Consider the following 118,095-nt stretch of genomic DNA (forward strand, 5'->3'; position numbering starts at 1 on the left):
AAACAAAACTTAAAACACTTATAAACACATAACAATCATTACACGTACAATCGTAATCGATCATCTTTTTTCAAATAAACAAATACATAATAAACAAAACCATCAAGGCCGAATTACGTGGTAACGCTTAATCATCAATATAAATAAAGCCCTACTCCCGATTACAACTCCCACCCCGTATTAATAAGAAAACCACCAAGGCCGAATCCCGTGGAAACGCTTAATCATCAATATATACAAACCCTACTCCCGATCACAACTCCCACCCCGTATTAATAAGAATTAACTTTGTAAGTAGAATAAGTATTTAGATTTAGTCTCAGTACAACCTCAATATGATGAGAATTAGTCTCAGTAAGTAGAATAAGTATTTGGAATTAGTCTCAGTAAAACGTTAATATGATGAGCATAGTCTCAGTAAAACCTTCAAAGACTGATAATAGTCTTAGTCAACCTATCGAAGTAACTACATTGTCTTGGAAAGGACCCCTAGAGTACCATTATTATAATAAACTTGTTTTAAACCAATTGAATTATTTAATTCCACTACTGAGACTCCACATATTCCACTGTGTCCAGAATTCCATCCCTGGGACACGACAAATTAATAGTTGATGTTAAGTCAAAAATATAATTTTATATAGGATTTTGTTAAAATATGTTAAAATATATATGTCAAATGTTTCTTTTATATATCAAAACGTTGTCAACAAAACTCAGTAATTCCAATTAAATCTTGATGCTCGAAATTTGATATATGTATGTGGCAAAATTAGTATAACCCAGTTAGTTGTAATAACTAAATCGAATTATATTAGAACTCACAGCTAACTATAAAATATAACATTTTGTGGGCCTAATTTGGATTATTTTTTTATTAGACACTTAAACTAAAAAATATTTAAAAGAAAATCTTACATTGAATAGTAAAATATTAGTCTCTTCAGCAAAAAACAACTTTTTTTATTAACAAAGATTATTTATTTTTGTTAACAAAAATAATATATTTTTAAGATGCAATTAGTTAATTAAATTTCTACATAATTATGTAATACTTTTAACCTTGTGGAAAAGTCAACTTTACAAGGAAACACGTACGATAACAGTGTAGCCTTAACTATTATTAAACGTTACTTAAGTATATTAACTACATTTAATAATGCAAATATTATTTAGATTTTTTTATGTACATTCACAAACAATACATAATTGATAGTTAATGCGTCTTCCTCTAATCATTATTTCTTCTTTTTTTTATATATACTTTTAATTAAAATGTGAATACTTTCAGGTTTATAAAAAAACAACATAATAATACAGTGAAACCAGAATTAATTGTAAGAAAAATGATTCGCTTAACGCTCATGGTTCGCTCATGGAACGCATGAATTTATGATAATAATAAAAAAAACATCACAAAAATATGACATAATATTATTGACATATTTATCAATCATTTTTTTCTTCCTCAGTATAGTTAAGCGAGGTTCCACTGTATATGTCTTAGAATACAAATATGCAAACATAAACATCCGCTGAATATATTACATTAATTTATATCAAAGAGTCGAACCGAACCGAAATTAACTGGATATTTTAACAGAACCGTAACTGTAACGTAAGCGTAACGAAAACTTGCTGAACTAGTGTTTTGGTTTATTTATATAGTCGGTCTATTGTTACTAGAGTAGTCTCTTTGAATACTCCGAATTCTTTTTTCAAATAAACAAATACATAATAAACAAAACCATCAAGGCCGAATTACGTGGTAACGCTTAATCATCAATATAAATAAAGCCCTACTCCCGTTTTTATCAAGTCGAATACTTCAAAAACAAAAATCTCTCAAATAATCACCGACAAAAAAGAGAAAATTTGAATAAGAAAGAACAAGCACAAGTCTTGCGCAACTAACATTAGAACAAACTGAAATTAAAGTGATTAAAAAGGATGTTCAACCAGAACCGAACCGAAATTTTTAGATGAACCGAATCTGGAACGATAAACATTTACATGGAATGTAACTGTAAACCGAACGAAATTAATTTCGAGTAAATACGAGTAAAAATCCGAAAATTTTGGAACGGACTATGCTCGTTAAGCTACTATACTCAAGTATGCCAAAAGCGTCCAGTTCTCCATTACTAAGAAATTTTCAACAACGAAAAAAAATCGTCTGGTAATGAATGCGACGTTTATATATTGTATATTTCTGCAAATTTCCTATCTAAAACAAGGACCTATTTGAGCAATAGATCTATAGAATTCCTTCCTTTTTAAAATCCTTCCATCTAAAATTAAGAAATAAAATAATATAGTCATTTTGATAAATGTTATGGTTTTGGCTTATCTGTATGGTTTTCTATGGAGTAAATTTTATTTTGTTATAGTTTTATGTAATATTATAGAAGTTTTGTTTTGTGAGATTTTATTTTGTTTGTTATTTTAATTTTTGTATAAATTTAAATAAAAATAAAATCAATTTGTCTCTATTTTTGGAGAAAATTACAATTAATACTCTAAATGTATTGTGTTTATTATTAATTAATAAATTTCTTTAAAATATCTTATCATTTGCATACAATTTCATTCACACTCACAATTTCCATTAGTCTTAACAATTGCATTACAATTGTCAAGTAGAACATATTTCTCAGTAACATTTATCAAAAAAAGTGAAATAGTAAATTTCTTTTATCTCCAAAGAGGTCACCGTTTCGTTGCATATAGAGCTTTTGTTTAAGCCAGGTGGGCTTCCTGGTCCTGACTCCAAAATTTCAGGATTCAGCATCACGTTTTTGTGTTACAACTGTGGGCAACACCTGTCCCTTTTGTTAACTGTTCCCTGAGACATCTAGTGAGGTATGTATTCCCAAGAATTTTGAACCGACACCTGTTTGGGAAATGAAAGGAAACTGAACCGCTGCACCGAATGTGTATTTACTTTGTACGTTTCTCCCATGTGGTACATACCTCAGTACGAAATACTATTTTTTAGTGTTGTGTTAGATTGATGGCATTTTAAGTAGACATTTTTGTTCATTCATTTTAGTATTTTGGATCACACACACAATATTTCATTATATTGTTTACTCCAATCGCTTGGTTATAGATAAACAAAATTATAGTATTTTAAATGCACTTTGTGTATATTTCAAGTACTAACTTATTAACTATATTAAAATATGGGAAAATACATTTAAAAAGTTTCATTTCCAAATTGGAAAAATACATTTGAATAATGCAAGTGACACTGATCTAAACTACATTAAAAAAACACTATGTAATATTTATATACTACAAAGTATTTTAGTTTATTACTATATTCAATATTATGATAAAATGTATTGAAAATGGTCTTTATTAAAATTTAGTATCAAATACATTTTTAATAATGAATTTTTCATATGATCACATGTTTTAACATGAAATAATAATAATGCATTAACGAACAGGAAATGGTATATGTTTTTATATAGATAACTTCAAAGTTTGTGCTGTAATTAAGATTATATTTTGAAATTAATATTGTGTTTATATAAAGAGTATCGCATTTAATAAATATTATGAACGTAAGACAACGTTTCGAAGTGTTTCTTATGTTTTCATGATATGCTAAATTTTCTCGTAACGTTTCATTGTATGTTTCTTAATTGTATTGACTTCTGTCAATAGGTTGCGTTTTTTTGCAATTTTCTTGCAATTTCAATTATTGGCCGAAGATTACAGCCTTTTTTTCTGTGAAACCACTTACCTGCTTTAATTATTAAGTTACTGTATAGTTAAAAATTATTATAGAATTTGGCGAAATTCTTAAGAGATAATAATCGTAATATTATGTAAAATTATTTAGTTACTACAAATAAACTAAACTAAATTATAAAACCAGATAATTACGTATTTTAATTAAATATCATATATCAATAAACGAATCATATAAAATTAATAACTTTTCTTTAAATATTATTTAGGCCAGGCAGAAACACTTATGGTCAATAGCTCTTTGCAACAGTTGAATTTTATTTTATTTTTGTTATTGTATTAACTTTTTAATTTTGTAATTTATTATTGCAATAAATATTATTATTATTTAGATAATATAAATAAAACATATTCAAAATTAAAGATTTGCAATTTTAAAATCCAATTAATTATTTAAAATTAAATCATCTATCCGTTACGCCAATGGATGAATTACTTGCGCAGCAGATATCTGTAATACAGGTAAATTAACCTATCTATAGTTACATATAAAATATTGTTTTGAAGCATTTACTGGCTGAAATAAAAAGTGCATTTTATTAATTATAAGGTCTTTTCATGAAAAAGTAAAAATATATGGATTGAAAAGCTTGGAAAATTGCAAATGATTGCAAATTTCTACGACAGCAATGTTCCTTGTTCACTGCAGATGTCGCTTCCAGTCGTCACGTACTATTTATTTTCTTAACATATCAGTGGCGTAAACTTCATTCTTTATTTTGATTTTATATGCTAATTCGCTTACGTTGAGCTGTAACAGATTGTGATTCTTGGAAGTGAATCTTATTCGATGTTTACTATTTAATGCGTCATATTTAATGTAAACGTTGCGAAATATTATACATTATGTTATTATAAATCTATTTCAATTTATATTAGTTTATTTATATGGATTTCTATTATGGTATTTCCAATTGAAGAGGATTTAGGTCTTTTATTTGATTCATATTTTATATTGTTTTTGTTGCTTCTATATCGATTCAAATAATACTATTTTAGTAGTAACTATTTTTATTATATTATAGTGATTATTAATATCAAATAAATTTAATGTCATTAAGACAAAAAAAAAATAACGTCATACTTAATATTTAACATTTTACGACAGTTAAGCAACGTTAGTCTCGGATTATATATGAATGAAATTTTATCAACTTCGATGTGTACAAAACAAAAATCTTTAAACTTAATGTATACGACTAAAAAACTCATTACAGTCAGGTGGTACTTTTTAGATAGAATTAAATTTATAATAAGTCTATATATAGTACAATACTAAAACACTAATGATATTATTGATTTAGTGATTTATTAATTTTGAGTGATGCTAATTGCAATTATAATTAATCTGTTTAAATTGGAATGTATTAACATCAAAAGGGTGGATTAAGGACAGACATTTATCAAATACAGTATTTTCTGGATTAAAATCAATTATTTGCATTTCAATTGCGTACTCTCTTGCATTGAATAGTGCGGGGGTGGAGGCTGCAATAATAATGCTGTAATAAAAAGGAATAAGTTGCGTTGCATATAAATAGAACTAATCAATAAACATGGGTAAATGTCAAAGTTTAAATGTTTTTCGCGTTTTGGGGACTTTGCATTTCGCGTTGGCATGCGTGGATTGCATCCGTTCCGCGATGTCCGCCATCGAGGACCAAGCGACAGGATAACCGGATCCTCGCGGATCGATTAACGGCCTCCGTCGGGGTTAATTCGTGCGCGAGGGTTGGCAGCCTTGGCAATTCTGCGCGCTGTTCGCGAGAGTCGTGCGAAACCGTTAACGATCGTTTGGCGGGCTGCGACCATATGCGCATGCGTCTACTCACATTCACCTCACCATTTCGTGTCGTTGACTGATTGCATTTTTCACTAAACAGTGAAGCTGTGAACTTGCCGTTTATATTGCAAACCTAGCAGCCCCCAATACCTAGCAAATCGCACAAGGTTCGCAAGAACAGGACTAGCAGAGAAAGCAAAGCCGTTCTAGTCACTTGCGTGTTGACTGCGAAAGAGCTAACAGCGAATCAATTTCAAAAAGCGCAGAACTTAGCGAAAGTACAAAAAAGTAAAGAGAGAAAAAAAAAGAGAAGGCAGCCAAGATGAGTAGTGAGAACTTTGATAAATGTGCCGCAATCCTGTTGGACGTCTCCGGGACAACCACCTCCATCAACTTTGTGAAGGTAACATCTTATTCTTATTTCTTTTATTTATGTATTATTATTATTTGTACTCTTGCTCCAAACGTTTTCAACTGTTTCCATCGGGCAGTATTAGTCTTTTGTTCAGTTCCCGTTGCTGGGAAACAATGGCATCCCCGGGCAACTTCGACCCAAGGTTGTCCAGGGGTGGCGTTCGGGATATTCCATTTTCGCAGCAGCAGCGGTGGTGGCTGCAATTCGCACGCATTTCCGTGCGATTTTCCGCTTTTCCCCCGCCGGGCGTTCTCCGCCCCATCGGCAGGTATAAAGCAACAAACATTCGCAATTTCCGTTAGATATCTTGGCCTAGGACAAGGATTTTGAGTGTATTTTGCATGTGCATATAAAAGCCGGCTGCAGTGCGGCGACGTTGCCGCGCGTCGCCCATCCCGCAAAACAAGACTCGTTTGTAAACAAGTTAACCGCGTTTCCCAGACCGCGCCATCGCCGGATTTCCACTAAATCTGCAGCAAAACGGGACGCGTTTTTCACAATTTTCCAACTACAAATCGCACGGCCCGGGTTACGAAAACCGGCAACGCCGCACCAAAGACCGGGTGCTTTTTGTATACAAAATTTACTTCCATACGTACACATACAGCGATTAAGAGAGAGCGAAACGCTCATGTACAGAACGAAATTTCTCTTCGGCTAAGGCAAAAAAGTATATCAGCAAGGAGGAAAACTGTTCATTCTTCAATCTCCCAATGACCCACACACTCCCAAACATTGTTACAACTCGTCTCGAAACGTTACCGTAGATTGTCCTTGGACAGGTAAAAATCAGCCCTTAGTGCATTCATCCTTGTCTCTAGCGCTCTCTGTACAGTCTGTGCAAAATTTCTCGCTAGTATTGTTGTCTTTTGTTAACAAAAAAAAGAGCATACACTGACTTTCTCTCTCTCCCTCTCTTTATACGTATATATATTTCACTCGAACACATTCGGGCTCTCTCAGGTAGATAATCTGAACTGGTTCTATTTTTAGAACCATTTAAACTAAACCGCCAACTGGAAAATTGGCTCGCGCCTTCCGAAATTCATCACCCGCCACCGAAATCTCTTATCACCAGCCGCCCCCGCGACACTACGGGGGTCAATAACATCGCACCTGCATTAGAGGTAGCCTTATCTTTGCGTTTTTTGCACTCTTTAAATCTTTCCGACAATGCGGGTTGCTATTGTCCTTTTCTACCTGTGGATTTTTTTCAAATCTATTATTTTGTTGCTCTCTGCCAAATGCCTAGTCGCAGCTATAGGTTATGTAAACAATGTAATGCAACTGGTTTGCGCTTTATTATTTCTTCAACGTGGATCCATTCACCCATTCGCGTTAGTTGTCACGGTTACAAGCCAATCATGTTATCGTTATTACGGTCGTAATTAACTTCATTATTTGTTTTTCAATTGGCTGAAATTGTACACTAAATTTAAACAATGAAATCAAACACCCGCACACCTAGATTTATACTTGCGGATCAGCTGATTAAACATGAAATATGACAACTATAAACATTTATTGTATGATTCATTGTTTGTTTTTAAATCATTTTTTTGTCGTATTTTTATATTTATATTTGATCTTAGTTCTAATACGTATCATAAAATATAATTTTGAATTAAAATAATTTTCATTAATCATTAATCACTTAATTTAATCAAATAATTTACCTTTTTTTCTTAACTTAATAATAAGCATACTGAATATGGAATGGTTATACAAATGCATAGTTTATGTTTGTTATTCTATATGATAAATATTGTTTCATAATATTCAATCATGATTTAGATGTGTTTATTTGTTATCATTATTAACAAAATATTTATTGTTTACTATTTTACACAATACAAGTATCGCATTTAAATTAATATGCGTTTTGATATTGGATTACTCAATAAACTTTATATGTTTATTATTGAAAACATATATCTTCAATATCTTAAATTTATTAGTCATGTGCATTGAGATTGCGATATGAATAGTAATACTAAAAACATATTTTCAAAATTTTCATTAAATTGGGCTTTGGAAACTTTGGGGGATTGTTTTTTTTACCTGTTTAATTCTGTATTTTTTTAGCGGTTGAAGCAGCTGCTAGTAAACATCTGTTGGATGGCAGGCTGCACCGACTGAAATGAATTTCCTATTTGATAATTACATTTCTGATTTTCTATTTGAAGGATACTCTCTTTCCGTTCGCCGTAAAACATGCCGAAGAATACTTGAAGGCGAACTGGGAATCCGATGATGTCAAAGAGGCGGTCAAGGAGTTGCCCGAAGGTGCTGAAGCTGAAGTCGCCAAAGCCGTCGAGCAATTTACAAAAGCCACAAACGACGACACCGATAATAAAGGTGCAAAGAGTTTACAAGGTTTGATCTACAAGAAAGGATACGAATCTGGTGATCTAAAAGCACAGTAATTATATTCCTATTTAATATCTTTATTCGTTTACTAAGTAATGCAATGTATCCTTAGTGTCTTCGCTGACGTCAAAGAGAACTTGGAAAATTGGTCGAAAACCAAGAAAATTATGATCTACAGTACAGGTTCTGTCGAGTCACAGAAACAGCTATTCTCTCACACAACTGAGGGTGATTTATCCTCGTTCATCACCAACTATTACGATCAAACAGTTGGATCAAAAACAGAGTCTGCTAGTTACGAGAAAATTTCAAAAGAAGCCAGTTTTAAACCAGAAGAAGTCATTTTTGTCACTGATAACCTTGAAGGTATGATTTAAACATAAAATAAATGTTATCGATATTAAAATTTATTTTGATCTACTTCAGAGGCAAAGGCAGCTAAAACAGCTGGCTGCAATGCCGTTCTGGTATTACGTGAAGGAAACGCCGAAATTAAGGAGGAAGATCGCAAGGAATTTACGACAATAAGCAGCTTTACGGAGTTAGCTTCTGCAAAGCGTAAGACTCCAGATGATGTCTCCACTGAGGTAAGAAAGAAATTAAGGAAATAGAATTTTATTCAAAGTAGACATTTTGCTTTTCTATAATCTTTGTTCCAGTTTAGTTCAATTTCTCACATAATATAATTTTATTTTGTTGTGTTTAAAAAAAACAGTAAAATAGAATAAAATATTTGTGTTTTATTATTATGTTGGTTGTTTTAGTCTAGTGTTTATTTTATATTCCTACAACTTTGCTTTTTATCCCAGAAACCGTTCTCCTTTTAGTTTAGTTTAGATTACGTAGAGTTTATCGTATGGGTTATCGTAGTTTTGAAGGCGAAGTCGATGGCCTCAAAATTAATATTATTTTCTTGATATATTCTAGGCTCCTCCCAGCAAGGTCGCTAAGACTGAAGAAACTTCGGAACCGAAAGATGCTGAGCAGAAAGAGGAAAAGAAAACCGAAGTAGTCGAGGAAGCTATGGACGTAGATTCTTCTGACAAATCAGAGAAACCAGAAGAAGTGAAAACTGCAGAGGCACCTAAAGAGGAGGAAATATCCGTTGAAAAGAAAGAAGACGCAGAAGAGAAAAAGGAGGCAGTTGTCTCCACAACGGAGCCGGAAAAGGTAAAAGAAGCCGAACCAAAGAAGGCCGAGGAAAGTATGGAGACTGATACAGCTGAAGAAGCCAAGGAGACAGATTCCGAAAAGGTAGAGATAGCCGAGGAAGCTAAAGAATCCAAGCCAGAGGAGTCAAAAATGGAGGAGGTTCAAGAAGAACCCACAACCACTAAACCAGAACCGGAGACCACTGAGGAGAAACCAAAAGAGGTGGTAGAATCTGTCAATGAAGCTGCAGCTAAAGAGACAGACAAAAAGATTGTAGAAGAGCCTAAAACAGAGAACAAACCTGAAATTGAAACAACAACTGAAAAAGTTGAAGAGTCAAAGACAGATGACGTCAAAGCTGAAGAAGACAAGGATAAAAAAGAGGAACCAAAAGAGAAAAAGGCAGAGGAAACTAAAACGACAGAAGTAGATACTACTACTCCTACAGGAGCAGCCGCCACTACTACCACCACAACCACACCTTCCACAACAGAAGCTGAAGCGAAAGAAGCTAAATCGCAGGAGGAAAAGACAAAAGACGAAGAAACTAAGCCAGATGAGCCTAAAGTTGAGGAGAAAACCGTAGGGAATGGTAAAAAGGAGGATAGTAAACCAGAAACTGATGAAGAAAAGAAGGAAGAGGCTGAAGAGAAGGAAGGCGAGAAGAAGGTGGAAAATGGCGTTGAGGAAGAAAAGGAAAACAAGAGCGAAATTGCCAACGGAGCAGAGAAAAATGGTGATTCGACAACAACTACCACCTCAACCACCGTCGCCAAGAATGGAGAGGTTGAGAATGGGACCACCACCACCCCTACAGAAGAGAAGAACAAGGACGAAGAGATCAAGGTAAAAAAAATTGAAGACAGCGCTGAGTCGACGCCGGTCAGGGTCGAGGCGTAAACCAATGATTGCGGTCCAAAACTGATCCTCCTTCACTTTTACTAATTTATTATTTTATGACAAAAAAAATATCATATAAGTCTCTGTGTTCATCGTTTTATACAATCTCTCTCTGCCATTTTATACACTATCAAAAAAAAAATATATTTAAAAAATATAACAAGGAGAAAGATTTAGAGACAGAATATTTTTTCGAGATGAGATAATGTATAAAATGCGGGAAATTCCGAAATTCATTAAGTTTCCTTTTTGAGATGGAAGATTGTGCCAAAACTCTTATACACGTGACCTAGTGTATGATTACCTATCCAAGAAAAACATAATATAAAAAAAGAGCACAATATAATATACTAATTTCAAGTATTATTAAAAATGAAAAATTTAAAGACTGTGAATAGACTGGATATAAGAATTTCCGTTTTTGAATTCCTACAATGTTTCGTTATTTTTATTCAAAACAGCAGTATTATTGAATTGAGATTTTTTCGTTTTCTATCTTTTTCTTTTATATATATATTTTTTTTTATTCTCAATAGGTTCTTTTTTCAAGACATATGTAAAAGAGGAAAGATAAAATAGGTGTATGTACTTAGGTATTAAGGCTTATTTTTTACATTCCTTACTCATTGGAAGTAACAAGTATTTGAACCCCACATTGATGGATTGATTGACGTTGAAACTGTCAGTGTCCTTCTCTCCTCGTCCTCCTCTTTTTCTCTTAATTTTAATATTATTTAACTTTATCGTATATATATATTATATAGGGTTTGTAATATCTTCCATCCTCTATTTGTAATAATAATTAAATATCGTTGTGGATTGAAAGCGAAAGAACAGATTATTTAATTATTCCATTCTGTATACTATGTTTAATTTAGCTATAAGAAAATACTCGTTTTTCTCTTTATCTTTAGTTTTTTTTATATATATTGTATTTATTTTTTATTATTAATCCATTTCTTTTTTTTTTCTTCGAAAAAAAACACTTTTATGTGATATCATTATAATCTTGCTTATTTCACCTGGCTTTTTATGTTTGTCCCGTTTGTTTAGTTTCAATATTTATTTTTCGGCCAACTTAATTTTATGGAAATTTCATTTGAAAAACTAAGTTGGCATTACTTAACCCAATACAGGGGTGCTATTGTATACGTTAAATAGCACTTAATAAATTTTGTAGTGCTCAAAAAGTTGAACCGAAGTTATTATTTTTTAAACATTTTTTTATTTAATTCGTGTAAAAATCCCCTACCAAGTATATTTATAATATAACGAACAAATCCCTTGTGTGTCTGTGTGTGTATATACCTATATACAATATATATAAATATAAAAATTCAAAAAATACTTTAGATGTTATTCGTTTCTTTGTAGAATATTAATGGCCAGTGAATAAAATCAACTTAAACCACTTTCATTTCCAATCTGATGCATGCAAGGCCATTCAAATAATACAAAAAGATAATATTTTTATTCACTTTATTATTAATAAATAGGAAATTGCTGAAACTGATTATTTATCTATGCAACAAGAAAGCTTTAGTGTCCATAGGGCAAATGGGAATTTTCTTTTGCACATCTACTGATTCTTGTATACTCAAGAATGTCAATGGGGCTCTGTTAATCTTGGAATTCGCTACCGATGGCGGCAAAATACCACTAATATTCACCTAAAATTAAACAAAACATAAATAATACGGCAAAACAACGAATTCAAATATTATTTACAGTTCCATCGCTCAATGGAAATTGCTTCAATAAAACTCTATCACTAAAGCAAATATCCAAATACTTCCTGTGCAGGATCATTCCTAAATATTCTTTATTATCCAATATAACTCCTGTTTTTAAACTGCTTAATCCCATATCAACACCAAATTCCGTCGTTATAGGCGTATAGCCAGTTTGTGATGTAACATCATTGTCATCGGTTCTCAGCATTCTCATAAGCGGATTCATCATTGTTTCTAAGGCAACGTGTGCGGAAATGGTGTGGAAACCGGAAGGATGGTTATCTGAAGTTGTCTAAAATAGTTGAAATGAAAATGAGTCTTTTTGGATGAAAATGAAATGAAATACTTGGCATTTGTGTGTTTTCCTCTCCAAAAGAAGTCTGAAAATATTCCGAGTAGGTCTGTTATCAACCACTCCTTGTCCTAAACCACGGTTGTCATCCTGCATTAATCTCCTATCAAGCATCACTTCGATTTCACCCGAACGCAGAGAAGCTCCTCCCCCTGGGCTGCCCGTAAGCAGGGTTAAACGCGTATCGGAATCTTCGATGTAAGCACCGGTGGGAATTGGGTAATAATTCGCTTGTAACGGTAACTTCTTGAAACGTTTTCTCCTCAGAACCTGAAAATTTTAATTAGCCAAGTGAAAGATAACTTACGAACATTACCTGATATCCATTAAGATCAGTGAAATATTCATTAGTGCTGTTGATTTTTGTCGAGAAACGCATCACTAACTCGAAATTATTAGTTTCCTTAATATCCACAATGTTTTCAATTTCTAAACCTAAGCTATCGGCGCCTAAAAATTATATTTTTGTAAATATTCACGGTGAATACACATTATTGTCAAATATCCAACATCAATTAATAGTATACCGGGCGTAGTGTGTTATTATTTACCAGTAGTGTTGAATAATGTGACTGTGTGTTGTACGTAGGGAATTTTAACGGAAACCGACGAGTATATTGGACCAGTAATCACTTTGACGACAGTATTCGAAGCGGCTAGAGGCGTGGCCTGACCGTTGGGCAGGAACAAGTAAGCACCGCTTCTTTCCGCCTGCTGCTGCACTCCGTATCTACAATAAATTGCACGATTTATAATTATGTAACGTCGGAACGTTTATTATGAACGTACTTTGCAAAATCTAAATGGACGGGGTACGTTTGGTGGCCTATACGCATGGCTTTCAGCAAACCCATTTCGCTGAAAGACGCTGTTACTCTTGCATTCTGTATAGTGAATTCGCTTGGACTAAGGGAAATGTCCACGTTTTCGAAGCCTTTAGGCGCTTCGACGTCTGCTTGCAAGTTGTAAATTTGAACGGTGCTGAGAGAGGACTCCCTAAAATAACAAGTTATTCAAAAAAAAAACCACCAACTTAGGTATAGTTAAGTACGCACATTGGCATTTCGTTTTCGTTGATCGCGTTAATTATGTATCGCACCAAACTGAGCGCTGGAATGTTTACTACAAAAGAAACCTTATACTTGGACTGCGACATTGAAGCCAAATGTTCGAATATCGGAGCAATTTGACATGGGATCCTTTTATCGTTGTAGCCTAATACCTAAAGAAAAAATATAAATAAGCCTGTGCGGAACTTGAATATATTGTACTCACTTCAACGAACGGCGTGGAAACTAAAAAGCTGACGGTTTCGTGTCTGTTGAATGTTAGCGCATTGTAAATCACGACTTTCTTAACGCTCACTTCCGATCCAATTGTGATTGTGTACTGTTCTGGAAGAGAATCCTGCTTCTGCCTCAAATCATCTACATTGTAGAAAATCGTCTCGGATGCCTGATTATCGGCACCAAGTCCATCCAGCAGTAAATTAGTGCATCTCTGCACCACATTTTGACATTTCAAGATAGCATCCAACATCCTAAACATCATCAATGTTCACAAAACCTAATTTATAAATATTTATTTATACATACTTTTGTCCGTAATCGTTAACGACCGCATCCTTCGCGGTTCCCGTCACACCATCGTGATGTTGGAATAACGCTAAAGCTTGCCTTGCTTCTGTCATGATTGTATCTAATCCATTTTCTTTATGAGCAATCCATTTAGAACCTGGTTTTCCGCTAATATGTGCCAACGACAATAAAATTTCTGCTGATCTACAAATGCAACGAAAAATCATTAATTAGAGCATTTATGTTTTACAGGAGTTATATTTTAGAAATAATATATAATTTATTTATATAGTATAAAATTGACTGATTTCCTGAATGAATTAGTCTCGTTGCCTACCTTATCGAATATAACCACTTATTAAAAAATAATGGGGAAAATAGAATGTTTACTCATAAAATTATATCATATATAATAAACTTACCTAATGTAATATAACAAAATTCTATCCATACGTTTGTAAAACGGTCTGGAGGTATAATATCCACTCCAATAATGATCATCCCTATCCGCATATGTAAAGAAATCACCAGATAATGAAGAAAACTCCGAAAGTTTTTTCTCAGCTTTAACGGCATTAAAATAATCGGTTAAAGTACCGAATTGTGCCTAAATGTATATAAAGGATGCATTAAAACAGGTTATATTAACTTTGAACTATTTTACCTGAACGTGCAAATTTCTATTGGAATTCATGTAATCGAATAACTTTTGATAGTTATTATATTGTACATCCCACTCGACCGAATGGTCATATCGAAAGTCGTCACCCAAAGGTGCTAAAACTACGTTCGTTTTGTAGAGCTGCGATTTCTTCCGATATTGATCTAACAGCGTTATTGATCTTAAAATTAAATTATTTTCAAATATGCTTGATAAATTGATGCGAAATGTTTACCTTTCTTGGACATTTGCATCCGTGATAGGCTGAGGTCGAATACGCCAAGGGCAGTTCAGTCCGTGGTTCGGCAATCTTCGAAAATCGAACTGACAACAAATTTTCGGATCAGGCCCGCAAGTGTGAGGTATATCGTAAGAATAGAAAGGCATCATGTGTGTAAAAATCTCCGTTTCGCCGGTACCATCTACAATCGCATTCATAGACTTGTTATTACATTAAATGACAGTATATTTTGTTTACCCCAAAGTTGTCTCCATTTAAACTCGAGATCCTTTTGACTCGCCAGTTGCTTCTTAACCGAGTAATGGACCCTTTGAATAAGCATGTTTTTCAATCCTATCTCCTTCAATAAAACTGGCTGAGTTGCGCTCATTCCAAATGGATCAATGGACCAACTGCTGACTGGAGTATAATTTAAGTTCATGTGCAACCACTGGTGACCCTCATACAATTGGTTGGCAATTGATATCCAATGCGAATTTGCCTCGTCATTCATAACCCAACCACCTGTTACAATTTCCAATTGATTGCTCTTAATTAATCTGTAAAACATAGCTTGCATAATAACTCTTGTGCACTAAAATGAAATTGTTCTCACTTTTTCACCACATCTCTCTTGTGAGCTGGCAAATCTTTCCACCACATTGAAAAGTACGAAATTTCTGCCCAAATAAATTTACGTCTTGGGTCTTCTGGCAACTTATCCACCATATTATTAAGTATATTCCTAGTTTGGGAATCATAATATTCTTCAAACGTTTTTATCCAACCAGGATCATTATGTGAATGTGGAACTACAAAGACCTTCAATTTATGGTGCTTATTCCACATATTTTCATTGATGTTAATATTCCAGCCTTGTTTCCATACCCCTCCATCAGGATTATCAAATTTCATATCTTTGTACATTTCCAACATCTCAAAATAAAATAGATTAATGCCAATACAAATATAAACCAATGATTGACAGTACCTGTATATCATTCCTTGGAGGATAAGTCACTTTAATGGGACAAGAAGAATCAAATATCATTTCAGATATAGGTGCAGGCATTCCCATTGGTTCCTCTATAGTTTTCACAATCTTGTTAGAATTCTCAGTAGAACTGGGAAGTATGTGTCTTATTGCTTGTTTGATTTCACCAACTGCATCATGATTTTTATTTAAGTCTTTCTCCAACTGCTTCAGTCTTCCTTCAAAATGTAACCACTTGTTCTATGAAAAAAAATCAATTAATAGGGTCAACTAAAAACTATGGAATTATTATATATTTACATCTTGGAATTCCTGTTGGATGGAAGTTTTGCGATTGGGAAAAATCGCCAAATCCATCGTTAAATATATACCAAAACATATCGTTATTATTGCAAGGGTAGCTACAGTAGCCACAGTACGTTTCAATCTCATTATTAACTGCTTTCATAAGAAAATGAATATATATCACAGATGGTTCCACTTCAAAATTGAGATTTAGTACGTTCACATTGACAACATTTACACGCAAGTTGGAGAAAATCAAATCTTTATTTTGATAACATTTGTCACTTTGACGAGTTTTGACACATTATGCCATCGAAGAGACATCTACCAGAGAAAATATGCAATTAACTTTACATGTTTTTATTCATATGGAAGAAATTTAATTATATTAAAGCAATATTTAATGAACATAATATAAACTTTTAAATAATTTCCTGATAAAGAATATAGAAATGTTTATTATTACACTTTACCATGAAGTTAGCTAGGGTTAATCCAGATCCTGGCATACATAAGTATAATTCAGTGTTTTCAGATATGTCAAATCTACAACAATGTGTCAATAGTGTATTGAAAAATATTTTGAATGTATTGTAATTAAATTAGTATGGCAAACCATTATGAGGTGCCTAGTTGGTGTGTGTTAAATTATGTCAAGTACTTGTAGGATATACTTTATCATATTTTTGACCATTTTAGGGCTGGAAAACCCCCCATCGGGTTACACTTGGATGTATTAAAAGGAGACAAGCTTATACAAAAGTTAATGATTGATGAAAAGAAATGTTATCTATTTGGTAGAAATGCACAGATGAATGATTTTTGTATAGATCATGCATCATGTTCCCGTGTGCACTCAACACTTGTTTATCACAAGCACCTGAACAGAGCATTTTTAGTGGATCTAGGAAGCAGTCAGTATATTTGCATTTTAAAGTGATATGTATTAAATGAGATATGTTTTAGCTCATGGTACCTTCATTGGATCTCTTAGATTGGAAGCATATAAACCAACCCAGTTGCCAATAGATTCTGGTTTTCATTTTGGTGCTTCCACAAGAAATTATATTTTAAGAGAAAGACCACAGGCTGGCATTCGTCCAATTATAGATGAAATTGAGAAAGCTGGAGAAGAAACAGAAGGAGGTTTATTGGGTTTGCCGGAAACAGAAACAGAGTTAGATGTAAATTATTATTATATGTTAAAAGTTTTATAATTTTATTATTAATTGTTAATGTTTTAGAACCTGACGGAATTTAATACCGCCCATAACAGACGAATTTCTATGCTGGGCATTTCTGATGATACGGAGAAACGAAACAGTAATAGGAAGCGTAAACGACGAGGAGTGTCGTTCAATGAAGATGAGGAAATAATTAATCCAGAAGATATCGATCCGTCGGTTGGACGTTTTAGGAATTTGATACAAACCACTGTAGTACCAACGACCCAAAAGCGACAAAAATTGACGGAAGCGATAGGCATTCCCAGTTCCGATTTCAAAATGCCAAAAACCATTCACCCTACGATTCCTCAATTATACCAAGATTTACCACCGGAGAATAACACTACCGTAGCGAATGCCGGCATTTATAGCTCGCTGAGTTCAAGACTTGGTATGCTTTTGCCAAACCCTGCACCTGACGTTGAAATGGAACCAAGCTTTGTACCTCCAACTCCATTTATCCCACCACAGCAGCAAGCTAATGAAAGTCTTGAACCCAAGAAAAAGAAGTACGCGAAAGAAGCGTGGCCGGGTAAGAAGCCGGCTCCTGCTCTGCTTGTTTAACGATTTTGATGAGATATTTTTTATGTACTTTTGCTAAAAATCATAAATATTTTTTTTATTGATATGGAGAACAATAAAATTTTAAGTATATATAAACATATTTATTTAAATTTGAATCCCAAATTAATTGCTATTAAGTAACTTCTATAAATGCGTTAGTTGATTGTCAAATTGTATTTAATAAAATATTGTAATTATTATATTCGACTGAAAAATAGTTTTGTTAAAGTAATGAATTAATTTTGGTTCGTTGAGAGGAAATGTAACTAGTTTAAATATGATTACCATTGGTGTTATTATGTTCATTTGGTTGTCTAAAACATGCGTTTTCAAAACGAAGTAGAAAATTTAAATCAAACTGGCACGGCAATCGAGCTAATCAAGTAATATCGATTTTTCCAGATTTTCTATCAGGAGCACATGAGCTTAAGAAGCTCATGTGTAAGCGCACTTGCGCATAGCTTAAGTACAAGTAAAACTCCTAGAGATATATAGAGATGTCGCTGTACAAAATATGATTTATTTAAACAACAATTAGAAATTTATCAACTTTCATAACGTTTCAACAAATTACTTTCTCGATTGAATGCGATTTGCGTAGGTCGACGTTTTCTTCAAACTTTGAGCATCCTTCATTACCTCCATAACATCAACGATACTTACATTACGTTCTCTATTTTCTATAGATTCTTTGGACAAATTTTCTACTGTTTCTTCAGAAGGGCTCGTTGCCTTAAAAAAAGATAATTAATTATAAATATTAAATTAGTGGAAAATGTTATACGCTCAAGCTGGACGCGTCATCGGGTATAGTAGGATCGCTCATACTTGCCGCAGCGGTTATCCTGTCCAGCTTTTTCAGCACGTCTTGTTCATTCATTTCTTTAAATTTTTCCTTTGTTTTTCCATTTTCTTCTTCTTCCTTCTCCGGGATATCCGACTCTATCATGGCATGCTTCGGTTTCTGAATATCGTCCTGTTGCATTTGCTGCATCGATAAATTGTTAAGTTTCAGCTCGGAAGGTTCTTTTTTTTGTTTGAAATTATAATCCATGAGATCCATGGAACTCACTTGCGTTGCTATTGTCGGAAAGAAATAGGACATGTTATTGTCGTCTTGGACAGTAGTTACGTTATAATGATTTCCAAGTAGCAAATTATTGCTTTTAGAACAGCCGCACTTGGATGGTTTTGTGGTTTCGGCGAGAAAAGTATCCTTCTGCGGAGTTAGATCGTAATCGTGATAGTTATCGGGATTCCATAGTTCCTTCTGTTTTATTGTGCTCTTCTCGTATCGAGAACTCTGCTCGCATTTTTTCATTTTGATTCCTTTGAAACAAGCACAGGAAAAAGGATCACGTGGAGATTCGCGATTGGTGGAGGAGTGGCTTGCATAACCGGAAGTGGTGACGTTCGATTGGGATTTTGACATACAGTTTTTCAATTTCGAGGGAGTCTGGTTTCCGCAATTGCAAGATTCTGGAGAGTAGAGTGTCACAAATTCAGAATTTTTATCCGAAGGCGCTTTCGGAATGTAAATTGGTCCCTTGAGTACTAAGTATTGCTCCGTTTCAGAATGCACGTAACTAGGTTGTCTGTTGACTTCAGCTTTAGGACGAGATCTCAAATTGGTCGACTTCGCTTTATTCTCTAAACTGCAGCCGCATTGAAAAGAAGCCGTTTGCTTCTGCTTTGGCATCACCTGTGAACGTACCGGAGTAGCGGGAAAATGATCATTACTCGTTTGAACAGATAAATCTTGCGTTTCGATCTTTTTAGGCTCAATCGTGGTCATTTGATGATGTGTATCTAGTGCCCTAAGATGTTTAACGTGACTTATGTGCTTCTCGAAATACTCTAAATAAGCCAAGAATTTATCCTTTGTACAATCTTGATCTAAACAATCACAGCCCACGTCTTTAGTTTCGGGTTGTGGCGGCTCTTCGATAACCGCCTCTTCTGGGACCTGCTCTTCGATAACTGCTTCATCTTCCTCTCCTTCTGGCACATCTTCGACCGGAACTTCCGTTTTAAGCAATTCTGTGCTCGACAATTCGCACGTGCTCGGATCGCAGGACGCAGCTCCGCATTCGCATCGCGGCGGTTTTTTACTGGCTTTCAAAGTTTTGAGCACGTTTTTCAAACTCTGGTCTTCATTGCTGGATCTGTTCAGTTCGTTGCTTTTGGTATGCGCGAGATCCAGTAAATCCATCAAAATTGGATAAATCTGAACCTCAGAGAACTTATGATCCTCCTCTTCGTTGTCGTTGTGGGCGTTACACTCGATGGGAGGTTTCCTCTCGTTTTTGCACTCGCAGTAACAAGCGCACCCGTCTTCTTCATCTAACGCTACTTCTGAACAGATGCAGGTGGTCTGTGCTCCAGTTATTGGCGTTTTTGGCCTTTGAAAATACTCGTAATGTTCGTCCAGAACTTTAACATCAAAAGGTATATTCAGTTCTTTGCACAAATCCACAATAGCTTTCACCATTTGATCCTCATCTAGAACACCTTTATTTGCCATATAATGGCTATTGAGCACGGCCATCATGTCGTCATTTCCATACAAATCATTTTTGATAATGTCTTCTGTTATTCTTAAAGAAAATTGAAGCAAATCATGTTTGTCGCACCTGCAGATTTAAATGTATTAAAATTGTATTAATAATAATTAAAATTAGAACCTATCGGACTTGGACCTTATCCTCCCAACCGAAGAATTCTTTTTTGGACGTCCACCTCGATCCGCACTCTACAATTTTTTTTTATTTTAATTATAAAACTCAAGCGATTACAAAATAAACAAACCTTAGATTTTGGAGATTCATTTACATTCCGTCTGGTCGGAGGTCGGCTAGATTTGGAACGTCCCTTTGATTTTGACCTAGGACTACAATTCAAAATAGCATCCAATTCTGCTCTCTCATCCAACAAAAACTTAACTTACCTCCTCGTTGGTGACTTTTTTCCTTTTCTCGTCGGCGAACCTTTCGGGGCAGAAGAATTAACAACACTCTTAACATTTCTTAATCTATCATAATGATTCCTCATGTGAAAAAACACATCGATACACTTGTGCATCGCGGAAGCTCGATTGTTTGTATCGTACACATTCATTGCGCAAGCTTTCGCACAAGGAATCATTTCAATCAATCGAATGTAGTAAATACTCACGTCTACGTTTCGGCATCTTAAAATTTAAATTGTTTCAACTTAAAAATTTTGATTTTCAAAGGAAATTAGCTTGCTGCGAGATGAACGATCTTTGATTGCGGCAAATCAACATTTAATTTCATAAAATTATACCCCCCAAAAAAAATTAACATACGTCTGACAAAATGAATGCCAATATTTATTAACAATTAAATGTCAATTATCTATATTTTAGTAACTATTAAAAAAAAGCAAATGTACAAAGTTTACCATTAATTATAGGCAACAAACATTACACTTATGGCTAAATTGAAATCCATTTTTATTAAATACTTATTTTTTTTTATTATTGAATTTAATATATAATTTTATTTTGGTCAGATTTTAACTCGTACAATGTTATAATATTCAATTGAGAGAATAGTTGTTTACAGTTATTTTCAATTGAAGTCTATATATAAATCAAAATAAGTAAAAGACATTTATAGAAGCAAAAGCCTAGTTTTAGAAGATTTATTCAGAAAACATTAAAACTGGATTTGTGCCAGAAATTCTGTAAGATTTTTTTGGGCAATTATTAAATTCAGGAATTTTTACAAAAACCTAAAAGCTTCTTAATTACAGAATATTTAAAGCAAAATAAGTTTTATTATTTAAAAGTAATTAATTTGAATGAAGAAAGAAGTTTACTGAAATTTTGTAGATAATTATTTTCAATCTTTGTTGAGAACTTTTATAAAAGACCTACTTTAATTATTAATTTATTTTATTTGTCTTTATATAAATATCCCAATTGAAATCTTCTAATATTTAAGATATTTACTAAACAATATATGTTTAAAATTACTATAAAAAGTATAAAAAACGTGATTTATTTTTGGAATATATTAATAGGCAAATAAATGTTGTACAAAAGTTTATTAATAATTTATTTATATAAAACGGGAGAAAATATACAATCGTTAAAGTATAATGAAAAAAAAAACAACACAGTTTGAAAATTATTTCTATATACGTATAGACAACAAAGAAATACTGAGCAAAATCAAATTTGAATTATATAATTCATTCAGGTTTTCCACTAACGAATCGTACAATTTAATAATTGACTATAAAAAATCTTCCGACGTTATAACTCATCACTTGAAGAAAGATGAATCTTTCAGGTCGCACGTTTTCTTAAACTATTATAGATAGGAGAAAATGCGATATGTTTACAAAATTTCCGTTCGTTCGAGTAGAAGAGTATATCCATTTAAATTATAAAATACAAAAAGCGTATGAATTATAACCCGCAATCCGTTTTTTTTTTTATGAGTGCTTTCAATAAAAGTGAAAGTTGAAATGGTTTGCCGCCACTTGGTGCCTCTTCATTCACATATCTGACAATTCCTTTGACGTGGAAGATTAGCAAAAACAAATAGTTTAGGTACCCGATGCATTATTTATAATAATAAATATATATGTATATAATATACTTTATTCACTCTTCGATATTAAACTATTCGGAATACTAGTCGTCTCCTAAATATCAACAATATAAATATATTATCATCATCGTTTCGACATACAACATGGGAGGGAAAAAAAAGCAAAATGTTATATATATATAGTTTTGTTTTTCAGTTTCAAATCAAAGCCCTAATTTAGCCACTAAACAAGTTTCGAAAATAACGGTTTAGATACAAAATATAATAAACTGGTGACCTTTTAATTTCTTTCTGCAAAAGTTTAGTTAAAAATTGTTTAATGGATTTCTTAAAAACTACGGGTTCTTTTGGTCGTTAATGTCTTTTTATCTTTTGGTTTGTTTTTAAGTTTAATTTAGAATTACGTTACCTTGTCTCAAAAAGCTTTATTATAATTTGATTGTTGTTGTTCTTGTTACGTTATTATTTTTATTATTATGTTGGCGTGTTTTCTGTCGTTTTGGAGGTGGTCGTTGCGGCTATGGGTTTCGAAATCCCGACCGTGACAATTCCTGGTAGAGTGGATTTGAGGGCTTGAACCGCCTGATCCAGTGGCACATTCTTGATGACTTTTCCGTTAACGGAAATCAACCTGTCTCCGGGCTTGATCCTCCCATCCAGTTCTGCCGCTCCGTTCGGCACGAGACTCCTTATTACTATGACCGTCGATTTCACATCCAACGGATCCTGGTAGTCCAAAATGGAAAATCCCAAGCCGCGATCCGTTTTCTTCAGGTCAATTTCGTCAATTTCTTCGTGCCACATCGCGAGATTCGTGTTCTCCAATGATCTGGACTTGGATTTCTGCAAGCTGTTCTCGTCAGTGATCGTCACCGTGCTCGACGTATTTATTGAAGTGTCGCTTTGAGCTTTTAACAACCTCTGCTCCGGCTGTGGAAGTAGATTCTTCAAGCTTCCACCCAAGATGTTCCTCGCCTCGAAACCCTCGCGATCTTGAGAAGTGTTAATCACTCTGTTCTTCAACGATTCCCGTGCGCATACAAGGCGAACGGTGCTGGGCAACTCCTTCAGGATCTTCACCACATCCACGTGTCTGATTCCCAGCAGCTTCTGTCCGTTAACCTCCAGCAGCTCGTCTCCGGGACTCAACTTTCCGTTCGTGCCGACAGGACCTTCCGGCAAAATGGATCTTATGTAATGCCTCGGTCTGACCTCGACTCCGGCTTCCACGTCCACCGTTCCTTCTAAGCTGATCCCAAGACCCTTCAACTTCGTCAGATGGGCAACGACGATTTCCGTATTCTCACCAATTATCGCCGTCCACTTGTGCTTTATTGATGTCTCGCAGTCAGCTGCAGGATCCGGTTCGAAGTTATCGTCGATGAAGATCTCTTTCGTTTCGGGACTCTCGTATACTTCGCTGTTGATCGTTGTCACCGATTCGCCTTCAGGTTCGATTATTTGCGCCTGCAACATGAAACCGATCATTAATTCAAATTACATTTACAAACATCTTCGGAGATTGCATTTCGCTCTGCTCTTAATTGAATTCCACGACAACTCCACTTGGAGTGAATTCAGTTTCTTTAATCATTCATTCATTCGCTATGCTCGCAGCTAAAAGTTCCACTGAACGCAAAAATCAATTACACGCTTATTGATCTCGCTATATTAATAATAACAGCATGTATTTTAGGACCAACCAGTATATCCACAAATAACAACTCACTTCCTAACTCCATTTAAGTCAAAATACAATTATAATAGTCTTATATTATTTAATATAAATCAGTAAGAAATAAGATGTAAGCAAAATTTGCAAATAATAAAAAAAATCAAAAAATCTTCGGTCGATAGGCCTAAATGGGACAATAGAAACCAAATATTTGATTATTAAATACAAAATACAATTTAAAAAGGTTCTACTTATTAAAATTCATATGCAACCAGAAATTAACAATACCCTAGGTAATTGATTATGTCTAACAAACATGTATGCAAGTTAGTATTATGACATCTATTGTCATAAATAAGTATTAAATAAGCAATTTTGAGGTAATTTGAACTTTTTGAGGTGATGCACTTTATTTTATTAAATACTAGGTGAGTTGATGTTAGAAGTATTAATACAATTTATTAAGTTTAGAAAATTTCGTAATTGTCATTATGAACATTTCATATTAATATAAATCTAAAGGTTTGCATTAGTTTTAATAATAATTTAAACATTAATGTATAAGATTCAACGCTCAAATCGAAATGATGAATAATAATTGTAGTTTGTTAAGAATTTAGATTGAAATCTTGAAATTTTAATAGTTGATTTTTTTGATGTAATATATCCAAATTTATTTTCTTCACTTAATAATAATAAACAATATTTAGATATGTTTTCAATAATTTCTGAAGTTTCAGTAATTTTCCATTCTTGATTTATAATATAATGTAAGAAAAGATTCTTATATGTTTAGCTTTCTTTGTTGTAAATCTATTTGTTTCTTTTACTATCATTCTGAAATCACATCAATTATTACTTGTTTGAAGGTATAACGTGTCGATACCAGGGTTTGAGGTAAATGACCTTATGTTTGGAAGGTATTCCATATCTTCCCAATTTCATTTTTCCATAATTTTTGACGGATCTCATTCATCAGTTACTTATTTTTTATAACTTCAGAACTTTCGCTTGAACAACTTGCCACAGCTGTTAAAAAATGCTTATGAGCATCAGATATATAAGTTGTATATAACTTATTAATATTATTGGTATCTATCTTTGACGTATTTCACCCTTATTTGATATATATATAGTTTTTAAGTTATACCAAAAGCCTTGGTATATATTTCTATTAACGCAATTTTGCTTCTATGTGACAGCTAATTCTAATCTATATAAAGCTTATCTAAATGTTAACTCTGAAGATATTTGCAACGAGTGGTTGCATATTTTCATTGAGTCGTAGGGTGACGAAGGACATGCTGAGAAACGTAAAAATAAAACGAAAAAATCTGGTGAAAAAAGTGTATTTGTAGAATGGACACTAATTAAAATAATAATAATATAGTAGTAAGTATTAAAAAAATAAAAATAAAAGAAAACATTGCAACAAAACTAACAATATACGAGAGTGTGGTGCTTTTTTGTATAATGCCTGTGTTTGACTTACGTCTGTGTCAATTGGGATCCAACTAAGGGTTGTCACCGAGGGTGATGGAGGGCTGGCATCTTTGGTCTCTGTGCTCGCCAAAGCCTCCTGTAGATGTTCGAACTTTGGACCTCGCAGGTACCTCTCGAACGTTAACTTGACACAGCTTCCAGACTGCTTGAGCTTCTCGACCGCCTCGTAGTTTGTACATTCGTGCAGACACTCACCGTCAACCTCAACGATCCTATCATTGATGTTGATGCGGCCGCACCTGTGAGCTTCGCTACCTTCGCCGATGCTCTTCACGAAGATACCGCTCAGGTCTTCACGCTCGCACACGTAACCAGCGATGGTTATACCCAAGCCATACTCGTTCTTGTTCAGCTCGACGGTAAACCTTTCCGTTTCTGGTAAGGAATACTCGATGTCCACCGGTGTTAAAATCACTTTGGCGCTATCCGGTGAGCTGCAGCCGTTCACACTGAGCACACCGTCAGCATGTATCACATTCAAAACGTTGCTTTCGTAGTTGTTGGTCGTTGTTTCTCCGCAGACTGCATCCTCGTAGGAGTTTTGATTGTAGCATTCCTGGTATCCGTTCTGCGAGAGGAGTCGCTCCACCTCTTCGGGATCGGTCAGAATCTTCGTTGGAACTATTGGCGCCTGGCTACTGTTGAACCTCTGGTATTCGATGCAAGATTCGATAGGTCTGGCCACGACCATCCTCACCTGGACTCCGGCCTGTCTAAGAACACTGGCAACCTGGTCCGCCGAGAATCCGCGAAGATTCACCTCACCAATTTGGATGATGTGATCCCCGCTCTGTAATCTACCGTCTTTGTCTGCGATGCCTCCGGGCAAGATGGATTTGATCACGACGCCCGTGCTTCTGCCGCCTACTATCCCGAAACCTAGGCCTGAACCATCGTTCACCAGATCGATCACCTCAACTTGTGACCATTCCGTACTCAATACCATCTTGTCTTCTTATCTTATTCATTCTTTTTGCTTTGTTTTTGATCTTTCTTGTACCGTTAGTTTATCTCTAAATCTTCACTACAACAACAAAGAACAAAGAGAACATTATAACACACCGCTACGATTCTATTTACTACTAACTATAACAACAGTATTCAGATTAAAATGAAAACTGAAAAACCCCCGATTCACAAACAATATAATTAATCTTTCATGTTCCATGTTCTATTATGTTCAATATTTTAAGCAAGGAATATGCAGACAATAAGATCAACTAATGAAACAGAAACTATATTCAGAGAAAAATTGTATATATAAAAATTCAACTCAATGCAGTAAAACAACTTCAATTATTATAGTACTATTAAATCAAGCACTATTTTCCACAAAAATACGACTAAACCAATTAATGGAAACCTAACATCAATTATTATGAAGGAAACATGGAGTTAAAATGTACACCTACTCAAAATCTTAAGGTGATTGGTAGAAATCTTGCAGTATAGATTCAGATAAAAACTTTATAAAAAATCAGCCTACTAAATCTATCCACCATAACAGAACAAAGTAATAAAGATAAATATCCAAAGGAAGAACTGTTATCAATAGCGCCAAGAAATAACCAAAAACAAATATGCTAAATAATTAAAAAATGTTTAAAAATACTAACGTAAATAATTAGCTATCATGCAAATATAAATACTAAGCAGAAAGTATTACCCAATTAACTAAATACAAAATAAGAAAGATAGAAACAGTATACGAAAGATAATTTTATGTTAGTTTATATTCACGCACAGCGAATGAAATAGAAATGAAAACGGAAAAACCCAAACACATCGTAAATAAATTCAATTACGTTGAATAATTAAAAAGTTTCGAGTAATTAAAAGTTGCTTTCATAATTCGCTGCGCAGTGCAAGCATTAAGCTTACATTAATATCTCGCGAACTTAATTAAAGGCACCAATTCATGGTGCAGAAATGCGATAAAGTTTTAATTGATCTCAGCTTCTTCCATTTTATATTTTAAATATAGAAATGTAACTAATGGAATTACAAGTTTATTGATCGATGCCCGTTCGCACAATCAATACACATTATAGTATATATATAGTACTATATTTTATTTAAGAATAAGTATTTTATTGCGATTTAGTATTCAGAGTTCATTATCAGATTTATGTCAGAGTTTTTCATAAAATTGATACTTATATTAATAAGTATTTAATAAAATAACAATTATCTCATTATAATATCTATGATGCAATCAATAGTTTTAGATAATATAAAGTGTTTTAAGAAATACATAATTGGATGTTTTTAACATAACACACAAAATACATATTTATATTGTATTCATTATGAAAAAGCTAATTTAAATGTAATTCTTTCATTGAAATGTTACACCACATCAATTACGTGATTTATAAATAAATTTTCCAATTGCACAAACAACTTTACAAATTATTATTTTTAATTCATTTATATTTTAGAAATGACAAATATGTTTTCCGATACTCAGCAATTGTTGCTAAAAACCTACAACAATACCTCACATAGTACGGGTTCCACTATTTGAAATCGGACTAATCGAGGAATTAAATGTGTAAAAAATAATTTATTTTTATTTTTTGTATGACTATTGAAATAAATATTATTAATAAATATGAATGATAATGAATAATAAATATGATTGTTTTAATGCAAAATCACTATATAAATTTACTATATTAACTATAATAAACTCAATGTATTTATAATTAGTAAATATTCTATTACTCAATATCCGTCGCATTTCATAAAATAATTAATATTAATTAAGATTAATATTTAATAATAGTTCAATAACATAAATTTAAACTAAAATAACTTTGTTTAAACAAATAACGCGCTAGAGAGCATTTTCACTGAAAATGTATTTTTTACCAGTAGTTTATCGATTTACCAGTAAATATGGGATATATTATGTCAGATTCAGTTAGTATTCACAAATAGATTAAATGAAACGATTACATTTTCTTGTTTGAATTAACTTATAATTGCATCAATGTTTCCAGACTTTCCAAGTAAAATAATTTATGAAGTTAATTAAATAATGTATAACAGTCGGTTAATTTAGTTATACAAAGCTCTACAAATGTAAAAAAGACGTTTAATTTCACTTTTCAGCAATATCTCGCTTTGATCAATCCGGATCCTCTATGATTTAAATTGAGCAAAATTAAATTTTATATTTAATTAACGTTGAGTGAACAAAATAATATAAAATTTAACGATGGAAGCGTCTAAGAATGATTTAATGTTATAAGAAATAGTTTGGGTTTTGTTAGAGTTATAACATACAAACAACAAAGTAACCTTCGCTTTAAGATTGTGTCGGGTCCTGTAGGAAGATTTTTTCGTGATCCTATATGTAATCTGCACTTATTAAGTGATCCATATTATTAAAGACGTGCTCGGCGCAAAAACAGCAACATCAGCAGCGAAAACAACAACAACAACGAAAAAACTAGAAACAGTTGTTTAATGATGTCATCGCCAACAATTGAAAACAACGTAAAAATAAATATGAAATCAACGTTTAGCAAAGGAAAAAATATGTTCAGGTGTTAAATGAAAAAAGAAACAAGTTAGGTTTAAGGTCGATTCGTAATTGTTGTTGCGGAAGCAGTTATGACGATGGGGGAGACGGGGGTTGGTTGGATGTCGGTCGTATAGCAGACTACTTAGTATGCAGGGTGTGAAATGAGATGAATTATTCAAATGCTGCAGTCGAGATGATAAGACAATGATGGTCCGAATGAGGCTTGGCAATATGAAAACAATCTCCCCACGGACGTCGCAGGGGTTGGAAATTAGGTTAAGTTATTATTCGGTCAAAGAAAACTTACGTAATTTCCTGCACGGCCAAGAGAGTGTCTGTATATATTGTACGTACGGCAGAAAAAGGAAAATAAATCTATAAAACCGGAAGTACTAGGTGTTCTCTCCTTCGGCCTCCCCCACTTGACTCTGTCTTTCTCTTCCTCGCTACTTCGTTTCTCTATAAGCACTTCTCTCGTTCTGCCTACGTATATCCATTCATCTTCGCACACTTCTCATCGTTCTTCTCGAAATATTGTTTGTACTTCCGGTGGATAAGAATTGATCTTGACGACGTGATAAGATATCTGCGGGGGCGGCGACAGCGGCGTCGGCGGCGTCGTGTTCTGTACTGCCGCTCTGAAGGTTGTTATCACGACTCCGAGTCTGCATATATATATTCTATATAGAGTCGTATAGAATCACGACCTTCACAACACGCAAGTCTGCTTAAATCAGGTAATGTGAATGTTTCATGTGAAATCGATATTTATTCACTCAATCCGTTTCATTTTCTGCACGTTCCCCCCTTGCAGCACGTCCAGCCAGAAGCATATATTTTTTCATAATGTTTATCCTCGTTTCCTCCCTCATTTATATTTAGATCCTCGTCCATTTAGCCACTAATTGACTCCTGTTTGACCTGGCAATTAGCAGCCTGATGCAATCAGAAGATGGGAAGATGTAGAAGGCCAATACATCGGCACCGACAGCCAAAACACATAATTCAATTAGACCCCAACACAAAACTCGCATTTCTTATCACCCCGTCTTGCAAATTACCATACATTCAAATTTTGAGTTCTCGAAGCGCTTCTCCAAAGTGCGCGTATGTTCGGTTGCATACCTCTACATGTACAACAAAATTAAATATTTTACAAAACTATCTTCTGGCATTCAATTAATCTAATTCCTAGATACATTTATCAAAATATTCTTAACTATTTTGATTAAATTTTTCCTATTACCTGTAGACAAGTGTTACATAAATCAAATTATCTACATAATTAATATTATCTAAGCACCTAAGTAAATGAATTTATTATTAGTTCAGCATTCTGTAATCAATTTATACCGAAAATATAAACAAATATTAAGAAAGAGGTGAATTAATTTGTAAAACTAATATAAACACGCCGAAAGAGGAGAAGAAAAAATACACTTTAAAGGTACTTTTCCACCGGTGACCTAAAATTCGCCTACCCAATCGATATTTTCTCCTTTATTTAATACATTATTTACGCAACACGAAATATATGAACAGGAATCAATAAAATCACAAAGGGGGGAATTATAATTTGATGCTAATTATACTTTAGTGTCATCGGTCGATTTCGACCCATTAATTATACTACTTAATTGCCATTATCTTTCGATAAACATTATATAATTTAGAAGGGAAATAAGTCTTTCAGTCTTATTATTAACTCAAAATATATACCATGTTTAACGTTTGAGAAACATCAACTTGTTTAGCTTTTTTCAATATTTAATGAATTTTGATAAATAGTAACTTAATAATATAATAAATATATACATGATGACCAACTTTAGTTCTAATACATTGTGATAATTTAATATGTGCAATTTTGATTGTTAAGTGCAAATGTTTTTATTCAAACTGACATCATCGCTTTTGGAAAAATACTTCTAGTTAAAGCTAATAATAATAAAGTAAATATCCAATCGATTTATTAAAGTTAATGTTTGAAACCGCAGTAATCGAGGAATTTCAAACCGCATAGAAATAAACAACACGTAAAGAAACTTGACTATATTATTTTTTTAGAATTTATTTTTAATAAACTTAGTTTGTTTTGAAATTCTAAACCGGACTATAGTGAATCCGCACTGATCGAAGCCGCAGTATGCGAGGTATTGCTGTATATTTAAATCTATATTAAGAATTTCTGTGTTCAAAATTATCTTGTGGTGAGAACGTTCTCGTTGGTCGTACGTGGAAAACTAATTTAATAAGCACTAATAAGCACAACATGCCTACGTGCACCTAGAGTCACACCAATCATTAGCGTATATTTCCAAAGTAAACTTCGTAATTTATTTTGAACGTAGCAAAGTTTTTGATGAGCGTATAACTTTTGTTTCACATAAATGTAACATTAATGCGCAAACGGTTATTCTATTTACAGAAATCATTTTCACTACAAATATAAGGTTTATTAGGTGAACTTGACTCAATAATATATTACCAAAAATAATAAAATTCCTAATAAATAATAAATATTACAGTGCAATTTTGTGAAGTTCTATTGTGCACTCTCTGAGGAAAATTGTTGGTGGAAGGAAAACGAATAATTATCAAAATTCCTTTACACCTCTTTGGATATTAATCAAGTTGCTATGGAAACATAATATTTAGAGGTCAATGCTGCAGATAATGTTGTTTAGGAGATTCATCGGTGTAAAGATAACGTTTATTTCATTTTTAGAAGATGGGCCAACTTGGACTGACTGTTTTGAAATATTTATAACTTTTGAGTTTTTAGTTTTTTTTTATTTTTTTTATTTTTGTTGCAGATTACAATACATTTTAAGAAATTTTATATGGCTACATACTTAGTGCAAGAACGTGTCAAAATTATAGAATTTTATTATGATTCCTGATGAAGTATTGTTACAACGCAAAAAAAATAATGTTCATGATTAGAAACGTAATCAGCTGAGGTGCAGAATGTGATCATCAATAACGAAATGTTCATGGAACTGTTCGCAATAAAGAAGTTTTTGTGGCTATACGACAGACGATGATTCATGCAGATCCATGTGCGTCTACTCGTCGACGTGACACCAGGGGGACCAAGTCATATGAGAAATCTGTTGTATAGCCACAGCGTCTTTGGTCCCCAGCGTGACACTCAGTTGGCATCCCCAAAACATCGCTAAGACGAATATTGAAACTTGATTTGAAGAAATTATTTTTCACAGTTAAATTAGAAAAATTCTAACAAATTATACTTTCATCTACAAAAAAAATATAATAAAATGCTTCAATTATAAAAGTTATATCAAAGTTGGTCCACCCTATACTTTGTCAAAACTTCATAATATCTTTAGACATTTATTACGTTAACAGCTATAGCTCGCATTGTGCAAATTTGATTAGTACGGATTCAGTATAATCCGTTTTAAAAATTTCCAAATAATCTTAAAATTTAGTTGAGCAAAAAAAAATAGTACAAATTATCGATGTTCCAGACAAGTCTCTTTTTGTATGTATTTAGATCCTCGATTAGTCCGGTAAGTCCGATATATTGACGAATCGTTTACCACTGAGAATTATACTGAGATTCATTGGTATAAGAATAACGTAAAACTAACAACTCTTATGTAATCAATATAGTACTTTTAATTAACAATTAATAAGAATTTTTAAACCTATATCTACAACATGACTACAAATTTTAAAAAAATCGAATTTTGAAGATAGTAGTTTAAGATGGTATTAAATAGAATGAATACTATTTTCAGATATGAAATTTATAATAGAACACAGATTTTTTAATCTAAATAAATATTAATCAAATTATGAACTTGATAAAGTATTCAATTATATTTTCTTCTTCATTCTTTCTACGCAGTATTCATTTTATCTGGCAGATTAGTTATGTTCATATATGAGTACAAAAAATTAGAATCGTAGAGATAAGTATGATGCAACCAACTGAACATTGATTCAGAGGAATATTTTCAGTAATCGCATAAATTTATTAGAAATTATATACAAGATGAGTTCAAGTGACTTCCTATAATCTAATATAGATATTGTGATAAACCATTAAACTTGAACTTATCCTCCAAATGATGAATGCTATCGGTTTATTGACGTAACGATGTGTCTGCTGTGACGTAGAACGCATGGCTTGCCTATGTAAAATTTTATCTGACAGATGACGTAGAACGTCACAAAGTTTGAGAACGAGCCAGACAGACAAAAGGGGGCAGAAGAAGAAGAAGAAAAAATCACATAGACCACTCACTTGTTTTGTTTGATTTCATTTTCTTTTGGTTTCTGAGCATCCTTTGGTCATCGTACAGCATGGATTCGAAAATCGCCAATATTTCTGTAATATTTTTCGATCTGGACAACACACTAATAACAACCAGAAAAGCAGATAAATTGGCGTGCAACAAGGTAAGATCATCTTCTTCACGTACTGTTATATTTTAGTATAAATGAACATAAAAATCTCAGTGAATTTGCGGTATATGCCAGAGTCGGCTTCAATGTTTCTTTAACGTTTCTCAAAATCCCTACGCTTTTCGATACGGTCCTGTCCATAATCAGCTGATCCTCAATCGAGCGAAGGTTATTCGTGCCAAAATCAATTAATTCTCTTTAAAGTCATTTTGAATCCGTGAAATAAGGTTATGTTCGCGTTGCTTTCTTAGCTGAGGACGCAGTTTCTTTCTGAAACGCCGAGCAGCGATCTTCTGAGCTCACGTGCGGCGAATTTTCGTTTAAATTTAGGAGATTTTCAAGTCAGTGACTTGGCGAGGTTATATTTAGAAGACCGGCGTGGCGTTGTAACTGAGAGCCAGAAACCGCTTTGTCCAAATTTGGAGTTTGAAGAGTTAAATATAACACTGTATACCCATTGCGAGCGTGCAGTTTGCGTCTAGCATTGGTGCAGTGAAAATGTTTTAAAGTGGTGTCCTCTGAGTATTGAATATTTCCACCATGGCACAAGTATCGGATGCAGTTAAGAAGTGTGTTGCTATACTGCAGCATGCCTCCAGTGACACTGAAAAGTTTGCGGCCCTGTTCATGGTCACCAAACTGGTCAAAGCAAAGGATTGCAACACTACAGCGAAGAAGTTAATTTTTGAGGCTATTGGTTTTAAATTCTTGAAAAAATTACTTCTGACTAGTGATGTGCCTGTTGATTGTCCCCCATCTATTTACAAATCGGTTGCACTTTCTATCTTGACATGCTTCTGCAACGAGCCGGAACTTGCTACTCATCCAGAAATGTTAGCCAACATCCCTGTTTTCCTTGACATTGTCCAACAAGCTGATGCAAGCGATTATGATGATAATTTGATTATTGTAGGAGAAGCCTACGGATGCTTGAAGAGTATTGCTTCATTTGAACCTGGACAGAAGGCCTTGTTTGATGTTGGAGCCATTACCAAAATGGCTGAAATTTATTCTCAGCAGAGTTTCCAAACAGATGAGGCCCTGAATATTCTCCTTGTGCTTGTCAATAAATTTGGAGCAAATTCTTGGGATAAAAATAACTTGAAAAATTTCCATGCACTTGTAAATAAAATTGCTCTAGACTTTGAAACTGACAATGATGAAAGAAAATTTGAACTTTGTTCAATTTTGAATGGTCTTTTGTATAATTCTCACAGAAAAGAAATCATGGAATCATATGGAATTGAATTGTGGCCCTTCAGTATTTACAAAGGACTGTTTGATGTATTAACAAGTAAGATTGGCAAGAAACAAAGAGACCCAGCATTATGCTTAGCTTCCACTATGATGGATGTGCTTGGAGTGGATTGGATATTTGGGGATGAAGAAAAAGGAAAGCAATTTTTCCTACTTTTGATTCAATTGGGCGCCATTGAAGTTAGAATGCAGTTAGATGGAAAGGGGCTTCAACAAGTGTACACTCAAGCAAACCTGATGACTGCTTGCTACATCATTTTGGAGATTTCAATCAATTACATATCAACTGATCAATTGGATTTGGATCAGAAGGAGAAGCAAAATCTGTACACTGGATTGAAAGGAGCATTTTCGGCTGTAATGTCGTTCTTAACGAAAATTTCAAATGATAAGAACAAGGATAAGATTCCAGGAAAAGAGAAATTGTTCGTATGTGGAACAATCAGGGTTTTGGCGGCTTGGCTTGCCCAAGAAACGTCGGCCATGAGAACGCAAGTGTATCAGCTGCTGCCATTTATTTTGGGTTTGGCTAATGAATCTTTCTACGCTTGCAAAGCGAGGAGATTAGCGGAGAAAGCAGGAACACCAATGGAAGTTGATGATCCAATATCCAAGTTTGATGTTCTGAGAATTATGCTTCCAGCTCTGTGCCATTTAACTGTTGAGGACGAAGCAAGAAAAATTATGCTGAAAATTAACGAAGACAAGGCACTTTACGATTGCTTCGAATACCATTGGTCGATAGTTCATTATAAGAGACCGCCAGTTCCTAGGAGCGAACGCCTGAAAGTATTGGCGAATCCAAAGATCGAATTATCTCCCGAGATTCTTGAAGATATGAAGGATTCGCGAGCTGCGATGATCAGCACATGCAACATTTTCATGAACATCACCGTCTTAGAGGCTAAATACATCGAAGACAGCGACTTGTTCAATGAACTCATGAAGTTCATCTTTGAGAATTTACCCGAACTTAAAGATATTCCCGAGAATCTTCCACTGCACGGCAATTTGGCGGTCCTCGGTTTGCTTCTGATGAAGCAGCAGAATAAGAAAATCAAGAAGAACGATTTCTCGATTTGTAGATACATTAAAGCTACCATTCGTTTCCTGTGGGATGCGTACGTTGCGGATGAATCAAGCGACACTGGTATAGTTGTTGCCATGAGCTACAAGGAGTATTGGATGGAGATTATGGAACTTTGGTTCCTGGGAATGCAGACGATGTCGGCAATATTGTCTTTCGTCCCATGGATCTCTGAGTTCGCGATCGAAAGCGGCTGGGCCGAAGGGATCATCGATACATTGAAGAAGGTTAAAATCGGAGCTCTCCCTCCCAACGTGAAGTCGGCGTACGAGGATTTCCTGTGCCGTCTCGTCGATGCCAACGGTGATGTTATTCCTGTGCTGAAGAAGGCCGACGCTCTCAAAGTGTGCAGAAACCACAGGCTCATGGAGTTGGGCAAGAAGCTGTTCGGTGATTAAATAAACGCACCAGAAAATCAAAAGACTTAAGATTGCTGCTTCATTATTTTCATACTCGATTTTTCTATTTGGAATATAACAATTCTATATCGCCTGTTCGGATTTTATATATGTTTTTAAAGCTCGTGTTTATTATTTCTAGTCTATAAATGGATGTATTAAACAAGCAAAACACATACACTTTTATTTTTAGTTTTATTTTATTTTTCCTTTATTTTATACATACTTTTCTTGACACATTCGTTTACACATGTCCAGAAACAAACTTTTTCCCCCATCACTTACAAAGTTGGTTGCATCGTTGAAAATAGATTTCTATTTATAATATACTGACTGAGAAAGTATTCTAGAATATCAGTATTATTGAGTAATTACTTGTGCAAGATGCTAAAATAGTCAAATAGCAATATTTTTTCAATGTTTGATATAACAAAAATATTTTTTTAAATAAAAAATTGTATTAAATGAAATGATATTGATCTTAAATTTGCAAAATGTGGGTAGAATTAGGTCAAATTGTTATAAAATTAGACTATAATATAAATAAAAACAGTAAGTAGATGTTTATTGAAAACAGAAAAACTATAACATCGATCTAATAATATTCTATTTTTGTGAATTATTTCATTGACACATATTATTTTTGGATTGTTTGGAAAGCAACTTGGAAAATTTACGCGAGTTTGCCAATAAGTGGGTGCGATTTTATGTCAGAACGCGTATGTTTAATTTTTTTATTGACGTTGGAAATTGTTTATTTTTAGCTAAGCGAAATATTATGGGAGAAGTATGAGGTTCAGGTGGAGACGTCAATTGCCATCTGCAGCAAATACTTGAAAGCTTTCCGCAAGTGTCCGGATAATCCGTCCGTGGAATTGCATGCCTGGAGGAGGAAGCTGTGGATGCAAGCTCTTGGAGATGAATATACCGCCATTGCTGGTACAGTAGCCAATGCTTTTTTAAACTATGTCATATGTGTCTTTTATATAGTGCTGGAGCTGCTTCCCGAATCTGCTTCTAGTTTTCTGTAGTAGCTATCGGAGCAGGTGAAGATGCCCTTATGCGGCTCGATGAACTTCCGATAATACGCTTTCTCCGACTCCCCTCGGGCGTACTTTAGTCCGCCCCTGAGGGCTATCACCAAATGCAGTGTTGTGCCTGGCTGGATTTTGTAATTCTTCACAGTCTGGTCATCTTTCATTTTTTTTCCTTGATAGATCAGCCGCTGTTGGTCCACCGGGATACCTGCATTCATAAATTACACACAAAAAAATAAAAATCATCACACGTCTAAAACGCAATCACACGTGAATATCATCGAATTAACCTTCGCGTTCCTCCAATTTGTCTTTGATGGTGAGGATCGTGTCAGTTGGTTCAACGTCGATTTCCAGTTCATCCCCAGTCAGGGTTAATATTTTTACCATCATATTTGCGAACACACTAGAAATTTAAAGTTTTTTTTTCTAAACTAAATATATATTCGTTGTTATTTCGTGTTGTGTTTCGTTCTGTTTTGTTTTGGTTTTAAATGTCAGTGAGTGAAATGTCATAAGTTTGATACGTGTGGGCTAATGCGATGTAACATCTATTTTAGGCGAGGTATATTTGAAATGGCTACAGCTCCGTTACCATTATTTAGCGCTGACCCCGGACGTGCAAATGTTGTTAAAGAAACTGAGGCTCCATTTCCGGTTGGGCCTGATTACCAATGGGCCCTCGTGCGCGCAGTGGGAGAAAGTTGAGAGGTTGAATTTAAAGGGTTATTTCGATTTGATCGTTGTCTCTGGGGATCTTCCGTGGGAAAAGCCGCAGCACGAGATCTTCCACGAGGCTTGCAGGTACTTGGGGGTGGAGCCCGGGGAGTGTCTGATGGTGGGCGACAAACTCGAGACAGACATCTTGGGTGGAAAGCAAGCAAATCTTGCTGGAACAGTTTGGATACCGCTGGTCACGGACTCGCCCGAAAGAGCAGCAGATTTCCATCCAGATTTCATTATCAGCAAGGTTACAGATTTACCTGGCCTCTTACCACAAAGAACCGCTCCAGTTTTCAGGCAACAGAAAAATGTTGTTTTCAGACTCTCCCGGGATCAACTTCTCGACGACGATGACTGCAGCAACAACAGCTGTTGATCGTGGAAGTACTACCACACGCCCCCACATCGTTTAGACAATAAGTATATACGTTTTTTTTTCTATTTTATATATCGTTTTTAATACCATGATAACACGCTTACCATCTTGTGCAATTGAGATTTTAACTTGCCGAAAGCTATTGGAAGTATTAGACTTAATTGATTTAACGAGGGATCTGCCTTTATAGGATGGTGGTGCTATCTACATAAATATACAATTTTTCGATATCGTTAGTATAGATATTGAGAACTTTGTTACGTTCTCCCCGAAAACAAATCTTGGTTATATATATATATCTCGATTATTTCCTATATACTACAAGAGATGACTAGCAATGTTTGGCAAACATTATTACAAATATTATAAAACAGAGTATATTAATTATAAGCAGAGTTACCATTATATAAAAAAATATGTACAATGATGCATGCAAATTGACTATGCATACAATAAGTATACATTATAGCTACCTGAGTTGCGATGTCAATTGTAATGCGAACAGGGTTAAGAGGTGGAATAAGTATATTTTTATATTCTAGAGAACATTAACTCGATGTGCGGTTCATATTGTTGAATCACGATTTATATATATTTCGCATGTGATCGAACGGTAAGAACCGGTGATAAACCAATAAAAGATACTAATATTCGTCAATTTGGGTGTATCATTGTGATGAAAGGTATAGTATAAGAAAGATGAATAAATCAGAAGACATCTGATAGAAACGAAGTGCAAATTTCATTATATTTTATAATTTTCTTATATTTATATATTCACTAAGTTCGATTTTCTTTCACATTTTTTTTACTTGGCGTAATAATCTTAAAATGCTTTTTAAATTCATCCTTCATTTCTTCGCATATGATTGAATTGGAATAAAACACAATCGATGTACCCCATCACAATTTCCTCTCCTCAATTGATTTGTACCTGATTAAAAAGATTTATTTTATTTACTTTATATGTAATTTCTTTTGATTATATATATATAAGAGTACAAATGTTTCATTCATTATCATTAAACATATCATATTTTTTTTTATTATATTTTGTTGTATAAAATTGAAATTTGATTGGCGGATTATTATATTTTTTTGGGAGGTACAGAACGATACAATTGTAGGCTAGTTGTCTGAGTTCAGGGAATTACTATTTTTTGTATGCTTAAATTGTTGTAATTTATTACGAATCTCTTAGTTATTATAACAATGTTGGTATATATATTTTTTTTAATCAAACATATATTTTATATTATGTTGGACGTAATTGTGATCACGCGTACGTATGTAATATATTAATTATTTACTTTTTATTGTTGCTGAATATATCGATGTTATTGTAAACAAAATCTAAGAAAACGTAAAGCTGTAGTGATGTTCATTATATTGGTTATTGTTATCTGTGATCACAATAAACTATGAACGTCCCGTTTCGTTACAGTAACGTACGTCAATATACTAACTATTATTAGTGTAAATGTAAAAAAAGACAATTATCATATATATAAGCATTAGGATGATACTATTTTTCTACATATTTTTATAAATTGCCATTAATCGCTTATGTGTAAAAAAAACTATTATCCATGTATTATTATTTTTTTATTTTGTTGAAACCAAGTATTTGTATCTCGGAAAGTAATAAATTGAAGTAATCTTATTTCCCAAGCATTTTATTCTTTATCAATTCAATTACATCGCAATCGGTGATCGCATTAATTACATCTATTAGATCACTTGAACTATTAGTTGAAGACTCTTCCTTGTCCTTCGCAAATCTTCTGCTTTGTTTCACCATTAAACGTGTAAACTCTTCACGTGACAACACTGCAGGCTGCACCAAATTATCCTTGAACTTGTTATACAATTCCGATGCCAACTCAATTCGCTGCGGCACCTTTATTGCATTTCTATAAATATTCTTCATTGCTTCGATATTTCTTACACAACCGTACACGGATTCCTCGATATTTTCCTGAAAAACAAAATTTGCATTTAACAGTTTTGGCGAATTTCCACATTCTTCACGTTCGGATTAAGAAGAATGTTCCTGTCTCCTTCGGTCACTTGACTCGCTAAAATTTTCATCAGCATCTGGACTATTGCTTCTTGCATTCGCTTTTCGTTATCCGAGGTCAGTGGTAGCCAAGTATTGATACTGATTGCTGTCTCCAAGTTTTCCACATAATGCCACCAGCCGTTCGGAACGAAAAGCACCTGACCCGGCTCCAATATTAATTCCCTGCAACTGTCAAATCCTATTACGAAATATATTAGTCACGTATTCCAATCAAGAAATATTACCACGCAAATTGTTTTCATCGGGACTATAGAAGTTTATTTTAGAGTAAATACTTGATTCTTCGTAAGGTACACGTGTTTTTAATAGATCTTCGTTTGGTGGAAACAGCAGCCACCGTTTCCTAAATATAAAATATGCGTAATTTTATAACAGTTAATTAAAGTTCACGTTAATTGTAAGAACCATTGACTGTTAAGCCGAAAAAGTAAACCTACATTAAACTATGTTTGTAAAGTAAAATTTAATAAAAAAACATAATTATTTAAAAAAAATACCTTCCAAAAATTTGAGCAATCAAATTGAAGCCATACACGTCTATATGACACGGTGTATGTGCTCCTTTTGTTCCGATCCATATGGTACTATCATTTGCAAATTTTTCGAACCCAAACTTGGTCCAATTGATGTCCTAAAATAACTATTATTATAATTTGTATTATATAAATGTATGGTGTACACCTACATTTCTAATTTGCTTCTGATCTAAGAACCATTCAATTAGATATTTGTAATCGAAGTAGTACCAATAATGAGAATCGTTGCAGAATTTTAAAAAATCGTCCAAAGTTCCTTCTACGATTTCTGTGTGACTCTCCCATTGAGGATCCTGGTACAAAATATAAATATATATATATATCAAAACGTTGAATTTTGTTTGTTTGAAATTTGTTCCAATAAAAGTATTTGATATCATATTTGATATATATTAATAAAGTATATACTAGAATCTAGAGCTTCTAAGTCCAACATGGCTGCATAATCGGACAACGAACACTTTCGATAAAGACTATGTTTCAACAATACATTTCAGAGCTGACGCTAGTTAGATTATGTTGGTTCACCCACTGTAGTTCAATAGATTCTATGAGTAAATAGCATGATACAAATATAAGTTATATATTTATCATATCATGAGCAAAGAGAATTTAAATTGTAAGTATTCAAATTACTACTTTACATGTTTATGTATCATTTGATTTAAATGACCAAACTTAGCGATGATGAACATATTTTAATAAATTGACGTTCACCACGAAATTTTGGAAGCTCAGTTACAGGACTGGAGCTTGCCAAGATCTGGTATTAATATTCTATTTCCAGAGCATATTCACACATATTCATGTTTAATTCTGTCTATGTTTCTAAATATGCATCATTTAATACAATGTTATGTTATAATATAAAAGATATTAAAATGTTTCAATAGGATAAAGGTAATATTTAAAACTTATAATAAAAATAAACATTGTTGATTACCTTAGTATGTGCAATTTTTCCCTTACGAAATTTCAAAACGCTGCCTTTTAATGCTGCATTCCACTGCTCCAAGTCCCAATCCAGTATTGACCAATCAAGCAAGTTCGGAATTACGAAAGGTTGATCGAAATTTTCCAGCAATGTTTTCAAACCTCTCGGATTCATATTTCCCGCGTATATTGTTTCTTTTCTTTATTAATTCTACAAGAATAAACTATTGGGGAATTAACATATTACAAACTATGTATTCCGAAACTGTTGATTGATTTGATAATTAAAAGATTATGCAAATTTTTGAAATTATAATTATGAATTGTTTAAATGATTAAAATTATGTTTCGATGCAAGTTGCATGCCTTGCATTAAACGTATTACAGGTGTATGAAATTGAAAACAATTGAATAAATTTTGAGGTTTTCAGAAGGTTAAACAATCAATATGGCTGTCGCTGTCACTGTCATTATTTGCGTTTTTGTTGAGTGAGATTTCCGCAGGACAAAACGTCTATCTTTATGGCTGTTATTTTAAGCTACTGTAGTAATTAAGTGAAGTGATAGTAACTGCAATAGAAATAAGTGAAAACTACTGGGTTTGTACGCGTTCGAAGAACGGTAAGACTGCTTATTGGAAATACGTGTCAGCGGTGACAGCAGGTAAATATTGGAAATTAGGTGACATTTGTTATGTTATTGAATATATATGTATATACATAGAAATGTTTATTTATATATATATACCATCACACATATCTGTATATTGTTGCAGATGTCTAACATAATCCCTCCACTGTTGAGTAGTTCGCCACCCCCAATTGGGAATATCGAGGATGATGATGATGAATTTGGGGATTTCACTAATGGTGTTGAACACACATATGGCTGTGATGGTTAACTATTAATTTAATATTAAAGTAATGTAGTAACTAAGTCTAAAATAATTACAGCAACTTTATCAGTTCCAACTACACCAACAAAAATCCCATTGGATGATAATAGCTTATACATAAATGAGACTTTGGATAATAATGAAATGCCAAATATGACTGTGCCAATGAGTGAAGAACTGGAAAATGTAATTCCTAGTGTAATGCCACCAATGACTGAAGTACCTGAACTATCAAAAGCAGATAATTTGAAAATGGAACCAGTCAATTTGGTGGTCATTGAAAATGTGCCTTCTACTGTAACTCTGGATGTATATTATGAAGAGCCACCAGAACTGCCTGATGTTATTGAAGATAAGTGCAATGATTTTGGTGATTTTGAATGTAACACTATTCCAGTACTGGAAGATGAAATTGATGAGGATGTTGATGATATTTTTGTTATTGAAGCTGAAGACCAATTGGTTGAAAGCTTACCAAGTTTAACAGAATTTGGTAATAGTAGAACAGATAATATTAACAAAGAGTTAACAGTAGAAAATGGAAAGTTTGCTAATTTTAGCAATTCTTGTGATAATACAGAAAGCGCATTTGGTCATTTAGATTCCGAAATAGATGTAGGCAATTTTTCTTCTTTAGAAGTGACATCTAATAACACTGAGAATTCGAATTGTATTGATTTTGATAATCATAAAAATGATTGCAATGTTGTTTCAACAGACATAAAATCTGAAAATTTAAAAGAAGATATTGATTTTGGAAGTTTTTCAATAGATTCAAAACCAGAATGTATTAACATTGAAACCATTGCAAATGAAGAAAGTTTTAGTGATTTTCCATCTACAGATTTTAAGTCTAAACAATTTAATAATTTAAGAGAGGATGTTTGCAGTGATGACGATTTTGGAGATTTTGCTTCTACTGAGTTGCAAAACCATAAAAACATAGATGAGACTGTAGCAAATGATGATTTTTGCAATTTTGCGTCAACAGATTTCAAGTCTGAAAATGTTAAGGGCCCACCAGAAACAGATGAAGATCATTTTGGTGATTTTGCCTCTACAGACAATCTTGGTGACAATGAAAATAATTTTGGAAAATTTAATACGGAGAATTTATGGGAAACAGTTCAACAATCAACGCAGAATGAAGACGATGATGAATTTGGTGATTTTGATGATTTTACCACAGCTTCAACTGCCGCTGTAATTTTGATGAATTCTGATGACGTTTATACGAAATCCAAGAGTATTTTAGAACTAATGTTTCAACCACTTGATATAGTGACGGATGATTTCAATTGTTGTGATTTTAAGCTAAACAGTATTTTCAATGAAATTAAAGATGTTACAGACACAAATGCTTTAACATACCAATGGGCGAAATCGTCCACACAAAAAGGATTATTGAAAGCTTTGAAAATTGATACTAGAAATATAGTAAGTAATTTCTTATAAGTTATATTCTTTATCTAATTTGTCTGTATTCAGTTGTATGGTCACTGTCGGAATTCATCTATGCCAAACTTTGCTGCGAATTTAGGCTCATCTCCATTGGAGCCCATCAAGTCAGAAACAACATTGCAGCCGATTCCGTCCCCAACGATACTTCCAGTGGTCGCAAACAGTGATACCAATATACCTTCGGCACAATTTGATTGGAACGAATCCGGACTTGCGAATCCTCTTGATTGTAAGTAATTTACATTTTTTGTTTATATCATTTATTTGAGAGTTAATGTGTGGTTTTACCAATATCTTTTCATGCTTACTGTGGATTTCTTACTCAACATTCCCACTCAACCTATACTAAATTTGTTAACTTATTAACACCTTTTCCTTGTCATGTATTAACTCCCAGCTTCAGCAACAATGTTGTTAGATCTTGAACAACTTGTAGCCTCTCTTGAATTAACTACCTCAACTTTTACAAATAATGATTTAAACACTAACACCTCTGACCTAGCATTGGACGATTGGAATTTATGGTTGGAATGTGAGTAATTTCAAACTTAAACCAATCATCAAAAGTTTTTATAATTTATTAATATTCATTGTTCTTTTGGTTTTTCAGCGGTGAAAAATAACGAAGATAAAAGTGAGACAGTTTTAAAGCCAATTGCTTCCGGTACCGTAAAGAAGCAGTTCGATACGGAATCGGTAAACAGTTTACAGTTCTGTGAAGTTCCCATCGAAAATGAAGACAACAAATCTATTGATGATTTCGACGTATTCTCATCGTTTCAATTAAATAGTAGTAATGCCGAACCAAAATTAGATATCGATAAGAGAATTGAGAGCAATGATTATCAAAGTTGGCCTAAAAACATGGTACCCTTGAGGGAAACCTATATCACTAATACTGATAGCAGAAAGATTGAAAGTGAAGAGCCTGGGTGGCTCAAACCAACAATATTAACGCCAGTGCTCCCTCGGAAAGATAATGAAATTAATGATTTCCATGATTTCGTGAGCAATCAAATCACTAAACCAAAAGAAGATATGGGAATTGATGATTTTGTGAGCAATCACATCACTAAACCAAAAGAAGATAGTGGAATGGATGATTTCGATGATTTTGCTAGTTATCAAGTTAGCGATGTACCTGGTGTAAAATCATTACAGGTTATAGACAGTATTGTGGAATATAACAAAGTATTTAATAATGAAACTGCAATTAGCAATGATAATATAGTAGATGACTTTTCGAGTTTTCAAAACTTTGAGAAACCTTCAATTTCATCCAACGTTCAAAGCAATCAATTGGGTAAAATAGTTGAATGTCCAATTGAACAACGGACTGAAAAAGACAACTTAAGCCTACAAAAATGCAACAATTTACGAGCTACAGATCATAATACTTTCCAAAATAATGTATCCACGGTTCCGGTTATTCAACCTAGTATATTACAACCAACTCCTACCTATAAAACTCAATTAACCGAAATCAATTGGCCAGATCCTGGAATATCTAATGATGAAATGGCTAGGTTTGAGATGTATTCGAAAAGTGCAAGAAATGAACAGCAACCTGTTGTTAAAAAGCAGGATACCGTCAGGAAATTGAGCGGAACTGCAGGATCGATGCTGGTAGAAAAGTCAATTGTTGTTCCTGCAAACAAAGTAGTGTTGCCTTCGAGAGAAGTGCTTCTACCTCCAAACGATAAAGTTGTGATTTCAAAAGATTTGGTGCTGCCAATATTAGATAGTTCGCCGCGAAAGTATATGCCTCATAAACCAGTGGTTAAGAAAATCGAAGAAGACGATTGGAGCGATTTCGTTTCTGGCCAAACGGAAAGAACCGCTACTCCAGAATTATCTCTTTCTATACCGCAATTGAGCAACATTCAACCTCCCAAACTGCCGATTCCAGTTATAACACCGCAAGGTTTAATGCAGACAAAAATTCCATCGCATTCGATTACCCAAAAACATGCTCCACTTCTTAGCAACCTCTCGTATAACGGTTCGAACTATCAACCTTCGATCATAAGTAACCAATTTGCTATGCAATTGAATCAAAACTCACTCAACACGCCTTATCAGACTACGAGCATTCCAGCAAACGCACCTCACCAAAATGGCTTCAAAGATGATTCAGATGAATGGTCCGATTTTGTATCTGCTCCAAACAATAATGCTTTTGGATGGTCTAAACCTCCACAGGTAAGCAACACCGTTCTGACTGCGCCAAATATAATTACTAACCCTGCGCATTACCAAAACGGAGCAATGCAGTCGAAAAAAAGTAATATTCCAAGCATATCAGCATTGCCAGACTTAGATTTCATTGCTCCAAAAAGCAGGTCCTTGAGAAACAAGAAATGACTAAAGGAGAATATAATTCTGTAAATACAAACACAACACACAAAGAAAAACTAAAAAAAGATCACTCCCATTTCGTATTGTTTTAAATATTTGCGTGATATTAACTATTTATATAAACAAAATTGTTGTACATAGTTTTTCTTTTCTTTCTTTTTGTGATATCTGTATTATTTTCACTTGTAATGTCGCTCCAGATTTTATTTATTTTACTCTAAAAGCAAATAAAAGTTGACTTTAAAGTAGGTCTAATGTTAAGTATGGAAGGTAAGAACAGTATTCGTTACGTTTGTATTTTCGATGTATGTACTTAAAAAAAGAACTCTTTTTATCGTCTTGTCCTGTTTGTACATATTTATTCTAGCCTATTGAGATTATATAACTGTTAAATTCATTCCATTTTATTTGTAAATGATAAGAGGAGAGTTATATAAAACGAAAAATTAAAGAAAATTGTTCACAATTCACACCTGACTTTCATTTAATTAAAATTTATTATCTCTGCTGACCAATTTTAACAATGTTTTTTTTTTATTTAAAGAGATTTATATCAATTTATTTATTGATATAAAGTTTAACAGCCACCATAAATTTTGTTGATTTTTGGGAATCAAACCAGGTCGTTGGTATCAGATTCAAATATCAGATTTTCGTGATACAGGCGACCATAGTCATATAATGAATATTGTTAAACGAATTATATATGTTTAAAAAGTAACATAAATATTTCAGGTTGGTAACATGTATCAGTATAATGAATTAATATTTATATGATATTAAATAGCCATCTACTTTGAGGTTAAGATGGCTGTACAATTGCTGAATGTTACTAAAACATTGCAGAAATTGTCATTAAATGTAAAGAATAAATTAGCGACACCCATTGTTAATGTCGATGCAGAAAGTACGAAAACAGTTCTTTTTGGGAATGCCTCAAGAAATACAAATTTCTTCAATAAATGTAGGTTTTTCAAAATCTAACCTATAAAATGTTATTTATATAATAATATTTTAGTACCTGCAGAGGCTTTATGGGAAGGAATAACATCTGTAAGTAATGCTGGTAAGAAGAGAGGTAGAGGCAAAGCTGTTTCAAAGAAGAACATCAAAGATTTGAACAGGGGACAACTGATAGGTGTGGGCAAAGCCAACATAGTATGGCCTGGTTTGTCTGCCCCAATTATAAGGGGAAAAGAGCTGGTGCAGCAACAAGAATTGCCTCCTGATCCAGATAGAGAGCAGAAATTAATCCAGTTACGTAATTCAATGGGTACTACAAGGTTTGGCAAATTGAGTCCAATTGAAAGGGGATGGACTGGTACAAAAATGCCTGGTAGGAGTATTGGACCTCCAGATGCAGTTGGGGAAGGTATTACAAAGTATTATAGTATTAAACTTTTTTATAAATATTGTCAATGTTTGTAGATAGTTTTGAAGGTTTTGATACAAAGGTATTGGAATTGAAAACTGTATTCAATATGAAAGGAAATTTTGGCAGAAAACGTAGGTTATCTGTCTATGTTGTAACTGGAAATGGTAAAGGTTTGGCTGGATTTGCAACTGGAAAGGGTGTGGAATCAAAAACTGCTTTGAGGAAAGCTAAAAATAGAGCAGGGCAAAAGTTAATGCACATTAATATATTCAGGAATCATACAGGTAATGACGAATTGATTAATTTATTTAAATTCAATTAACTTAGTACTTATTTAGTATATCACGATTTCTATACTCAATTTGGTAAAACAAAGATATTTGTGAGTCAAAGACCGCCCGGTCATGGTTTGAAATGCCACCGCGCCATCAAGACTATTTGCGAAGTTATTGGCATTAAAGACTTATACGCTAAAGTAGAGGGATCTACGAATCTTCAACACGTCGTGAAAGCTTTCTTCCTAGGATTAATCCAACAGGTATACTTAATGTGTTTTATGTATTTCTAATTTGCTTTAATTATACAAAACTTTTAATTTAAGAAAACACACGATAAAATAGCAGAAGAGAAGAAACTTCATTTAGTTGAAATCTGCAAGGAAAATGGTTTTTACCCTAATGTCCTGGCATCTCCCACAGAAGTTAGAAAGCCTGAGGAAATTAAAAACGACGAAAGCATGGATTTTAAACAATTCACATTACATGGTCGAGTTGTTTTAAATAAGAAGAAGTATCCACCGTTTTACACAAAGTTAAAATCTTGGGAGAGTTATTTAAAGAAGCAAGAAAGACTTCGAAACCACGCTAAAGTCAAGAAACATTTAATATTTGAATTTGGTGAAATTAAGAGTTTCCTATCAGAAAAGTATCCTGAGTGCAGACCATATAAGAAACCACCTAAGGAGGTGGAAGAAACTGCTGAAGATTAGATAATATTTGTAAAAATAATTCAATAAAGTTGTATTTGATTTTGTAATATTGTTTTGGCCTTAAAAGTGGGTCTATATCGCAAGCCCGAGAACCGAAAGACCGAAAGCCCGAGTGTATTGAAATCCCGACTGTATCGAAATCCCGAATATATCGAAATCCCGACAATCTAAAACTTAATAAGATTATTAATTGTTGCTATTTATTGTTAATAACATAAACTAATTTTATTATAGAATATTTCTTATTCTTAAGTTTTATAATGAATAAGTCAACGAAAAAAATACAATAATAATCAATATTACTTATTGTTGTCGGGCTTGCGATTGCCACCGGAAAAAATAAGTGTAGTGTTTCAGTTCATTAAATTTGGTGGTAATATGTAAAACAATGTTAAACTCGATTGATTCGTGCGTGTCCACTACAATTGAATCATGACTAAATCGAATAGTGTTTGATCGGTGATATACCAAAACATCAAAAGTTCCGTGACATTTACAAAGTAAACATATATCCTTCAATAAAACAGGAAGACAATTCATGGCAATGTGTCGCACAGATACGAAATACATTGAACAAAATAAATGCTGATATTGTCAATAATTTAAATATTTCTTGAAAAATCTACAAATTAAAGTATATTTGTTATTGTGTAGAAATCGTAAATCAAAACTATTTTGATTTGTAAAGATTTCAAAAACTAAAAAATCTCCTAATATTTTCGCGGTCCTCCAAATACATTTCGTGGCCAACAGCAGCAGGTTAAGAACCGCTGATCCACCGGTGATCTAGTTGGTGGTTGGATCTAGTGGTTATAATCAGTTACAATGGTGGACTGTTGGTAGAAGTTACGAATGAAGTTGTCGACTATTAGACAGAAACCTATGTTGAACCTGTAATTGTAATGGTAATATCTTCAATGGCGCAAGATGTGTTTAGCAAAATGGCTGAGGAACCTTGTTTATTAAAAGAAGACGGTTATTTAAATGCCGACACCGATTTAAAGCAAATAGTTTATCATCCAACGCTCAACGTTATTCTGATTTGTACAAATTCCGGCGTCGTACGAGTCCTAGATGTCAACTCGGGTGTTGTTCTGCAATCCACTAATCTATCAGGTAAATGTTGTTATAAACAATTGACCACTTAACATAAATTCGTTATTTTATTTTCAGCACAAGAGCAGAATGAAATCAAATGTCAATACATTTGTGGTCAGGACAGGACATTGTTCTGCGATGGCCAAACATTGGGTGTCAGATCTGATTATAATGGTGTTCTGCTTCTTGACACAATCCTACAAAAATCAGTAACCAGTGGAAGAGAGGATGTCCAATTGGAATTACTTCTATCAGAGGTAAATTATACAATTATTTTGGAATTTATAAATATTGATCTATGAATTTTAGGCAATGATCCTAAAACAATGCTTATCAATTGTAAACAATCCTACTGTTGAGTATGTGATAAATGAGTTGAATGGTAAAATACAGGAAGCCCAAAAGCAATGCAAAAAAGGAATCAAAGCACAGAAGGTTTTTTTTTAAATGTAATTTTTAAGTATTTTTTAAATGTTATATTTTTTAGTGGAACACAGTTTGTATAGAGGTTCCCCTAGAAGTGCTTTCTTCAGCGGCAAGTAGCGTTATGACGGAATTGATTGTAAAAAATCAACATAGCCCAGAGATTGGCGTTGCTTCTGCTATTCAAGAACGAGCTTCAGAATTACTAGGGGAACCATTTTCAGCTTCTGATAGAAAAGCCATGGCAAGTGAGGCAAAACGTCGTGAAACTTTTGCTCAATGGCCCCATATGGACTATAAGTACGAACACAATGAATTTACTTGTACAATATATTATTTATTTATGTTATGTCTGCTTTTATAGGTGGGCGTTACCTGATCAAATGGCGCAAGCCGGGTTTTACCACCAGCCGAATTCGGCGGGAGATGATCGAGCGATGTGCTTTATGTGCACCGTTTGTTTAGTATGCTGGGAAAGAACTGATGAGCCCTGGAGTGAGCATGAAAGGCATTCGCCAACTTGTCCTTTTGTCATGGGAGAATATACTCAAAATGTACCATTATCGGTTACCTTTGCCACAAATCCTGCTGTTGACGCTACCTATAGGTATGTTCTATCTGTACATTGTAGTACAACAAGTTTGTACTTTGAATGTTGATCATTTGCAGAGGCGTCGGAGTTAATACACTTGGGACCAGTTCTGTACCTCATTTGTTTCCAACATCTAACAAAGACGGTTTAGTTGCTGTCTATGATGTATCCGGCAAGATCAAACGGACGCATGCATTTTTTGTCACCCAATATGATTCTCATCTTCTAGAAAAGTTTACTGAAGATTTCAGTACTCTAAATTCTTGTCATTCTGACGAAGGTAACTATTTTGCATACTCAACATTCGAACATATTGTATTTGTGTTTTATATTGTGAGTAGGTAAAAGCGGGATTGAAAAGGAAATAACAGCTTTGACGTTAGTTGGTGAGAAATCGTCGAAAGTGGTATCGAAGTGTTCAAAAACCAATAATAACATTCGTCCGTCGGTTATTTGTGGAATTATGATTAGAGATAACGAGTCCTTGTCAGTAAACGCTCTAAATGATCAAAACCGAACCGAACTAAATATTATGGAAGTGGATGACAGTCAAGATTGCTCTTCAAATAATAGCTGTTTATATTTGGTTGTCTACGATTTTCAATACACCAAAGATATGGATATGGAAAATAAGGAGCCTTCGGACATTACAAACGATTTCTTATCAAAGAGCAGCCTTTTTCCTCCTTTCGATATGGACAGTTTTGGCGGTATGTCCGCATTGAAACCGCTCAAAGAAGCTGCTGACAAATACATTCTCTCGCATGAGTTTACGATGTATCAAAATTTAATACCCGGCGAAAGTGACGCAATTTTTATACCTCCGACTATACCATCACAGAAGGAACATCCTGGTCCACGTTCAATTCCGATTGATTACAAGAAGTTGGCGGATATGGAATCTGAACAAGCGGCGGTCATTTCGTCTGATTTTGAACTCACCTCGGAAAAATCGGAGAAGAGCATTTCGGATCACATCAGTGACATACAGAACTCTAAAACAAAAAGAAAGAAGCTTAATTATTCGAGGGCTGTGCAATGTATTTCAATACCTGACACTTATAAGAACCGTCAGGATCTTAAGATTTCCAACATAATACCCAGCCAGGATGGCCGTTTTATTCTGGTTGTTCTAAAATCCGTCTGTGATATGAAAAATTCCGCTTTGATGCTTTACTCCCTCGATTTCTCAGATCGAATGGTGAAGGTGGAGCCTCAAGGTGTAATGTTACGTGAGCTTGCATCATATGAAAACCCCGTGGAAGTTAGCCTAATCCCTGTGTTAGATAAAACCTTGGAGTCGCAAAACAAATTAGGAGTGGACGGTCTAGTTATAATGGTATGCGAAGACGGGGCTGTACGTGTTTTAGATTTAGCCAATTTAAAAATTATAGCTGTAGCCAAGTTGGATTCCGAGAAATTTGTGTCTGCTGTGTATTGCAACAGTTTAGAACGGCTATGTGCTTCGACCGAGAAAGGTTCGCTTCATTTCTATGCTTTGAATGATACCGATAGTGATTCCACAGAAGAGCACGAAGAGGATGACATGATGAGTGCGAATGCGGACTCGTCTGGAATCAATCCGAATACGGATACGACAGACGGATGGGAAACAAATCAATGCTTTCACGATCCTCCTGATATAATTCCATTGGCGGAATTAAAGCGATTGCATTCTCTTTGCAATTTTGAGCCTTTTAAAGGTGGCTTTAATCCAGTGGTTCCGCCTTGCTGGAGTGAAATGCAGCAGGCTCCAAGACAACGTAGGCATCCCCAAGCTCTGCAAAAAGATAAAGAACAATTAACAAAGACTTGGCGATTGCAAACTGATACGACAACATGGGACGAACATGTTTTTGAAATTATTTTACCAACACCAACCAATATTGGCCACGTGGATGTTAATTTTGTCATGCATAATCCAACGAATACTCCTAATGTTGAATTCACTTTACTGAGACAAAACTCTACGAGTATTGGTCATAAGAGAGATGTGAAATTTTCGGTTGATGACATCGTCACTTTTGATCAATTAGAGAATACGAAGAACCCGGTTACATCGCAGGAGTATCTACGAGCTCACAATGCAGACATTTTAGCGGGACCAATTGATATAACAAATTGCGTGGATCTGACAGAAAAATCAGGATGTGTAACGCTCACAAGTCCAAAGCTTTTCCGATCAAGAAACAGGAATTTACTATTGCATATAAAATCCGTGTGTAAGAAGGAAGAGATAGCTTCGGTCGGCAGTTCGACACGAGCTAAACGACCTTCCGGTAGTACAACAAATGCAGAATACATGGGCTGTGATTGCATACACGAATTAACTATCACCGTTTACAGCAGTACTCATACTGACATCCCGCACGAACGTTCATTAAGATGTTCAATGCTTGAATCAAAATCATTTGTTCAAAGTTTGTTATTGACGTGTATCAATGATCCACTACAAGAGTCGCAATGCGTAGCTTTAGATATCTTGAATTGGGTTGCTTCAATTCGCATAGCTGGAAACAGGAGCTGCGAAGAACCGAACACTCAGCAGGCAGAATTCTTTGAATGCGTAGAGGCCAAAATTTTAGATTTACTAACGAGTTGTGCACTCCATTCTGGGCGAAACATTGCATATAAATGTGTGAAACTCTTGGTACTTTGCTCAGAGTAAGTCTAGCTACTTATAAATGAGACAATTATTAATTGAATTTTGAACTTTTTTAGGAACAGCTCCAATGATAATTTTGACACATCTATATTAAATTCGTTATTGGAATTGGTACCAAAAATATATGAAGTTAAATCTGCAGGAGCTATACATTGTATTTCTATCCTCATATATAAGGTGGCCAAAAATAATGAATTAGTGAGACAGTTAACAGCGAGGTGTGTCAATTTATTGACTGAAGTGGCGGATCAACTGAATAAACGCATCAATCCTTACCATCTGATACTAAGAAGCAGGTATGGTCTTTACGGTACACCTCTGGAACCGGAATTATTTGATGTAGATGCCCCTTCACCTATGAAAGCATCGAATTCTACAGTAACTTATGCATCGGTAGTAGCCGGAGAAAATGTACCGCCATGTTCCGACTTCCATACAAACTTTGCCTTTAATAAGGATATATTAGATGCTCGTGAAGTACTATTGAATGTGAACGAAACGAAATCGTTAAAACTTAAAAACATAACAACATCCAAATTATTTCGGGGTTTACTCGAAACGGAACATTTGCATTTTGTATGCATTGCTGCAAGCGATGGAACTAGAATGGAAAGAGCAGAAATGGGTAGTAACAATATTATACCTAATGTCGTACCTTTCACAGTGACTAATGTGAATTCCGCTTCAAAGACAGTCGAAGTCGAACAGTTACTAGGCGATTTCGATTTGATGTCTGCACCTGATAAAACCGAAAAGATTATCAACAGTGCAGCAGGAACTAGCAACGGTCATTCCATGAACGACAGCTTATTGAACAATGTACTAATATATAGTGAGAATATGGCAAACGAAGGATTTGCCAAAATTTTCAAACCGAAAATTACGTCTGCCGCAGATGCTCTTGGATCCGAAGTTGTTGAAAGCATGAATGAATATCCTGTTAAAGCACCCACCAGGTGCGCCGAGGAGATTCTATCGCCTAATCGCAGTTTACCATGGCAGCAGCTACTTGTAGCACCATCGCAGCAGGTAATTGTTGTGGAGAGGATGCATTCCGGTGCTCGTCGCTTCGTTACACTAGACTTTGGACAACCGATTTTATTGACTGATTTATTCATACCGATGTGCCTGGAATTGCTTTCAATAAGCATTGATATAGGTTTAAAAGCTGCCGATGATTCGGACATGGTTTGTCTAATTACATCCACTGATATTAGCACAAAGAACATTGCAATGAGCAATATCCAATCGCCACCGTTGTGCCGGTATATGAAGATCACCGCTGTCGGCATTTATGGAATGTCGTCCACACGTTGTCGCATCCCGATTGGTTCGTTCTATGGACATCTGATTGTGCTCCCTGATGAAATATCCGAGGAGAATGCTGCAGCTATAACGCCGCCTACTCACGCCGAATTGGATAAACAATTAAATGTATTATCGATGTTATTCGAAGATGTCTCTTGTCGATACAGCTTAGCTTGTTCCAAATTGAAAAATTTGCTTCAGCCATTTTTAATGTCTGATACAACGAACACAGCTCATCTGAATGCATACATGGATATCATGAAAGATAAGAGTAATTGCTCGGTATTCGATAATATGAAAATCTTCAACGCCTACCAAGAGGCAATTACGTACCAGCGTCAATTAAACACTGTACGCAATGTGATCACTCGCATCGAAACCTCTCTGAATAAGCAAACAAAATCTGCATGGGACACTTGCATGGATGAAGTTAGTACCGACAAATTGCGTTGTATTGCAGAGGTGATGCTCGAAGCTCTGTTAGTCGTTGACACAATTCCGAAAATACCGCTTCCAACGTGTGAGAAAATCTTCCGTGGATTTTGTATTACACAGAGGTCACACTTGCAATTCTTGGCGGCCACTGTTTTAGACCAATCTTGCAGGAAAAAATGTTTTTGGGGTGTCTTTTTGGCCGACACATTAGCCGAAATGTTCTCATCATCTTACACATCGAAATTTCCTCAAGATAGAGTCTTCATTCTACTTGCTTATTTAGCTAAGAGATGTTCAGAGCGTAGCATAGCTCTCGATTCTACACTAAGAGTAATTGCAGAGACATTGCAGCCGATGAACGACCATCGCAAAGGATTATTGGGAGTTTCTGTAGATTTATCACTATTGGGATGGCAACTACTTTTCCTCTCGTTGCAATTGGATTTGTCTAAAGGCTCACTCCAAAACTCTACCAGGTGGGATTGGGTTACGGGAGAGATGGGCGGTGGTAAAGGTAACGATAGTGTACACTCCAACTATAGAAGAAAATTACATAAAAGGTTTTTGATGTATAAACAACATTTAGACCAACTGAACATGGATTACAATCAGAAAGTAGTACAAAGCTCAGCTCAAGCATTCTCCGCGCTTACAAATCAGGCTCAAACGTTAACAGAAAAACTTGAAAAAGCTTTAAAAGGACCGAACGGTATATTTTCAAAGTTAAAAACTAAAATCAAGAAGGATCAAGTAAAAGAACCGGCTCCTGCTTCAAAAGTAGGAAAGCGACGACGAGATAATACAACGGAGGCTGCCAATGAGAAGAACGCCTCCCAAATTTCTGAACCGCAGTATGTAGATTCGACACATTGCTTAACAGTCGTGAGGGGATTGGTGTCTCTGCTTTTAGCCATGGATCATTCTTGTAGCGCAGATCTATTTGTTCTCTCATGCAAGGTAAATATTAATTTCTGCTAAAATTTATGAATTTAATTGTTTTTCTCTAAAGGTCATAGCGAGATTGGTAAAATTATCAAATCTATTGGTGGAAGAGTATTTGAACGAAGAAAAGCTATTGAAGCTAATTAATTTATCGATTGGTTCCGAATTACCATTTGCAACTCATGCTTTGGCATGTTTTTTGCAAGATGTCTTGGAGGTTGGAAAGACTATTCCTACAAAAATCGAGGTCGATATACCAGCACCCTCCACCAGTTGGACTCCTGGTAATTACCATAATAACAACAAAAAACGATTTTTATGAATTATTTTTCTAGTAGACATCCTGGACAACTTAGTCGATACTTTTGATGTGGATGATACATTAATGTCAGATCCTATGGCGAAGCAGGGTAAAACTTCCACAAGTAACAACCATTTGCCATCCGTATTCGAATCCGATGATTCTGAAGTCGAGGAATTTTTGGACGAAGTATTGGAACGCGGCCGAAATATACTTAGGAAAAACGCAAAGACACCATTAATAAGTACAGGCTGTTCAAGCGCAATTGATCAGCGACTTGACGTCGGAGTCGAGTGTCAGGCTGAAGTTATAATGCGAAGGCTAGTATTGTGTAACACTCACACACTAATGCAAAATGTTAACTCTCCAGCGAATGTTGTCGAAGTTGAATGTAAGGTGCCCAAGTGGCCTGAAAATCTTACAGCACCAGCGAGTAACGCGGTACCAAGAGCTCGTTCACTTAGCAATACGGCATTGATGACCGGATGCTTTGACATGCTCTTTAAAGATTTGGACTTATACAATGCCAGCAAAATCGAACAAATCTTACAATTGTGGTTGACGTTGAATTGCCCGAATTCCGAGGAAAATTTTAATCCCGCTACTATGCCAGTGATCGCTCTCAGCGTCGAGGCAATCAACTCATTGATATCTACAATTGCTTGGTGTTCAGATTTATCGCTACGAACTTGGTGCTCGGCTTTACAAACATTAACTATGATGTGCAACATCTGCCAAGGTAAATTCTTCGAGAACAACGACGGCGAAGAAGAAGATATAACAAATATGTTCGGTAAAGTATCTGTAATAATCAATCATTCGGACTTTGTGCAGATGCTTCTTAGGCTACTTTCTGGTACTGGTATACAATTATCAGAAAGAGGATTGGTGTGATTCTAATATTTATTTATTTTTTTGATTTATTTATTGTTGTTTTTTTAGGCGGGACCCGCTGTGTGTAAAGCTATGCATGATTTCTTGATGCGCCTCCAAATGCGTTGCGATGTTACGAATTCTTCAAGCTTAATGGGAACTATGTTTAAAAGTTACATGTTAAAAGTTGTATATCAACTAGTTCAACCTACTGGACCTTTTGTTTCAAAGTTAGGGCCTCTCGATGCCCAATGTAAATTCTTACAGTGTTTGGTTTGCCTAGAATATAGTAGCACTGATTTGAGTATTGCCATGAGCATTTTGGAAAGTACTGGTAGGTTTTCTTAGTATTTTTTTTAAAACTATTATAGATATTTATTGTGTGATATATTTTAGCTGCACTGGTATATTCCCATGTTTCAAATGTAGAAAGGATAAAATGTGTGAACATCGGTGAAAAGTTGAGTGGAGCCACGAACACATTCAGCATATTTGCATCGGTCCTCGGTGGAGAAACAAACAAGCAAGATAAACCCGTATCCTGGGATGTGTTACTCATTTATCTTTTGAAACTCTTGGGAAGCTTAGTGCAGACGCCATTACCAAGCACGAGTACAGAACAAGTTGTATATAATTGTGTTGCAAGCTGTGTTTCCGATATTTGTTTACGTTTTATTTGATTTTAGGAATACATGGAAACTGATAATCAGTTGAATCATTCGCAAACCGATGAGAGTAAAGCAGAACAAATCCACCAGGATCCTAGCAATGGAGTAAGAAGCAGTCCACCAGTGCCCTGTCTAGCTGATACTGTCTTGCAACATCATCCTAGCATTATTCGATTCTGCAAAGCTTTAGCAACATGTAAAGCAACTTCTCTTTGCATGATTTCATATAGCTATTTAAATACGCAGGTAATACTTTTTTTGTATGTCATGATCGTCGGCAATATCTAATTAACTTATTTCTAGAACGTATTCTCTGATCTCCGAGAGCCAGGAAGTGTTGGTGATTCAGTGTTCAATGTGCTTGTTTCATTGGCTAGAAAGGCTTCCAGAAAGGAATTGGTGATGGAACCTTTGCTGATGTTCCTCTCACAAAGTCCGCAATTAAGTGAACCATTAATATGGTTTATTATTCAAGTATTGGATACTGCAGAAGCTTTGCAAACATTTGTCCAAACTGGTATGTTTAGTTTAAATAACATTTGAATAGTACTGTTTAGTCCAATAGCTAATAATAACTAAACAATCTTTTTCTAGGCGGTGTGAAAATCATATGCGAAAGCTTAGTGAAAAGCAGTAACGCGCCAAATACTATATCAGGTATTGGAAACATTTCAATGGTGATGCAACATTTCATTGGACAGAATGCGAAAACGGAGGCTAGCGCCATAGGAGTGCCATCCAATACGAAAAAACAGCAACAGGCGAGTCTAGAAAACAATTTGAACTTGGTAAATTTCGCGCCACAAGGCACGATCCGTTGTTCAGCTGCGAGCACAGCCCATTCGCCTGAAATTTTGATCCAAGGCGGGCAAGCCACACACAGGAGAGCCCGAGCTGCTCAATGGGCATACCATTTCTACCCGGAAGAAGCCCATGCAGATTTAACAATTCAACTGCCTAGTGCCATTCTATTAAGAGAGGTGCACATACAACCACATCAAGGCACGTTGGCCACGTGTCCTTCTGCCGTTTCCCTCGAAGTTTCAGCCGATGGACCATGGAGATTAGTTCCAGCATGTCCCCCGTTGCCAACGAGCGGAATGGCGTTTATCCGTCTGCATTTGCCAACACCCGAAGTTGTGAATTGTGTTCAAATAAGATTATACAAACCACGCGATGCAAGTAATATCGGATTGTCGCAAATCCGTCTTCTCGGCACATCAGCGTTCGGTGGTAATGCAAGGCAACAGGTTATGGATTTATCAGAAGATGAATCTCACTGCAGGTACAGTTTAGGCTGGCTAAGATTGTTGCACCATTGCTGCACGCTATCCGCAGAATCTGAATTAGAACACGAAATTGTTTCACAAGCTGCAGAAATACAAGATTTACTATCAACCTGTTGCGGATTGCTGCTAGTCCCAACTCATATACCAGCATTGTACTTAGGAAATTTAGAGAAAGTATTATGCGATTTAAGTTTATTCAATAGAGATAACGGATTGCAAACTATTATGACTCTGCTAGATAGCAGGCCGAACACCACAGAACCCAGTATTCTTCTGAACATGGGTAGCGGGAAAATGTTAATGAACTCCCCTGGTGCCAAATCAGCATGTGAATTGCTTTATCGAATCTGTGGACATCAAGATGAAGATACTGTACATCGCGTGGCTTTGGTTTTTAACTGGTTGGAAACGGTTGCATGTAGAGCCATTACAACTAGAAACGTGTCGAATTGTAGTCCAGCTTATGTGTCTATAATTGCTTCGATCATCTGGGATGCCAAACAGGCAGATGTGGCGTACGACTTGCACGGTATGATCACTATCGACTTATTTTACCGCATTTACGAATTCGGAACGCTCTCACGACAAAACCCAGCTTTGAAATATGCCATTGATTCGCTACTCTGCTCTATCTGCCATGTGAGAACTGAATTCTTCCCAGTGATGCTCCAAAAAATTGGAGTTCTTGTACCGAATCTGAGCACCGATCACGACGCTTCTATTTCGGACGATCGCAAGGATTCTGAAAGTATGACCGATGACGGCAAGGAAAACTTTACATCGAATTCTGAGTGGTACGAGCGACTCATTATTAAGAACGTTAATGATCTATTTTTGAACAAGGACTCTTTAGAAACAATAGCACTAGTGAGTAGATCTCCGTCTGCCATTCAACAGTTACTAGATTCCAGATTACCGAAATTACTCAATTCTATTATTCTGGATTACTGTACTGGACTTAATCAAGAGGCGCCGATGTGCACAGTAGACAATGTGACCGCAATCTTAAAGTTCTTTTCGGATATATGCGAAGAAAAATTGATGCGAGATTGGTTGGGATCAGGGGACGGATCGTTGTTCTGGTTACCTTTGCTACAATACCTTTGCCAAAGAACTACGGAGAAACGATCAAATTTGAGCTCAGAGGCGCACACTTACCTCGAGGAGGTATGCGTACGTTTTTTGTCGAAATGCTGCCTGTGCCATCCCAACAATCAACAGCTGTTGGCGAAGGTTTTGTGTGATGTGATAATACAGCAGAGCAATGGCATTTCCGGTTTCTTGAGGCGACTGATTTTACAACTTCTCTTGGAGAATGAAAAGATCCCGGTGAGCGTGAAAGCAGATGAGACGCTCTATAAAAATTCTACTGTTTTGCATCCGTACTTGCCACTTCATCCCGCATTCAAGCAAACCCATGATCGTGCATTACTATATTTAGGTACGAATACCACTATTGCTGACATCCTGGAACAGCATGTATCTTTTTCATCGTCAATTAAATCCGACAATACAACTAAGAAAGACAGTATGTACAACATGAAAACCTGGTGTTTTATGGCTGCTGATTCTGATTTGAGCGTGGCTGCTGGAGTAACTGCTAAAGATAAAAGGGCTAAAGATGCTAAGAACCTTGCAACTTCGACTCCCATTTCGAAAAAGAAACGCTATGTGCTGAATGACCAGCCAAATGGAAATGATGCAATTGAAGGCAGAGTGGTTAAATGCTCCGCATTGTGCGATCAACCACTTCCACTGGCATTGTCTTTGGCTCAAGTACTGAGAATGATTGAGATGAAAGGAATGCATGCCGATTTAACTTGTTTACATTTGACTATTTGCCAAAGTAAAAATGAAGAAGACAATAACAAAATGAAGGTGAATATGATGTATCAAATGCCCTTGAGCAGTATGCTGCAAGTATTCAGCTCAATGGGAGGATTAGCTCTGTTGGCCCAACATCTGCCAACTGTATATCCTGAATCGATTGGAACTCCGCCTGCTGAAAAGACAAGCGGCGATCAATCTGAATCCGATTGGATTAAAGTTGAAGGGAGTGATGATAATTATGAAGATATCGACGATGGACCGGGTTCCAGTACTCCCACGAAAGTGTCAGGAATTGCGCAGAATGTACCTCCGCACTCGCTCACAGCTTTCGGTTTATTCTTGAGGTTACCAGGATATGCAGAGGTATTATTGAAAGATATGAAGAAAGCCCTATGCTTGTTACGTTTAGTGTTGGGCGTGACTGATGACGGTGAAGGCGCTGATATTTTCCACAGTACAGTAGCGGACTCATTGCCGACGTTACCGTTTGAAGTACTCAGAAGATTGTACGATAGTAGTCCATTGTCAACTGACGATGGAACTTTATTAAGACGCTTAAGTATTTCGACAGGGGTTGTACATCTACTGTTAACCTGCTTAGGAATATTTACACATCAGACTCAATGTAACCAGCAAAAGGATAGTAAAGTAAAAGATGACAAGGGGCAGTTGTATTGGGCAAAAGGCACAGGATTTGGAACTGGTTCAACACAGCAAAGTTGGAACGTCGAACAGGCTTTATTAAAGCAAAGGAGTGAAGAGGAACATGTAACAGTTCTTCTGCAAGTGCTCTCCAGTTATATCAATCCCAGCGGGAAGGACACAGAAGAACTAACATCCCGAGTGCTTCCTACCGTCTTCGAAGAATTGCTCGCCGGTAGTGCATTATTGCCTGCCCTCAATTCCTATTTAAGAAACGATTCAGGTATAAAAGACATTTGAATAGAGTAATTGTTACGTAACATATTTTCTTCTTTTTTTAGTATTGGATATGGCACGACACATTCCATTATACCGGGCTGCTCTGGAATTACTGCGTGCCATGGCGGTTAGTTGCCAATTAGTCAAACTTCTGGTACCACAAGAAGTTAGCGCTAGTCAAAGTAGGCTGTCCATAAGTTCGTTGTTGGAAAATATGACAACCTGTGTGGACACATACGCGTCCAAACTCAGGTCAGCACAATCAAATAAAACGTATGTTTTTCTTTTTTTTTCCCTCTATTTGCATCATCAATAACATAATACACGGATATGTCATTCATCTTTCTTATTTTTAATTATTATTTAAAGTATAATTTAAATTGTACTATCGTACACAATAATGTTATTTTCTGAGCAGGACTAACAACAAAAGTGGTTCAAGCAAATACAAGTTCAAAGTAGGTGCTCCATTGGAGGACATGGAGCGAGACGAAGGTTTGGTTAAGTTGATGCGAGACATAAAGAATACAGCCGAGCTTGTTTGCGCGGCCACCGACAAATTGATGGATACCAAGTTCGAGAACTCCAAAATTACTTCCATCGAAAAGCCGTTATCCATTTCTCCCGAAGAACAATATTTAAAAATTATGAAAACACTGCAATTCGGTTAGTGAAATCATTAATTCTAAACGCATAATTCATTACTTCTTATATTACAATGATTATATTTTTAGATACGTTCGAAATGATCCTCGAGTTACCCGAAGGAGGATACAAGTTTGTTATATCCCACCATTACGAAGGCAACGTGCGTTCAGCTGGAGAATCTTCACATCCAGCGCGCGTCAAGCGTTTGGCTCAAGAAGCTGTAACATTGGCAACAAGTTTACCTCTCAGCCACAGTAGTTCGGTATTCGTAAGATGCGATACTGATCGCCTAGATATTATGAAGGTACTGATAACAGGACCAGCCGACACGCCATATGCAAACGGTTGCTTCGAATTCGATGTGTACTTCCCTTCGGACTATCCTTTGGCGCCAATGATGATCAATTTGGAGACCACCGGACTACACAGCGTACGCTTCAATCCGAACTTGTACAACGATGGGAAAGTTTGCTTGTCTGTGTTGAATACGTGGCACGGAAGGCCAGAGGAGAAGTGGAATGCTCAAACATCAAGTTTCCTGCAGGTGCTGGTCTCTATACAATCGCTGATTTTAGTGTCGGAGCCATATTTTAACGAACCCGGATACGAAAGGTCTAGGGGTACCCCATCAGGTACCCAAAGTTCGAAAGAGTACAACGCAAACATTTGCCAGGCCACGGTGAGGTGGGCAATGTTGGAGCAGCTTTTGAATCCGTGCCCTTGTTTCAAGGATGTAATTTATGCGCACTTCTACATCAAGCGCCAAGAAATTATGGAACAATGTGAGCGATGGCTGAGAGATTTAGAGAATGACAACATAGAGAAGCGAACGAACAGGACTGGCAATAAGCGAAACATCTTTACGACTTTGGATGTTTTCAAGAAGTCCTACGAGACCTTGAAAAGCATGTTGTTGAAGTTGAAACCTCCGGAAGGTGTCGAAGATGATGGTCTGGTACCGACGCCTTCCCCAGTGGTTACCCCACAATCGCCTACCAGTATGGACGTGGACAAAACTGTGAATGGTGTTCAGAGTGAACAACACGATCTTGTTGATATTGACATGGAGAAAATGGTGAGCGACATGTGTGAGTGATATTGTAAATTATTCTGTGTCAATGCATTTAATTAAGTTTCGTAGTTTATTACCGCCCCTCCATACACTTACTGTAAAATTTTCCTGTATTTAAGTTTCATTTTATTTTTTCGAAGCGAAGTAGCTTTAATTAAACAACAAAAGAAATATTTTCATATCTAGTTTATAAATGTAAAGAGGATCCTCGTCCTCAGTATTACTACGTTCATTTGTGTTTACTTCCTTCAGTTGCATTGTATATCGATATTCGTTTACCAACTCCCCTCCCCAGTATTTTTTCATGCTGAGTGTATGTGCGAATATTTGAATGCATATATAGATTTACATAAATGATAGAACGGTGTTTTAGAAATGTGATTTTTTGTAAAATTTTAATTATGTTCACCTAGTTTATATATAACAAAATGTGATTACAAGATAACAAAAAAAATAAAATACTAAATTATGTTTTCAAACGGATTATTTATTCCCCTCACAACGATGAAAAAACAAACTACGTCACAACAAATATTAAAATTAATTGACCAGCATTGACTATTTGATTTAATCAAAGTTGCTTAGCAACATGAATATTATTTAAACCGCTTTTAGTATATCTCGGATTAGATAAGAACCAAGTGAACAACCTTAAGTTAACCAAAATATTGTTTTGGATGGAATTATCTACAGAATTTAAACTTCTTTATTTTATTTTTCATAAACAATACAATCAAATTTAAACATACATATTCGTAATAGACAGATTTGGGAATGTATTGCAGCAAGAATTTGCGATTTTTACGTCGTGGCGAATAAATGTAGAAGGGCCAGACTGAATTGGACTATTTCCGATCCTCCCAATTTTGATTCACCGTAGACGCGATCAACAAAAGTAATTGGCACTTCACCGATAGTGTATTTCATTTGTCTCGCTCTCACGATCATCTCCATCTGGAAGACGTATCCTTTCGACACGCAACTTTCGATGAGTTTTTGCAGTACATCCTTCTTATACAATCTAAATGATCCAGTTAAGTCACTAGCTCCTGGCCTGAGCAGTAATTGGGTGAGGAAATTAGCACCTCTAGATATGAGTTTGCGCTTGAAGTCCCAGCCAGATACACCACCATTTCCAAGGTACCTTGTACCAGAGACCACATCATAATTATTAGCTTCCTGCAGCTTGATGAATTCAGGTATAAATTTTGGCTAAAAAACAATTGTGTTCTATATTATTTATGATGGAGTTTAAGAAAGACTTACATGATGACTTAGGTCAGCATCCATGATTAAAATAAAATTTCCAGTTGCATGCTTCATACCATGAATGTAAGCAGTGCCAAGACCCAATTTCTTTTCCCTGGGTTTAAGTATTATCTTTGAATCACCATAGATTGATTGCAGCTGCTTGGCTGCATCCAATGTGCCATCTGGACTACCATCATCAATGATTATTATCTCATAATTATAATTGCTAGAAACAAAAAACTTTCATTACATGTAGAATAAGAATACTTACGAGATTCCAATAAGACTAACCTTTGGTCCATGTATTTAACAATCATCCAAATAATGATTGGCAGATTTTCAACTTCATTATATGTGGGTAATAATATAGAATATTTATTATTTTTAGTAGACTTCACCATGTTTATAGCATAGGTTTATAGCTTCGACTTCGACCGAATCCAAAAAGTCAATTGCGGCATCAGCTGCATTCAATATCAGTTTTGACAGAAGCAATGCCAACATAACCATAAATATTCCAAAGAAAAGGTGAAAACGACTCATTATTTTGTTGATTTCTAAAAAACATTGTAATTATTTTTTATGATACATGTAATTTTATAATTTTCTCTTGAATGTATTCACTAAAAAATATATTAAATTTATCCTTCTATACTAAATAAACTACTATGCAAAATTGCATTAAAAACTAAGTGATTCAAGTATAATAATGGGAAAATGTGCAAAGGTAATAGTATGTGGAATGAAAGGAGTTGGGAAAACTTCAATATTGGAGCAGGTCATATATGGTAATGTCCATAGTTCAATGGTTTGTTTTCATATCAATATTAGAATCAACATACTATTAAAAATTTTCATTTTGAATATAGCAATTCTATCCCACCATCGAAGATATCTATGTAGCAAATATTGAGTCTGACAGAGGAATAAAAGAAAAGGTCCGGTTTTATGATACTGCAGGCCTGGAACAATCTCAAATCAGTACAGCACATGGTACAACCAATCAACAATTACCCAGGCACTATTTGGTCTTAGCTGATGGCTATGTTTTAGTGTATGATACAGATAAGCCTGAATCACTTGATGTACTGATATCCTTAAAGAAGGATATAGATAAGAATAAAGATAAAAAAGAAGTAAGATTATATTTATCTAACTCTTACTGAGATTTTAATATTAATATTTACAGGTGATAACTGTGGTGATTGGCAATAAAACTAAGGAGTTGGATGCAAGTGAATATGATTCAACATTGAATAAAGCAGTGAACTGGTGCAGCAGGGAGAGGATCAAGCATTTCTGTGCTTCAGCCATGCAGAGGACAACATTATTTGAGTCCTTCATATTTTTAACAAGCAAATTGAATCCACCACCCAGCAAGAGTACATTCCCACAACTTTCCATGGGCAAAAAAGTTCTTTCAAAAGAAACTTAACAATCTTTCAGACATATTTATTTGTAATTATTTATAAATTGGCATCATGTAATTAAATTATATAACTATTTACGTTATTCTTTTTAAATTGGAGAAAGTAGTAGATATAATATGAAACTACTTAAATCATAAATTAAAAAATTCTGATTGCTTCAATATCTCATAATTATGAATAAAGTACCTTTTAATTCGTTTATTGACTAAATATCTTTCAACAAAATTTTTACGCTTGTTGAATGCTGATTAGTAATATTTTAACAATATTTCTTTAAACTCATGTAAAAATACTATACCATCTAATTTAAATTATCTATTAAAACTCGTCTATCTATTCTACATAGTTGCAAGTCTATTACCTAATATATTATACAATACATAAGTTCAAGGCTTATTTCTTTTATCACTTTTTACCCTGCGAAAAATGAGAATAATGTTCTAAATACTCAAATATTTTCAAAGATCTGTGTCTGTTAACTTAATATAAATTCTAATTTATTTACAATAGTATAATACATTTTACGAATTAAAATGTTATTATACATTTGATGAAATCGTAATTGGTCAGATTATTGCAAACCGTTCTATAAATAGTTTTTATATTGGTATCATAATATTAAATAGACTCTAATTTTTACCAATTTAATTACTTCTGAATAGCGAATAGTTACAACGATCTTAATAAGAATATTTAACTTCATTATCTTTATATTATAGATAGTAGAAAGCAATTTATTTATGAATTAAGACTTGATGAAACCGTAATTGGTCACTGTTTTGATAAACAAATAGAATTTTGTTTATTGTAAACTTTAAAATGTTTTTTATAATCTATTTAGCAAAAGCTTATAAAGCGATTTTTAATATATAAATTTATGTCAATTTAATCGACCGGACATAAACTTGATTAACAAAAATTAAAAAATATGAAATGCAGCAGAATAAAAATTATAACTGAAAGAATACACATGTTTGTCTACAAAAGAATATGTAATGTAAAAGTAGTGCCAAATTATGAAACTTAATAACAAACAAGTTAACATATATTAAAGATCATCGCAAAAACAGTAACCACTTTGTTGTTACTTTGTGCTTTTCAAAAATTTGATTGTTTGGTTGTGGTTGTTTAAATTGTAAATTAAGGCTTAGAAACAAATAGACGTTAGAATCGTATATATAAAAGTTATTTAAATAACAAAAGAATATTGTATTTATGTTCGGTCTTTAGATTCAATTATAAATTATTTATTTATTAAATACGCTCAAATTATTTAGCAATTATCAGTGGCTCTCGCCCTTCTTTCCAGCAATACGTTTGAAATCGCTCATGTTCGTTGTGCTAATTGGAGATCCGATAACGGCGAAATGATCGATCTGCGTCACCTCGCCATTGCCCTGATTGTTCTTCACGAACAGCTGAATATTCTGCACGTTCTGGAACTTCACGTAACGCAGGTTCACAGGATTGCCTTCCAAATCATCGGTTGTCAGACTGACAAAAAAACAGATCATCTTCAATAATCACATTTCATAAAATTATGATTCAACACTTACTCCAATTCCTGGACGCTGGTGTTGCTGTCGGCCATATCGAAGTCCAACGTTCTCGGCTGATTAATGAAGATCTTCACCTGCTTAGGACCCTTGTCCGCAGGTCCTTTGAACTTCAAACTGTGTATCTTGACGCCCTGGTTAAACGCTATCGAGATAATCAACTGTGAATTAAATGTTAGTTAAATATTGCGGTAGTTTATTTTCTTTTTGTTATTACTTGTTCATCGCAGTCGGATTGCAAGAATCCACCTCCGGCTTGCAAACAGTGGGCCAAAGGATGATCGTCGGCCTCGTTCAAACATTCGCATTCAGCTTTGGTGATAAAAGGATTCAAGTCCATCTAAGAAAGCAAAGAGAAGAGAATTAGTGCATCATATAAAAGCAATAGAAATCATTAGTAAAGGTTAGTATAATTTAAAAGTCGTAAAGGAAAATATAACGTTTATTGTCACGTGCTCTGCAGTAAATAGTAAAATATGACGGTATACAACAATTATTATATATAAATTTTGTGTGTATAATGGCAGACTATAAATTTTGGATGAATATATTAATACTTATTAAAAATATTGTCGGTTTGATTTTTAGAAACAACAGTCGTCGTCATCACTGTTGTTATGCGATGTTAGACAGGAAAAGATACAACAGCATTCGAAGATTTCGTAAAGGTCTAAGCAACAGAGGCAACATTCACAACACTGTAGAAAAAGAAATAAATAAAATAGATAAAAATTTTGAAAATCTGTTACTTTAATATTAAATAATATTACCCTTATAAAATAAGACGATTTATTAGAAAAATATAATTCGAAAAAATAAATGAACTCTCGCCACAAATTTCAGAAACTGTTGATATGATTTCCTATTCATTCCTATGTAATCCCATAGTAATAATTAATGCAAAATTTGTGTTATAAATTCTAAAATTAATACTTTTAAATGTGCTCTTAATTATCAAAGTTCGATATGTTTTTAATTGCTCATAAAATCAAATAATTATGTTATGAAAATTATCTATAAAGAAAAAAAAATAAGATGATTATTTAAAGACATGAGATAAATAGACGTCAATATTACATCATTGCGTTAATAAAAAGAATATGTAACCTTTGGCATTTCATAATCCTTAGGCAAAAAACAATACTTAATATGATTGTTAATACTATTTTTTTTCTTGATTCTATTCAATCCTAAGTCGATAGCCAATAAAAACGTTTAAATAAATAAATAACGTGTCATTAACATTGAAGTCATTGTAAAGTAACAATACCTTTCAGTTATAGTTTTCTGAAGCATTTATATTTATACATTTTATTTTCAATTTTGTAACAATGGGCAACAAAAACAAAATAATTATAAGAAAGATATGTAATATACATAATATGTGCCTCTCAAGTGACGTTTATTAATAGAGTGTTAAATGATGAAATACAATAACAGTGGAACGTCGAATTTAATCCGTTCCAAAATTTCCGTTTTTTTACTCGTATAGTGAAACATATTAAAATATACACACAATATGTGTACAAAATTTTTGAAAATGATGTAGCAAGCGCGCAATCCGGGACTTCTCTTCTCATCGACACTCATTACAAGTCATTTTTCTTACATTTTGCTCGTTAAGCGAAATGCTCATTATGCGAAGGTGCTCGTTAAGCGAGGTTCCACTGCATAGGAGTCTGAAAGGTTTCTGTCATGGTATATTTCATTGTGCATTTAAATAGTGTTAATCCTATGTAGTAAATTATTAGAAATTGCTCAGTACTGTTATTTGCGTATACTTACATGTCCATCGATGCTTTCGGCATCGTCCCCTTCAGCTGATCCATAATATTGCTTAATTTTATTTTCCAATGAACTTGGATCCGCTCCTTGGAGTCGGTCAACTTTCGTCTGCAAATGTAAATAATGAATATCAGATATAAACAACAAAAGATAGGTGAAAAAAAAAGCGATAAAAATATTAAATGTAGATTCTTAAAGATCGTTTTTAAATAGTATTCAAACTCTTTGTTGGACGGTGGTACACGCATTGTACCACCTTTTGACCATGTCTAGTGTGACGTGGTTCGCGCATTGTACCACCTTTTTAATTTAATTGTGTCTTAATAAATCAGTAAATTCATTAAAAATATGCATAGATTTGTATTACAAGAAATTTAAGAAATTCTGGCCCATTAATGAGTCAAATATTACTGCAATAATGGCAAGTAGTGTTTAAGTGGTTTTTCACAAGCGAATAAAAAAAATCTCATGAAATTACAAATATCAGATTAATTTCTATTTCAATCGCCCAATACGATAACAAAATATAGAACTTCGTAAATACTGCTGACAAGATTTTTCTCCTTAATTACAAAATCGTTAAATAATAACAAAAAAAAACTAAATACGTCATTGCATAATATCTTATTTCTGCAACAATACAGAGCATATTCTGTTTATGCCCAACGAAAAAACACCAAACTCAAATCGTTTTATCACGATATATTTATTTAACCTTTCGGGCGATGATAATTGTGGCTATTTTTGGTATAAATACAGAGCGTCTTCATCTGCTTGCAATCAGACTCACTGACTTCTTCAACTTGCATTTCACATAGACGTGCCCAGACGACGATAATATGTCCTACAACTTTAACGGAAAAGTAGCCCTCGTTACCGGAGGAGCCAACGGTATTGGCATTTGCATGGTCAGGGAACTCTTGAAAAATGGAGTTAAGGTAAGGAATATTGTCAGCTATCAAACTATTAGGATCGTTGCATAGACTTATCGAAATTTAGGGAGTCGTGATGGCTGATGTAAACAGCACACTTGGAGAAAAGTACTCCAAAGAATTGGGAGACAAAGTCTACTTTATGAAGGTCGATGTCACCAACAAGCAGCAGCTGGAAAGTGAGTCAGTGAATTACTGATTAAACTGAGTGACTATTTTCTTTTTCTTTAAGGCGCGTTCAAGATGGCCTTCACCAAATTTGGTGGTCTGGACATCGTTTGCAACAATGCCGGTATCTTCGATGAAGTCAATTGGGAGATGACCATTGCAGTCAATATTGTGTGTATTAAACTTTTACTTCAAGAAATAGTTTTTGAATGGAACATCTTTTTAGAATGCTGTCGTTCAGGGAACGCTCCTTGGTTTCCAGTACATGGGTAAGGATAAGAACGGCAAGGGTGGCGTTATTGTCAATACCGGATCCATTCTGGGATTACAAGCAATTGCAAGTGGACCAGTGTACAGTGGCACCAAACACTTTGTGGTCAACTTTGACCGAGCGTTCGGTACCCCATTCTACTACGACCGCACCGGTGTCAAGGTAGTCACAATCTGTCCAGGCATTACAGACACAATTCTACTTAAACAAGTCAAGGGATTGGAAGCTTTTGATGGCCTCACCAAATACGCCAATGACCAACTGATGGCTATGCCGTTACAACCGTAAGTTGCACTGTTGCTACGAAAATTATGTATTAATAACGATCGTTTTTCAGAGCTGAAAATGTCGCCAGAGGTATGATCACAGCAATATCTCAAGGTGAAAATGGCAGCGCTTGGGTAGCTGCTCTCAACAAGCCAGCTTATGAAGAAAAGGCCCCAAAACCAACCTTTGTTTAAATGAATGCCAACTATTAAGATATTTGCCCCTTTGATTATTTGTAACATTAATTATATTATTTTTATAAATATATATGCTTTTTATGCACAATCTAAATCTTCTTTTCCACATTTAAATACTTTACATTTAACTAGCTCACAGTTTCTACTGCCTCACTACCAAGAATTGTTAATACTGATTAAATTGTTACCTTATTACGATAGAAGATAAATGTTGGCATAGCAGAGACTCCTTGGGCAGCAGCAGTGTCCTGGCACTTATCCACATCAATCTTTAGGAAGACAGCATTTGGGTACTTCCCAGCCAACTGCTGGAAGACTGGAGCAATCCTCTGGCAAGGACCGCACCTGCAAAAGGATTTCTTATAGGAAAACAATGATCATCAAAATATTTAAAGGTTATATTTACCAACTGGCAGTAAAATCAGCGACGACCAGTTTGGCCGCAGCTAAAGACAATTCATTTTGGAAGTGCGCTTCATCTTCAATTACTTTGACACCGGCCATAGTTTAATAATTAATAAAAGTAACTACGAACAAAACCTCCCAAATTTATAAACCACAGATCACCACAGATGACTTGCACACACTCAAACATTGACAAGCATGGTCACAAACTTAAAATTAAACATATTATACAAATGAATTTGCTAAGGATCAAATTTGGAATGCAAAAATAAAACAGAATCTTTTTATTGATTTGTAATTGGTTAATTGATTTATTTTTTAAACTGCTTTCAAGTTGCGTTTGGCTCATAGCAAATTTTCTTTGGTCGTCCATATCATAAAATTCCTTAAGAAGGTATCGTGTCAATAAGCATTGAAATTGTGGCGTAATTAGGGCCTTAAAATAATAGCGTTTATATCATGCGTACCAAAAAAAAGATTTTCATAGATTCGCTAATGCACGACAATGCCCTGTATATTCTTGTACTTTTGGTGGCATATCTGTAAATATCTATTTATTATTTTTATATGTAATTAATTAATAACAAGTAATTTAAGAACAATGTTTTTATATAGCACGATTTGTTATTTGCTGATACATGTTAAATAAACATTCTTCATGAATGGAAATTAAGATAAAATTGGATAAAATATAAATCTCTTTCGGCCCTATTTGGAAATTAAGATAAGATAACAAAAACATATTTAGTATACATTCATATATTTTGGGAATTCTCTTGAATATTTCATAAAAAATAATGTCACCAACATTATTATCTTTTTTTAAATATGTATTTTATATGAGGATTACAAATATACATACTGTTGACAAATTAAATTAGAGCCGATTTTAAATAATAGAATATTAATTTAGGAAATATTAACTAATTTTACTAATAATAATAATTTATTGACCAAACATCATACATAAGAAAAAAAAGTACATTCTATACATAAATAAATTCTAATATAAAATATTTTTTTTTACTATTATTTGAGGAAAATAAAATCATTTTATCAGCTCATAACAATTAATGATAACAAAGTATTTATGTTCATTTTAACGTTCTACATATCGGTGGCAATCGCAAGCCCGACAACCGAAATCCCGTCTATCAAAATCCCGATTGATTGATTTTTTGTAAATTTATTATTTACATTGGGACATTTTTATAATTATTAATATCTTTGCTCTGAGACTGTGCGTATGCTTGTAACAAGATGATACTGGTATATCATTATGTGCAGGTTCAAAATATATTGCGACCACAAAGCCAATGCCTACATCCTACAACTTTTTCTACAACACAATTTTATAAACATATATAATTTTTTTTTACTTCATAGGAACTTTTATAAATAATGTTTAAGTCTTTATATTATAAGATAGTAAAATGTAAATAAATAGGTACCATCAATGTACGTTGAGATCCACTATCGTGGACCCCCAATTTTTTTTTCCCTGACGTAGACCCCCCTATGTTGTCATAGATCCCTGGGGGTCGATATAGACCACTTTGGGAATCACTGCGGATAAGCGGATGTTTCAAGTGCCGATAGGCTTGTTTATATCAATAATTAATAATAAAGTGGTTGGCCACAACAATGTAATAAAATCAAATGTGTTGGAAAACTTATTAGAGTACAAAATGTTTTGAGATATAACATATTTCTAGTTAGACAGCAACATTTACTAGCTTTAACACCAGGAGGAACATATTATTTAGTAAGCGAACAATATTAAATATTTAATGCAATTGAAACTGTATATGAAATATTATAGGATCGGAGATACGTTAGAATACCCAAAGAATATTTAGAATCGGTTCTTCGGCATAATCTCGATCTAAGGATTGAAGTACCTGATGGGGGTTACAAATTTGAAAAAAATGTTGATAAAATCGATTTTACTAAAGAAACAGTCGTTGTAGTAACCAGTAATGTAGACGAGAATCCTTTTATTCCTAAACGAGATTCCGATTTCTACATATCATACATAATGTTATGAATTTTATTTAAGAACTATAGTAGTAATAGAAAAGTTTACTTTTTTTGAAATAAGGTTACCAAGGAAGGTCAAGTAGGCGACAGATATAATGTTAAGAATCCTGCTTATAATTGTTTACAATTTTGAAGGAATCCAATCCTGGAACTAATGAACATTTCTAAAAAATAGTTATACATTTTTCTAAAATTTGCTATCAATATGCTATATAAGGAATGAGCAAATAACTTTGCTAAATAGAAGTGCCTTGTAGTGAACTTTTTTAAAGTATAAAATAGAATAAGAACATGTTTTTCTACATATATATAGGTAATGAAACAATTGAAAGATGTTGAATTAGTGAGTTTGTTGTTCTTAGAAATGTTTTTAAATGCAGAAAGATTGTTGAAATGAAATTCCGTTATCAAGGCTGACCAGATTTCGCTTAATCGGGTCAGCCGCTTATTCGGGACAAATCCTAAAGTCGGAAACATAGTCGAGACGCTTAATTGGGACATATATACTAGTCCCGATATGTCTCCATTAAACGGAATCGACTCTATATATACATTGTTAAGGAGTGTGAATCGCCTTTCTCTTTTCTTCTATAGCGAAATGAACTAACCTGAAATGCAAATTTGCAGAAAACAAAAACGAAATAAATAGTTTATTATTTATGATTCATCTAATCTAATTCTCTTCTTTTGTTCTCCTATGACTATCTTCTTGCGGCTTTTTCTTCGGGACAGTTTTTAAAGTATAAAAAAAATCATACATGTTTGGAAAATAATGTAGTAGGTGCACAATCCGGTATTTCTATTCTCCTCGTCACTCGTTAAGCGAGTCATTTTATTACTCGTTATGCAAGATACTCGTTAAGCGAGATTCTATTGTTCTGTATATTACTTAAAGATACCTATCCATTAATAGCTCAGTAAAGATTATTGTATCAAACACTATTTTCTTAAATTATACAATCATATAGTTATTTCCCGAGCACAATCGTTATGATAAATCAACTAAATTTGAGATGTAACTGACAATGAGTCATGTTCGACTTATCGGCAGTATCAATAAGTAGTTATTGATTATTTATATATTTTCAAATTATAGTGTTGTAAACTTAATAAATCTATTGTTGATGATTGTTGATTACTTATATGATATGAATAATAATAATACACATATACCTGGCTATACACATAAAGAAGGCAGCCTATTTAATTTTGGCAATTTTTCGATTTACGACCAAAAAAATAAATAAATGTGAATAAATCAAGTAACAATTTAACAAGATGACCAATTATTTTTTTCAACAAAACGAGTACGAATGAAATTCCATTGGCTATTGATATTACTACGAAATAATCTTTTGTGGTCTCCACTCATAACTTACTGATAATTGTAATGTTCTTACAATCAATATCAATTAAAAATAATACTTACACGTCAGCATTAGTATCTGTACAATATAGTGCATTATTGTGTCCAACCATTATTATAATTGTTATTGTTAATAGATGAATCTCAAATCGACCAAGCAACTAATAAAGTTATGTAAAACTCAACGAATTTCATTAAATTCCCAACAATTGAAACTCCACAACGTGAATAGCCGACCAATATAATAATTTTTGTTTGCTGATGCAAAATAAGAAAGAAATCTAATAAAATATGTGTCGTAGAATACAAATATGCAAACATAAACATCCGTTAAAAATCTCTTTACAAATAAATTTAAATTTTCGAAATTAGGTACTTCAACGTGGGAAAGAAATGTATTCCGTGGAACGCGCTGCTTATAAGCAATAAAATTACACAAAATACAAATACTCCCTCAAAGCGTCCAGTTCTACATTAGCAAGAAATTTTGCAACAGGGAAAAAAGTTTCTGATAATAGTAATGATTGCAATGTTTATGTGCACGTAGGAAATGAGAGAATGAGGAAATTTGCAGAAACAAATTTATTATCCAAGATTTATTTGAACAATTGATATATAGACATTCCTTCCTTTTTAAAGTCATATTTTCTGTGAAAATATAAGAAATAAAATAATATTTTATAGTAATAAATAACTCTGTTATTCGTTTATTGGAATAAATTTGATATTGTTATAGTTTTATGTAATATTATACAAAGTTTTCAGTTTTGCTTTGTGAGATTTGATTTTGTTAAAATGTTGTATGAAGTTAAATAAAAAGGAAATAAGTTGTAAAAATCCTTTTGTCTCTAATTTCTACAGTAAATGAATTGGCAGATTTTTTTGGGTCTATATCGCAAGCCCGACAACCGACTTTCGAAATCCCGACTATATCAAAATCTCGACAACCATAATCCCGACTATAACGAAAATGTCTACAATAACATTTTTAAATTATTTCGGAGCATAGTCACCTTGTGCTACATTTTTATTTTTAATAACAATAAAATATTATTAATCAAACGGAATTATGGTTGTCGAGATTTTGATATAGTCGGTATTTCGAACGTCGGGATTTCAAAAGACGATCTTTCGGTTGTCGGGCTTGCAATTTAGACCCGTTCTATGTATATTGGATTGCATATATTGTATGTAATTTAACGAACGAATTGATTGCTTTGATTTGAAGGTCCGTCGTTACTTATGTTAAATACACACGAAATAATATTGTTTTCATTTATTATTTGAAAATGTACTATTTGATTTGCATGTTTTGGGCGTGGTTAATAAAGTAAAACTCATCCGCTAGATGGCAGAATTCACGTAAAAATAAATAGGGGAATCCCCTGCATTTATGTATTTTCTTTCCATCTATATATAGCAAATCTATACGACGGTTTTGTAGTTGTTCCAGAATATCGTTCATACAATCTTTATCAACAGAGTGACAATGGATTTAAGGAAATTTGTTCCATTAGATTGGAATTATGAGAGTAAAACCATTCTTCCAAGCTGTACAAGTGAATATAATACATTACGTGAAGAATTTAGAAATTTCCATGTTCAAGAAATATATCGTGTGCAAAATGTTCATAGATATAATATGTTTCTTGTTAGACAGCAACACTTGCTAGCTTTAACACCAGAAAATAAATGCTATGTGGTAAGTGATCAACTTTAAATATGTAATGCAATTATATTAAAATATGTAATTTTAAAGGTTCGGAGATACGTTGGACTTACCGCAGGCCAGTTAGAGTCTGCTTTACAGCATAATCTGGATAAAAGGATCAATGGTGCATCTACTGCGTATCCTGCATTTAAAAAAGATCTTACTTCTTTAACACACGAGAAAGTAATCCTCGCTGTTAACGTGGTGACTAAAAATGCAGATGTTGAAAATTTTATTCCAACACGGGATTCCGATTTCTACATAGAATATATTATTGAAATGCAATGAATTTAAAATTTATAAAATCATAATGTATTAATATTTTTTCTAATAAATAAACTTATGACCAACATTTATATTATTTTTAACTACTATAATAATAAGTCATTATTAATAGCAACATTGTTTTTTACAAATTCCAGACAACATATATAAGATTTATTATTACATCAGTAAAATTGATTGTATACATACAAAAAAAATCATGGAAAGGGCTAGACTTCTACCCACACATTAGGAATATCGTAATTTATCTCTTAATTGAAATACAGAAATAAAAGAATATTTTCGCTGAAAATAATCATATAATATAATATGTATCTATTTTTTTGCATGAGAAATATAGTAATCTTATCTTCAGTGATTCCACTGACTTTATGTACTGAAGCACTTTTAATTTGCCAAGTAATTGATTATGTTAACACATTTATATCCAGATATGTTTCTGTGGAATAAGTTCTTTGTACTCCACAAAGAATTATGGTTGGTTATCTGATATGTATAATAAAATGATTGGTCATATTTCAACAATTTGTTTCTACTTCAACAGGATATTCAACATGTCAATTACTGCAATTACAGCTAGTCTGGTTTACAGGTTTTAAAAAACATAGGAGAGACAATTCGAGCCGGGGTTCCAGCGGCTCTGACAATGATTTGTTTGCATATCACTTTTCTCATCACTCAAACTGAAAATGATAGTTTATGCTAAAAGTATTTATGTAAGTTAAGTTGCATACACTAATACAGCTCAGTTTGCAAAAGCCTTTCAAAAATATTTAATCTAAAGGTTCATCTATATTTGTATTGGGTTGCCAGGAAACTGCTGATTTTTCACTAAAATTCGAAATTTATATCTATATATATTTTTACTTATTATGTATGATTAATACCATTTTGATCTATTAATTAATTAACGTGTAGTGTGGGTTATTCTCGATCGATGTCTTCAATTCATCATTATTTTTGGTTGACATTCCACTTGATCTTTCAGGCTGAAATTAACAGTCATCAGCTAAAGCAACTTCTCCTTAAAAAGCATAAAAAAAAAAGTTATTTCTTTAGTGGCATTTGGCTTTCCAGTAAAAGAAAAGTATCAAAATCTAAAATGCACGTTGTTGTTTTATCCATTTTCAAACTATTTGGTCCGCTACCCCCTTTTGGACTTAAAAGTTTATGCGACCCCCCAAAACATGGGTGTATGTAGAAAAACAACCAGGATTGATCTGTCATTTTTGCAAATATTTTACGCGACCCCCCTGCGACCCTCACTTTGAAAATCACTGTTCAAGTGGATACCAAACTGACCCAAATCATTTGATGATGTTGTTTACCATTATTATGATTATAAACAATAATAGTAATTAACTTAAATTTATATGATAACTCTACACTACTAAATATATTTGTTGTATTTATTTTATCATGCTAATAATATTTCTTATGCATTTTGATACAAACCTTTGGGATACAGCCAGTTTCATCCCACAATTGTATACCATACTGGTTTCAATATTATCTATCGGGGTCGGTTTCATAAATTGCGCCAGAAAAGAAGAACACTTCTTTTTAAATTATTAATTATAAACACATCTATAACTTTTATGTCGCAAAATCTTTGATTTCGGAAACTTGAATTATGTGGAAAAGTAAAATTAATAGTTTATAACTTGTGTTTCATTGTGCTACAAGTAATGGGGCGCCATCTGAATTGTCCAACTCTGTTTAATTATTATTGTGACGAGCGTCCGCACCCGTAATTTCATCAATTATATCTCTTTAATTAATATCATTTTTGTTTGCTGATGCAAAAGAAGAAATAAACTAATAAAATATATGTCGAAGAATACAAATATGCAAACATACATGTATTCAATTTTTACCTGAAACATTATATTCTCCAGATATCATGTTATAATAATTATATGACAAGTTATTTTTTATCTTGTATAATAGATCGAGAATATTTCTAGTAATTATTTTTTTTGTAGTTAAATATTGAATAGTTGCGCTAAAAAATTATTTGATTTTGGTAATTGATCCCATTTGATTTTGTAACTGTCGGGATATTTTATTAATTAGTAATTTAAAATGTTGTAAATTCCTGGATCGATCTTGGCTTATCAATGTATTCAAATGTGTTATTTATTTGTGAATCCTATTTTCACTTCTGCTCCTATTTCCGCACTTATATGACTTAATTGACTTGTTCATAATTTGATATTTATAAAGTGAAAACTCCTGTGAAAATATGAATTCAATATTTGTGTTAAATTTTTATTAAACAAAGCTTTTCGAACAATATACCAAAGATTTTAAAAATAATGAAATAATTTCTTTTACAAACTTTTTTTTTCTTCAATTATTAACTGATCAATTAATGTGAAAGAACTACAATAAAGCAATCACTTTAAAGAACGTTTTAATAATTGGTTTATTGTAACATATTTGACAGGTGTTGCTTTTGAGTTAAGTTTGAATTTGAATACCAACAATTAGTTTTTTTTTATGAAAAATAAAATAGTCCATTTTAACCCATTATAACGTAAATTTACAAAGAAGAGATGCCAAATGGAAGTAATAAACTAATGAACAACGTTGCAACTGTAATATTATATTATATGAAGAACAAGATCTGACATACAGCACAAACTCAATACGGAGAATGTAAATATTGTGCCGAAGTTTATATATAAATCGTCGAGAAATGACGATATCTTTAAACAACAAAGCTCTTTGTAGCAAAACAATTTGATTTTCATTTTCTTCGAATGGTTAAGTCGCCTTACCACGATCGAAGCGGCGACGGTTCGAATCCTGTTCAAGCCAGACCCTTTGTGTGAGCCCTCCCGGTGCTTGCAGCAATAGGGCCATCGTTCATCACAGATGGACAGTGAAATGAATAAGTCTCAGCATATGGACCTTCAGCGAAGTCAATGGACAATAACAGTGTTAAGGATAGCATCAGTGTTGTGTCCAACCATTATTATTGTAATTGTTATTATTAGTTTAGTTGTTTGTAAAACCTTAATAACAGAAGGTTGAAAGAGGCTAAAGCCCATAGCAGTCTACATTTAATACCACACCCTATATCATTGTATTACAAATATATAAATAAAAAATTTAAAATTGCAATTTTTTTTTAAATTAGCTTAGTGCATTAACGAACTAGAGACATCCAAGGCGTCTCTTAGTCGCATTATTATATAAACATTAGCATAAAGGAATCTCTACCGTGATTCCAGTTCGATACACTTTATTATAAACAAAGCGTAAACATTCCCATCGATACTCCTATACCTTTATACCGAATTCAAGTCCTTATTATAAACACATAATGATCGTAACATGTACAATCGTAATCGATCATCTTTTTCATATAAACAAATGCATAGGAATTTGTCCCGGTCTTATAATAAACAAACCACCACGTGGGAACGCTTAGTCATCAATATAATCAAACCCTACTCCCGATCACAACTCCCACCCCGTATTAATAAGAATTAACTTTGTAAGTAGAATAACTATTTAGAATTAGTCTCAGTAAAACCTTCAAAGACAAGTACTCTTGGGACCAACTATAATAAACTTCTTTTAAACCAATTGAATTATTTAATTCCTAACTACTGAGACTCCACAACAACAACACCAGATAATATTCCACTGTGTCCAGAATTCCATCCCGTGGGACACGACATCAGGTTCACAGTGAAAGGAAATAGTGGAATCCCAGAGCATCAATATACTACTGAAGTTAACCTACAAGACGATAACCTGTCACACTATACTAATAATAACAATTACAATAATAATGGTTGGACACAACAAACCAACCAATATATATATTTGTTGCAATAAATATTATTATTATTATTTTTAAAATTAATTTATTTTTTTTATATTTAATTTTAATTTTATTTGATTTTTTTCGCAAATATATATCATATTTTCGGACAAAAAAAATATAATGTATACTATATTTTCGGACAGAGGGAGCATTTATATTTCACCAATAATTTATTAATAGCATTCGAATTTTTTTCTTTAACTTTTATTTATTATCTGAAATCTGCTACACTTTGGCAATAATCAAATATTTAGAAAATATAGGGTTGGAAATTGGTAATTTGATTTTAGTTCATAATTTCAAAATTATAATAACAAATTACTTAGGTAATAGCACTTTGGTTCAAAGTATGGCAAATAAAAATAAATGTTCTTTCTTAAATAATATAATTACTCATTAGTAAAAATGATTTATACCAATTTATCCATAAATAAGTAATAAACAATTTCATAATCTAAACAAGCGAAATTTTGGAAAGGGTTTAGTGAATTGATGGGGTCAGCACTTTGGAGCGTAAGACCAACATCTTTGCATGATCGGGGCACGCACTCCTTCAGCGGGGATTTGGTAATCAGATTCAGTCTTGGCAACTGGAACGCCACGGTTGCTGTTAACTTGCTGGAGGATATTCAGTGTTTTACTTTAATGAATATTGTTGGTGGTTGATTCTGCACACACCGCACCTGTGATTAATCCTGACCATAAATATAATATTGATATGGATTTTTGCGCAATTATGTAAAAATAATGTTGAAATCTATCAATTTTAAAATATGTGGATTTGCCAAATTTTGGAACTGAAAGACATTCGTAGAAAATATGTCCCAATTCTTACTTATTATTACAAAAAACAAGAAATCGATTAAATATATTTTTACACTTGATTTTAAAAGGTTTGTTAAAAAATATAACAAAATATCCAGCAATAAATTGTCTTTACCAAGAGCAACTTGACTATTGTCGATATTTGTGCATTACAATGTATAAATATTTGGGGTCTATTGAAAACAATTTGTTTTTCAAAGGGGTCAATGTAGAAAAAAGGTTGGGGAAGCTTTCAAATATTTGTGGATTGATTCATTTAAGGATTCGGGATATTTAAAAAAAAGGATGAGATTTTTTTTTCAATTGCATTTTTATTTTCAATTACATACGTTCGACACAATAAACCGTAATAGATATTTATTTATTCATTACACATATATTATTTAATTACAATTTAACATTGAAATATTCCTAAAATAGTTATTGTCTTTACACAACAGTTTCCATAAATATATATTATATATCTTTATGTATTTTATAACGATCATCAAAATGAAAGAGAAATTTTAAATGAATTAAAATGTATTATTACACATTTCACTATACGCAATGGATACAATTAAAAAAAACAAAGAAAACAAAGTAAAATCTATGACATTAATATTATAATAATTTTGTTGTTTGTACATTGGCAGCCTAAAAACTTTGGTTATGTTAACAACATTACTAAATCTCCCCTTGATTCCCTTACGGTTACACGCAAAGAGATTAGATACAAATGAATACAAGTAGTATTGACCTTAAGTAGGAAAAATATCTAGAACCCTCGGAGGGTGCATCTTTTTGTTCCGAATTTTTTTTGTTAAATTTAATTAATTACATTTATATTTACACCGAAGAAAATTCCATGATATGATCATTCTATAGCTAAATATAGAATCATTCAAGAAACGGAAGAGATTTGCATATCTACGGATATGTAATCGAAATGTTATGTATATATATTATCTTGTACTAAAAGAACTTATTTAAATATTTACAATGCATTTGGAAGACATTTCACGATATTTGTCGCTTTTACATGTTTATATTTATTTTACATATATATTTAATTTAGAATCAAGCAGGTACTTACAAATTACACTTTCTCTTCGTCACGTTGACATTTTCTAGGTGAATTCTGTAGGAATTTGCAGTAAATCAAGTCGTAGATTGATATATTGACTAATAAGCCAACATTCTGAACAAGTCGCAATCGTCAAATTCGATCAATTTAAGGCTAATAACTTATTTGGTGATGGGTGTTCCTCAAGATTCCATATTTTTTTATTATGAAGGTATTTTGCTTAAATTGATTGATTTACGTTTGCGACATCAAAACACTTAATGCTAATAATAAAATATAGTGTTTTATAACTTCACATAAACAAGTTATAAAAATATTTTTGTTTTTTTTTTGAATTTTTTTTGTTGTTGTAACATTATAAATAAAATAAATATGATTTTATTTGAAGGATAGTGATAGAAGGTTAAGATGTGGATTACTTATGGTTCAAGTTTGTTGGAAATGATGTTGTCGAAATGCATTATGACATGCTCGATTTATTCGATGTCAAATAAGTTAGGGTGGATCATAGGTCATGCAGTAATAGTAATAATAGATAGATGTGGTTTCCTACTCTTTGGTTTCCGGTTCCGGCGCCGACATTTTGGCTAGGGATAGCGGAAGTATGTCGCAATTGCAGGCGACTCCCCCGTCGCCCTCGGCGCATCTCTCCCTGCACCAGGCATCCCAATCAATCTTCCTGTCCGGACGATAGGTCTGCATGGAGTAGGTGTCGTAACTCTGGTTTCTGTAGATCGAGCATGAGCGGCAGCCGATGATGTTGTAGTCGTGGTTGACGCAGAAGAACGAGCAGATCCTGTCGAAGTCGATGCTGTAGAAGTCTGTGCGATAGGTGGCCGTTTCGGCGGAACAGCTGCACAGCGGCTCTCCCAGGCTGTAGTCGCAGAGGAGTGGACAGGCGTCGCGACGCCTCGAGTAGACGGACGCCGGCGGTCTGAGCAGATCCCTAGTCTCGTTCCGGGCTAACTGTACCGGAAGGTCGATGGGGGAGATGCTCTGGCATTGCTCTCCGCAGCCCTTGCCACCGAGCCCTGCCATACACAGCGATGCGCATATGCGTCGCGCCTCCGTTAATTCGATTGGTCCAAATTGGGCGTCGATGCCATGGTTACCGATGTGTCTCCCCGACGCTACGCCCACAAGGAATAACGCAGACAACACTATTGACATCCTGCAAAATCATCATCGCAAACATTTTCATAAATTACTTTTTTTTTATTTCCTCATCCCCCTTCATATTTTTTTTACTTGATTCTTATTATTATTTAACATTCCGCCATATGTTGCCAACCAACCATTTCATATATTGACTTTTTTTGCCATACAGGACCGGCTCCAGACCAACTTTCTCAATAAATACAGCGTGTTACAAAGATGCACTACTATGTTTTTTAATAATTAACGTTTGATGTGGTTATTATTTATTGATTATTTAACATTACCACGCAACCACGTTTTAAAGTACAGTGGAACCTCGCTTAACGAGTTTAATCCGTTCCAAAATTTCCGGATTTTTACTCGTATAGTGAAACACGTATTCCCATATAAACTAATGTAAATTACGATAATGCGTTCCTTGCCGGAAATAAATTATAACTTGGTCTCGATTTTTGAAGGATTTTGTTTTTCATATTAATTCTTTGGCTTTTTATTTGGAGACATGCAAGTGTTATTAAATTTTGCTCAAAACACCATAAATAACATGTTTAAACACAAATTTAGAAATTTTATGATCACAAGCAACACTAAGATGCAACTAGAATGATCACTAACACTAGGAACTGTTTTCCAATTCTCACACGGTGAAGTTAGTTTATATTTGTTTATATTACTTGTATCAATTCGGGGACTTGGTGGAGGTCTCTTTATACTTTTAATATTTGTTTATATAAAAAAAGCGTACATAATGTGTTTATATATTATAATAATTACAGCAAATACAAATTATATTTGCAAAGTATAGTCCGCTATAAACAAAGATGACAAAGAAAATCGAAGAAGGTTAATATATTAAATATACACATATAATTTGTGAACACAAGTTTTAAAAGTGATGTAAAAGGCGCGAAATCCGGGACTTCTAATCGTCACTTCTTATGCGAATCATCGCTCGTGAAAATTTCAGAATTTACGAAGTGTTCCTTTTCAGGAAAACTATAGGAAACCCTGACTTGGACTATGATGTATTTTATTTAGCTAGTTAAAAATATAAAATGATACTTTTGTATAAAAATAACTCGAACAAAATATGTATATTTCTTAGTTTTTTTTAAATAACAATTTTCAAATAAAGTTGTAACTGTGAACTAAATTTTATAAATAAAACTTATTTAACGAATGATAATTTTATTATATATACTTAATATATTTTCGGAAATTGTTCTTCTAGAGCCATTAAATCATTTCAAAATTTTATTGTACCGCATATTGTTTATCATATACAAAATAAAAATTCTTATTTCATTTTTCCTTAATATTCCTTTTCATTATTCCTTAATAGAAAAGTTATTTAACAAGTGGATAAAGTTTAATTAATTATTTTTGAAGAAAGTGTATTCATTTATAATAGATATTTTGATTATTTTTACTCTTAATTTGATGAATTTTCTGTTATAAATTTTACATAATTTAATGTACACAACGGTTGCAGTAAGTGCCGCACCCCAAATATAAACCTTTCGCCGACTCTGATAAAATGTTTTTCACTGCGTCATTAATCACGACTGACACACGCAGAAATAATTGTGACATGGAAAGCGTCGTTTTTGCCGGCACGTTTGTTACACTGCACCGAACTGACGATAAAAGCCCTTAATAAAAAAATGTACGAGCACCGATAAAAAAATTAAATATTGAGCTTTGATTTATTGCCCATTTTTAACTAAAAATCAACTATTATTTGGCATACATTATTTTACTAATATTATTTTATTATACATGCTAACAGATTTATTTATGATATATGTTTATTATATATATAGTCCTTTGGCCAGCCTATTAATATATATTTTTTATTTTATGTTAGAATTTATTTGTGTATAGAATGTATTTTTTTTTCGTATGTATTGATGTTTGGTCAATAAATACAATTTATTAAATTATTTTGTATTGTGCAATGGTGCAATGGTAATAATTTTAAGAGTTTAATATTTAAGACTTTCTTTGAAATATTAAATTGCAATCAAATAATTAACCCATTTTTGCCCGCTGTACCCATTGGTAGTTTTATATTTGTTTTTTAATATGTAGAATTATATAATATAACCATAAAAGTTAGACAACTACTCTGCACTTGATGAATACTCTGATCGAAAAGGGCTTTAGGGCAACAGCAACCATTGTAGATAATAGAATGTCGAAGTATCTGTTACAATCGTCAAAGTTATTATCAAAATAACAGTGATTTTGATTTTCAATTTGATAAATATTACAACAAGAAAAACGGAAGGAGTTGATGTAAGTGATCAGTCTGTGAACCCTTATTGTATTGTTATTCTTGACAAGAAATTGTGATGGGTACTTTTTACCTATATGTTGGACCTAACTATGAAGAACGTATGGAAACTGTAACATCTGACCAAAAAATAACTCATTTGGAGTTTAGAAGATACATTGTACGGCATTATTTATTTAGATCAAATAAGACACTCCCTGAGAGTATACTGGACATTTTCCAAAAATAATTGATAACTGCATCCCTTACGTTGTCACTGTAAATGTAAACATACATTGTGCGTAGAAAAAAATGCTTTGAAGCTATCCACCCGAATACACCGATTTTTTGTATTTTTTGAAAAAAAAAGTGCTGTTATATTCTTTTTGCTTAGTTATTATAAATGAAGGGGTTTTTAAAATTACTGTTTTTTACTTTATTGGGGTTTGTACAAAAATGGGTTAATTTTTGTTTTATTTTTTTACATAATTTTTTTTATTCGAGAAAATTTTAAGAAAATGTGGAAGCGCCGGTGTTTCAACCGCATATTTATATAAGTTATAACATAAACTTAAGGAATTTAATGGTTTATTTATTTTTTTCTTTGTTTGTTTAAATACAGTATTAACGACAAAAAATCTAGATACAAAAATTACTTAAAATAAAAGTATGACATAAAAAAATTTCAACTATGTTCTTCATCATAAATTTTACTGATAAATAAATTACGATTAATATTGTAATGTATATATTTGAATTTTATGTTATTAATAATACACCAGAAAATATATAAATTATCAATTTATTTATTATTTGTTTGCAGTTGAAGTTTTAATTGAATTTTGCTGCATTTTGCCGATTTAAATCTTTCAACAAGAGATAGTATATAGAAGAAATAGAAGTAGAATGGAAAAAGGAGAGTCGGGCTAATGCGAAATGTGGATCACGTTTGCGTTTATCTCGGGGATCTTTTTGGGACCAGATTCCGAACATCCTTCAGGACATTAAGTAGATAATGCATTTAAAGGGGAATCTTTTTAGATAACATCGCTCTGTAGGCGTATTTATACTCGGCACAGCACAAGCCAAAGAAAATAAAAAGAATATGATGAACCTTTTTTATTTAATTTGAATTATTTATTTGGGTATAACATTTTATAACATATTTTTAACTTATATAATGAACTTTATACTATTTTTTTTATTAACAAATATAATGCAATTCTAATATAAGTTCATTTCAGAAAAAAAATATTATAAACTATGTTAAGTTACTGTTTATGTTAGCTAACTTATGTAAAGTAAATATACTGCCTATTTTAATAAATCCAATGTAATTGTATGCATTTTTAAGTAAAATACACTTTAAATTTATATTGGAAAAAAATAAATTAAACGTGTATATTCTATTTTAAAACCTTTATACCGCTATGTAAATGTACGCATAAATATAAAACTATTACTTTGTACTATGAAATCTATATTATGTGTGAATTATAATTCATCTGAAAAAATTTATTAATCCAAATTTAAAAAGAATCACTGAAATGAAAAATATAATTTTGATTTTATTTAAAATATTTTTTATCAATTTTCTAAAGTTTATATAATTCTATACTTTTCTATTTCTTTTTTTTGGTTTCTTTCATAATAAAAGTTAGTTTTTTTTTACTATTTTTTACGTTTTCAATAATTACTAAAACAAATAATAAAATGAGTTTTCAATAATTTTCGTAGTATTAGCGATTTTCGCATAATCAGCTTCCATATTTGAATTCCTCGAAAGGGTTTACTTAATTGTAGAAATTTAGAAAGATATTGAAAATGTATTGCAAAAAAAACACCTTCAAAGAATTTACCATTCTAATTAAAATTAAAACATTAAATACAAAAAAAAACTTACACATTGTATAAAATTGACATTTCTTAAAAAAGTAACAAACAAAAGAACCAATTAATATTGGTGATATGATGATATGATATGTTTATCAACTAACTTAAACAAGAATTGAAAAAATTATATATATGCAATAAATAAATGTAACTTGAAATTAATATAAAATTATATGATAAAAGGAAATATTATCTATGAGTAACAGTTAATTATTTTATTACGTTGTAATTTATATATAATTGTCGCAATAATAATTATTATATATGATATATTTGCTAAAAGATTTTTATCTGAAATATAAAAATCTGCCAGGAATCAATTAATATTATTTTTTTCTACAGAAAATATATTGCATATATAATAAAAAACTACATATTTTTTTAATTATTAATAATATAATCAAATACAGATGGCGATGTAACACGAAAATCGTTATAAAAATATATATATAAACGTAGTTTATTGCTCATACACTTATCTGTGTAAAAATTTTTCACCAAGTTTAATAATGTGTATTCTAGAAAATCAGTTCTTCCTAAAGTTTCTTAAATTCAAAAAGTTAATACATTCACATACTAATTATTGATAGATATTTTTTTTAAATTTTATGTTGTATGTTGACTTTACTTAACAAGATAGTTTTATAATTTGTTGTAAATGTAATTGCTTAATCATTGCAATACATTTTTATATATTTGCAAAAAGTTTTATGTCCCCTGAACAACAAGATAAAACGTAGATATTATATCTATATACTATAGAAAAGCCCTTTGGCAACATGTATTTATTATTTTTTTTGGGACAATTATTTTTTTTATATTTCTGTTATTATATGAAAAATACAAAAAATGGAAATCTAATACAGTTCACTTCTAATTCAATTAGTTGCATATTTATTGAAATTATGTAGTTTACAAAAGTTGTAGTTTACAATTGATATAAGGACTTCCAAACTTGATTTCTGAAACTATGTTCGAACAGGAAAACGATGGATGAGATCGAGTGTGTTTTGGATTAGTGAAACAAACGATTTAATAAGTGTCATCGCGGTATCAAATATATCATTGTTGTCCCCCAGATATCATAAATCGCAGTCAGCAGCAAAGCGCATCGAGCGATGCCGCCGCTACAGCCGCCTACGACGACCACCCTTACCATTGCCCAACCCCACGAACAACAAACAATTCAACGTCAGATGTCACCACCAGAGATCGGCCGCTATTTTCCGCATGGTTACACATCTAACCAAGCCTGCACTCTTATGGCACCGAAAGCCATCGAGGGTGGAGAGGATTCCCCAAAATTTATACACGCATATTGTGCCTCTGCCTAATCTATTTTACATTTTGATTCCGACACGCGTCGCCTACCCCTATGCAATCCAATTATTCTTACAATTATCTCCAGACCGACACGAAGCATATTCAATAACCCACATCCATCTACCAACAAAAACTTAAAAAAAAACACAAACATGCATGCACACTAAACAAAAGCATACCTTCAGAGTAATTAGGATTAGACGGAATACAGAATGACGCACTCGAATACACTGGACTGACTATAGGATCCTTACTGGGCCATCGCCAATTTATATCATCAGAATATACTGGTTAGCAGATAAAAGGCTTTCGATTAATTGGCCTTATCTGGATTTTCATCCTCAACACTCGAGAAGCATTTAGATTACATACTGTGTATAAATCTATATACATATATTTTGATACAAACCGCAAAAAAAATAATAATATAATTTTTGAGAGACTCTTTTTTTGCATCGAGTGGAAAACAATGCACAGTACACTTAATACCTCTTTGTGCTTAAAAGCATGCAGCTCTCAATAGATAAATGATATAGTAAATCACAGAGTGAACAGAAAATAAAAGCACCATATAAAATCGAAAAGATTTTTTCACAGAGGTATACAAATTAAACATTTGAAAATATATTCGAAATTAATCTAAACAAAATATGAAACCTATTTATTAATTGTTTAGAAACAAATTGAGGTTTTTTATTATTTAAAACATATTCGAAATTAATATGAAAATGTAGATGTAACAATTGATAATTAAATTGTTTGAAATTATTAAACATAAATTTGTTATTGTATTATATTTGTAAAATAATATATATATATAATTAATATCTTTTATTACACTAATAATTTCATTGATATTAAATGCTTACAGCTAGCTCTACTAAAAATAAAATCTTTAAAAATATAGAAATATCTCTTACCCAGAGAGATCATTTGTAATTCCATTAGCTCCAATTTAACATATTTTTTTTTTACTTAGAAGATTAAGTTAATTTGGATTATTTTAGAATGCCTTTTTTATTCAATTAATTTGGCAATTACAAAAAGTACTTTTTTTGTATACTTTTTAATGTTATTTGACGTAGGTTATTGTTGTAAATTGAATTTATTCTCTTCGGACAGAAAGACCTCAGTTGCCCTTTAGCCCAAATAATGACTTATAAATGTTTTTAAACAATTATTCAATTATTAATAACTTTATTAACGAAAGAGTAATACCCTTTTCAAAAAGTTCCTAATTTTACTAAAACAGAAGTGGTTTCTATTAATTTGGTTTATTTTTACATAATGTCCTTTTTTGTCTATAATTTACATATTTTTTTTTATTAATACTTAAGTCTAAATTGGTGTTAAATAAATAAATATTTATTTATTAGACACAAAATGTGCCTACCAATCGACCTAGGTTTTTCCGCACGAATAAATAAATAAAAAAGTAATTATTTAAAATTAATAATAATACCTATATTTATTCTAATTATATAAAAACAATATAATAGAAAATAAAGTTTGAGTAAACAATTTGAACGTAATTATAATAAATTTTTAAACATTTTATTTATACAATTGTGGTCTTTGTTAATTTTACCACTAATTAAGTCAAGAGATAATAGAAAATAATTGTCGTGTCCCAGGGATGGAATTCTGGACACAGTGGAATATTGTCTGGTGTTGTCGTTGTGGAGTCTCAGTAGTTGGGAATTAAATAATTCAATTGGTTTAAAACAAGTTTATTATAATTGGTACTCTTGGGGTCCTTTTCCAAAACAAGGTAGTTACTTCGATAGGTTGACTAAGACTCTATCTGTCTTTGAAGGTTTTACTGAGACTATCCTCATCATATAAACGTTTTATTGAGACTATATCAGTCTTTGGAGGTTTTACTGAGACTAATTCTAAAAAATACTTATATTACTTACAAAGTTAATTCTTATTAATACGGGGTGGGAATTGTGATCGGGAGTAGGGTTTGATTATATTGATGAATAAGCGTTCCCACGGGATTCGGCCTTGGTGGTTTTATTTATTATAAGACAGGGACAAAATCCTATGCATTTGTTTATATGAAAAATATGATTGATTACGAATTTACATGTAATGATAATTATGTGTTAATAATAAGGACTTGAATTCGGAGTAAAGGTATGGAGTATCGATGTAAATGTTTACGCTTGGTCCCCTTTGTTTATATTAAGTTTGCTTTATGCTGTTATATGTGTATATATTAATGCGACTAAGATACGCCGTGGATGTTTCTAGTTCGTTAAAACATTATATTAATAATGGTTGGATACAACACTGTGTTCAATGAGATTGTTACGTAGGTGAAGGTTTATTTATACAAAAATGCGTATAGACTAAGTGACTTCTTGGATATCTCTTATATATAGTTTATATATAGTTATATATATATATATAATAATGGTAGGATTCATAAAAACTTATAAAATTATTAGACTTATAAAAACTATTTTGATTTGTCAATATATTAAAACTTAAGAAAATCTAATAATATTTTCGAGCCCTCCTCTTTTTTTTAAACCTGCAACAATACAACAAATTTGGTTTGATAATTTGTGAGCGACAAATTACTAAATCAAGATTTAATGATGATTATGTAACAGCAGTTTTAAAAAATAATGTAACAATTTTTAAAGAATTAAACACCTTTTAATATTTAGTTTTTAACATTTTGTTCGACAAGAACATCTATAATTTTGTTTTCATTTTCTTTGTCTTCTGATTTCAATAAATTTCAAACATTTTCGAAACCTGATTGATTGAGGCCGGTGACCATAATTCTTCATTTCAAATTTCTTGGATGTTATTTTTTTATTCTAAACTTTTGCCTTTTTGTGTTTGAAATTGAAAAACTTTATTATACCGAAGCTTAGTTATTAGAGGTAACGTTAACCAAAGTATATCTGTAATTTTAGAATTGGGTGGGTATTACGACTGAGAGTAGAGTTTCATTAATAAAGTGAAACCAACCTTGGGTGGATAAGTTTACACAATGTGTGGCTCAAATATCTTATATTTGTGTATCGATTAGGAGTCGTACGGGGCTATTTATACGTAGTTATGCGTGGATGTGCACTTATGAAGGTTGGATGCAACAGTATACACAAACATATCTGGTTAAACATCTTTTTATGTTGTCTGCACAGGCTCAGAGATATTTGGAAATTAGCAAGATAAGTTGAGAGTTGAGAGACAATATTAGAGGGTATTTTGCAAGCCTTTTGAAATCAAGTATTCAATTCTTAATATACGACAAGAGAAGTGCCAGAGAAGTTAACAATTACTGTTTGCAATTTGCCCAGACTATCATATCAATTCGAAGCATTGTGCTTTTAAAGTGTTTAGTTATGTTTGTTTTTCGTGAAAAAAAAATCGTGAGTGTTAAATTCGATCGGACATAAGACAAATAAATGTTAAGTGGAATAGAATGTGCTCGATAAACGGAAACCAGAAAAGTTACGTAAAGTAACGTTGTAAATGTGTTCATTGTGGAAAAACATGGCAATATTTCTTCCACATAAATAAATTAATTGTGGTGGACAAATGAAAATACAAAATGGTAAGACCATACAATTTCTTATTTAGTCTGAAGGAAATTATTTCAAGAAAATTATTGTGTTATTATAAACTTATTATTCTAAATTAATGCTTAAACAGTTTAATCAGTTTTTTATATATGAATATAAATATGTATTATCCGTCAACTGAAAAACGTGTTGTTAACACGCTGATAATAATTTTTAGTTTTGTTAAAAAAAAAATGGAAATCAAAATGTGACAATGAAAATGAGAAAATTTTATTGTGAGTTTCAATGAAAAAAATAATTAATTTTATGAACTTATAAATATAACAAAGTATTTGAAAATAATGTAAGCACTGTAATTGAATATTAAAAGAATAAATTATTTTTAATAATATACTTTATTAGTACAGATATAAATCTTTCATGGGAAGTAAAATATAACAAAGTGTCTGTAAAGCTTTTGTAATGAGCACGAAAAGTTTCACGCTTCGCACGTTTCAAGTCTGCAGCGAGGGGCAAAAGAAAAATATATACGGAGAATTGGATTATTCAATTTAAACTTCCCCGGAAAGTTTCCTGCATAAATTATTAAATTTTGTTCTCGTTTTACTTTTTTTTATAATCCTGATATTATTTTCAAACCTGAAATCAGTACATTTTAAGTTTACGTGGATTATAATTTATTATTATTTTTAATGTAATATCTTTGTAAAGACACATTTAACATATAATATAAAAAAAATAAGAATGTAAAAATAATTCATAACAAATGATTGTTATTTTTTTTCTTAAGAAATAGAAATGTATCAATACCTTGTATAGTACGATTTTGTAAATATTCCGGATTGTTTGAAACTACACTAATCGAGGGCTTTTAAACCGCATAAAACGGAAGTTGACTTGACTTATGTATAAAAAATATTTTGTGTACTGATTTTATACAATTTATTTATTATTTACAATTTTAGTTTGTTTTTAAATGTTCATTCTAGTAAATCCCGACTCATTTTTATTCCTGTTGATTATAAGAAAATATGTTATTACATATTTTATAATGTTTTTAAATAATAATAATTACATAAAACAATTATAATATATCTTAGCAATTAACGACATAACGGATGATGCCAGTTTCATACAACTCATCAATATCATCTAATAGTGCATCTGCTAAGTATATTTTTATATAAACTAATGTAAATATAAATCCACATATTATTTATTTTTTTAAATAAATTATAACTTATTCAAAAATCTAAATTCATAAAGAGAAATGCTTCCATTAGATTTAATATTATTAAAACCTAAGTAACACTATCAATTACCTCCAAAAATATTAAAAAAAAACTGATATATAATTTAAATTTTTTTTGATCAAACTATTTTGTATGCTGCGAATGTTCAGTGTAAAACTGGGTAAAACTGGGTATAAACTTTCACCACCAGATTAAAACTTTAATTAATTTTAGAAGTTAAGTCGTAAAGTGCACGCAATAATGTTATTCGAGATTACTTTCTTTTGTGAGCGATTTGTTCATTTCCTTATACCACCACTTCTTTTATCTCCTCTACCTTCTTCTACTTTTTCTTTATTAACACCAAGCAGACGAAATATATCTTCGTCGAAACAGTCGCAGAATTAATTACACGTGCAGTATATTTTTTCTCCTGCACGAAGAAATTCGTCGCAAAATTTACTTTGAAATGGGAACATTAAACTGACTTGGGAGTTTGCGAGTTGGTCTGGAGCGTTATCTCTGCTCGTTCCTTTCTACAACTCCGCTGTCATTATCTTGACAGTGACTTTTACGCGCGTTAAAATTTAATTAAATTTAATTACATTGAGAATTATACGTCGACGTTCGTATCTTATTGATAAGTCATATTGCTGGAAAATGTATTTAAAAGAATAAATCCTTCTATTATCCATTATGTAATTAATAAATGGCTGATGATACTAAAACAGAAAAGATACTTACTTTTACAGACTGTAGTATCATATTTAGTGGTTGGTACACCTGATAGACATGTATGTCTTATGTCAAGTATAATGTAGATAGTTGTAATAGAAACAATATTTGTTAAACTTACATTCAAATTCGCAATATACCGTTTCTAAAACAGAAACATATTTTTCGAGCGACATTTAGAGAAACAGAAAAAAATCTCACTTGCATGAAAGCTTAATTGTCTTTATAGCATTAAATAATGCACATTTTCAGGTTCTTGAAGATATTTCTCAATTGATTATTTCAAAGAAAGCTATGATTTTTTGTATTCTTCGTCTCTTTTTCATCATCGCAATCATCTTCTATTTAATAATTTGGATATAATTTTGATAATATTTGTTCAAAAACTTAATGAAGCTCGTGAAAAAAATAAGCTAAACGTCTTTGTCTAAACGTTCTGTCAATTTGAAAATTATCTAAAAACCTTACTAAAATAAAACATTACAACTAATTTTAGTTTTCATTATTTTCATTTCACGTAACAGAGACGATTTTCTGTCAAAATTTTTATGTTTTTAATCAAAAACCGGTTTATTATTTGGAAAAATCCGGTTTTCGAATTAAATAAATTTAAAAAACCGACTAACCCTAATTATGAGAATTTACAGGAATTTTAGAGATTATTTGCTAAGTCGCTAATATGCATCATCCGGCAATAAAAACATGGATTTTTAATTTACATAACATTACCATCGAATTCATATTATATCAAGAAAATGGTATCACCATTTCACTTTATCGTAAAGACTACCAATCTTGCGAATAGAAAAGAGGCGCCAAATATATCTTTTGGAATTTTAGACACAGATAGCAGAATTCTTATGTAAAGAAGTAAATAACTAATATAAAGAAAAGAGAACGACCTTAATCATCTTTTCAAGAGATATATCAGAAAAATAAGAAGAAGGACCAAACAACTACTCTTCCTTCTAAAAATGTAATTAGACAGCATTGTAAAAAAATAGGTTGTAAAGGGCAAAAAAATGTATTTTGTGACAAATGTAAAGTCAGTTTATATCTTAACAGAAATATCAATTGTTTTCAGGATTTTCATATAATTTTTGATTGAATTAAATAAAATTATTTTTTAAATGACGATTGTATTCCCTAGAATATTACCCCAACTGTTTTTTTTAAGCACAAATAAATATTTATAGATAATGAAATTTGTTAATGAAACATATATAAAGTTATATTTGTTAGTTTCATAAATCAATGTTTAAATATTTTAATAAAATAATTATTAATGGTGAACACTTCAATCCCTCCTTAAATCACTATCATGAACATATTCGTTTAAAACTGATAAATTTGGAATTGTAGAATAAGAATTGCTAAACCTAAATGAAATACATCCGGACAATTTGAATCTTTCCCCATGTTCGCATATGATGCCCGCAGTCACCCCAAATTCTGTAAGGAGGTCCGAGTTTGTGTGTAATCCTGAGATTGCGTAGCATTACATTGTGTATCATCCGGTTGCCACCCCTCTAAGAACTCATTCATTCTGCAATATTTGTGTAGACTAATATTACCTGTTTTGCAGTCTCGTATTAACCTCGCCTTAAATATAAGTATTTACATTTTGCACATGCATTTAATAATAAAAAAATACTTTTAGGATGTAAAATTCTACTAAACCTTACGAGTAAATATTGAAACAAATTAAAGACAGCCTAAAATTTACTTGGATCTATTTAATAAAATTAAAATGTATAAAATATAATTTATATAAAAATAAACAATAAGCACGAACAAAATAAAAATTGTATTTTATATGTTCATTAATCAATGGAGTGTACAAATTTTAAGTAATTTATAAAAAAATATTGAAATAATAAACGAAACTACTTAAGAAACAGCAAAAGATTAAACTGACTTTTTACCAATAAATTTGATTTTATTTTTTCGAATTTCTTTCCGATTTATTCATTTCCTTTTCCCAACACTTCTTTTTTCTCCACTGCATTTTCTTCATTAATACTGAGCAAACGAAATAAATCTGCGTCTAAACAATCGCAGAATTAATTACATTAATAGAAATAATATACGAAACTATTTAAACTGCATTACTTTAATCACTTGGTTTTTAACCAAATAATTGATTAACCTTGATTTTTGACCACTAGATTTGATTAATTGTAATGATTATCGTTGTACATGTTTACTTTGTGGTAATGACAATCCTGCTTTTTTTTATATAATTATCAACCGAGATAATAATTTTATGAAAAGATTTATGCATAAACCGAATATAAAATTATATTTATAACGATACAAATTTTAATATTTAGTGAACAATTTTGCATACAAATCTAGATATTAAAGCTTATAAAATACTATTTTTTTTATAATGCGTAGTACTCAATGATTTTTATTGAAATAATTAATTGCTTTAAATTTACAAATCTAAGTATTTTAATGTTTTAATGAAAGGTTTTTAATTAAATTATATTATTTTAAATAACAAAACCAAAATGTTTCGGCATTCGCGCAGAATTTTGATTTCCCAATTGAATTTCGCTTAATGTGAGCTAGTTACTATGTAGCATTTTTTAAATATTAAATGCAATTTGCGGACAACAGATAAAGTAAAATATGTTTTTTTTATATATTTTATCTACTTATAAAGTTTATTTGACGTAATTTGATAATTGTTCTTACCACACTTTATGGTGGTTTCTACTTTTATATATGTTAAATTCCGTATTAAATTTGATAAATTTGAAAAAATAAATTAAAACAATTATTTAATAAAAAAACGACAAAAGAAACAAATGCAACAAAACAGATAGTACATCTTCTAAAAATGTTATAATTTATTAAAAAAATTATATATAAATTTGTTTGGACAGTTATTTTTTGTAACAAGTTAGAGCCTTTACAATTTTGTTCGTAAGTCCTGGATTATGTTTCACATATATATTACTTAACAAATTTGATTTTGATGTATTTTGCTAATGGAATAATTTTAATAAAAATATATATAGAAAATATGATGATTTATTGTTAAAAACTTTAGTTTAGAATATATACATAAATAATGACAAAATTAATGTTAATGAATTTTGGAACTTCAACAATGTGGGCAAACTAAAGCAATCAATCTTCATCTGAGCTCAGTGCACATAATATCTAACTTAGAGACGGATTTCAAAGTAATTATTTATAATTGGTAAAGTTATAAATATAATGTATATTAATATAATACTTATATTTACAGTTATTTTTTTGATTATATAATACAAAATCTGATACCACAGGTTCAAATCTCACCAACAATAAAAATAGATTATGTGGTCGATACGCACCCAATATGAATAAAAAAATCATATAAAGTAATGATTTCAATTTGACAAGTTTCTGTACATTACAACAGACAAAACAAAAATTTTAAAAATAAAACCGCAAATCATTATTAATAAAAACAAAAGTAAAAAGTATGTACTTATTTAATATTACAATATATGAAATTTTACATTATTATATCTGCAATTAATAATAAAACAGATTAGAAAAGCAATGAATTTAGACAATAGTGACATTCCCTATAGACTAAAAATGCCTAAGATCCTTATAGATTTTAAAATTAGAAGAACGTTTTTAGTTATTTATTTTTATTGTTAAGATTAATATTTATACCAATATGTGACGGATTGTAAATAATAAATTTATTAAAAAAAAATTATATATCGTGTTAAATAAATTTTGTTAGTACAAAAATATATATTAAAAACACCATACTGTGTATTTTTTTGTACAATACAATCTTTTATGAATATTTCAAAATAAATATCATTTAAAGTTAGAATGAAATGAAAGTATAATTTTTGAAATGAAGTATAATGATGTATGGTGATTGATAGATAATTAAAACAATTTTGAATTTATAAATTAATATTACCTATGTATTGTATAATATATTTTTAAAACTTTGATATTCTTTAATAAAATCTATTATTTTTATACAAGTTTAAAGCACAATAATTGTAATAAAATTAAAACATCAGAATAATTTGTGTGTGCCGCATGACAAATACAGGGTCATCATTTAAATACTAATTACTTTCTATTTTAATTAATTTCAAATGTTTTCTTTGAGATTATTAAAGTGTCATTCATGGAAATTAAAAATGGAGAACTTCACGACTAAGCAACGTGTAAAAATTATCAAAAAAAAAACAATTATCAAGACGAAAAACCTAACAATAATCTAACAACGGGAACGGGAACGGGATGTAGAAGTAACCGTTTGATGTGGTAATAATCTGAGTGAGAAGAGTTCATGAATTTTGTTCATTCTGAAATAAACCAAGAAATATTATTATAAATAATGGTACACATATTAAAAACAGAGCAAAATTGTTACTGTATAAGGGTGTCATTTTCAAAACTAAATAAAATGTATTTCCAAGAAGAGTGATTTTAAATGAAAATTATTTGAAAGTGAAAAAGTTATTCCATTTTAAAATGGTCTTGTTCAGTGATTCCCAACCTTTTTTTGTGTAACATTTACATAATACGCCATACGGTTAAACTATAAACTTGTCCATTTTCCAATTGCTGCCAAATTGTCCCCTGTGGGGTGTGGACCACACGTTGGGAAATATTAGTCTACTGACTTTTGGGACCACCCTGTATTAGAATATTTCGTTGTTACCTTTTCTAAATGATATATACTTAATGCTTCCCTGCATACGATAACAGCTCGAACCGAAATCTAGATTGACATTTTTCTTTAATGTAGCAGATAACACACTATATGAAATGTATTGATTGGCATGTTTTGATTGTTGTTGTTGGCCGGATTTGTGGCGAATTTCAATTTTTCATATCATTTCGAAGCAACAGAGGATAAAAGGGGAGGCGAGATAAATCGGGTTTATCGAAAACTCGGCATTAAATTGAATATCGATCGTTGGATCCGTGCCAAGAGACTCGCCGCGAGAACTTCTTCTTCCTTTCTAAAAGTTATACACCCATATATATATATATATATATATACGAGCAGCAGGGTAATGGAACAAAACTTTGAAATGGCCCGGATCCCAACCAACCCTTAGCGGCCTCCAACCAAATGAAGCGGAGGCCGCCTGGGCTTGTTGTTTCCCGGGGATCTGTTCCTGGGGACCGAAGGCTCGAACGATCGGTGACGTCAACGGAAATCTGTGTATGTGTGTATCTATGTATGCGTGTCAGTATGGGGGCGGTTGGGTGGTTGCTGCGCCTCCTCCGCGGCAACGTCAGCTGCCGCCTCCACGCGATTGGTGTGTTTATAATTGATCCTAAATGTTTATACGGGAGCCCGGTAATTGCTGGGCTCACTTAGCATCCAAATTGATTTTAAAAGCAGCGGCACTGCTTTCGGAACCAAAATGACACCCCTAAGAATTATTTATGGAGGCTTATTCTCTCCAATTTAACCCACAACGGCTAACGATTTTACAACTTTAAATATTATCAAACCAAAGAAATCACTTTAAAATATTTACTATTTAATAAATTACATCAATGTTCAAATTAAAATTTGTAAATGTTTATTTTGTACATCAGAAATTTTGGTTCCACAAACACATTTAGTTTTTTTTTTAAATTTTAAATAAAATTTGCTTATATTTTTGGTTCCATTTAAACTTTTATATAGTTTAATATTACCCCATTGAAATGTAATGTTTCAACGAATTTTTGTAACATAATTATCAAAATTGAGAACTGTGAATTAAAAAAAAAGAAAGAATATCGATTCTGAAAATCATTCATATTCATCATACGAAATATTTATAACATAGATTTAAATTTCAACATTATTCAAATTGAAATCTATAAAGGTTGATTAAATTACATTACTAAGGCTTTTTGTTTTGTTTAGAATACAGTAAAACCATTTTTTGTGTGATAGTTAGGGACCGCATAAAAGAAATCGCAAAAAAAATATATTCGAAATTTTCATAAATTCTTACATATAATAAATAACTTTGTATAATACATTACAGATTGTTTTTTTACGATTTACGAAATACATGAGAAAGTGCATCCAAACAAAATAAATAATTAAATTACATATGGATTTTTTTTTTTTTAAACTTTTAATTTCTCATTGTACAAGCAAAGACATAAATAAGGTGTCAAAATGCACATACATAATTCGCTGCTACTCGTGTTAATCCAAAACGCGCATATTCTTGTGATGAATTGGTTCAAAATCGACTAACATAATTGTTTGAGCAGGTTGTGCATATGCACACTAATAGAAAACACGTTGGAATTGGTTGGATTTCATATACCGCATAAAAAAAGACCGCACAAAATCAGGTTCTACTGTATATATGTTGATCTATGTTAGTAATTCTTAATGTATTGTACCAAAAATGTTGAAATAAAACATTATAGCAGTAAATTGATTCTATAAATCTCACGAACAATATAATAAAAAAATATTAGAACAACCTTGAAATAACATAAAAAAGTATAACTTCAATTAATCTTAATTTTACACGTAAATTCTGACAACTTTTGTTCTAATATTTATAAATTTTAATATAATACGCTTCACAAATTGTATACATTTTCGACGTTATTTACAAATTCAATCATGTATCTGTTGTTTTTGTTTTGTATTTTTGTTTAGAAACCAAGGTGTTTTACAACACAAAAAACAATATTGCTATTCGTAACTATTATTAAGTCAGTATTTAGTAATGGTTAAATGTAAATAAATATAAAATATCTGCATATCTCTTGAAAATGTTTTAATCATATTAGATGATATTATTAGTTACATGTTTGCGAATTTGCAAAAAAATATACTAATAATGTTAACTGAGCAACAATAAGGTGTCAAGAATACGTAAATATCACATACGATAAGCAAATGTTTACATTCAAGAGTGAAATGAAAAATGAGATCTTCTTCATAATAACAATTAATAAATTATATACACTAAATAAAATAATTGTTTAGCTAATAGTACGAAACAAATTCACAACAAGGTTATATTGCAACTTTCTCAAATTGCATGTTAATTTTAGAAAATAAGCGGGAAAAATATTTGAAAATCTACAAAGAGCTCTTAAAAAGGGCTATTCACCACAAGGTTTTCTTATTAAGATATTAATTTGAGGATCTCTTGATTAAAAATATGTTATTTTTTTATTATTTAAATAATAAGAATTTAAAACTTTTTCAATTTTTTTAATATGTTTTTGTATCTTGGTTCACAATATCCATGATTTTTTATTTTTAAGATCAATAATTCAAGTTGTCAGTTTTTATTCATTGTTTTTGGATAATGACTACCAACTTTCTAATAATTCAACTATTATTTTAATAGGTATTATCTTCAGTTAAATACAGCTTTGATTAATTTTAGTATTTAGATTGTTAATTTGTTTTTGGATATATGTGTAATAAATTTATGTGTTACACTATAATATATAAGAATGAAATGTACTTTATTATGGTAAAATATTAAATTTGAAGTAAGTTAAAAGCAACTAGTTTTTTTTTAAATGATGTTATACTCTTTAAGTTACTAAGGAATTAAACTGTTGGTAATAGTGATGTTTAAGTGTAACAATTGTTTTAGTTTAAAGTTTTATGGGTGCGGTTCTCCGGAATTTATCACGTATAACCTAGAGAAAAAAAATCCTCCCCGGCTAAATATATGTTTGTGTGTTTGCGGTCAGGGATACAGAGTGGTTATTTGTTCGTTTTTCCACCCCTATACATATTGTTTTGCAACCCATTTTCCCTCCCCAACAGGTAGCGTCGGATTCGGTATGGCGACGTGCTCGGAAAAAAAAGAAGAAAATGCTGGAAAAACTAATTCGGTCGAGCGTATAATTTATTGGCGACAGACGTGTACCAATGGTGGCGGCCGGGGGCGGCAGCTGCTAAACGGGGGCGGGGCGCATGCGTCGTGACCCACGACCGCCTCCGCCAATGGCGCCCACCAGTTTCCTACCGCGATCAATATTCAAATTGAAATGGAAAATAAAAATAAATGACGAGAAAACGAAATAAACCAAAGAAGTGGTATATTTTTGTTCTGATTTATGATGATGACGACGATTAATATTCGGAATACTCTAAGAGGTTTCTATGATAAGATGCTGTTTTGATTATGGTTAAAGTAATTTGTTTCTATGGAATCAAAAGATATTTTAATGTGGTTTTGACGTTTCGAAGTGTCGTAAATCGTGCGTTCTTTTTTAATATATATTGTTTTCGTGAGAAAAGCCCTTTTGTCGCGGATACAGTGGACGAAGGTATCGAGAACAATACCACGAAGAAAGCTTTTAATGGGTGTCACAAATTTCTATGGGCGAAGAAATAAAGGGCGTCCCACCCGAAATTGGCAATTAAACGTTAATTATAGTTTCCCCGAGACTATAAAAAGAGCGGTTGTCGAAAATTTTCCAAAAGGGAAAATGCGCGGGGTTGGCCACGAAATACACACAACCCTCTTTCCACGCCTGGAAGCTCCGCCTGGTGGGTCAGAGCTCCGCCGACGCAGACGCGCGCAATTCTCTAAACTAGGTCACCTAGTGTGACCTTTCCAGCGAGCTTTCGGTCCAGAGCTTTAGACGTTCCACAGCCTCCAGAAGACTCGGCCCCGTCAGCAACCATGGCAAACTCCAGCAACTACAAACTCTCTGCCGCCACGGCCAACTTGAAATACACCGGTAAGTTACTAGGACCGTTACCAAAGAGCTTCCAAGAATCTCAATGATCAATCAACAAAGTACCATCAACATACCAACCTTACAATATATAAAATCAATAATTCCCAATTCGATCCAGACACCTTATTTTTCACCAACACACAAAAAAAAACACTTTAAAATCATCCTTGAAACTATAAAATATTAGTTAAATAATACTCAATAAATCAATACTTCTGATTATCGAACTAAATTATTTATTGGAAATTAATTTAAAGATTACAATGATACAGATTCAGCGATTATTGCTTTATTCGCGTACACGAAACAAACTGACGTACTAATTATTGAAATCATCTCGTAAGCAAATGGAATAACATTTATCTTCCAACTCCGCTTGAAGTATAAATTTGAATTAGTACAACTTAGAAATAAACTAATTGTAAATGTCAATATGACACCAATCTTTCCACGGAGAGAGAAAAATGACACAATGTTTAAATGTTGCGGGTTTCGAATAATATTGCACAATGGTATATTTAGTTGGTGTGTTTATTTGCTTTTGCGGTCATATGATCGTGATGCATCGGTAAATTAATAATTCCTTCAAAAAAAATATACATTTTCTGATTGTAAATTGAAATAGTAAATAAATTCCTTGAAATTTAATTAAATAATATTTTAACATTTATATTTCAATGTATTTGAAAATGAATGAATCAATAAATATGAAATACACATTTTACTACGTACGCATTGGTATGACCAAATGATTATTTTTTTGAAATTTATCAATAAATTATTTATCAATTAATAATGTTTTATAAATTTATTTATCATTTGTGTTTCATTAAGTAAATATAACAACATTTTTAAAGAATAATATTTGTGCTCAGAAAGATCTATGATCAATATCACTTTGTAGTAGTTAAATTTTTGTTTTATTATGATTGTATGACAATGATTAATTTTGTTTTTTTTTAATTGTTTAATATTATTATTTATATTTGTTTAAAAATAAATATTCATTTTTTGCTACTATAAATAATGTATCATAATTTCAATTGAAATCATCTTATATTATTGTACAAAAAAAAAGAAAAATGTTGCCTCTTCTTATACGTATAGAATTTGACCGACGGTACGATTTTTCTGTTTCTGTAATTGATATTCAATATAGGCGGAAATGAACGAAATAATTACTTTGAAGCAATATTATACAAATATACAATATATCAGTGATCACAGACTTTCTGAAATTCTTGATTAACAAATTGAATAATAATAATATTTATTGCAACGATCATACTTGAATATATACAAATGAATACATATAAATCAAATCTTAATAATACAGAAAAATTGATACAAAAAGGTAACTTATAATAAATATTACTATTATTATTATTTATAATTGTTTAGAGAATAAATTAATTCAATACTGTTTTTTATTATAAAGCTTCTTAGTAACAATTATCTTTGTCACATTTTTCAATAAAATTGATTATTGATATTTTTTTTTAATAATAAAATAGTGAAACTAATACAATATATTTAATATAACAATTGTATAATCTTTTGAATGATTACTGTCAATCGCCCGGGTTAGTCTTTACAATGTTTCCAAAAAATGTAATTAAAGTATATATAAAATTAGTATTTTAATAGTTATTATATTAACAATTAATTAATTGGTCTTATTATGGTGATACGGTTGTTAGGTCATCAATTGAGGAATGGAAAATTTCCGAGGATTAATGTAGTTTACGTAAGATTATTTTATCTTGTATACTTGACATTTTCGATATGTCAGGTATTTGAAGCGCCATGTCTAAATGAATTCTAAAAATAAATATTAATAGTAATAATACGTTAGTAGTATTTAACCTAAGTATCATCTGAACTTCATAAGATAGTAGTGTACAAATGTTTAATGAATCAACATGACAAATAAAAGTTGTTATGAATGAATGTTATTATATATTATATTTAACTTCGTAATAGAATTTTAATTTAATTAAATCAAATAAAATGTAGATAAAGAAATTATGTTATCATTATTTTGATTACAAATTGTATACATATAAGATATCCACTAATAAATAATATTTGTAATTCTTAATTAATTTAATTGAACAAAATAAAAATAAATTACATAACATTAATACTACACATACAGTCAAGTTTTTTGGTGCGGTTTATTTTTTTGTATATATTTAGTTTCTCAATTAGTCCATTTTAAACAGGTCTGTGTGAGATATTACTTTATAGGTATTATCTTAAGTGTTTCAAAAAGTAATTATAAAAAGTTTAGTCCACTATGGGTTTCTGTTGAAACTTTCTGTAATAGTACATCTACTATACGTGATATAGGAAATATATATTTGTCAGGTGTACCAATTATTTTACAAATCTAGTGGTCTAATATCTGAACATATAACAATTTAAATGAAACTATGTCAGTAGTTAGGGCAATCATTTTTAATTATAATATCAATTATGCATAGTTAATTAGAAAATATATTGTTAATAATATTGAATAGTCTAGTTAAAAACTGATGTTCAAAATAAATAGTAAAGAAAAATTGACATTGAATTTCCCATATTACTTTATAAATACAATGAAACCTCGCTTAACGAGCATAATCCGTTCCAAAATTTCCGGATTTTTACTCGTATAGTGAATCAATTTTCCCCATATAAACTAATGTAATATACGATAATGCGTTCCATTTTGGAGTCATTTTTCTTACAATTTATTTTGCTCGTTAAGCGAAATGCTTGTTATGCGAGGTGCTCGTTAAGCGAGGTTCCACTATACTTGTATAAGTTACTTTTAATGTGATGAAACTCGTGTACATACTAATTATCTGCAGATGTAAAGATATATTCAGAAGGTTATACGATCAAAGAAAATATGAAATGACGAACAATTATAATTGCAAAGTTCAAGGCTCAAATGAAAAAAATCGTTGTTATGCATATTTGTAAGGGCACATTACTTCCGCATCGCCAATTCTATTTCTCGCAATTATTAAAAAGAAAATAGAGAAAGAGTAGGACAAAGGATGTGAAATATCTTCGTCCCTTCTTAGAGGATGAGCAAAAAACGACTTTTTAATCACGCGAAAAGGGTTCTGGAATTTGTTTGCTCTGCGCGGGAGGCGGAAATCAAATCGCGTTTATCAATGGTCCCCAGTGTGTACATAGGAATTAGAGCCCTTATTTGCTCTGAACGATGCGCCCCGCTGCGAAGTTGTCACTCTGAACTCACTCTCTCCCCAGGCCCCGTTTTCGGGGGGTGCATAAATAATAAATCGTCCGATTTAAAGCCCCACCCCAATTAAGGGATTACCTGGACCGCAGGGCAACACCTGTGCTCAGACGAGATTTACAACAGCTTCCCCCAATTTAGTCCATTGAGATTCACTGCCAACGAAAAATAGACACACTGTCTATAAATCAGAGCCAGTTTTATAATACTTCAACCCTCTATACGTGTGCGGCTCTTTTTTTTTTCTATTTGCGAATCCTCTGGGACCGTACTTTAAAGATCCTCGAGGGAGTTTCTTTCATAACTCACACCGCATATCTTCACTTTTTTATATTTAATATATGAAGACGTTATCTCGAAGATACATAGCTATTTATTTATACTTTTCCGTGATGTGCTACCATCTACTTGTACGCTTTTATCGAGTATGGATTTTGGATCAAAAAGCGTTGAAGTTGTTTAATGGATTTTTCTCGTACGCTGGTATAACTTTTGTCGGAGAACGGCTGCCACCGACGGCAACATCTGTGCTTAAGAGCGAAGGAGGTGGAGGCAAGTAACATTCGTTTCATCCCCCAAATGAATCAATACTGTATGAACATTAAATGCACGCTGCACAAAATTTGAACAATATATATGACCTACATTTCATAAAATAATCAATAGGATTGTAATTTTTGTTATACAATAATATTTTACTTATTTTCTTTTATTATTTCAAACTTTTTTGTCTGTAATTATTTATGTACTTTATATGTCTCAAAAAATATTAGTTATTTTACTCTGTGCAAAATCTTGTAAACAATTTTTGGTGTAATATATTACTAAGCGGTTGCATAACTATTCTGGATGTATAATAATATTTCCAATTTTCAAGATTTGAATTAACATTTTGTAAAATATATAGAAACAATTCAGAATTATAGATTTTTTTACTTTATTGAGTAATAATTGTAATAATATAATCTGCCTGAGTAACAGCAGATCTTTCATCACAACTTGTTTTTTTTTCTTCAAAATTTAACAATGAATGGTATAATATTGAATGAATATTGTCTAAATATATTACAGAATGAAAATTAATCAAAAATATTCTACTATCCTGATCAGTGAGGATTCGATCATGAGTTACAACGATCACTGCTTCATTTCATCAATTTAATTAATAATTTCAATACGGCGAGTTTTTTGCAATTTTAAATGTTACTTACCCAAAAATTTTCTGTCAGAATGCCGTGACCAGGATTCGAACCTGGGTTACTACGGCCACAACGTAGGGTCCTAACCACTAGACGATCACGGCTTAATTTCTTCAATTTCTTTGATATGTTTTATTTTGAGCGCATTCTATGCAATGTACATTGTTAATTACCCAAAAATATTTTGACAGAATGCCGTGACCAGGATTCGAACCTGGGTTACTACGGCCACAACGTAGGGTCCTAACCACTAGACGATCACGGCTCTATAAATCAGAATATGCACCTTAACTGGATCAATATAATTATTCTTTCCACCTGTCATCAAAACTTGGTGAAAGTAAAGAACTAGAGCAGAACAACATTCAGCAATAAACAAATTTTAAATTAATAGTAATATGTGCTCTAGTAGCCGTGATCGTCTAGTGGTTAGGACCCTACGTTGTGGCCGTAGTAACCCAGGTTCGAATCCTGGTCACGGCAATGTGAAAGCATTGTCACGGTAGAGTTTCTTTTTATTCTCCTACCAAGAAGAGAGATGTATATAATCATAACGTATCATCCGGTAGGACAATAAATTTAAATTGGACCATATTTCATTCGTTGTTAAATCCAAACCATTCAATTTCCATTTTTCTTCCGAGCGAAGGGCAATCCTCCCTCACACTCGAAAACGCAATGATGCGCCCCCATTCGCTTTTACCATCCCCCATTTAGTATTATTTTCGCGAAAAAGCCGAAGTAATTTTTCAAACCTTAATCCCTGCTTTATTTAGTGCGGACTTATCTCCCGCATTACCCTTGTCTATGTTGGTTACCCAGAAACACTCCCCTGAGAACCTCGGAGCAACAAAGAAGACGTGCAAAGAAAAAAAAACGAGCATTACGGACGTTGCTTTATAAAGAGTAATCAATAAGAGATATAACATATTTTCCCATCAATCAAGTTGCATCGTCCTACTCTTTTTCGGCGTATATTCAGATATTAAATCTAATCTTGAGATACTCGTATAAAAATAGAATATGATGGATTGGAAATGTTTGTAGAATATGCCGAAGAGAGGTTGCAACCTATTTAGTTTTTAATCTAACGTACCCCTCTTGCTCCAAATGCGAAAGGAGCATCAATTCCTCATTGTTGACAACATAAACGCCGAAAAAGGGCCCAAGAGGGTTTTAATTAAAGCCGACCCTCTCCGATTCCCCCAGTCAGTGGTTTCAATTCCGTAACATCATCGTAAGGGCGCATGCACTGATCATGAGAGGGGCTTGCATGCATACAATCTTTTGTACGCTTTCTAATTGAAGCAATAGCAAAACTAATTTTTTGTTTGTCTTTTGGTAATTATTTCTTGAAGTAAAATATAATTAATACCAGGAGTGAGAACTGAAAATCATATTTAAAATTGATTATTTCAGCTAAATTATTTCTTGTATCAATATAATATAATTTTCAGAAATTAATTAATTAGACCAGTGATGCCCAATCCAAATCGTTTGATGGACCAAAAAAATATTTCTGTTCTTAAGTGGGTCACAAACATTTTAATAATAATAATAATAATGTTTATTGCATAAGTTGTACAAAAAAACAAACATATACAAAAATAAAAAGAACAAAATAAATATATATAATTTCAAAAAAGTCAACTGTTACAAAGGGCAATTGACCATACGTAACATGTGTCATAATTAATGTCAGCGGTCGCCAAACTTTTTGACCTCACGGACCAGTTAATTCATAATTTTAAATCCCGTGGACCACTAATAGGATAACTTAACATGATGAGTAAGTATATTCCACATTTTTCTGCGGACCAGCGAAATTTTCTCGCGGACCACCACTTTGGCAACCGCTGGTTAATGTGACACTTATTTTATATACCAAAATTCAAAATATAGAAAGATGAAAACTTAAATTGGGCCCATGAACCGCAGGTTGACCATGCCTGAATTAGACCATACATGAATACCAGACTTCTAGTGGCAAGGAAGCAACTGTGAGACATGCAATAGAACTTAGGATAACTGTATATTTATCAATTTTCATATTATTTTATAGTACTAGGGATATATTAAAAGCAATCCTCCCCGGCGGGGAATCGAACCCCGGTCTCCCGCGTGACAGGCGGGGATACTGACCACTATACTACCGAGGACATATAATACCAATTTTAACTATATTTATAATTTCTTCAAGTACTATATAGTACAATTTATCGGGATAAAAGTATGTCCTTGTATTTAAAAAATGAACCTAATGCAGAATATTAATTATGGGTACGAGCTGATTTGTTCTTTAAAGTAAAAACTCTAAAGATCTTTACCTAAAGTTATTTGTATGGGACCTCTTAGTATTAAATATATGTTTAGGGTGGTAAAAAAAGTTATAATCATATGACCCTTTGAGCCAGACTAAATACACTTGATAATTGTGTGAATATCCAGGTTTGATATAACGTTATGCAAAGGATAATATTCGATTTATGAATTTTTAATTATAGTAAACAATATTCTAATTTTTGTTATCACTTGATATCTTACTTTGATTAGGAGAAAATCATAGCATTGATTAAATTTAAGAAGTTCATATAAATATAAAAAGATTAGTTTGGTAAAATACCTTAACTTTGACTCAAGAATTTCAGTTCACATTAAGTTCAATTTAACCCCTTTTGGTGACTCCTGAAGTTATAGATTCATTGATACTAAAATTTTGGCAGCGGTGGGATTCGAACCCACGCCTCCGAAGAGACTGGTGCCTTAAACCAGCGCCTTAGACCGCTCGGCCACGCTACCTTACATAAACGATTTCAAGGTCAAAAATATTTCGCCATCATTTGTAAATTTATAGTAATTAATTTTATGATATAACAAATATTAACAATACTACTTCTCAATATTAGGATTAATCAACCTTTTTGACCTCACAGATCACTAAACTTAAAATATTGAATCTCGTGGACCACTAAACCCCATTTTTTTTCCCACGGACCACTACAAGGATTTTTTTTTTAATAAGATTCTAAATATGAAATAGTATTTATATTGGGCCTTTTATAAAATTGCAACTAAATAATAATGGATTATGAATATAATAAAAAGGAGGAGAATCTCTAAGCTACAAGTACCTGGGCAATTACTTTTATATATAATATAATATTTTTTAGAGAACAATTGTTTAATAGCTGTCAATTATTACAAAAAATAACGTTTATAAAGCCCGGGTAGCTCAGTCGGTAGAGCATTGGACTTTTAATCCAAGGGTCCAGGGTTCAAGTCCCTGCTCGGGCGAAACATTTTAAAATGAATTACTTGAAAGAAAAGAAACGAGTTATCAAAACTGTTGTAGTAATGGCAGAGTAGGCATCTGTACAAAATAGTATCCTCCCCGGCGGGGAATCGAACCCCGGTCTCCCGCGTGACAGGCGGGGATACTGACCACTATACTACCGAGGACTTATAGTACCATTGTGAGCCGGATTTGTAATTTTCAGAAGTACTATATAGTATTAACTAAAAGTTTAAACCCACCCTTTGGGAGGGAATGGAAAAACACCCACCAACTTTTGAGTAACTGTTGACAACTTGCAGTACTTTATGACTTTTGGGAAACACTGCTTTAAGTTCTGTATGATATATCTGAAGGTATTATTACTATAAATGCAGGAGATTTATTAAAAGTTTATCCTCCCCGGCGGGGAATCGAACCCCGGTCTCCCGCGTGACAGGCGGGGATACTGACCACTATACTACCGAGGACATATTAGTACTTTCAAGTATAGATAATAGATAACAAATTATTAAGTACTTTAATACTAAAACCTTGGCAGCGGTGGGATTCGAACCCACGCCTCCGAAGAGACTGGTGCCTTAAACCAGCGCCTTAGACCGCTCGGCCACGCTACCTTATATTTATTCTATAAGGCCTTTTTGAAAATGCCTTATAACTAATTAGGTTAAACTTCTATTTATATGATTATTTGTTTATTATCTACAGATTTCTATATATTTGTTTTAAATTTACCGTCAGTTTAGAGTCAGACTAATTCAGAAAGATGGTTGTTATTATAAGACTATAAAGATTATTATTTAATTCAGTATAGTAGTAGAATTGATTTTTTTTATAAGTTTGTTCTATCAACAAGTCCAATGATGCTGGGCTCAAGAATAACCTATAAAGTTAGAAACAAATTGACAGGAATAATTCACAAGATTTTTCAAAAAAAATATTAATAACTATCAATATCGTTGTAGATAATAGAAATTGAAAAATAAATAATTCATTACGTTATTATTATAATGCAGTAAACACTCCGTAGATATGAAAAATACTTTACAAATTACTTACAAATAGAATCATCCAATGATCCAAGGTCACGATAGTATCAACGTAATCAATAATCAAAAAGCACAAAAAATAGCGAACTTGTGAGTCGGTGTGTGTTGTGCACGTTACATGCAACGACTGAACTCCTTCCCTAACTATTTTCAACCTTTTGGAGGGCGGGGAATTGAAAACACACCCTCGCAGTTACGCTAGGTTAGTGACAGGTTCTTTACTTTGCCAGTGCTAAAACAACATATAGTAAATTTCACGAAATGAAGTCTATATCTAAATTTAGTGTCCTAGAAGTAATTTTTAATATTCGTAATCAATAAATATATTTAAATTAATATTTAAACAATAAATTTAATTAATTCAAATGAATATATTAATGATTGTTAGAATTGTAGGTGTTTATTGATGTAGTTATTAAGATATAAAAAAATCCTATAATTTTAAGGACATTTAAAAAAAAAATGTATATGCAAGGAATAAAGCAAAAGTATGTTTTATTATTTTTTTTATATAATAAGTTCATATATAAGAAATCATTATTAATGTTTAAATTGGAATTAATTTAAAAGGTTGAAAGTTTAATACTTGCGAAGTTTTATGCACTGAAGTGTCATACTTTATCAAAAGCTTTTTTAACGTGTAGAACGTGTATATGCAAGGAATAAAGCAAAAGTATGTTTTATTATTTTTTTATATAATAAGTTCATATATAAGAAATCATTATTAATGTTTAAATTGGAATTAATTTAAAAGGTTGAAAGTTTAATACTTGCGAAGTTTTATGCACAGAAGTGTCATACTTTATCAAAAGCTTTTTTAACGTGTAGAAGAGATTGTCATTAGATTTGATATGATTAAAATTATATGTAATATCTTTACGATTCAGCACTGAAAGAATTGTGTTTGCGTAGAGAGCCAAATTGCTCATCATTGAGTATATCAAACGCAACCAGGTTACGACTAGACTAGTGATGGTGAACCTTTTGAGATCATTGTGTCAAAATTCGTAAAAAAACGTAGCATAACTCAAGTACTGTGTCACTTAATTTGCAACATTTCATTAGTGATAAACATTATATTTTTGTGGTGTGTCACCCATAATATCTCGCCGTGTCACCTCTGACTGACACGTGTGTCATAAGTTCGCCATTAGTCTAGTAAAGTAACGGCGAACACGGCTTTATTTCTTCAATTTTCTTGATATTTTCAATTTCGAGAACCTTTTATTGAATATACAATGTTAATTACCCAAAATTATTTTGCCAGAATGCCGTGACCAGGATTCGAACCTGGGTTACTACGGCCACAACGTAGGGTCCTAACCACTAGACGATCACGGCTTGTTATTGCATATTATTGTTGATCTAGATCAAAATCAAGTTCATTATAATTGACCGTTACTCTTAATTAGTGAAAGTGGTGAAGTGGACCATGAAGTATACGTAATTGACTTGGTAAGTCAATTTTTCATAGCTCTGGTAGCCGTGATCGTCTAGTGGTTAGGACCCTACGTTGTGGCCGTAGTAACCCAGGTTCGAATCCTGGTCACGGCAATGTGAAAGCATTGTCACGGCGGAGCATAAGTTTTACTAAATTATAATTTAACTAATTTGTGATTAATATTAATTAATTTACTTATTTTTCAGAGTTGTACCCGTACAAGGATTCCGCTGTGAATTCTAAGGAATTCTTGCAGAAGATCGTCGATGTTCTCATGGAGTTCGTGCGATCCACGAATGACAGAAAGGAGAAAGTGCTCGAATTCCATCATCCGGAGGAAATGAAGAAGATTTTGGATCTGAAGATTCCCGAGCAAGGACTGAGTCTGCAATCACTCATCGACGACTGCGCTACAACCCTCAAGTACCAAGTGAAAACAGGTGAGTGTAGACTTGTAATTGAATACTGCCGGAGGGTGGGTTATCTCCCCTGCAGAGTTCGCAGCATATGCACACTGTTATTATGTAAGCGGGTTTAGCGAGGAGGGTGAATCTCTAAATAGATGCGGTGACATTGTAAATAGTTCTCTCAGTGCAGATATAATTGAATCAGATATCTCACTCCCAGTTCTGTTAACAAGCTATTGAGGATGAGACGATGCCAACCCATACCGAACAAACACAATATATTTCATTGGCACCGGAAGTTGGGGGAGGTTTGACTTTATTCCTCCGCTGCGAAACAAAATCACGCACGCAATTGTGGCTCTATTGTGGTTATCACATGTATGGATACACTTAACAAGCTATTTTTTGGCGCATAATTTTGAAATAAAATTTCAGTCACGTTTTGAACAATATCATATATACTATAAAACTAATAGTAAAAATACAATATTTGTTTATTATAGATAATTTATGCTTCAAATTATATGTTATCAGTATTGTTATTTTTTATTACTATACAAATAATATATATTGTTTACATTTCATTAATCGTTTGCTTTTACAAGGTCTATAAATTATGTAACAAAAAACCATATGTTATCGTTTTGAATTATATACAAATATGAGATAAACTGTTAAAATAATTTATACCTATTGAAGTGCGACGTCCAGAACTTTTAGTTTAAACCAACCTTTCGAGCCTCATGGACCACTAAGCTGACTAAAACAAATAATCAGTATCTTTTTCAGTACACGAATGCATCTTAATTGTATATATATATATATATATATATGAACATATTATTTAATGTGTCACCCAAAATGTCTCGCCGTGTCACCAATGCAATACTTGAAAATACTATCATAATAATAATAATTTATTGGCCAAACATCAATATATAAGAAAAAAAAGTACATTCTATACATAAATAAATTCTAACATAAAATAAATATAGACTAGCCAAAAGCCTTACGACCGAGGTCTTTCCGCCCATACTATCATATATTTATAAAAATCAATTATTGTACTGTTGTGTCCAACCTTTATTATTACAATTATTATTGTTAATATAGTGTATTAACGAACTAGAGACATCTATAGCGTCTCTTAGTCGCCTTATTATATAAACATATACATATTCATAACACCATGATCCCAGTTCGATAAACTTTCATATAAACAAGAGAACCAAGCGTAAACAATCCCATCGGTACTACTATACCTTTACTCAAAATTCAAGTCCTTTTACAAACACATAATAATCTCAACAATTACAATCGTAATCGATCATCTTTTTCATATAAACAAATGCATAGGATTTTGTCCCGGTCTTATAATAAACAAAACCACCAAGGCCGAATACCGTGGGAACGCTTAATCATCAATATATACAAGCTACTCCCAATCACAACTATTAATAAGAATTAACTTTGACGAATAAAGTCTCAGCAAAACCTCGTAAGATGAGCATAGTCTCAGATGAATCTTAAATCGACCAAGTAACGAATAAAGTTATTTAAAACCAAACGAATTTTATTAAATTCCCAACAAATATGACTCCAGAACGACAACGCCAGACAATATTCTAGTGTGTCCAGAATTCCATTCCTGGGAAACAACAATACAAAGCACTTTGCTTAATTGTTATAGATAGTAAATGATCCTACCGATATGTGACTGGCAAACGGGTCGACAGGACCCAGCAAATGTGAAGGGGTTTCCAGGAGACTCATTACTGGAAGAAGAACAATACAAATGATTATTTATATGTCAAATATATGTTTTTTTCTAATTATTTCAAGTGATATTTTTATATAACAATACTTTTAAATAAAACCCTAGGATGGAAAAATATATGCAAAATAAAATTTTAAATAAATATTTATTGCTAATATGTAGCCCGGGTAGCTCAGTCGGTAGAGCATTGGACTTTTAATCCAAGGGTCCAGGGTTCAAGTCCCTGCTCGGGCGATTAATTTTATAATAAAATTCTTTAAAAAGAACAGTAGTTTGCATATTTTCAATTGTGCTATAAAAAATTGTAAATATAGAGCCCGGGTAGCTCAGTCGGTAGAGCATTGGACTTTTAATCCAAGGGTCCAGGGTTCAAGTCCCTGCTCGGGCGTATCGTTTTAAAACTAACAACTTGAAGGAAATGAAGGGACTTCTCAAAACTATAGTATTATTAGGTAGTAAGCATTTGTACAAAAGTATATCCTCCCCGGCGGGGAATCGAACCCCGGTCTCCCGCGTGACAGGCGGGGATACTGACCACTATACTACCGAGGACTTATAGTACGATTATGAGCTGGATTTGCAATTTTCGGAAGTACTATATAATAGTAACGAAAAATTTAACCTCTCCTTATAGGAGAAATCAAATGAGTAACTGTTGACAACTTGTAGCATTACTCTAAGTCCTTCCCAAAGTGTGGTACACGAGCCACCCGGGAGACGGTAAGAGTTTGGTGAACGCTATAACATGCAGCAGGTTTTGATTGCGCCTGGTGCAACAACATTTTGGGAAACACTTATATTTTAAATATTCGGAAGTACTAAACTATAGCAATGTTTCTCAATATTTTTGAAGAATGGATATGTGTACGAATATTTTTCACTTTGAGAGTTAATGTGTATAGTACTGAAGATTTATTAAAAGAGTATCCTCCCCGGCGGGGAATCGAACCCCGGTCTCCCGCGTCAATCAAATCAAATCAAAAATAACTTTATTTACAAACATAATTATTGACCCTTTTACAAATTTCTAAGGGTACAAGCACTCATCTTATTGCAAATCTTTCAACATATTTGTTTTGGGTTTGCATCGGTTTATA

At 32.7% G+C, this 118,095-nt stretch overlaps 19 protein-coding genes and 14 non-coding genes across 37 annotated transcripts; 16 read left to right on the forward strand and 17 right to left on the reverse strand.

Annotated features, from left to right (window-relative positions):
* Positions 1-5,481: 5,481 nt before the first annotated feature.
* On the forward strand, positions 5,482-11,213 carry LOC108562678 (enolase-phosphatase E1-like). The gene is made up of 5 exons (XM_017921095.1): positions 5,482-5,948; positions 8,147-8,382; positions 8,443-8,696; positions 8,757-8,917; positions 9,258-11,213. Exons 1-5 carry the CDS (start codon positions 5,868-5,870, stop codon positions 10,380-10,382), a joined length of 1,857 nt encoding a protein of 618 aa, XP_017776584.1. The 5' UTR covers positions 5,482-5,867; the 3' UTR covers positions 10,383-11,213.
* A 641-nt stretch (positions 11,214-11,854) lies between these two features.
* On the reverse strand, positions 11,855-16,501 carry LOC108562674 (alpha-mannosidase 2). Its single transcript, XM_017921092.1, has 16 exons — positions 16,220-16,501; positions 15,917-16,159; positions 15,542-15,861; positions 15,184-15,485; positions 14,941-15,127; positions 14,709-14,886; positions 14,467-14,651; positions 14,063-14,248; positions 13,743-14,007; positions 13,523-13,689; positions 13,257-13,463; positions 13,019-13,197; positions 12,784-12,917; positions 12,462-12,737; positions 12,111-12,407; positions 11,855-12,052 (listed from the first exon to the last, which is right to left on the reverse strand). Exons 1-16 carry the CDS (start codon positions 16,349-16,351, stop codon positions 11,900-11,902), a joined length of 3,411 nt encoding a protein of 1,136 aa, XP_017776581.1. The 5' UTR covers positions 16,352-16,501; the 3' UTR covers positions 11,855-11,899.
* A 156-nt stretch (positions 16,502-16,657) lies between these two features.
* LOC108562676 (nuclear inhibitor of protein phosphatase 1) lies at positions 16,658-18,060 on the forward strand. The gene is made up of 4 exons (XM_017921093.1): positions 16,658-16,840; positions 16,904-17,118; positions 17,171-17,388; positions 17,449-18,060. Exons 1-4 carry the CDS (start codon positions 16,812-16,814, stop codon positions 17,992-17,994), a joined length of 1,008 nt encoding a protein of 335 aa, XP_017776582.1. The 5' UTR covers positions 16,658-16,811; the 3' UTR covers positions 17,995-18,060.
* A 504-nt stretch (positions 18,061-18,564) lies between these two features.
* LOC108562662 lies at positions 18,565-20,995 on the reverse strand. Its single transcript, XM_017921077.1, has 6 exons — positions 20,942-20,995; positions 20,803-20,884; positions 20,679-20,746; positions 19,067-20,627; positions 18,779-18,982; positions 18,565-18,726 (listed from the first exon to the last, which is right to left on the reverse strand). Exons 4-6 carry the CDS (start codon positions 20,543-20,545, stop codon positions 18,565-18,567), a joined length of 1,845 nt encoding a protein of 614 aa, XP_017776566.1. The 5' UTR covers positions 20,546-20,627; positions 20,679-20,746; positions 20,803-20,884; positions 20,942-20,995.
* A 2,040-nt stretch (positions 20,996-23,035) lies between these two features.
* LOC108562677 (patj homolog) lies at positions 23,036-29,663 on the reverse strand. Its single transcript, XM_017921094.1, has 3 exons — positions 29,595-29,663; positions 25,745-26,779; positions 23,036-24,044 (listed from the first exon to the last, which is right to left on the reverse strand). The coding sequence occupies exons 2-3, from the start codon at positions 26,699-26,701 to the stop codon at positions 23,052-23,054; spliced, it is 1,950 nt and encodes a 649-aa protein (XP_017776583.1). The 5' UTR covers positions 26,702-26,779; positions 29,595-29,663; the 3' UTR covers positions 23,036-23,051.
* A 3,793-nt stretch (positions 29,664-33,456) lies between these two features.
* On the forward strand, positions 33,457-39,576 carry LOC108562670 (N-acylneuraminate-9-phosphatase). Its single transcript, XM_017921087.1, has 3 exons — positions 33,457-33,718; positions 37,231-37,405; positions 38,064-39,576. The coding sequence occupies exons 1-3, from the start codon at positions 33,623-33,625 to the stop codon at positions 38,600-38,602; spliced, it is 810 nt and encodes a 269-aa protein (XP_017776576.1). The 5' UTR covers positions 33,457-33,622; the 3' UTR covers positions 38,603-39,576.
* Positions 33,935-36,652, forward strand: LOC108562669 (neurochondrin homolog). The gene has a single exon (XM_017921086.1). It carries the CDS (start codon positions 34,265-34,267, stop codon positions 36,464-36,466), a length of 2,202 nt encoding a protein of 733 aa, XP_017776575.1. The 5' UTR covers positions 33,935-34,264; the 3' UTR covers positions 36,467-36,652.
* Positions 37,412-38,120, reverse strand: LOC108562671 (NEDD8-like). The gene is made up of 2 exons (XM_017921088.1): positions 37,794-38,120; positions 37,412-37,711 (listed from the first exon to the last, which is right to left on the reverse strand). The coding sequence occupies exons 1-2, from the start codon at positions 37,894-37,896 to the stop codon at positions 37,449-37,451; spliced, it is 366 nt and encodes a 121-aa protein (XP_017776577.1). The 5' UTR covers positions 37,897-38,120; the 3' UTR covers positions 37,412-37,448.
* Positions 39,577-39,635: 59 nt separating the features above from the next.
* On the reverse strand, positions 39,636-42,453 carry LOC108562673 (HSPB1-associated protein 1). Its single transcript, XM_017921091.1, has 6 exons — positions 42,165-42,453; positions 41,371-41,514; positions 41,183-41,316; positions 40,910-41,028; positions 40,634-40,863; positions 39,636-40,580 (listed from the first exon to the last, which is right to left on the reverse strand). Exons 1-6 carry the CDS (start codon positions 42,327-42,329, stop codon positions 40,263-40,265), a joined length of 1,110 nt encoding a protein of 369 aa, XP_017776580.1. The 5' UTR covers positions 42,330-42,453; the 3' UTR covers positions 39,636-40,262.
* Positions 42,454-42,604: 151 nt separating this feature from the next.
* On the forward strand, positions 42,605-47,308 carry LOC108562672. Of its 2 annotated transcripts, XM_017921089.1 has the most exons (6): positions 42,605-42,817; positions 42,930-43,050; positions 43,108-44,486; positions 44,538-44,739; positions 44,908-45,042; positions 45,121-47,308. In XM_017921089.1, exons 2-6 carry the CDS (start codon positions 42,930-42,932, stop codon positions 46,872-46,874), a joined length of 3,591 nt encoding a protein of 1,196 aa, XP_017776578.1. In that variant the 5' UTR covers positions 42,605-42,817; the 3' UTR covers positions 46,875-47,308. The 2 variants fall into 2 exon arrangements, with proteins under 2 accessions (XP_017776578.1, XP_017776579.1); XM_017921090.1 differs by lacking the exon at positions 44,908-45,042 and having other exon boundaries at positions 42,606-42,817.
* A 320-nt stretch (positions 47,309-47,628) lies between these two features.
* Positions 47,629-49,274, forward strand: LOC108562665 (28S ribosomal protein S5, mitochondrial). The gene is made up of 5 exons (XM_017921080.1): positions 47,629-47,832; positions 47,887-48,240; positions 48,297-48,527; positions 48,582-48,781; positions 48,845-49,274. The coding sequence occupies exons 1-5, from the start codon at positions 47,676-47,678 to the stop codon at positions 49,229-49,231; spliced, it is 1,329 nt and encodes a 442-aa protein (XP_017776569.1). The 5' UTR covers positions 47,629-47,675; the 3' UTR covers positions 49,232-49,274.
* Positions 49,275-50,086: 812 nt separating this feature from the next.
* On the forward strand, positions 50,087-64,546 carry LOC108562668 (baculoviral IAP repeat-containing protein 6). Of its 3 annotated transcripts, XM_017921084.1 has the most exons (19): positions 50,087-50,347; positions 50,405-50,586; positions 50,639-50,764; positions 50,817-51,052; positions 51,117-51,359; positions 51,422-51,624; positions 51,683-54,008; positions 54,066-56,266; positions 56,339-56,709; positions 56,762-56,978; positions 57,030-57,883; positions 57,938-58,202; positions 58,265-58,494; positions 58,555-58,782; positions 58,840-59,053; positions 59,131-62,580; positions 62,639-62,849; positions 62,995-63,242; positions 63,311-64,546. In XM_017921084.1, exons 1-19 carry the CDS (start codon positions 50,134-50,136, stop codon positions 64,318-64,320), a joined length of 13,029 nt encoding a protein of 4,342 aa, XP_017776573.1. In that variant the 5' UTR covers positions 50,087-50,133; the 3' UTR covers positions 64,321-64,546. The 3 variants fall into 3 exon arrangements, with proteins under 3 accessions (XP_017776573.1, XP_017776571.1, XP_017776572.1); XM_017921082.1 differs by having other exon boundaries at positions 54,066-56,709; XM_017921083.1 differs by having other exon boundaries at positions 54,066-56,709; positions 57,033-57,883.
* A 438-nt stretch (positions 64,547-64,984) lies between these two features.
* On the reverse strand, positions 64,985-66,029 carry LOC108562681 (dolichol-phosphate mannosyltransferase subunit 1). The gene is made up of 3 exons (XM_017921099.1): positions 65,839-66,029; positions 65,563-65,773; positions 64,985-65,508 (listed from the first exon to the last, which is right to left on the reverse strand). Exons 1-3 carry the CDS (start codon positions 65,946-65,948, stop codon positions 65,098-65,100), a joined length of 732 nt encoding a protein of 243 aa, XP_017776588.1. The 5' UTR covers positions 65,949-66,029; the 3' UTR covers positions 64,985-65,097.
* A 123-nt stretch (positions 66,030-66,152) lies between these two features.
* On the forward strand, positions 66,153-67,048 carry LOC108562682 (NF-kappa-B inhibitor-interacting Ras-like protein). 2 transcript variants are annotated; one of them, XM_017921101.1, is made up of 4 exons: positions 66,153-66,355; positions 66,417-66,540; positions 66,601-66,683; positions 66,737-67,048. In XM_017921101.1, the coding sequence occupies exons 1-4, from the start codon at positions 66,257-66,259 to the stop codon at positions 66,980-66,982; spliced, it is 552 nt and encodes a 183-aa protein (XP_017776590.1). In that variant the 5' UTR covers positions 66,153-66,256; the 3' UTR covers positions 66,983-67,048. The 2 variants fall into 2 exon arrangements, with proteins under 2 accessions (XP_017776590.1, XP_017776589.1); XM_017921100.1 differs by having other exon boundaries at positions 66,154-66,355; positions 66,417-66,683.
* Positions 67,049-68,202: 1,154 nt separating this feature from the next.
* LOC108562679 (thioredoxin-like protein 1) lies at positions 68,203-72,759 on the reverse strand. The gene is made up of 6 exons (XM_017921097.1): positions 72,560-72,759; positions 72,342-72,498; positions 70,319-70,426; positions 68,751-68,873; positions 68,534-68,694; positions 68,203-68,471 (listed from the first exon to the last, which is right to left on the reverse strand). The coding sequence occupies exons 1-6, from the start codon at positions 72,655-72,657 to the stop codon at positions 68,261-68,263; spliced, it is 858 nt and encodes a 285-aa protein (XP_017776586.1). The 5' UTR covers positions 72,658-72,759; the 3' UTR covers positions 68,203-68,260.
* On the forward strand, positions 71,080-72,221 carry LOC108562680 (15-hydroxyprostaglandin dehydrogenase [NAD(+)]-like). Its single transcript, XM_017921098.1, has 5 exons — positions 71,080-71,256; positions 71,318-71,429; positions 71,483-71,589; positions 71,645-71,973; positions 72,027-72,221. The coding sequence occupies exons 1-5, from the start codon at positions 71,158-71,160 to the stop codon at positions 72,148-72,150; spliced, it is 771 nt and encodes a 256-aa protein (XP_017776587.1). The 5' UTR covers positions 71,080-71,157; the 3' UTR covers positions 72,151-72,221.
* A 4,629-nt stretch (positions 72,760-77,388) lies between the features above and the next one.
* Positions 77,389-77,996, forward strand: LOC108562667. The gene is made up of 2 exons (XM_017921081.1): positions 77,389-77,666; positions 77,724-77,996. The coding sequence occupies exons 1-2, from the start codon at positions 77,454-77,456 to the stop codon at positions 77,961-77,963; spliced, it is 453 nt and encodes a 150-aa protein (XP_017776570.1). The 5' UTR covers positions 77,389-77,453; the 3' UTR covers positions 77,964-77,996.
* A 5,182-nt stretch (positions 77,997-83,178) lies between these two features.
* LOC108562664 lies at positions 83,179-84,877 on the reverse strand. The gene has a single exon (XM_017921079.1). It carries the CDS (start codon positions 84,860-84,862, stop codon positions 84,242-84,244), a length of 621 nt encoding a protein of 206 aa, XP_017776568.1. The 5' UTR covers positions 84,863-84,877; the 3' UTR covers positions 83,179-84,241.
* Positions 84,878-104,450: 19,573 nt separating this feature from the next.
* On the forward strand, positions 104,451-115,254 carry LOC108562663 (glutamate decarboxylase-like; the record flags this gene model as incomplete). The annotated part of the gene is made up of 2 exons (XM_017921078.1): positions 104,451-104,580; positions 115,021-115,254. Coding segments are annotated over exons 1-2 (292 nt in total), but the record flags the coding sequence as incomplete, so codon positions are not given.
* Positions 109,065-109,136, reverse strand: Trnah-gug. Its single transcript has one exon. It is a non-coding gene; the product is annotated as a tRNA-His (tRNA).
* Positions 109,226-109,297, reverse strand: Trnah-gug. Its single transcript has one exon. It is a non-coding gene; the product is annotated as a tRNA-His (tRNA).
* On the forward strand, positions 109,444-109,515 carry Trnah-gug. The gene has a single exon. It is a non-coding gene; the product is annotated as a tRNA-His (tRNA).
* On the reverse strand, positions 111,120-111,191 carry Trnad-guc. The gene has a single exon. It is a non-coding gene; the product is annotated as a tRNA-Asp (tRNA).
* Positions 111,750-111,831, reverse strand: Trnal-aag. The gene has a single exon. It is a non-coding gene; the product is annotated as a tRNA-Leu (tRNA).
* Trnak-uuu lies at positions 112,254-112,326 on the forward strand. The gene has a single exon. It is a non-coding gene; the product is annotated as a tRNA-Lys (tRNA).
* Trnad-guc lies at positions 112,420-112,491 on the reverse strand. Its single transcript has one exon. It is a non-coding gene; the product is annotated as a tRNA-Asp (tRNA).
* Positions 112,723-112,794, reverse strand: Trnad-guc. The gene has a single exon. It is a non-coding gene; the product is annotated as a tRNA-Asp (tRNA).
* Trnal-aag lies at positions 112,860-112,941 on the reverse strand. Its single transcript has one exon. It is a non-coding gene; the product is annotated as a tRNA-Leu (tRNA).
* Positions 114,643-114,714, reverse strand: Trnah-gug. The gene has a single exon. It is a non-coding gene; the product is annotated as a tRNA-His (tRNA).
* Positions 114,856-114,927, forward strand: Trnah-gug. The gene has a single exon. It is a non-coding gene; the product is annotated as a tRNA-His (tRNA).
* A 1,905-nt stretch (positions 115,255-117,159) lies between the features above and the next one.
* On the forward strand, positions 117,160-117,232 carry Trnak-uuu. The gene has a single exon. It is a non-coding gene; the product is annotated as a tRNA-Lys (tRNA).
* Positions 117,233-117,313: 81 nt separating this feature from the next.
* Positions 117,314-117,386, forward strand: Trnak-uuu. Its single transcript has one exon. It is a non-coding gene; the product is annotated as a tRNA-Lys (tRNA).
* Positions 117,387-117,478: 92 nt separating this feature from the next.
* On the reverse strand, positions 117,479-117,550 carry Trnad-guc. Its single transcript has one exon. It is a non-coding gene; the product is annotated as a tRNA-Asp (tRNA).
* Between the last annotated feature and the right edge of the window lie 545 nt (positions 117,551-118,095).

This window comes from Nicrophorus vespilloides, unplaced genomic scaffold, assembly GCF_001412225.1.
Source record: "Nicrophorus vespilloides isolate i.1.1-1 unplaced genomic scaffold, Nicve_v1.0, whole genome shotgun sequence".
In the NCBI taxonomy this organism is placed as follows: domain Eukaryota; kingdom Metazoa; phylum Arthropoda; class Insecta; order Coleoptera; family Silphidae; genus Nicrophorus; species Nicrophorus vespilloides.

Excerpts from the sequence above, each read along its gene's own strand:
- LOC108562664 (XM_017921079.1), bottom strand. The coding sequence starts at position 84,862 with ATGTCAATAGTGTTGTCTGCGTTATTCCTTGTGGGCGTAGCGTCGGGG.
- LOC108562673 (XM_017921091.1), bottom strand. The coding sequence starts at position 42,329 with ATGAATCCGAGAGGTTTGAAAACATTGCTGGAAAATTTCGATCAACCT. Across the intron at positions 40,864-40,909 it reads CGATGAAAACAATTTGCGTG|GATTTGACAGTTGCAGGGAA; the intron begins GTAATATTTCTT and ends ATTTCGTAATAG. Across the intron at positions 40,581-40,633 it reads ACATTCTTCTTAATCCGAAC|GAAAATATCGAGGAATCCGT; the intron begins GTGAAGAATGTG and ends TTTGTTTTTCAG.
- LOC108562682 (XM_017921100.1), top strand. The coding sequence starts at position 66,257 with ATGGGAAAATGTGCAAAGGTAATAGTATGTGGAATGAAAGGAGTTGGG. Across the intron at positions 66,356-66,416 it reads GTAATGTCCATAGTTCAATG|CAATTCTATCCCACCATCGA; the intron begins GTTTGTTTTCAT and ends TTTTGAATATAG. Across the intron at positions 66,684-66,736 it reads AGAATAAAGATAAAAAAGAA|GTGATAACTGTGGTGATTGG; the intron begins GTAAGATTATAT and ends TAATATTTACAG.
- LOC108562668 (XM_017921082.1), top strand. The coding sequence starts at position 50,134 with ATGGTAATATCTTCAATGGCGCAAGATGTGTTTAGCAAAATGGCTGAG. Across the intron at positions 58,783-58,839 it reads ATAGCTATTTAAATACGCAG|AACGTATTCTCTGATCTCCG; the intron begins GTAATACTTTTT and ends ACTTATTTCTAG. Across the intron at positions 59,054-59,130 it reads GCAAACATTTGTCCAAACTG|GCGGTGTGAAAATCATATGC; the intron begins GTATGTTTAGTT and ends ATCTTTTTCTAG.
- LOC108562667 (XM_017921081.1), top strand. The coding sequence starts at position 77,454 with ATGGATTTAAGGAAATTTGTTCCATTAGATTGGAATTATGAGAGTAAA. Across the intron at positions 77,667-77,723 it reads CAGAAAATAAATGCTATGTG|GTTCGGAGATACGTTGGACT; the intron begins GTAAGTGATCAA and ends GTAATTTTAAAG.
- LOC108562672 (XM_017921089.1), top strand. The coding sequence starts at position 42,930 with ATGTCTAACATAATCCCTCCACTGTTGAGTAGTTCGCCACCCCCAATT. Across the intron at positions 44,740-44,907 it reads ACTTGCGAATCCTCTTGATT|CTTCAGCAACAATGTTGTTA; the intron begins GTAAGTAATTTA and ends ATTAACTCCCAG. Across the intron at positions 45,043-45,120 it reads TTGGAATTTATGGTTGGAAT|CGGTGAAAAATAACGAAGAT; the intron begins GTGAGTAATTTC and ends TTGGTTTTTCAG.
- LOC108562676 (XM_017921093.1), top strand. The coding sequence starts at position 16,812 with ATGGCAAACCATTATGAGGTGCCTAGTTG. Across the intron at positions 16,841-16,903 it reads CATTATGAGGTGCCTAGTTG|GGCTGGAAAACCCCCCATCG; the intron begins GTGTGTGTTAAA and ends TGACCATTTTAG. Across the intron at positions 17,389-17,448 it reads AAACAGAAACAGAGTTAGAT|AACCTGACGGAATTTAATAC; the intron begins GTAAATTATTAT and ends TTAATGTTTTAG.
- LOC108562671 (XM_017921088.1), bottom strand. The coding sequence starts at position 37,896 with ATGATGGTAAAAATATTAACCCTGACTGGGGATGAACTGGAAATCGAC. Across the intron at positions 37,712-37,793 it reads CAAATTGGAGGAACGCGAAG|GTATCCCGGTGGACCAACAG; the intron begins GTTAATTCGATG and ends TTATGAATGCAG.
- LOC108562662 (XM_017921077.1), bottom strand. The coding sequence starts at position 20,545 with ATGATGGCCGTGCTCAATAGCCATTATATGGCAAATAAAGGTGTTCTA. Across the intron at positions 18,983-19,066 it reads TTCCGACAATAGCAACGCAA|CAAATGCAACAGGACGATAT; the intron begins GTGAGTTCCATG and ends TTATCGATGCAG. Across the intron at positions 18,727-18,778 it reads ATGACGCGTCCAGCTTGAGC|GCAACGAGCCCTTCTGAAGA; the intron begins GTATAACATTTT and ends TCTTTTTTTAAG.
- LOC108562669 (XM_017921086.1), top strand. The coding sequence starts at position 34,265 with ATGGCACAAGTATCGGATGCAGTTAAGAAGTGTGTTGCTATACTGCAG.
- LOC108562677 (XM_017921094.1), bottom strand. The coding sequence starts at position 26,701 with ATGGTATTGAGTACGGAATGGTCACAAGTTGAGGTGATCGATCTGGTG. Across the intron at positions 24,045-25,744 it reads GGATCCCAATTGACACAGAC|GCGCAAATAATCGAACCTGA; the intron begins GTAAGTCAAACA and ends TTCATGTTGCAG.
- LOC108562665 (XM_017921080.1), top strand. The coding sequence starts at position 47,676 with ATGGCTGTACAATTGCTGAATGTTACTAAAACATTGCAGAAATTGTCA. Across the intron at positions 48,241-48,296 it reads TCCAGATGCAGTTGGGGAAG|ATAGTTTTGAAGGTTTTGAT; the intron begins GTATTACAAAGT and ends CAATGTTTGTAG. Across the intron at positions 48,528-48,581 it reads TATATTCAGGAATCATACAG|TATATCACGATTTCTATACT; the intron begins GTAATGACGAAT and ends GTACTTATTTAG.
- LOC108562674 (XM_017921092.1), bottom strand. The coding sequence starts at position 16,351 with ATGAGATTGAAACGTACTGTGGCTACTGTAGCTACCCTTGCAATAATA. Across the intron at positions 13,464-13,522 it reads AACGAAAACGAAATGCCAAT|GGAGTCCTCTCTCAGCACCG; the intron begins GTGCGTACTTAA and ends TTGTTATTTTAG. Across the intron at positions 13,198-13,256 it reads GTCCATTTAGATTTTGCAAA|ATACGGAGTGCAGCAGCAGG; the intron begins GTACGTTCATAA and ends AATTTATTGTAG.
- LOC108562680 (XM_017921098.1), top strand. The coding sequence starts at position 71,158 with ATGTCCTACAACTTTAACGGAAAAGTAGCCCTCGTTACCGGAGGAGCC. Across the intron at positions 71,430-71,482 it reads CAACAAGCAGCAGCTGGAAA|GCGCGTTCAAGATGGCCTTC; the intron begins GTGAGTCAGTGA and ends TTTTTCTTTAAG. Across the intron at positions 71,590-71,644 it reads TGACCATTGCAGTCAATATT|AATGCTGTCGTTCAGGGAAC; the intron begins GTGTGTATTAAA and ends ACATCTTTTTAG.
- LOC108562679 (XM_017921097.1), bottom strand. The coding sequence starts at position 72,657 with ATGGCCGGTGTCAAAGTAATTGAAGATGAAGCGCACTTCCAAAATGAA. Across the intron at positions 70,427-72,341 it reads TTATCTTCTATCGTAATAAG|ACGAAAGTTGACCGACTCCA; the intron begins GTAACAATTTAA and ends TTACATTTGCAG. Across the intron at positions 68,874-70,318 it reads CCGAAAGCATCGATGGACAT|ATGGACTTGAATCCTTTTAT; the intron begins GTAAGTATACGC and ends TTGCTTTCTTAG.
- LOC108562678 (XM_017921095.1), top strand. The coding sequence starts at position 5,868 with ATGAGTAGTGAGAACTTTGATAAATGTGCCGCAATCCTGTTGGACGTC. Across the intron at positions 8,697-8,756 it reads TGTCACTGATAACCTTGAAG|AGGCAAAGGCAGCTAAAACA; the intron begins GTATGATTTAAA and ends GATCTACTTCAG. Across the intron at positions 8,918-9,257 it reads CAGATGATGTCTCCACTGAG|GCTCCTCCCAGCAAGGTCGC; the intron begins GTAAGAAAGAAA and ends GATATATTCTAG.
- LOC108562670 (XM_017921087.1), top strand. The coding sequence starts at position 33,623 with ATGGATTCGAAAATCGCCAATATTTCTGTAATATTTTTCGATCTGGAC. Across the intron at positions 33,719-37,230 it reads ATAAATTGGCGTGCAACAAG|CTAAGCGAAATATTATGGGA; the intron begins GTAAGATCATCT and ends GTTTATTTTTAG. Across the intron at positions 37,406-38,063 it reads TGAATATACCGCCATTGCTG|GCGAGGTATATTTGAAATGG; the intron begins GTACAGTAGCCA and ends CATCTATTTTAG.
- LOC108562681 (XM_017921099.1), bottom strand. The coding sequence starts at position 65,948 with ATGGTGAAGTCTACTAAAAATAATAAATATTCTATATTATTACCCACA. Across the intron at positions 65,774-65,838 it reads GTTAAATACATGGACCAAAG|CAATTATAATTATGAGATAA; the intron begins GTTAGTCTTATT and ends TTTTGTTTCTAG. Across the intron at positions 65,509-65,562 it reads ATGCTGACCTAAGTCATCAT|CCAAAATTTATACCTGAATT; the intron begins GTAAGTCTTTCT and ends ATTGTTTTTTAG.